A 144,179-nucleotide genomic window follows, 5' to 3' on the forward strand; every position below is an offset into this window, starting at 1 on the left:
TCTATGGCTGGGGTATGTTTGAGGGCTGGTTTCCAGATGTCTAGTAGGCAGGAGGTATCATCCCGCTTGTTCATATTTTGGGAATGTTTTTCTATCTTGATGGCTTCCATGATTATTCTTTTGCTGTAGTGTTCTGTTTTGGAAATTAATTTAGTACTGTCAAAATCAATTTCATGTCCTGTAGTTTTGAAGTGTTGGAAAAGGGAGGAGGTTTTTTCTTTTTTCCTTAATGCATTCTTATGTTCTGCAACACGTGCATTTACTCTCCTGTTAGTTTGTCCAATATATGTGGCTGGGCAGATTTTACACGGTATTTGATAAACTCCCTGGTTTTCTAGCTGGATATTGTCTTTCGGGTTTCTTAGGATGTTGGCTATTTTTTTATCTGTACCAAAGGCTGTCTTGATGTGGTGTTTGTGGAGAATTTTACTGATTTTATCTGTGGTGCCTTTGATGTAAGGGAAGAGGGCGATGCCATTGTCCTGTTCTGTGTCTTGGTTCTTGAGGGGTGTCTCTTTTTGGATTAAGTTGTTGATTGCCTCTCTTTGGAATCCATTGGAAATTAATACATTTGTGAGACTGTGCAATTCAGGTTCCAGGTGGTCTTTGTCGGCTAGGTGTTTGGTTCTGGAAATGAGGGTCTTGGCTACAGAATTGATTTGTGCAGGGTGGTGGTGGGATTTTGCGTTCAAGTAGCGGTTGGTGTGTGTCTTCTTCTGGTAGACGGTATGACCTAGGGAACCATTGGGTATTTTGTAGATTAGGACATCCAGGAAGGGAAGTTTGTTGTTGGTTTCTATTTCCATGGTGAATTGTATTTTGGGGTGTAGGCTGTTGAGATGTGTGAGAAACTGTCCAGTTTTTCTTTCCCATGTGGCCAAATTACGAAGGTATCATCTACATATCTAAGCCAGAGTTTGGATTTGTGTTCAGATTTGTCCAAGGCATTGGTTTCAAAATATTCCATGTATAAGTTTGCGATGATGGGTGACAGGGGTGATCCCATGTGGGCTCCTTCTATCTGTTTGTATCTTTGTCCATTGTGGATGAAGTATGTATTCATCAGGCAGTGGTTGGTCAGATCTAAGATGTGCTTCGGGGGGTTGTATTTGTTTTGGATGGCTGTCAGGGCTTCTTTAATAGGCACTTGGGTAAAGAGAGATATGACATCGAAGCTTACGAGAAGGTCACTGGGTTGTAGGTTTTGTTCCTTTATGATTTCTATGAAGTGGAATGAGTTTTGTACATGAGACATGATGGATTCTGCATAGGGCTGGAGTTGTTTGGCAAGAAATTTGTCAAGATTCTGTAGGGGTGAGCCTATGGAGCTGACTATGGGTCTGAGTGGTGTTCCTTCTTTGTGTATCTTGGGGAGGCCATAGAACTTGGGGCATCTGGATGATTTTTCTCTGGGGATGATTCTTTGCTGGATTTCTTCAATGATGGGAGAAGCTTTTATTTTGGATCCAAATCCAAATCCAAAATAAAAGCTTCTCCCATCAGTAAAGAAATCCAGCAAAGAATCATTCCCAGAGAAACGCCGCGCTTCCAGATCTGCCAAAAAGAAAGATCTCTTCAAGAGATGATCAGGAGGGGTTCCCCACTCCCTGAGGGGCACGCCGGCTACCCCCAGGTGTGCTGGAGTTTCCTCTTTAAAACCGTGGGCTCTACGGGTCCGCGGTCACCCGATTTGGCAATCCTAGCTCTTGAATCGCCGAAGGAATCCCGGAGGAACCGGGAATTGCCCAGCAGCAGCGTGACACAACTGGAAGTCTTTATAAACTCTATAAATTTTTTGTTATTAGGAATAATATATGAACATATGAAAATATTTAAAATATGAAAATATGAAAATATACAAAATATGAAAATATGAAAAACTATGAAAAATTATGAAAATATGAAAAATGTCAAACATATTTAATATTTTTGTCCATCTGTCTGGGGGGAGTTTGACTTGGTGACACCTGATGAAGTGGACAAGGCCATTGGAGCCGTGAGTTCTGCCACCTGTTTACTGGATCCGTGTGCCTCTTAGTTGGTTTCGGCCAGCCGAGAGGTGACATGGAGCTGAGTCCAGGAGATTGTCAACGCCTCCTTGGGGAGTGGGTCCTTTCTGGCTTCTTATAAGGAGGCACTTGTGCACCCCCTCCTCAAGAAGCCTTCCCTGGACCCAGCCGTGCTTAATAACTACTGTCCAGTCTCCAACCTTCCCTTTATGGGGAAGGTTGTTGAGAAGGTGGTGGCAGTCCAACTCCAACGGTCCTTGGAAAAAGCCAATTATCTAGGTCCTCAACAGTCTGGATTCAGGCCCGGCTGCAGCACGGAAACTACTTTGGTCGTGTTGATGGATGATCTCTGGCGGGCCCAGGACAGGGGCTTGTCCTCTGTCCTGATGCTTCTTGACCTCTCAGCGGCTTTCGATACCATCAACCATGGTATCCTTCTGCGCCGGCTGGAAGGGCTGGGAGTGGGAGGCACTGTACTCCAGTGGTTCTCCTCCTACCTCTTCGGTCAGTTGCAGTCGGTGTTAGTGGGGGGTCAGAGGTCGACCTCTAGGTCTCTCCCTTGTGGGGTGCCTCAGGGGTCGATCCTCTCCCCCCTGCTATTCAATATCTACATGAAACCACTGGATGAAATCATCCAAGGGCATGGGGTGAGGTATCATCAATATGCCGATGATACCCAGTTATACATCTCCACCCCATGTCCAGTCAACAAAGCAGTGGAAGTGATGTGCCGGTGCCTGGAGGCTGTTGGGGCCTGGATGGATGTCAACAAGCTCAAACTCAACCCAGACAAGATGGAGTTGCTGTGGGTATGCCCTCCCAAGGACAATTCCATCTGTCCGTCCATCACCCTGGGGAGGGACTACTGACCCCCTCAGAGAAGGTTCGCAACTTGGGCGTCCTCCTCGATCCACAGCTGACATTGGAACATCATCTTTCGGCTGTGGCGAGGAGGGCGTTTGCCCAGGTTCTCCTGGTGCACCAGTTGCGGCCCTATTTGGACAAGGAGTCATTGCTCACAGTCGCTCATGCCCTCATCACTTCGAGGTTTGATAACTGCAACACTCTCTACATGGGGCTACCTTTGAAAAGCGTTCGGAAACTCCAGATCATGCAGAACGCGGCCGCAAGAGCCATTGTGGGGCTTCCCAGATTCACCCACGTTTCTACAACACTCTGTGGCCTGCATTGGCTGCCGATCAGTTTCCAGTCACAATTCAAAGTGTTGGTTATGACCTTTAAAGCCCTACATGGCACTGGACCAGAGTACCTCTGAAACCGCCTTCTACCGCACCAATCCCAGCGACCGATTAGGTCCCACAGAGTTGGCCTTCTCCGGGTCCCATCGACTAAACAATGTCATTTGGTATGCCCCAGGGGAGGAGCCTTCTCTGTGGTGGCCCCGGCCCTCTGGAATCAACTCCCCCGGAGATTAGAACTGCCCCCACCCTCCTTGTCTTTCGTAAACTACTCAAGACCCACCTATACCGCCAGGCATGGGGGAGTTGAGACACCTTTCCCCCAGGCTTTTTATATTTTATGTTTGGTATGTATGTGTTGCTTGGTTTTAAATATGATAGGGTTTTTATATGCTTCTTTTTAATATTAGATTTGTTTCGCTATAATATTGTTTTTTATTATTGTTGTGAGCTGCCCTGAGTCTTCAGATAGGGGCGGCATACAAATCTAATAAATTATAAAAACAAATCTAATAATTTAAAAAACACTAAAAACCCCATTATTAGAAGCAAACATACACACAAACATGCCATGTATAAACTATATAGGCCCTGACGGCAGAGGTGGGTCTTAAGAAGTTTACGAAAGGCAAGGAGGGTGGGGGCAGTTCTAATCTCCGGGGGGGACCTGGTTCCAGAGGGTTGGGGCCGCCACAGAGAAGTCTCCTCCCCTGGGTCCCGCCAAATGACATTGTTTAATCGACGGGACCCAGAGAAGGCTAACACTGTGGGACCTAACTGGTCGCTGGGATTCGTGCAGCAGAAGGTGGTCCCAGAGCTATTCTGGTCCAATGCCATGAAGGGCTTTATAGGTCATAACCAACACTTTGAATTGTGACCTGAAACTGATCGGCAACCAATGCAGACTGCGGAGTGTTGGTGTAATATGGGCATACCTGATGCAAGCCCATGATTGCTCTCGCAGCTGCATTCTGCACGATCTGAAGTTTCCAAACACTTTTCAAAGATAGCCCCATGTAGAGAGCATTACAGGAGTCGAACCTCGAGGTGATGAGGGCATGAGTGACTGTGAGCAGTGAGTCCCGGTCCAGATAGGGCCGCAACTGGTGCACCAGGCGAACCTGGGCAAACGTACACCTCACCACAGCTGAAAGATGATTCTCTAATGTGAGCTGTGGATCAAGGAGGACACCCAAGTTGTGGACCCTCTCTGAGGGGGTCAATAATTCCCCCCCAGAGTTATGGACAGACAGATGGAATTGTCCCTGGGAGGCAGAACCCACAGCCACTCCGTTCTGCAGCCACTCCGTCTTATCCAGGTTGATTTTGAGTCTGTTGACACCCATCCAGATCCCAACAGCCTCCAGGCACTGGCACATCACTTCCACTGCTTCGTTGACTGGACATTGTTGTGGTTAGCTCTGGCCCAGCTCCTGCCCCAAGGACTGTGGATGTGGGGGAGACATCCACATGCTGCAGGCCTGTTTTGCCCCTGGTGGAATCTGCTGATGAAGGCTCGTCTGACCAAGAAGACATGAGTGACAGGGAGGAGGAGAGTGTGGCAGACAACTCAGAAGGAGATCAATTATCTAGCTCCTCCTTAGATTCAGAACAAGAGTTAATGATACAGCCATGCATGCGGAGAGCGATTCATAGGCAACAACAACTGAGAGATTATTATCAAAGAAAATGAGGCCACCTGTGGCTGGGTGGGGCTGTGGTAATTAGTGAGGCTGCTATAAATAGCAGCCTGTGGGTTTGGCCATTGTGGAGGATTATCTGATCGTTGTGTTTCATGACTGCTTTACTGACTTTGACCTTTTGTGTGCTGATTTTTCCCCACTTGGAAACTAAACCAGAGCAAAGTGTGTTTCACTTTGTGAAAGAAGAAGGACTGTGAATTGCCTCACAGCTGCAAGCTAAGTATCACAGAACTGATAAGGGACTTATACAAATTACCAGTTTGTTTGGAGACGAGTGCTCTTTGCTATACCAAAAGAGGGCTTAGTTTAAGTGAATTTTCATTATAAAGAACATTGTTTTGAATTTTCAAATGTGTGTGTGTCTGAAATTTGTACCTGTGAATTTTTGGGAGGAGTGTACCAGAGAGCCCGACAGAACAGACATGGGGTGGAGATGTACAGCTGGGTATCATCCGTATACTGATGATACCTCACCCCATGCCCCTGGATGATTTCATCCAGCGGTTTCATGTAGATATTGAATAGCAGGGGGAGAGGACCGACCCCTGAGGCACCCCACAAGGGAGTAACCTAGAAGTTGACCTCTGACCCCCCACTAACACCGACTGCGACCGACCGGAGAGGTAGGGGGAGAACCACTGGAGAACAGTGCCTCCCACTCCCAACCCCTCCAGCCAGCGCAGAAGGATACCATGGTCGATGGTATTGAAAGCCGCTGAGAGGTCAAGAAGCACCAGGACAGAGGACAAGCCCCTGTCCCGGGCCCGCCAGAGATCATCCATCAACGTGACCAAAGCAGTTTCCGTGCTGTAGCCGGGCCTGAATCCAGACTGCTGGGGACCTAGATAATCGGTTTCTTCCAAGGACCGCTGGAGTTGGAGCGCCACCACCTTCTCGACAACCTTCCCCATAAAGGAAAGGTTCGAGACTGGACGGTAGTTATTAAGCACGGCTGGGTCCAGGGAAGGCTTCTTGAGGAGGGGGCGCACAAGTTCCTCCTTATAAGGAGCCGGAAAGGACCCCCTCCCCAAGGAGGTGTTGACAATCTCCTGGACCCAGCTCTCTGTCACCTCCCTGCTGGCCGAAACCAGCCAAGAGGCACACGGATCCGGTAAGCAGGTGGCAGGACTCACAGCTCCAATGGCCTTGTCCACTTCATCAGGTGTCACCAGATCAAACTCTTCCCAGACAGGTGGACAAGTACGTGCCCCAGTCACCTCGACTGACCCATTGTCAGTCGACTCTGTTATCCAATTGGAGTTGAGGTCCGCCTGGATTCAAGCGATTTTATCAGCGAAAAATGTGTTAAAATGCTCGGCACTACTCTGCAAGGGCTCCCCAACTCCCCCCTGGTTAGGAAGGGAGCAGGTCACCCTAAACAGAGCGGCCGGGCAGGATTCCTCTGATGCAATCAAGGCGGCATGATACGCGCATCTTGCTGCCTTGAGTGCCACTTTGTAAATCTTAATATGAGCTCTTACAAGTGTTCGATCCGATTCGGACTTACTCTTCCTCCATTGCTTCTTTAGACGTCTCTTCTGACGTTTTTTATCTCTTTCTGCATAATCTAAAACTTTTCTGATCAAATTTTCTTTTTGTTTTTATTGTTCTAATTTTGAGTGTATATTATCCTTGCAACTGTTGTGATATGTGTAATTAGATATTGTATTTTAGATACTGTATTTTTTTTCTTTTAGGGTTCTGGTAATATTCTTAATTAGGTGCTGTATTTTTTTGGGGGGGGAGGTTCTGGTAATATTCCTAATAAAAATATTTCAGGCTTCATCTCTATATGATGTTTGGTTATCACTTCTGAATGTATTCTAATTTTACCCCAATATTGTTTTGCTTTTGGCAGTATCGGGTTGCTATCAGTATAGATAAGGACAGTGTACCGGTAGCAAAAATTTAGCTGCATGCGCAGCTTCACTTGTGCTGTGAAAATGCACATGTCCCAGTGAGATTTTGCTTCTGCACATGAGAGATTACAGTGGAAGGAAATGCGCATGAGAGATTACAGTGATTTTTTTGCTTCTGCACATGTGTGGAATGAAAAAAAAGCCAAAATCTCACGGGTGCATCCCCTCACAAGATTTTTCTTCCCTCACATATGCAGAAGCAAATTCACACTGGGACACACATGTACTCCCACAGCAGAAGCAAAGCTGCACACACAGAGCACTGGTAGCAGCGGAATTGGGAATCCTGCCCTGGCTTTGGGGTACATTCACCACATGTGCTGGTATGTTCGCTGACTTTGATTACATTTCCAACAATTTGACGGTGTGTTGGGGAACATCTTAGCCAATCTCGTGAGTGGGAGGTGCCACCTGTAAAACATTTTATACTTATTTTCCTTGTACGCCAGAGACATTGTAAGTTTATAATTTTTATTCCATAATTTATCCCATTTATCCAATTCTATATTATAACCAAAAATTTTGGCCCAAATTATCATATTTTCTTTAAATATCTCCTCTACCAATTTGTATCTCAATAAATAATTATAAATTTGGGTTATCAAATGTGCCTTGAAGGATTTAATCTAATTTATGTTTCTTTTTGATATCCATATTATTCTAAATCTGTTTTGTATCTGGTTCATCCTGTTTCAGTGAGACATCGTTTGAATTGACAACCTTCTGCTGCATATAGCATTGCCCACTACTACTACCCACCCAGATTCTTGTATTTTGGAAGCGTTCAATTAACCACAAGAGGGAGTGCCATGAATACAATATAATGGTTTCAATGCTAAAAACAGTCTAAAAACAAACATCATTAGGAAAGTGGAATATGGGTTCAAAATGGTGACTTTATTTCTTTTCTTCATCATCATGCTAAAATGAAAATGTATCTTTAAGCATATTCATAAATTAGTGTCCTACTGAGACAAAGGAAAAATGATGTCTTAGTCCTTTTCATAGAAAACATAAACTTGCTGTTTCAAATGCCACGAAGAAAATAGCATAAAAATATCTGGAAACCATGATATAAATTGCAATTATTCTGAAGAGGTAAAAGTAAAAATGTCTTTTTTATTATTATCTGTCAAGTACTGATGAGATGGTTGAACAGCAATGAACTCTTTATTCAGTAACAGCAATAGGGACAGCAGAGAAATGGTAGGAACAGTAGCAGGCACAAACGCTGCCACTTGACAGCTTTTTTATAGGAGCTGTCTGGCGCGGCAGCCAATCTGGCTACACCAAACTCCTGCTCCTTTTACCAACCAATCAGGGAAACGCTGGCTGTTGCTAAGGATATAACACCTTTCCCCGCCAGACATGCAGATACATAATCTTTAAGGAAGGCAGGACGCCTGCACTGCCTGGTGGAGTGACAGAGCCCTGTTGGCTCTTCCTTTGAAGCTGGAATACCATGCCGGCTGGACTTCAGTCTGGAGGCCCGTCCAACATTCCAGGCAATGCCGGGGATCTTGCAGGAATGCTGACAGGATGATAGGCAGGTTCAGATGGCATTGGAATTAACGGTAAGGGCTGCATCGGTGTTGTTTGTAATGGAGGTGTTGAGTTTGTTTGTATTGAAGATGTCAGGTTTGTATAGAAGGTGTCGGGCTTGCTTGTAATGAAGGCCTTCCGGATATAACAACACCCCCTTGCCTTGACGGGTAGGCCACCTGGCAATGACCACAGAGTTGGTCTCCGTGCCTTTGCCCACACCTCCCATCTTCTAACTGGACCCTGAAAGAAACAGGGTCAGTTATTTCAATGATTATTCCAGGCACCCACCATGGGCTACCCCCATGGTTTTCCACATAAATTTTGTTTCCCAGCTGGAATTCTCTCTCTCCCTGCTTGTGTTCAGTAACTAACTCTGGTGCAAAGGATGGATGCAGTCTATCCAAATGTTTGCGCCCCATGAGCAACTTAGCAGAGCTGTGATTAATGAGGGGGCATGCTGTTGGGTGCTGCAGGAGTAAATAATAGTTTACCTTAGCTTGCCAGCTGACCATTAGTCTTCCCAAAGCCTCCTTTGCAGATCTGACTGCTCTCTCTACCCTGCCGTTACTGGCAGGGTGCCAAGGGGCTGTCCTGCCATGGCAAATGCCCAAACTTGCCAAAAATAGTTGGAAAGTGTTAGCTGTAAATTGGGGGTCGTTATTGCTAACAATATTGTCAGGGAGGACATGGGTTGCAAAAATTCATTGAAGGGATAGGATGAGGGACTCAGTTGTGGTGGATCTCATTACCTTTATCTCTACCCAACCCAAAAAGGCATCCACAAGCACAAGGAAGTGGTGCCAGTGGAAAGGGCCTGAGAAATCTACATGTAATTGGACCCATGGTCTCTTTGGCATTTCCCAAGGTCTAGGGCAGATGAAGGAGGAGCTGATCTGGAAGTTTGGCATGGAGTACAATTTGACACCCAAGACTCAATTTCCTTATCCATCCCCAGCCAACAAACATAGCTACACATACGTACAGGATGGCCCTCATTCAAGAAGTGAAGGACTGCAGATCTCAACTCTGTGGGTACAACTACTCTATGTCCCCTTAACAGGCACCCTTTTTGTGTGAACAATTCTAGCTGCCTATTTGCAAATGAAGAGAAGTTTTGCTCAATGCCCATAGTAGGCCAACCCCGTCTAACACCTAAGATAGAATTGCATCTTTGGAAGTAGCTTGGACAATAGTTGCAGCCAACAGTGTAGGTTCCCATTCCTCCACCAGAAGGACATTGGTAGTTGGGGAAAGGTCCTTGACAGGAATGGGCAAAGGGTATCGATTTAGAGCATCATTGAAGGGGAAATTAAGTATGGCATTTGCCTAGAACCAGATAGGATACCTAGTAAAGGTTTGTGGTCTGTAAATATTGTAAAAGGTTGGCCGTATAGTAATCATGATTTTTTTTTTACCGAGGCAACTATAGCCAAAGCTTCTTTATCTGTTTGATTATAGTCATGCTCGGTAGGGGATAACGTGCAAGTGAAGAAGGCAATGGGTGCCTCATCCCCATTTGCCAGTAAATGGCTAAGTACAGCCCCAATGCCATATAGTGAAGCATCAGCTGCGAAGGTTATGGGTGCTCTGATGGTAGCATCTGATAGCCCCCCAATGCCAAGGTCTGTTGACATCCAATGGAAGGAAGCATTGACAATCTCCCGGACCCAGCTCCGTTCACCTCCATTCACCTCCCTGCTGGCCGAGACCAGCCAGGAGGGACATGGGTCCAAAAAACAGGTGGCGGAGCTCACAGCTTCCATGGCCTTGTTTACTTCATCAGATGTTACTAGGTCAAACTCTTCCCACATAGCAGAACTAAGATGGGCCCCTATAACCTCAACTAACTTGTTGTCAGCCAACACTGCATTCCAATTGGAGTCAAGATCCATCTGGATCTAGGTGATTTTATCTGTGAAAAATTGGGGGGAGGGTGTAAATATATAGCACAGGAGGTAGACTTTCCTTAGCTGGACAGCTAGTGGCAGCTGGACTCCTTAAACCCGACCCGCAGATCAGTTGAACTGATCAGGAGCTGCTTCTCTGTTCCCTCTCTCTCCAGTGTTCTTGGAATGCCTCCCATCTATCCCCCTTGCCTGCAAACTCCCACCCCACTCTCAAGAGAGTGCGGCTGCACCACACATTTTGCCACGTAGTGCCCACCCTGTGGACAACCCCACCCCAGCCTGGGCAGAGTGCCACTCACCGATCAAATGGTAAGAGACTGATCAGGCCAGCTGCCTGCTGCGGAGTCTTCTGAGAGTCAGGACAGAGTCCTCTGGCAGTGACTGCTCTGGAAGTGCGTGTCCCATTCTATGGTTCCAGCTCCATGTGGAGTTGCAGCTAAAAAAGTGGCAGGAACCCTGCCATGCCTGGCAAGGAGGGAAAAGAGATGGCAAAGGGAGCCATCTCTGGCTCCATGCATCTTGATTCTCCCCCACCTCAACTGCCACCCCAAATTTCATCCCTAAACAAGGGGCAGGAGTCCTGCCATGCCTAGTGAAAGGGGGAGGAGAAGGGACGGCAAGGGGAGCCATATCTTGTTCCACATGTCTCACTTCTCCCCCACCCCATCTGCCAACCCTCTCAATAAAGAGTTTAATGTGTGGTTAAGGCAGTGGTGTAATGCCGAAGGTTTTGGCTATGTAAGTCATGATGTCAGTAGGTGGTCTAATAGGGAGTTGTTTAAGAGGGATGGTTTGCATCCATCATACAGAGGTACCCAGGTGCTCGGTGAGGAATTCAGAACTTTTTTTGGACAGGCATTTAAACTAGGTAAAGGGGACAGAGATGTAACTGATGTGGGTGATTTCTGTCCCCGACCAATGAGGATAAAGCAGTTTTTGGAAGCTTATGAAAAGGGAGCTGCAAATGAAATAGATGTAGTTGTTGATGATAAGGGGCAAACTAATAATGAAAATAATGTTCTTCGGGTAATGTGCATGAATGCTCGAAGCTTGAGCAACAAGCTCTGTGAATTAATGGCCATAATATATAGAGATAATTTGGACCTGGTTGCCATAACTGAGACATGATTTAAGGATTCTAATGAATGGGAAATATCCATACCAGGATATACACTGTATAGGAAGGATAGAATAGAGAGAAGGGGAGGTGGAGTAGCCATTTATATTAAAGAAAGTCTAAAAACAACACTAATTCACAATACATGTCAAGATCTAGAGACTCTCTGGATTTGCATGCAAAATAAAGAAGGTTCTGTCATTAGAATTGGGGTGATCTATAGGCCTCCAGGGCAATCCGAGGAATATGACAACAAGATGGTGGATGAAATTACCCAAATGGCAGTAACGGGAGATATTGTGGTTATGGGTGATTTCAACATGCCTGATGTTGACTGGAATATCCCCAGTGCCCTTACATGCAAAAGTAAGAATATAGTAGAGGCCTTTACAGGAGCAGCTCTGGCACAGCTGGTTAAGACACCAACTAGAGGGGAGAATATTCTAGATTTAGTTTTTACGAATGGGAATTGGGTTTCAGATGTCAAGGTGGGAGAAAATTTAGGATGCAGTGACCATCTATGTTTGTGGTTTGATGTAAAAACTGATTGTGAGCAATCCTATAATGCAACCAAAGTATTGGATTTCAGAAAAACAAATTTTAATGCAATGGGGGAATATTTAGAAAATGAATTAAAGGGGAGGGATAAAAAGGCAGGAGCGAGCACCCAGTGGACTGTATTAAAAAAGGCCATCTTAAAAGCCACTGGACTGTATGTAAGACAAATAACTAAAGGTAAAAGGAAGAAGAAACCGCTATGGTTTAGCAATGATGTAAGGGCTATAGTCAATGAAAAAAAGGCTGCCTATAGGAGGTATAGAGTCTGGAAGTATAGCTGATAGGGAGGTGTATAAAATGAGACAGAAGGAGGCGAAACAGATAATATATGCTGCTAAAGCCTCAAAAGAGGAAGAAATTGCCAAATCTGTAAAGAAGGGGGATAAAACCTTCTTCAGATATATTAGTGATAAGAAGAAGAAAAACTGCGGCATCACGAAACTTAGTACCGGGAATAATACATGCATTAATGGGAATAAGGAGATCGCTGACCATTTCAATAGGTACTTCTGTTCAGTTTTCTCAAAAGACACCGTACAAAATAATACTATAGAGGGATATAGCATTGCTTCCAGCTGTACGGATTCAGCTCCAGTGATCTTAGAAGCCGATGTCTTAGAAGAACTTGAACGATTAAAGATAAATAAGGCAATGGGTCCAGATGGCATCCACCCCAGAGTTCTTAAAGAACTCAGATCTGTCATTACTACCCCCCTGACTGATTTGTTTAACCAATCCTTGTTAACAGGAGAGGTTCCTGAGGATTGGAGAATGGCCAGTGTTGTGCCTATTCACAAGAAGGGCAGTAGAGAAGAAGCTGGTAACTACAGGCCAGTTAGCTTGACATCAGTTGTAGTTAAAATGATGGAGACTCTACTCAAAAAGAGGATAAATCAGCACCTAAAAAACAATAACTTATTGGACCCAAATCAGCATGGCTTTACTGAAGGCAAATCATGTCAGACTAATCTCATTGATTTCTTTGACTATGTCACAAAGGTGTTGGATGAAGGTGGTGCCGTGGATATTGCCTACCTGGACTTCAGCAAAGCCTTTGATATGGTTCCACATAAAGAGCTGATAGATAAATTAGTGAAGATTGGACTTAATCCCTGGATAGTTCAATGGATTTGCAGCTGGCTGAAGCATAGACATCAGAGAGTTATTGTTAATGGCGAGTATTCTGAGCAGAGACAGGTTACAAGCGGTGTGCCACAAGGGTCTGTTCTGGGTCCTATTCTTTTTAATATGTTTGTGAGTGACATAGGGGAAGGTTTGGTAGGGAAAGTTTGCCTATTTGCCGATGACTCTAAAGTGTGCAATAGGGTTGATATCCCTGGAGGGGTCTGTAATATGGTAAATGATTTAGCTTTACTAGATAAATGGTCAAAGCAATGGAAACTGCAGTTTAATGTTTCCAAATGTAAAATAATGCACTTGGGGAAAAGGAATCCTCAATCTGAGTATTGTATTGGCAGTTCTGTGTTAGCAAATACTTCAAAAGAAAAGGATTTAGGGGTAATGATTTCTGACAGTCTCAAAATGGGTGAACAGTGCAGTCAGGCGGTAGGGAAAGTAAGTAGGATGCTTGGCTGCATAGCTAGAGGTATAACAAGCAGGAAGAGGGAGATTATGATCCCGCTATATAGAATGCTGGTGAGACCACATTTGGAATACTGTGTTCAGTTCTGGAGACCTCACCTACAAAAAGATATTGACAAAATTGAACGGGTCCAAAGACGGGCTACAAGAATGGTGGAAGGTCTTAAGCATAAAACGTATCAGGAAAGACTTAATGAACTCAATCTGTATAGTCTGGAGGACAGAAGGAAAAGGGGGGACATGATCGAAACATTTAAATATATTAAAGGGTTAAATAAGGTTCAGGAGGGAAGTGTTTTTAATAGGAAAGTGAACACAAGAACAAGGGGACACAATCTGAAGTTAGTTGGGGGAAAGATCAAAAGCAACATGAGAAAATATTATTTTACTGAAAGAGTAGTAGATCCTTGGAACAAACTTCCAGCAGACGTGGTAGATAAATCCACAGTAACTGAATTTAAACATGCCTGGGATAAACATATATCCATCCTAAGATAAAATACAGAAAATAGTACAAGGGCAGACTAGATGGACCATGAGGTCTTTTTCTGCCATCAGACGTCTATGTTTCTATGTTTAAAGAGGCAGCAGGGAAGGAAAGCAGCCATGCTGCTGTTGCCATTGGGTTGGGTGGGAAGTATTGGGCTGCGAGATGCCCGTCTTACCTTTCCAGCTCCACTGCATTCTTCGTCTTTGTGTCCAGGGGAAAACATTGCAATAAAAAAACTTTGCAAATTCAATCACACTTCTCGAACTTGTGAGTTTTCTTTTTAATTACAATGTGAAACAACACAACAAGCCTTGCAGAGTCCTACTTCATGAGACAGCCAGCTGTTTGGCCGGCATGAAAACAGGAGGGGAGATGGTGGCGATAGGACATCCAGTCCCACACTCACTGCCTACTGCACTCCCAAAATAATAAGCCCCCCCCCCCTAATAATAAGGCTAAGGCCATATTTCTGGGGTCAAAAGAAAATAGGACCGTGTCTTATTTTCAAGGGAACCCAGTAAGAATGAGTTAAAAAAAATCTGTTTTCTTTTTATCTGATGAACATTACAATAATCTATGTCTCCTCCTCCCCCCCCTCCACATGTGTTTTAAAAAAGGGTTTTCTCAATCAATGGAATTAAAAGGCAGTATTAGAGACATGACCTTCTAAGAGCATATCAGCTGAGAACCTTAACTTTGCCAAAAGCATACAATGACATCTGACAGCTCTTTGGAGTTGTGGGGAGTCATATAGACAGAGTTGGAACTGGTTTTTAACTCATAGCAGGAGTGAAATCCATCAGGTTAGATTTTTTAAGGTTAGGTTGGAGAACCGTCAAATACCATCTGTGGCTGGCCCCAGAGTGGGGTGAGAATGGAGATTTTGCAGTATCCTTCCCCTGCCACGCCCACCAGGCCACTTGCACAGAACCAGTGGTAAAAAATGAAATGTTGAGGTTTGACAATTTTGGTTATTTTAATATACATAGTTTAGATGTGCTTGGTAAATAATTACATAAATGGCATAACTTTTCAGACCAGCAATTCCCCAGCAAATAATTCAGATCAGCAATTCCTCAGTACCACCAAAGAACATTATTTTTTGTGCTGTGAACTGAATGGAAGATAGCTTTATCATTTCACTCCAGAGAAGGCTCAAAAACAGGAAAACCTGCTCAATAGTTTGCAGATAACCTGGTATATTTCATGAAAAAAAGGCATTGACAAAAGCCTAAAGGCCATTGGAAGAGATTCTACAAATGTTACTGATAATGCTAGCTGGGAAGACAGTGCCATGCACTGGGTAGAGGTCAAGTTAGAGCATCCATTCTACTGGAGTTAATTGATTGATCTGAAAGGGTATATGAGCCATCTTTGGCATGCAAACTGATTACAACAGAAATAAATAAGTTAATTGACCAACCAATGCAAGCACTATAGTGGCCCTATCATGTCCAGTCAATAGAGAAATATGTGAAACAGGTCATAGAGGCAGCAAGTAGGTTGTATAAACATGAGAAATGTAAGGGTTATATAGCAGAGGCCAAGAAGCAAGTGGATGGCTGATGTCGAAGAATGAAGCAAAATGATACTTGATGAAACTCACATAAAAATATTTGTAACACAGATAGTTGCTTTCTGATATTAGTTTATGATTGCAGGGATTATTTTTTGCTTAGCTAGGTAAGATTCATGCAAAAAAATTAAATCATTTTTTGAACAATTGCATAAAATGATTAGAAAATTCATCTGGACAAAAAAAAAGGCAAGAATAAAACTAAAAAACTTGCAAGATCACAGATCAAGGGGAGGCTTTGGGCTCCCCAACTTTTATCTTTACTACCAAGCCACTATTTTAACTAAAATTAAAGATTGGATAATATTACAAAATACAAGACTACTTTCACTAGAAGGATTTAACTTACAATCAGGATGACATACATTCTTAATGGTGGAACCAAATAAAATTCCAAAACACTTTAAAAATCGTCATATTAGAAATACACTAATATCGACATGGCAACAGATTAAAAAAAGCTACTACTTAGCAATTCCAAAATGGCTATCCCCCAATGAATCTTTCACGTACCAGACCCCCCTTTCAGTACCAAAAATAATAACTTACTCTAAATTATTAGATCCCAATGATAATATCCTCACTAGACAACAACTACAAGATAATGGAATACCCATAGACTGGTTCACATATGTTGTGGTTCAGTCTGGGACCCCTCCGGGAATGGCTGACCTTCTGTCGGTTTCCAGCTCAGAGGGAGAGGCTGAGGAACAGGAGGTGCAGACTGACGAGGAAGAGGAATCCCAGGCTGAAGAAGAAGGACAGCCAGAGTCCCACCAGGGGGAGCTCTCCCCAGCAAGCAGCCTGGATTCCTTAGGGGAAAATGCTCAAGACATCATAGATATGCGACAAAGGAGAGCTAATCAGAGACGGACTCAATTGGCTAAGTATTTCCAGCATTAGAGGTCACAGCTGGGTTTGGGTGTGGTGCTCTTGGGAAAGGATAAAAGGCGGACCCACCCTTCCTGGCTTGTGGAGTTTTATCTTGGAGATTCGTGAGACCTGTCTGTGAACTTTGGTGGCTTACAATCCTGGTTTGTGCCTTGGACTATTGAAACCTTGGGGGGGGGTGCCAGCAAGAAGCTTGTGGTATTGACTGGACATCAGGACCCTGCTGTAACGTATTATAGCCTGTCTGTTGTGAAGACAGGTTTTCCTTTGTGCTTATTTTTTCCAGCTATAAAATACTTTTGGCTTTTACCAGAGTGTCTGGCTGTTTTTTCAGTTGGTGTTGAGGTCTGGGAAAACCCAGACAGAACAACATACATACAAATAAACACAAAATATAAACAACACAAAAGTACATTTGGCTTTCAAAATACAAACCCTATCGATTTAATAATATTTGGACCCAATATAAAAATGATCTCTAAACTATATACCTATTTGTTAAAACAGGATACCATAGAGGAACAAGTGAAAGGGTCAATGATTGCATGGACACAAAACTTTGGATACACAATAACACTTACGTAATGGGAAAAAATATACACAATTAACTATAAAATGACGCTGGCTGTCTCCTACAAAGAAAATCTTTACAAAATGATATACAGATGGCACCTGCCACCAGCTAGGCTTTCTAAAATGTACCCAAATGTATCTTCTTTAAGTTGGAAATGTAAAAAAAACCAGGGAACATATTATCATATGTGGTGGACCTGTACATACGCCCAAAAGTTCTGGACACAAATTAAAAGAATAATGGACCAAGTCATATTGACAAAGATCATAATTAAACCAGAGTTATTTCTTCTGGGCATTTTTAGACAGAAATTAAGTAAAGAAGACAGATATTTCACTATTCAAATACTAACGGCCGCTAGACTAACTTATGCACAACATTGGAAAAAAGAAGACATCCCGACAAACCTAACTATCATTAGTAAAATTATGGAATGCGCAGAACTAACAAAATTAACAATGGAAATTCAAAACAAAAATGATTCAGAGTTCTACAAGGCCTGGGAGAAATGGTTTAGATGGCTATCCAACTCTAAAGATGACAAACCAAAAAATAATCAAAATCGCTTAACATAAACTAAAATTAAGATACGTATAACCAAAAAACGGACCAAAAACAATTCAATCCCTATCTGAGTTCAATCCATTTGATAACTACTAGAAATGTACTAATATCACAACTTACGATAAACTTTCACTAACAAAAACAACAAATATAATTCATCTAAGTCGTCACAACTTAAACGTCTGCTTGGTTGCAGGTAATATTTCTTACTTTCCTATTTCTCTTCTCTTTCTCTTCTCTCCCTCTCCTTTTTTTCTCTCTCTTTTTTCTCCCTTTTTATCGTTTATTTTCCCACATTATTGTTGGGTTACCAAATACTACAGCTATAAAATATTTAAAAAAGAACTCTCAATACGAAATATTTACATATGGACAAATATCTGAAATGTATATACAATAATATATATAAGCTGTGATATAATAATACTGTTTACCCCACTCCCTTCCTACCTTCTTTTTTCTGTATCCCCATTTCCCTTTCCCCCCGTTTTATTCCTTTTTGTATAAATTAATAAAGTATATTTTTTTAAAAAAGATTCATGCAAAAAAAAACTTTGATTTTTGTAGCACAATGTGTAATTTTGAGAAGACAAAAGTTAACAGTAATTGTGGGGTATAAAGGTCTGGACGGCCTCCTGAAGCACTTTGCCAGCTAAATCAAGGGCCCAGCATAATGCTGAAAGAGACCATCCAGGCTGAAAACATGTGTGCCCCCCCATGCCCCATTTTAGCTGCCAGAGGCACTCTAGGCTGGTCCTTTGCCATTTCCAGGCAGGCTTTGTGGGCCAGATTTAAGCACCCAGTGGGCTAGATCCAGCCTTTTGTTTGACACCCCTGATCAAAGGGGTTGCCACAAAAAAGAGACGTCATACTATTTTCCAAAGCACCTGAAGGCAGGACAAGTAGCAATGGATGGAAATTAATCAGGAGAGAAGCAACCTAGAAATTTCCTGCCAGTTAGAACTGTCAGTGGAACAACCTGCCTCCTGAAGTTGTGAATGTTTCAATATTGGAAATTTTAAAGAAGAGATTGGACAACTATTTGTCTGAAATGGTATAGGATTTCTTGTCTGGGTAGGGGATTGGGCTAGAAGATCTTCGAGGTCCCTTTTAACTCTAATATTCTTTTATTCTACTGATTTTTCTACTACATTTTTGGATGCATATGAAACAAACATTCTAGACTTAAATTAGTCTAGAATACAATAAGAAATAGACCCACAACCAGAGCCAACTATGATTTCTTAGGGAGCCATCTCCTTTAAAGTAAGTACCAGGTGTTGGAAGAAATGGTTCAGTTCTAAGCTGGGAGAAAGGCACTGGAAACACGGACACGGATTGGAAAGATGGTTTAACAATGATCAGAACCACCAGCATTTATGGTTCTGATGCAGCTGACAAAATGGAGTTGAGAGTGGGTGGCCTTTATACCTTCTTTTGGGCTTTATATTTGAACTTCCTGTTTCTGAGAAAGAGCATGTCTTTTAATATTCTACTGGTTGTTGTCAGACTCCTATGGGGAGGGATGGGACTTTTTCCCTCCACCAATTGGACGAAGCTCTTTCTTCTGCAGCAGCTGATCGGCCGCTGCATTCTCTCCCTCGCCCAAAGGCCCCTAGCTCTTCGCCCCAGCCCTTTCATCACAAAAATCCACATTCAGCCACAGCCTTTTGGCCACACGGGACACTTCACCACTATCCAATCAAAATGATACTTTTTGAAGGAAAGAATGGGACAGTTTGCTCTTTCATACACACACACACACCAGTTGAATGATAGAGATGGAAGGGGCCTCAGTGGCCATCTAGTCTGACCCCCCTTCTCATTCAGGAGACTTGCAGAATGATAGAGAGGGAAGGGGCCTCAGTGGCCATCTAGTCTGACCCCCCTTCACATTCGGGAGACTTGCAGAATGATAGAGTGGGAAGGGGCCTCAGTTGCAATCTGTCTGACCCCCCTTCTCATTCAGGAGACTTGCAGAATGATAGAGAGGGAAGGGACCTCAGTGGCCATCTAGTCTGACTCCTCTTGTCATTCAGGAGACTTACAGAATGATAGAGAGGGAAGGGACCTCGGTGGCCATCTAGTCTGACCCCCAGCTCAAGCAGGAGAATGAAACAGAATTATAGAGAGGGAGGAGACCTCAGAGACCATCTAGTCCAACCCTCTTTTCGAGCAGGAGAATTGGTCTTCCAGTCAAATTCTTGGGCTGCTAAATTGGCTGGTGGAACTCCTTGCCTCACAACAAGCTAATCCTTTAAAAGCTAATTTGGGAACCCAATCAGAGCAGTCCTCTCAAAAGAGGGTTGCAAGAGAGTGCTAGGTAGCATTCTCTTAGCAAAGGACAGGTGTGAAGTTACTCGTTACTGTGTGGGGCCCCTTTACAACCTGCACCTTACGATAATCTTTGGAATTTTTATTATGCGTGGAGCATTTATGACAAAAGAAAGTGTCGAGAGAGGCAAAAACTCGGAGGCCCCAGACGTGGGGGTAGGGGGCCACCCCTGCCCTCCACCCATACACATTTAACAAGAGTTGGAAGGGACCTTGGTGGTCATCCAGACCCACCCTGTCCTTCCCCCCTTACACATTTGACAAATTCTGACCTGCTAAATTGGCCGGGGGAACACACTGCTACATGGTCCTCTCTCAAACTCCCTTTGCATTTCTCTCTCTTTCTCTCTGTCTCTCTCTCTCTCTAGGATCCCTTCCAACACTTGTTAATTTGTTTGGGAATCTGTAGATGTCACTGACTAGAGAAGGGGGTTAGACTAGATGACCTCTGTGGTCCCTTCCATCTCTCTGATTCTGTAGAAATCTGCTTGAGAAGGGGGTTGGACTAGATGACCTCTGTGGTCCCTTACATCTCTCTGATTCTGTAGAAATCTGCTTGAGAAGGGGGTTGGACTAGATGATCTCTATGATTGTAGATAGAAAAATAGAAACATAGAAGACTAACAGCAGAAAAAGACCTCATGGTCCATCTAGTCTGCCCTTATACTATTTCCTGTATTTTATCTTACAATGGATATATGTTTATCCCAGGCATGTTTAAATTCAGTTACTGTGGAATTACCAACCACATCTGCTGAAAGTTTGCTCCAAGGATCTACTACTCTTTCAGTAAAATAATATTTTCTCATGTTGCTTTTGATCTTTCCCCCAACTAACTTCAGATTGTGTCCCCTTGTTCTTGTGTTCACTTTCCTATTAAAAACACTTCCCTCCTGAACCTTATTTAACCCTTTAATATATTTAAATGTTTCGATCATGTCCCCCCTTTTCCTTCTGTCCTCCAGACTGAGTTCATTAAGATTGAGTTCATTAAGTCTTTCCTGATACGTTTTATGCTTAAGACCTTCCACCATTCTTGTAGCCCATCTTTGGACCTGTTCAATTTTGTCAATATCTTTTTGTAGGTGAGGTCTCCAGAACTGAACACAGTATTCCAAATGTGGTTTCACCAGCGCTCTATATGAGGGGATCGCAATCTCCCTCTTCCTGCTTGTTATAACTCTAGCTATGCAGCCAAGCATCCTACTTGCTTTTCCTACCGCCCGACCACTCATTTTGAGACTGTCAAAAATCACTACCCCTAAATCCTTCTCTTCTGAAGTTTTTGCTAACACAGAACTGCCAATGCAATACTCAGATTGAGGATTCCTTTTCCGCAAGTGCATTATTTTACATTTGGAAACATTAAACTGCAGTTTCCATTGCTTTGACCATTTATCTAGTAAAGCTAAATCATTTACCATATTACAGACCCCTCCAGGAATATCAACCCTATTGCACACTTTAGAGTCATCGGCAAATAGGCAAACCTTCCCTACCAAACCTTCCCCTATGTCACTCACAAACATATTAAAAAGAATAGGACCCAGAACAGACCCTTGTGGCACACCGCTTGTAACCTGTCTCTGCTCAGAATACTCGCCATTAACAATAACTCTCTGATGTCTACGCTTCAGCCAGCTGCAAATCCACTGAACTATCCAGGGATTAAGTCCAACCTTCACTAATTTATCTATCAGCTCTTTATGTGGAAACATATCAAAGGCTTTGCTGAAGTCCAGAGAGGCAATATCCATGGCACCAGCTTCATCCAACATCTTTGTGACATAGTCAAAGAAATCAATGAGATTAGTCTGACATGATTTGCCTTCAGTAAAGCCATGCTGATTTGGGTCCAATAAGTTATTGTTTTTTAGGTGCTGATTTATCCTCTTTTTGAGTAGAGTCTCCATCATTTTAACTATAACTGATGTCAAGCTAAGTGGCCTGTAGTTACCAGCTTCTTCTCTACTGCCCTTCTTGTGGATAGGCACAACACTGGCCATTCTCCAATCCTCAGGAACATCTCCTGTTAACAGGGATTGGTTAAACAAATCAGTCACGGGGGTAGCAATGACAGATCTGAATTCTTTAAGAACTCTGGGGTGGATGCCATCTGGACCCATTGCCTTATTTATCTTTAATCGTTCAAGTTCTTCTAAGACATCGGCTTCTAAGATCACTGGAGCTGAATCTGTACAGCTGGAAGCAATGCTATATCCCTCTATAGTATTATTTCATAAGGTGTCTTTTGAGAAAACTGAACAGAAGTAGCAATCTCCTTATTCCCATCAATGCATGTATTATTCCCGGTACTAAGCTTCGTGATGCTGCAGTTTTTCTTCTTCCTATCACTAATATATCTGAAGAAGGTTTTATCCCCCTTCTTTACAGATTTGGCAATTTATTCCTCTTTTGAGGCTTTAGCAGCATATATTATCTGTTTTGCCTCCTTCTGTCTCATTTTATACACTTCTCTATCAGCTATACTTCCAGACTCTTTATACTTCCTATAGGCAGCCTTTTTTTCATTGACTATAGCCCTTACATCATTGCTAAACCATAGCGGTTTCTTCTTCCTTTTACCTTTAGTTATTTGCCTTACATACAGTCCTGTGGCTTTTAAGATGGCCTTTTTTAATACAGTCCACTGGATGCTCGCTCCTGCCATTTTATCCCTCCCCTTTAATTCATTATTTAAATATTCCCCCATTGCATTAAAATTTGTTTTTCTGAAATCCGATATTTTGGTTGCAGTATAGGATTGCTCACAATCAGTTTTTACATCAAACCACAAACATAGATGGTCACTGCAATCTAAATTTTCTCCCACCTTGACCTCTGAAACCCAATTCCCATTCGTAAAAACTAAATCTAGAATATTCTCCCCTCTAGTCGGTGTCTTAACCAGCTGTGCCAGAGCTGCTCCTGTAAAGGCCTCTACTATATTCTTACCTTTGCATGTAAGGGCACTGGGCATATTCCAGTCAACATCAGGCATGTTGAAATCACCCATAACCACAATATCTCCCTTTACTGCCATTTGGGTAATTTCATCCACCATCTTGTTGTCATATTCCTCAGATTGCCCTGGAGGCCTATAGATCATCCCAATTCTAATGACAGAACCGTCTTTATTTTGCATGCAAATCCAGAGAGTCTCCAGATCTTTACATGTATTTTGAATTAGCGTTGTTTTTAGACTTTCTTTAACATAAATGGCTACTCCACCTCCCCTTCTCTCTATTCTATCCTTCCTATACAGTGTATATCCTGGTATGGATATTTCCCATTCATTAGAATCTTTAAACCATGTCTCAGTTATGGCAACCAGATCCAAATTATCTCTAGATATTATGGCCATTAACTCACAGAGCTTGTTGCTCAAGCTTCGAGCATTCGTGCACATTACTCGAAGAACATTATTTTCATTATTAGTTTGCCCCTTATCATCAACAACTACATCTATTTTATTTACAGCTCCCTTTTCACAAGCTTCCAGAAACTGATTTATCCTCATTGGTCGGGGACAGAAATCATCCACATCAGTTACATCTCTGTCCCCTTTACCTAGTTTAAATGCCTGTCCAAAAAAGTTCTGAATTCCTCACCGAGCACCTGGGTACCTCTGTATGATGGATGCAAACCATCCCTCTTAAACAACTCCCTATTAGACCACCTACTGGCATCATGACTTACATAGCCAAAATCTTCAGCTTTACACCACTGCCTTAACCACACATTAAACTCTTTGATACAAGTTATTTTATCCTCCTGGCCACAAACCGGTAACACCTCTGAGAAAGTCACTGAATCAGTTATTTTACCCAGCTCCACACTTAGACATTGAAAATCTCTTTTTACTACATTAACATTTCTCTGGCACAAATCATTTGTGCCAAGATGCACCACCACATCAACATTATTACCTTTACTCACAGCCTTGAGAATGTTTGTAATCCGCCTCCTGTCCCTGCTGGCAGTGGCCCCTGGGAGACACCTCATCACCTTCACCACATCCTTACTCTGTCCCAAATCAACACCTCTAACAGTCGAGTCACCCACAAGAAAATGTGTCCTCTTTTTATTTCTACTAGCTGCACTTGATGGTTTGGTGACACTATGCACCTCATTTACAACAACTTCTCCTTTGAACATCCCCTCATTCTCCATCCGAGGGGCCTTGCTAATACCTACAACATCCTTACTTTTTAAATCCGCAAGAATATTAGAGGAATTTGATACAGAGAGACCAAAATTGCTATGTTTTTGCTCAACTGCACATAATCTTCCTGAACCGACAGTTGTCCACACAGCCCGCCTCCTCGGGGGGCGCTGTGGAACTGGAGGCTGCACACATGGCTGCATTACAGCACGTGGCTGGGACAATCTTTCCACTTCTGACTGCAAGCTACAAACTAAGGACTGCAATCTAGATATCTCGCCATATTAACTAGATGTCCTTATGCAAATAGGGCAGCACCCCAAGTTCCACAAGGTACTACAGAACACAACAGCCAAACAAGTGTTACACTGCACCAAGCCAGTCATCTTAACAATGTATTGAAATACAAGTACTTAGCAAGAAAATCAACAACCCCTATTGCTACCAAACTTTGCTGATTTTGGTTTATAGTTATATGATTCACGCGCCGCCAGGTGGGCGGGCCACTAGCTTTCTCTCCTCTTTCTCTGTGATCTGAAAGTGCAATTTAAAATGGCTTTTCCCTCCTTTTTATACTTCCCAGTCTAGTCCCACTCCAGCCTAATCTGTGAGTGGTCTGTGCTTAAACACAAACTGCCAATAAAATTGTCCCTTACACCCAGTAATATCTGCCCCACCTCCTTGAATTCAAAAAATATAAACTGTAAAGAGCACTAGCTCTCTCTCCTCTTTCTCTGTGATCTGAAAATGCAATTTAAAAAGGCTTTTCCCTCCTTTTTATACTTCCCAGTCTAGTCCCACTCCAGCCTAATCTATGAGTGGTCTGTGCTTAAACACAAACTGCCAATAAAATTGTCCCTTACAGCTTGAACACAAACTGCCAATAAAATTGTCCCTTACAGCCAGTAATATCTGCCCCACCTCCTTAAATTCAAAAAATACAAACTGTAAAGAGCACTAGCTTTCTCTCCTCTTTCTCTGTGATCTGAAAGTGCAATTTAAAATGGCTTTTCCCTCCTTTTTATACTTCCCAGTCTAGTCCCACTCCAGCCTAATCTGTGAGTGGTCTGTGCTTAAACACAAACTGCCAATAAAATTGTCCCTTACAGCTTGAACACAAACTGCCAATAAAATTGTCCCTTACAGCAAGTAATATCTGCCCCACCTCCATGAATTCAAAAAATACAAACTGTAAAGAGATGACCTCCTTAAGGTCCCATCCAATTCTGTAAGGGTCACCTGCTTGAGAAGGGAGTTGGACTAGATGCCCTCTAATTTGTTTTGTCATAACCGCTTGTTCGCTTTGCATCTGCCTCGAGGCATCGTAAAAATTCCATAGACAATGACGAGCAGGTCATAAAGGGGCACCAGACAGCAACCAGCCTTCACTTCTGTCCTTTGCTAAGAGAATGCTACCTAGTCCATTGCCCCAACTAAATGTGACCAGGTTTACCAATTTGTAGAATGATAACTCCTATATTTTTCTCATTTTTTGTTAATTCCTGTTTCTTTGAATATGAGAAGCTTTTTGGTGATTTTAATTCCATATCTCTTGATGGGATAACTATCGGAGTTTAGCTTTGTTGAAAACAAATGTTCATCGCTGCTGATAATATGTGTGTGTGTGTGAAAGAGCTCCCAAAGCCCCCACACACTTTGGGGACTCTCCACATGAACGCAGAAGAAGGCATGGGATCGTCTAGATGCCCAGAGTATGAACAGACCTCTCTCTCTCTGCAAACAGGAAAGGATCATTAGCCTCCCCAAGTTTTTTCCCACAAAGCCCCCTGCCCCCCCACTTTGTGGACCCATGCCTCTTTTCACCCCTCCTTCATTCCTCTTGAGGGTTCCCAGGAGGTGGACAGGGCTTTGGGAGCTCTTTCACACACACACAAACAAACACCCACACACACACATACCAATTCTACTCAGAACCCCTCTTCAAGCAGGAAACTGGAATTATTGTGATGCCTCGAGGCAGATGCAAGAGGAACAAGCGGTTATGACAAAACAAACTAGAGGGCATCTAGTCCAACCCCCTTCTCAAACAGGTGACCCTTACAGAATTGGATGGGACCTTATGGAGGTTATCTAGAATCATAGAGATCCTCTAGCCCAACCCTCTTCTCAAGCAGATTTCTACAGCATCAGAGAGATGGAAGGGACCACAGAGGTCATCTAGTCCAACCCCCTTCTCAAGTCAGTGACATCTACAGATTCCCAAACAAATTAACAAGTGTTGGAAGGGACCTTGGAGAGAGAAAGAGAGAGAGAGAGAGAAATGCAAAGGGAGTTTGAGAGAGGACCATGTAGCAGTGTGTTCTACCGGCCAATTTAGCAGGTCAGAATTTGTTAAATGTGTATGGGTGGAGGGACAGGGTGGGACTGGATGACCACCAAGGTCCCTTCCAACTCTTGTTAAATGTGTATGGGTGGAGGGCGGGGGTGGCCCTCTACCCCCACGTCTGGGGCCTCCGAGTTTTTGCCTCTCTCAACACTTTCTTTTGTCATAAGTGCTCCACGCATCATAAAAATTTCAAAGATTACCGTGAGGAGCAGGTCATAAAGGGGCCCCAGACAGTAACGAGTAACTCCACATCTGTCCTTTGCTAAGAGAATGCTACCTAGCACTCTCTCCCACCCCTCTTTTGAGAAGACTGCTCTGGTTGGGTTCCAAAATTAGCTTTTAAAGGATTAGCTTGTTGTGAGGCAAGGAGTTCCACCAGCCAAATTTAGCAGCCCAAGAATTTGACTGGAAGAACATATCTCCTGCTTGCAAAGAGGGTTAGACTAGATGGTCTCTGAGGTCCCCTCCATCTCTATCATTCTGTTTCATTCTCCTGCTTGAGCTGGGGGTCGGACTAGATGGCCTCTGAGGTTCCTTCCCTCTCTATCATTCTGTAAGTATCCTGAATGAGAATGGGGGTCAGACTCGATGGCCTCTGAGATCCCTTCCATCTCTATCATTTTGTTTCATTCTCCTGCTTGAGCTGGGGGTCAGACTAGATGGCCTCTGTGGTTCCCTCCATTCTCCTGCTTGAGCTGGGGGTCAGACTAGATGGCCACTGAGGTCCCTTCCCTCTCTATCATTCTGCAAGTCTCCTGAATGAGAAGGGGGGTCAGACTAGATGGCCACTTAGGTCCCTTCCCTCTCTATCATTCTGTAAGTCTCCTGAATGAGAAGGGTGGTCAGATTAGATGGCCACTGATGTCCCTTCCATCTCTATCATTCTGCAAGTCTCCTGAATGAGAAGGGGGGTCAGACTAGATGGCCACTGAGGCCCCTTCCATCTGTATCATTCAACTGGTGTGTGTGGGTATGAAAGAGCAAACTGTCCCATTCTTTCCTTCCAAAAGTAGCATTTTGTAACAACCGTTCTGATTGGATGGCGGCGAAGTGTTGTTTTTGACATGATTATGATTATGATTATGATTATGATTATGATTATGATTATGATTATGATTATGATTATGATTATGATTATGATTATGATTATGATTATGATTATGATTATGATTATGATTATGATTATGATTATGATTATGATTATGATTATGATTATGATTATGATTATGATTATTTCAATACAACTCAGCAAATGAGATCACTGTGCTGGATTTCCTATTTCATCACCAGTTGGGCACTTCCCAAGCACCTAGGACTGCGTGATGTAGTGGCGAATTATGTTCACCGATCCCAGTAAAGAGATTTGCAATTGACAGATGGGGATTTTGTCAATTCTGATGGTTTTCAAATGTCCGCTGAGATCCTTTGGCACTGCGCCCAGCGTGCCAAGTACTACTGGGACACTTTCACTGGCTTATGCCAGAGCTGTTGCAGCTCGATTTTTAGATCTTTGTATTTCACTAATTTCTCTATCTGCTTCTCCTCAATTCTGCTTTCCCCTGGGATTGCGATGTCAATGATCCATACTTTCTTTTTCTCCACAATCAGGATGTCTTCGGTCAGTCTGAAGTCAGAAGTCCCACAGTAGTTTTGCTTGCTCATTTTCGACCACTTTTTCCAACTTATGATCCCACCAGTTTTTTGCCACTGGTAAATGGAGTTCCGGCACAAGTTCCAGTAGATTATTATTATTGTTGTTGTTGTTGTTGTTGTTGTTGTTGTTGTTGTTTTGCATTGCGCATGCGCACACCCATGAGGTACAATCACACAGCATGGAAGGAAGCAAATTGACAGTGAGGTAAGTTAGAATCTCCTCCCCAAACCCACCAGCATACCCCTAAATGAGCCCATCCTTGATAGAAAGCACGCACAGCAGGCTCCTCCCAAGGGCCTATGCAGTACAAATCAATCCATCCCCCACCCTGGTTCTTTAAATCATTGTTCTTCATTGCCACACATGATTCCAATCCAGCACGCTTCCCAAGCTATGGTTAAAAGCATTAGTCATCCCATCTTCAAAAAAGGAGACTCTTTTCTCGTTGATAACTACAGACCAATATCACTGTGCTGAGTCTCATGTAAAGTCATGGAATCAATTATAAATCAATCAATTACTCTTCACTTAGAATCTAATTACCTACTCTCTAACAAACAATTTGGATTCAGAAGGAAATTATCCTGCAACCTACAACTAGTTCACTGCAAAAACATATGGACTACCCACCTAGATCAAGGACAATCCATTGATGCAATTTATATTGACTTCTGCAAAGCCTTTGATTCAGTGGTCCATAACAAACTACTCTTAAAACCTAAATCCTATGGCATCTCAGGATTCCTCCACAGCTGGATTATAGCATTCCTGTCAAACAGACAACAAGTTGTCAAAATTGGAAGCGCCATTTCCATCCCCGTCCCTGTTAAAAGTGGCGTTCCTCAAGGCAGCGTACTAGGACTTACTCTTTTCATTCTCTACATCAACGACCTCTCCGATCATATCACAAGCAACTGTCTTCTTTTCACCAACAATGTAAAATTCTTCAATACCACAGACAACACAGCTATTCTCCAAAAAGACCTTGACTTCGTCTCAGATTGGTCTAACACTTGGCAACTTCAAATATCAACTAGCAAATGTCCTCCACATCAGCAAAAATAATCCAAATCTCATATACAAACTAAATAAACAAAATCTCACAAACAACCCCTACTCAGTAAAAGACCTCGGAATACTAACATCAAATGACTTAAGTGCCAAAGCCCACTCTCACACTACTCATCAGAGCTTACAAAACTTTTTGCCAGACCCATCCTCAAATACAGCTCATCTGTCTGGAACCCACACCGCATTTCGGACATCAACACCCTCAAAAATGTCCAACGATACTTCACCAGAAGAGCCCTTCACTCGACTACTCGAAACAGAATACCCTACAAAACTAGACTTACAATCCTGGGTCTAGAAAGTCTAGAACTACGACGCCTTAAACATGATCTAAGTATTGCCCGCAAGATCATATGCTGCAACATCCTGCCAGTCAACGACTACTTCAGCTTCAACCGCAATAACACAAGAACAAGCAACAGGTTCAAACTTAATATCAACCGCTTCAAACTTGACTGTAAAAAATATGACTTTAGCAATCGAGTTGTCAAAGCATGGAACTCATTACCAGACTCCGTGGTATCAACCCTCAACTCCCAACATTTTTCCCTTAGACTATCCACAATTGACCTCACCAGGTTCCTTAGAGGTCAGTAAGGGGCGAGCATAAGTGCACTAGTGTGCCTTTCGTCCCCTTTCTAATTGTCTCCCCTATATTTTATATATCTTTTCTTCCATTCATATATCTTTTCCTCTATTCTTCATTGATGTATTCTATTCTCATATCTTTTCTTCTATCCTTTCCCTGATATTTACTACTACATGTTTTTATTCTCTTTAACTTTCCATTTGCATTGGAATAAATGAATAAACAAACAAATAAATAAATAAATAAATCCTTGTTAGAGAGCGTTCCTCTTCAGAGCCGCTGCTGCTGGGCCTGAGCAGGACAAAGCAATTGGGAAAGGATTGGTGGTGGGGATAAGTGAGAAAAAATGGAGCCATCTCAGATTGCTCTCACCTTCCAGATGGCTTTTCTGGCAGAGCTGCCTGGGTTGGGATGCCCTGCCTTTCCCTTCCTCTCTCTCTCTCTTCTGGGGGTGGTGGGTGAGAAGGAACCTCTGAACTGGTGATGGAGGGTCAGAATCTGACAATTTTCTAGAGGTTGATGAGCCCAGGAGCAGTGCACCACCCTCCAGCACCAGTTCAGGAGTTTCTTCCCCCCCACCCCCCGGGGGGGGGGAGAGAGGGAGGGAAAGACACAGGCAAATCTGCTGGAAAAGCCATCCGGGAAGTGATCCAAGATGTCTCTGTTCCTCTTCTTTACCTTATTGCCCCCTCCCCCGATCCTTTCCCAATTGGTTTGTCCCACTTTGGCCCTTGAGAGCAGCTTGCCACACATGGCTCTCTTCCATCAATAAGAAACAGCTTGATCTTCGATTCCTAGATTTTTCTGGAGGTGCTCAGAAGCTCTGTAACAGAAGTCTTCAAACTTGTCAACTTTAAGACTTATGGACTTCAGTTCCTGAAATTCTCTAGCCAGCTATGCTGGTTGGAGAATTCTAGGAGTTGAAATCCACAAGTCTTAAAGTTGACAGGTTTGGAGACCCCTGCTCTATAACAAGGAAGAGCTGATTATTCATTTCAAATCATCTGGGAGTGGAAGAAGGATAACACTATCTTTTAGTGTGTTCAGAACGTGAAGATAGATAAGCTATTTATAGGGGAAGGGAATTGAGGAACTATTGTCTATTTTTCTGTTCTCTTCATTTATAATTAGCAACACAATTATTCAAATTTTAAACACGAATTGAAAAAGGTTAAATGTATTAAATAGATGAGAAAAATGACTGGTAATGATATTTATGGATATATTGCTCTTTCTTTTTCAGTAAATTACCAATAATATTGCATTACAGTGATCCCCCGCTCGTTGCGAGGGTTCCGTTCCAGGACCCCCCGCAACGAGCGGGTTTTCGCGAAGTAGCGCTGCGGAAGTAAAAACACCATCTGCGCATGTGCAGATGGTGTTTTTACTCCCACAGCGCTAGCGAGGAGCCGAAGATTGGGGGCGGCGCGGCTGTTTGCCGCCGGCATGGAGGGCTTCCTAGCAGCCCCCCAAACCCGGGTTGGGGGTCCGGGGGGCGCTGGCTCTCGGCGCTTTCGAGCTGAGTCCGGGAGCGAATTCGCTCCCGGACTCAGCTCAAAAGCGCCGATAGCCAGCGCCAAGGAACGGCTTGTCCACGCTGGCTCTCGGCGCTTTCGAGCTGAGTCCGGGAGCGAATTCGCTCCCGGACTCAGCTCAAAAGCGCCGATAGCCAGCGCCAACGAACGGCTTGTCCACGCTGGCTCTCGGCGCTTTCGAGCTGAGTCCGGGAGCGAATTCGCTCCCGGACTCAGCTCAAAAGCGCCGATAGCAAGCGCCAACGAACGGCTTGTCCACGCTGGCTCTCGGCGCTTTTGAGCTGAGTCCGGGAGCGAATTCGCTTCCGGACTCAGCTCAAAAGCGCCGATAGCCAGCGCCAACGAACGGCTTGTCCACGCTGGCTCTCGGCGCTTTCGAGCTGAGTCCGGGAGCGAATTCGCTTCCGGACTCAGCTCAAAAGCGGCGAGAATGAACGGCGTGGGCGGGCGAAGGGCGGGCGGCAGCGAGGAGTTTGCGTGGGCGGTGGGGAAACTCCTCGCTGACGCCAGCAAGAGGGGGAAGACCCAGGGAAGCCGCCCAGCAGCTGATCTCCCGGTTGCCATCTACGCATGCGTGCCCATAGAAAAAACGGGCACGCATGCGTAGATGGTATTTTAACTTCCGGGTTGAAAAATCGCGAAGTACCCTGTTCGCAATGGTTGGGGACGCAATAAACGGGGGATCACTGTAGTGTTGAGTACATGCAACTATTTCCTTATTGTTCAGGAAAAATCCATTAATTACTTTAGCAGAAAATAAAGCCTAAATTTGTAGTTCCATAATGATAATAAATGTTTTTAGCATTCCTTTCCTACAAATCTTCAGACTTAACACAGATCTAAACCTAAAAATATCTTCCTTAGAACTACTAGATATTTTTCTAGAAAACCATTTTCCAGTAATCAAATTATTATTTAAAACATATTTGTCATTATTTCCAATGATGGGATTAATATAATTTCTGACTTCGCATTAATGCTTTAAAGAACCTAGCACAAAATATTTCACCTTTAGGTGTGCTGGCAATATAACAGGACATCCCTTATTTAATAAAATAATTTATATTTTCCACAATCAGAATGACTTGCAATAAAATATGATGCTTCCACTTAGAAACGGGTAGAACAAACAAAGTTCAATTTGGCAGTTCAAATCTCACCAGGCTCTGACACAGTCTTCCATTCTTCCAAGCTGGGTAAAATGAGGACCAAAATTGTTGGGGACTCTGTTAAAGAGGGCTGTAAAGCACTGTAAAGCAGTATATACGGTAACTGCTATTGCTATGTAATATCTCCTGCTGAGTTATTGGGTTAGTTTCCATAAGACTAAATGAGAAAAAGGGTGTCTCTTTCAGTGAAATTTACATAGGAATATATAACACCATACTTTGTCAACCCTAAAGATTATTACAATTTGAAATTGACAATTTTTCACCTGCAGAAATTTATTTTATAAGTGTTATCACTTCATCTCCTGTTAAAAAATAGGATTAACTTGAAGCTCATAAATGCTTACATTTTCCTGGTAAGGATAAATTTGTCCCGAGTCTCCGGAGAGGGGATGGCATACAAATCTAATTAATAACAATAACAACAATAATAACAATAACAACAACAACAATAATAATAATAATTATTATTATTATTAGACACAAGAACAGTTTTTTTCCGAACGCCATCACTCTACTAAACAAATAATTCCCTCAACACTGTCTGATTTTCTACTAAATCTGCACTTCTATTCTACTAGTTTTTCTCATCATTCCTTTCACCCATTTCCTCCCATGTTGACTGTATGACTGTAACTTGTTGCTTATATCCTAAGATTTTTATTAATATTGCTTCTTCATTGCTTATTTGACCCCTATGACAATCATTAAGTGTTGTACCACATGATTCTTGACAAATGTATATTTTATTTTATGTACGCTGAGAGCATATGCACCAAGACAAATTCCTTGTGTGTCCAATCACACTTGTCCAATAAAAATTCTATTCTATTCTATTATTATTATTATTATTATTATTATTATTATTATTATTATTATTATGTCAGTACAACACAGCAAACGAGATCACTATGCTGGATTTCGTATTTTATCACCAGTCGGGCGCTTCCCAAGCACCTAGGACTGCGTGATGTAGCGGCGAATTATGTTTGCCGATCCCAGTAAAGCGGTCTTTTGCAATTGACAGATGGAGATTTTGTCAATTCCAATGGTTTTCAAATGTCCGCTGAGATCCTTTGGCACTGCGCCCAGCGTGCCAAGTACCACTGGGACCACTTTCACGGGCTTATGCCAGAGTCGTTGCAGCTCAATTTTTAGATCTTCAGATTTCCCTAATTTGACTAGCTGCTTCTCCTCAATTCTGCTGTCTTCTGGAATTGCTATGCCGATGATCCATACTTTCTTTTTCTCCACGATCACAATGTCTGGTGTGTTATGCTTCAGAATTCGGTCAGTCTGAAGTCCCACAGTAGTTTTGCTTGCTCATTTTTTACCACTTTTTCGGGTTTATGATCCCACCAGTTCTTTGCCACTGGTAAATGGTAGTTCCGGCACATGTTCCAGTGGATCATCTGTGCCACAGCATCATGTCTATGCTTGTAGTCAGTCTGTGCGATCTTTTTGCAGCAGCTGAGTATGTGATCGATTGTTTCATCTGTTTCTTTACAGAGTCTGCACTTTGGATCGTCTATTGATTTTTCAATTCTAGCTTTGACAGCATTTGTTCTAATGGCCTGTTCTTGTGCCGCCAGTATTAGACCTTCTGTCTCCTTTTTGAGTGTTCCACTTGTAAGCCATAACCAGGTCTTTTCTTTATCCATTTTGCCTTCAATCTTCTCCAAGAACTGCCCATGCAATGCTTTGTTCCACCAACTGTCCATATGACATTGAGTTACAGTTTTTCTGTACCGGTCGTTAGTTTGCTTCACCTTGATAAGCTTCCTATTGTTGACCTCCATCAATGCTGACTCTTTGCTCTCCTTCACATAGTCAGCTAATGTATGCTTCTCTTCTTCCACTGCCTGCTTCACTTGCAAAAGTCCTCTGCCGCCTATTTTCCTTGGTAAATACAGCCTGTCAACATCACTGCGGGGGTGTAGTGCATGATGGATCATCATTAATTTTCTGGTTTTCCTGTCCAGGTTGTCCAGCTCTGCTTGAGTCCAGTTCACTATGCCAGCTGTGTATCTAATGACAGGTATGGCCCACATATTTATAACCTTGATAGTGTTGCCACCATTCAGTTTGCTCTTCAAAATTTTTCTGGTCCTCTGGATGTACTCTTTGCTGATCACAGTTTTCACATGGCCATGCTTGATATTATCCAGTTGCAAGATGCCCAAGTATCTGTAGGCTTCTGGCTGGTGGCACTTGATGGTTTGACCATTTGGCATTTCAATGCCCTCACTTTCAGTGATTTTCCCCTTTTTCAGTGCCTCTGTGGCACATTTATCCAGGCCAAATTCCATGCTGATATCATTGCTGAAGATTTGCACAGTGTTGGTTAGTGACTGTATCTCAGTTTCTTATTTTCCATACAACTTCAGGTCATCCATATACAGCAGGTATGAAATTTTTGGTGAATTCCTAGCAGTTTGGTAGCCTAGGTTTGTTTTCTGTAGGATGAGTGAGAGCGGGATTATAGCGATGATGAATAGCAATGGGGACAAAGAGTCCCCCTGGAAGATGCACTTCTGATGTTGATCAGTCCATAGCTTTCATTCCCAACAAAAAGCTCAGTCTTCCAATATTTCATCACCTTTTCTATGAATTTCCTGATGTTTTCATTGACTCCAATGACTTCCAGGCATTTTATGATCCAGCTGTGCGGCTATCATCATCATCATCATCATCATCATCATCATCATCATCATTATTATTATTATTATTATTATTATTACAGTGTTCCCTTGATTTTCGCAGGAGATGCATTCCGAGACCGCCCGCGAAAGTCGAATTTTCGCAAAGTAGAGATGCGGAAGTAAATACACTATTTTTGGCTATGAACAGTATCCCAAGCCTTCCCTTAACACTTTAAACTCCTAAATTTACAATTTCCCATTCCCTTAGCAACCATTTAGAGTATTACTCACCATGTTTATTTATTAAAGTTTATTTTTTTTAAATGTTTTTTAAAGGCAGATGAAAGTTTGGCATAGAATTTTATTAGATATTGATCCTAAAAAAATAGTGATTGTCAGAGATTACAACTCAATAGTTGATAGGAAAAAAGATTATAAAAGTAATAATAAAAAAAAGATTAGGAAAGTCCTGCCATCTACCTTTAATCAAATGTCAGAAGAATTTCTATTGAAAGATGTTTGGAGACATTTCCATCCTGACAATAGATATTATACATTTTTTTTCATAGCCGCACAAGTCATGGTCTAGGATAGACATGGCTTGGGCTAACCAAGAATTTATTTAAAATATAACAGAATTGGAGATCTGCCCAACACTTGGGCAGATCATAATCCAATTTGGATAAAATGGAGAGAGCAGGAAAGTTATACTAAAAAAAGATGGTCTTGGCAAGTAGGATGCTTGGCTGCATAGCTAGAGGTATAACAAGCAGGAAGAGGGAGATTATGATCCCGCTATATAGAATGCTGGTGAGACCACATTTGGAATACTGTGTTCAGTTCTGGAGACCTCACCTACAAAAAGATATTGACAAAATTGAACGGGTCCAAAGACGGGCTACAAGAATGGTGGAAGGTCAAGCATAAAACGTATCAGGAAAGACTTAATGAACTCAATCTGTATAGTCTGGAGGACAGAAGGAAAAGGGGGGACATGATCGAAACATTTAAATATATTAAAGGGTTAAATAAGGTCCAGGAGGGAAGTGTTTTTAATAGGAAAGTGAACACAAGAACAAGGGGACACAATCTGAAGTTAGTTGGGGGAAAGATCAAAAGCAATATGAGAAAATATTATTTTACTGAAAGAGTAGTAGATCCTTGGAACAAACTTCCAGCAGACGTGGCAGATAAATCCACAGTAACTGAATTTAAACATACCTGGGATAAACATATATCCATCCTAAGATAAAATACAGAAAATAGTATAAGGGCAGACTAGATGGACCAGGAGGTCTTTTTCTGCCGTCAGACTTCTATGTTTCTATGTTTCTATGTCTCTAAATCAATCTGTAATTAAAGAAAAGAAATATATATCAATGATGGAAAAAGAGCTAAAATATTTTTTAGAAATAAATGACAATGGAGAAACAAATAAAGCTAATCTCTGGGATACTACTAAGGCCTATATTAGAGGCCTATCAATATCTTATTTAGCGGCTAAAAATAAACAAAAGAGGAGAGAAATGCAAACACTTTCCCAGAAAGTAGCCTCCCTAGAAGAAGAATTACATAAAAACCCATTAGATAAACAAACATTGGAAGAATTAAATTTGACAAAACATAAAGTGAATTTACAAAACCAAGAGGAATTAACACAAAAAATAAAGAGCCAAAAACAAAAAAAATTTGAAAATGCCAACAAGCCTGGAAGATGGCTAGCTTGGAAATTAGCAAACCAACAATCAGAAAGATATATTGAAGCGCTAATTGATGCATCAGGAGAAAGACAAACAAGTGAAAAACAAAAAAAAGTAATAGTAGAACAATTTTACTCCAGTTTATACGATCAGGAAGAGGTGGAAGAAAGTAAAATTATTGATTATTTAGAACAAATAGACTTACCAAAAATTACGGAGGAAGAAAAAAAGAAATTAAATGCAAATATTACAATAACTGAACTAAGACTAATTTTGGGCAGGCAGAAAAATAATAAATCTCCGGGACCCGACAGAATCCCATCTGAACTATATAAGGCGCTACAAGATACATTAGAAGTACATATGCTAGACTTATTCAATGATATTATGATGGGAGGGAAATTACCAGAATCTTGGAAAAATGCATATATAAATAAGTCTAATTCCCAAAAATGAATCAGAAAAATATTTAATTCAAAATTATAGATCAATTACTCTTCTGAACACAGGTTATAAAATATTAGCGGCAATTATCACAGAAAGATTAAAATTAATATTAAATCAAATTATTCACACAGACCAAAGTGGATTTTTACCGTATAGACAGATCAAAAACAATACCAGGACAATATTAAATACAATTGAATGTTATGACATACAGGTTGGAAAACAAGCAGCTCTAATATTTGTAGATGCAGAAAACGCTTTTGATAAAGTGATCTGGAGATACTTTATCCTACAATTCCAAAAAATGAACTTTGGTGACAAACTAATAGGCTTATATATACCCAACAAAAAGTAAAAGTGATAATTAATAAAGAAATGACAGAGGAGATAGAAATCAAAAAAGGCGTAAGGCAAGGATGTCCATTAGCACCATTAATTTTCATAACGGCTCTAGAAACCCTATTAATTAAAATAAGAAACAATCCAAATATAACAGGACTAAAAGCTAAAAATGAAGAATTTAAACTTCAAGCCTACGCTGACGATATGGTATTTATTTTGGAAGACCCACTAATATTAGGCAAATATTTGTTAAAAGAAATAGAAGATTTTGGAGTCATTGCAGGGTTAAAAATAAATAAAAATAAGACTAAAATAATATCCAAGAATATGGCTTTAAAACAAAACTTAGAATTAGAAAATAAATTAGAATTTAATATAGTTAAAAAGGTAAAATACTTAGAAATAACGCTTTCGGCCAAATGCAATACTATATTTAAAGACAACTATGAAAACTTTTTACAGACAACAAAAATAAACTTTGACAAATGGTCCAAACTCCAACTTTCATTTCTAGGTAAAATTGTGGTGATAAAGATGAATGTGTTACCTAAGATTCTTTTTTCCTTTCAAACAATTCCCATAAAATTACCCAAGAAATTCTTCGATACACTTAAAAAATTGACACATCAATTCATTTGGAGCAAGAAAAAAGCTAGACTAAAATATAAAAATTTACAAGACCATAAGAATAGAGGAGGGATGGGAGTTCCGGATTGGAAATTATACTATATAGCCACTTCAATGAGCTGGATAAAAGATTGGATTACCCTTAGAGAAAAGAGAATATTAGCACTAGAAGGCTTCAACCTCGAATTTGGATGGCATTCTTATCTATTTGGAAAAAAGAACAAATCATATACACACTTTAAACAACACCTTATAAGGAAAAGTTTAATAGAATCATGGTCAATAGTACAAAAATCCCAATATCTGCAGATACCAAGATGGATTTCGCCAAATGAGGCTATAATATATCCTAAAATAATGAATTTAAAAAATAAAATAATATACGATCAAATTTTAGATGAAAATAATACATTAATTTCCAAACAGGATTTGCAGCAAAAAGGGATTGAAATTGATTGGATCCAGTATTATCAAATCAGATCAAGATATAAAGAGGATAAAGAAAGACAGGGATTTCAAAAAATAGGTGCATTCAATAAAATTTTATTAGGTCCAGACGAAAAACTAATTTTAAAAATATATAAATATTTGCTATATCAAGAATTAGCAGAGGAAGAAGTAAAAGGAAGTATGATAGCATGGGGCCAAAATTTTGGGTATACAATAAATTTACCGGAATGGGAAAAACTATGGACAGTCAACTATAAAACAATGCTCTCAGTCCCATACAGAGAAAACATCTATAAAATGTTCTACAGGTGGCACCCCCCCCCAGCACGATTATCAAAAATGTACCCTAAACTTTCTCCCATCTGTTGGAAATGCCGGAAAAAACCAGGCACCTATTACCATATGTGGTGGACATGTCCATTAGTTAAAAAATTTTGGGGAAAAACTAGGAATATGATAGAAGGAATTATAGGAAGGGAAATATCTATGAAACCAGAATTATTTTCACTTGGAATATTTAGACAAAAATTTTCTAAGAATGATAGACATGTAATACTGCATACAACAACAGCGGCAAGAATCACATATGCACAATCCTGGAAGCAGGAATCCATCCCAACGATGTATAGTGTGATAGCAAAAATTTATGAGGTAGTAGAAATGACCAAATTAACATATGAATTACAGGACAAGGACATGGAGGACTTCCATAAAAGTTGGGACAGATGGTATATCTGGATTGCAAAAAACGAATTAAAATGAAAGAAAATTAGGAACCCTAAACCCAAATTTAGAGAGAAAAATCAAATTAATACCAAGAAAAAATATTAGCAAATCAAAGCATTACTATACCATTGAAAAAATGACATAAAATTGACATAATAACAAGAAAATCGAAAGGTTGTATATATGTAATAAATATGTAATAATTATTAAAAGGAAGATATTCCTTTTTATATTATGTATAAGCTGCAAGCCAATTACACTATCTTTTAGGTGGTGCAAATTCTAAGTAATGATACCAAACATTTTATGTATAAAGCAAGATGCTTTATTTCTTTTTCCTTTTCTCTTTTTTCTTTATGTTTATGTAGTGTATATATTGTTATTTTGTCGGTTTTTGTTATATGTTTTAATGTATATATTTAATAAAGTCTTTTTCAAAAAAGAAAAAAGAAAGTTTGGCAATGACACATGACACCATTGGGCGGGAAAAACCATGGTATAGGGCAGCGTTTCCCAACCAGTGTGCTGCTCCTAGGGAAGCTCCAGCTGGGCGGGACACTGCCAGTGCCTCCGACCTGGAACTCCCACTTGCAGCTACCCACTTGCAGCTACCCCCGACTACTGCCCGATGCCACTGTTGCCGGCGCTCTCCTGCTGGGCCCCAAAGAAGGAAGGCGGGAAAAAGGAGAGCTTCATTTTTCGCATCTCCTTTTTCCCGCCTTCCTTCTTTGGGGCCCAGCAGGAGGGCGCCGGCAACAGTGGCATCGGGCAGTAGCCGGGGGTAGCTGCGAGTGGGAGCTCCAGGTCGGAGGCACCGGCAGCGCCCCGCCCAGCTGGAGCTTCCCTGGCGTCGGTGGCAAGTGTCCTTTGGAGCCCGGTGGGAGGGCACTGGCAGCGAGAGCAGGAGGGCGCCATCAGCAGCGGCACCAGGTAGTAGCCGTGGGATGGCGGTGGCAAGAGCTCCAGGGCGGAGGCACCGGCAGCGCCCCGCCCAGCTGGAGCTTCCCTGGCAGAGGCGGCAACCAATGTCCTTTGGGGCCCGGCGGGAGGGCATTGGCGGTGGGAGCGGGAGGGTGCCAGCTGCAGCGGCCTCAGGCAGTCGCGGGGAGATGGCAGCGGCGAGAGGGAGCTCCAAGGTGGAGGCACTGACGGTGGCTTTTGGACGTGCTGCTGGATGCCGTACCTGCTGGCGCTGCGGGGCTGGCACTGGCTCGCTGGCTGGGCCGGAGGTGCCAGCCACACACCCCTGACCGGCGCAGCCCCAGCATATACGGCGTCCAGCAACACGTTCAGCTGCCGCCATCAGGGCTCCCGCTCGCAGTCAACTGCTCTGCCACCACCCCTGGCTACTGCCCGATGCCGCTGTTGTCGGCGTGGTGTAACGAGAGAGAAAGAGAGAGAGAGAGAAAGAGAGAGAGAGAAAGAAAGCGAGATAGCAAGAGAGAGAGAGAAAGAGAGAGATAGCAAGAGAGGCAGAGAAAGAGAGAGAAAGAGATATACCAAGAGAGACAGAGAGAAAGAGAAAGAGAGATAGCAAGAGAGAGAGAGAAAAAGAGAGAGATAGCAAGAGAGGCAGAGAGAGAGATAGAAAGAGAGAGAGAAAGAGAGAGAAAGAGAGAGAGAGAGAAAGAGAGAGATAACAAGAGAGGCAGAGAGAGAGAGACAGAGAGAAAGAAAGAGAGACATAGCAAGAGAGGCAGAGAGAGAGAGAGAGAAAGAGAGAGATAGCAAGAGAGACAGAGAAAGAGAGAGAGAGAAAGAAAGATAGCAAGAGAGACACACACACACACAGAGGAAAAAAGCAAGAGAGAGAGCAAGAGAGGGGGAAGGAGGGAGAGAGAAAGACATAGAGGGAGGGAAGGAAGGAGACAGGAAGAAAGAAAGAAAGAGGAATGGAGAGAAAGAAGGGAAGGAAGAGAGAGAAAGAGGGAGGGAGAAATAGAGCGAAAGGGAGGAAGAGATATTTTTTTTGTCCAAACTTTTTTTTTAGCTCCCCCCCCCCCTCAATGTTCCCCAGGATTTTGAAAATATGAATAATGTGCTGCGGCTCAAAAAAGGTTGGGAAACACTGGTATAGGGGGGGAAAACCGTAAAGTATTTTTTAATTAATATTTTTGAAAAACCGTGGTATAGACGTTCCGCGAAGTTCGAAACCGCGAAAATAGAGGGAACACTGTATTATTGTTGTTGTTGTTGTCAAAATGAAGCTATTGTATTTTTTTAAAAAAAACTGCTAAAATCTGAAGCCATCCATTTCTGTGGGTAGAGGCTAGGGCTCATATAGGGTCTTAAGAAAGATATAAAGAAAGAGAGAAAGGGAAAGGAAGAGGAAGGAAGGGAAAGGGACAAGAAAAGAAATAAAGAAAAAGAAAAAGGAAGGAAGGGAGAGAGAGAGAGACAAGAACGAAAGAACATAGGATTAAATAGTATATTTTGAATGTTCAGTAGTAGTAAATAAATAGACAGGGAAATTGTATCTCATTGAGGCCTTTGGGGTGAGGTCATGCCCACCCAGTCACATAATCAACCAGCCACACCCACCTAGTCATACGATCCCCACATGATTATCCGTCACATGACAACCAAGCCATGACCACTGAGTCCCATGTCCATGAAGCCATATCCACCCAATCATATGACCATCAATCCACCCTCACAAAATTAGCCACCCCGCAGAACTGGTAGTAAAAATGTTTAGAACCCACCTCTGAGTACAAGCATGATTTTGTGTATATGGTATTTTACGATATATATGGGGACTTTAGGACTTCAGGGATGGTAGGCATGCTTATGGATGCCCCTTACAGACCTCTTAGGAATGGAGTGAGGTCAACAGTAGACAATTTAAGGTTAAAGTTTCAAGGGTTTGGGGAAGAAACTAGAGTCAGGTAATTGACCACTTCCAGACCACTTCTGTTGCTGTAAAGTCAATTTTTTTGCACTTAAGTTTGGAGTGGTTTACATTAAATTTGTATGTATTGCGAGATCGTGCATTGTTGCAGTTGAAGCTGAAGTATTCATTGACAAGTAGGACATTGTAGCATATAATTTTGTGTGCTACACTTAAATCAGATCGAAGGCAGCGTAATACATCTAAATCTAAATCCACTTTTTTAAAATAAAAGATGTATGATTGTTTTAATTTATAAGGCAGATACTTCCAGTCTGTGAAGTGAGCCGTAGTTTAGGACAGTGATGGCGAACCTATGGCACAGGTGGCACAGGTGGCACACAAAGCCATAACTGCTGGCATGTGAGCCATTGCCTAGCTCACCTCCAACATGCGTTTGCCAGCCAGCAAATTTTTGCCTTGCAAGAGGTTCTGGGAGGGCGTTTTTGGCTCCCAGAGAGCCTCCAGGGAAATGGGGAGGGTATTTTTACCCTCCCTCTGCTGCAGCGAAACCTTTGGAGCCTGGGAAGGGCGAAACACAAATCTACTGGCCCCACCAGAAGTTGGGAAACAGGCCATTTCTGGCTTCTGGAGGGTCTCCGGGGAGTGGGGAAAACTGTTTTTGCCCTCCCCAGGCATTGAATTTTGGGTGGGGGTATTTGTGCATGCACGATGGCGTGCACGCACACTCTTTTGGCACCCAAGGAAAAAAGGATTCACCATCACTAGTTTAGGACCTTGCAATGAAAAGCGTTAATCTTAAAAGGCTCTACGATCCTTGGATACAGCTGGTTCACATAGACTTGAAAAGGCAACAGCAGCAAAAGGCTTTCAGGAGTGAAGACTACACTTCCCAACAGGCATTGGGAACGCAGATGATCACATGACCCTTCCTATTAGCAAACCTACTCTGCGGGCCGTGTCATAGACACCGCGGCCGCCGCCCCTCTCTGGGGAAACGGAAGGAGAGAGGTTACAGAGCGCCGGTTCTAGCACTATGGAGGTTGAGTGCGGGTCTTCTATCCTCTTTCTGCCTCAGCCCCGAGAACAAGAGCGGAAACTGCAGCAGGAGAAGCTCTCCGGGGTGGTGAAAAGCGTTCATCGGCGCCTGCGCAAGAAATACCGGGAAGGTAATAAGGTTCGGGTTTAAACTCGTTCCCTTCATTCCGCAGAGAGTGAATCTTTACCGCGGGATGAGGAGGAACGGAATTAAGGGCCGGATTTGCCCTCTTGTCTTCTCCCCATCGCTTTGGAAGGGATTTAGACCCGGGCACCGCCCATCTTTCTTCTCTCGGCCTTGGTACTGAAGGCAAAGGAGGAGGACGTTGGGCCCTCAGCCTATGCGGGGGAGGAAGGGGGCTGCCCCTCCTCTCATTTAATGTGGAAAACGGTAAAAGAAAAACAGCTCCATTAGCTTTGAAGGCAAGGAGGACATTATAGTTAAGAATTTCCGGAAAACCAATTCTTTGGATTTGGGTCGGTCAGAATTTAGCAGAAGCGCTTCACATTTCAATGTTAAGTACTGTAATTTTCGTTCTATGAAGCCTTACTCTAAAGCAGTGATTTTCAACCTTTTTTGAGCCGCGGCACATTTTTTACATTTACAAAATCCTGGGGCACACCACCAACCAAAATGACACAAATTAAATAAATAAATACATACATACATACATACATACATATATACATACATACATAACCCCCTCGTATATACAATCCCATGTAACATCCCCTTATAAATACAGTCAATCATCAATCATCCCTACTCAAATTTATATCTCATTTCTGGGTACTTCTCCTGTCTTTCCCCCTTTTCTCTCTCATGTTTGTCATTTCTCTCTCTTCCTCCCCTTTTCCCTCATTCCTTTTCCCTCTCACTTCTCCTCTTTTTCCATCCCTGTCTCTCTCTCCCCCCCCCTTGTGTGTGTGTGTGTGTACACACTGGAACCATTTCCAAAACCAGTTGAGGGCTGGGGTTTTTTCTCTTTTATTCTTTTCAAAAAGAGGTGTGGGCTGGGGGGCATTTCTTATTATTTGGGTGCTTTTTACCATATGCTTCAAGAATCACCCCTCTCTCTCTCTTTTGTTTCTCTCTCCTCTCATTCTCTGCCTCAATCATTTCTCCTTTTTTCTCTCCTTTTTGTTCTCATTTCTCTCTCTCCTTTCCTCTCCCTATCTGTCTCTCTTGCTTTCTCTCTCTCTTGCTATCTCTTTTTCTCTTATTTTCTCTCTCTCTCTCTCTCTTGTTCTCTCTTATTTTCTTTCTCTCTCTCTTGTTCTTTCTCTCTCTCTTTCTCTCTCCCTCCCTCTTTCTCTCTTTTTCTCACTTTCTCTCTTGTTTTCTCTCTCTCTCTTGCTTTCTCTCTCTCTCTCTTGTTTTCTTTCTCACACTCTTTCTCTCTCTTGTTCTTTCTCCCCCCTTTCTCTCTCTTTCTCACTTTCTCTCTATCTTGCTGTCTGTTGCTGTCACTCACTCTCGTTCTCTCTCCATTCTTCTCAGCGGAGGCCAGCGAAGGTGATATTCAATGTCGGGAGCGCGCGGGCGGTTGCGCGTGCTCCTACCCCCCTGCTAGCCGCTCGGAATATTCAAAATAAGAAAAGCCTTCACCGGCGAAGGTTTTTCTTATTTTGAATATTCCGAGCGGCTAGCAGGGGGGTAGGGAGCGCGCGCAACCGCCCGCGCGCTCCCGACATTGAATATTACCTTCGCTGGCCTCCGCTGAGAACGGAGAGAGAACGAGAGTTGGGCCATTTTTTGTCTCCTGCGTTCCGGGTGTGGGAGGAGCCACGCCGAAAGGCAGGAGACAGCGGAGGAGGAGAGGGGGCGGGCGGGGGGCAGCGCCGAAAGGCCGAGGGGGCCGGAGGCACCGTGGGGAGGCAGGGGCGGCCGTGGCTCCCTTCCCTTCTGCTGCCGGCGCCTCCCCCCCCCCCCCAGGCTGGCAGGGAGATGAGGAGCGCGCTTTCGGGGAAGCGACGGTGCTTTGGGGAAGCGACGAGAAGCCATGGGCGCGAGGGGGCCGACTTTCAAAGCAACCTTTGCCGGCCTCCCGTGGGAGGGTGCCAATAGCGGCGGCGGCGGCGAGGGGGCAATAGCGGGGGGGGCGAACCGCCTCGCGGCACACCTGACCATGTCTCGCGGCACACTAGTGTGCCGCGGCACACCGGTTGAAAAACACTGCTCTAAAGCATACGATTCTTTTTTTTTTTTTGTAAAGAGTGGCATTAACCACAATTGGTGAAACTTTTTAAAATAACTACTTGGCTAATTTTAGTAGGAGGTTCTTTTAGGAGTGGCAAAATCAGAGTGCTGGTACTCTTTCTGAAAAGAAGCAATGATGCAAAGATCTGGAAAGATATTTGCTTGGAATATAAAAACTTGATTCAAGAGCATATATATAAGATTATTGGGTTTCAAAAATACGTGCACATAGGATCATGGTTCAATATGGGGGTTCAAATTTCATTGTGACAATTCTCTGGTTGTCTTAGCCAGTCTTAGCTGTCAATAGAATTGAGAGTACTGAAAGAGTAGTAGATGCTTGGAACAAACTTCCAGTAAATGTGGTTGGTAAATCCACAGTAACTGAATTTAAACATGCCTGGGATAAACATATATCCATCTTAAGATAAAATACAGAAAATAGTATAAGGGCAGACTAAATGGACCATGAGGTCTTTTTCTGCCGTCAATCTTCTATGTTTCTATGTAATATTTATCCTGTAAGTTTGACTAAAATTTGTTATTAAAACAGCCATTTATCCCAGAATTGTATTGAGTAGTGGAACAAACTCTTTTGTACAGTTCAGTTTTATTCTTTATCTCAAGAGCATTTCAACCTGAGCACTTGAAATAATAGTGATTTAACTGACAAATTAGGATAATCTTGAAAGCAAAACAAAAGAATATTGTAACACCTATTATTCCCTTGAATAGATACTATAAAAATGAGGAAGTTTCTCACTGTTCACCAGTGGCCACCATAGACTATTGGTAGTCTCAAGGCTGAAGTAATGCATTTGCTTTTCATTGGACAGCCCTTGAAAACATTCTGCAAATTGCCATTGGCTTAGAATGTGATACATAAGTAACTGGTTAGCAGTTGCTTTTTTAGCCCAATTTAAATTAGAACAGCATGTGTTTTCTGCTACAAATTCTAGGGTAATATTATGGATTAATTGTCATTGAGTGAGGCTGGCCTTAATGTTTAGGAACCAATTTAAAACCACTATTTTAGTCAGGTTTTGAAGAATTTTTATATTGATATTTTAAATAGATTTAATTAATTGTCTTGATTTAATTGCAAATTCTTAGAGTCACTACTATTGACAATAAGTACATGATTACATCAAATATCATTCACATTTTAAGAAACCTTAAGAAACAATAATAGCCAGTGTATTTTCAGTGATACGACTCTGTCATGATGAAGATCAGCTAAATCTTTTAAGCTATCTGAACAACTAATTATTAAATAACTTACTGGTATTTATTTTAGCTGATTTCCTATATGAGGTTTATTCAGTTGTATGTGAAGAATAATCCCACAATTTAAATTTTTTATTAATATTAATTGTTTCTTCATTGCTTATTTGACCCCTATGACAATCATTAAGTGTTGTAGTGGATGATTCTTGACAAATCTATTTTTTTTAAATGTACACGGAGAGCATATGCACCAAGACAAACTCCTTGGGTATCCAATCACACTTGGCCAATAAAGAATTCTATTCTATTCTATTCTATATATTGCCCTTGTGGTTATAGTTTAAATTTATTAACTCCTGTCATTTTTATACTGTTTGCTTGTTACATGTTTTAAAAGAGAAAAGATAATATTGGGAGGGAAATGATTTGTACTTGTTAATAGTTTATTATACTAGTTGTAAATCTGCTAGGTTTATTATTAATGTAGAGTGATTACTCAAAACTAAACCTCATTTAACTCAGTAGGATAATCCAAAATAGAATAGAATAGAATAGAATAGATTTTTTATTGGCCAAGTGTGATTGGACACACAAGGAATTTGTCTTGGTGCATATGCTCTCAACGTACATAAAATAAAATATACATTTGTCAAGAATCATGTGGTACAACACTTAATGATTGTCATAGGGGTCAAATAAGCAATGAAGAAGCAATATTAATAAAAATATTAGGATATACGCAACAAGTTACAGTCATACAGTCAACATGGGAGGAAATGGGTGATAGGAGTGATGAGAAAAACTAGTAGAATAGAAGTGCAGATTTAGTAGAAAGTCTGACATTGTTGAGGGAATTATTTGTTTAGTAGAGTTCTTGTGTCTAGTTGTCTTGGTGTGCAGTGCTCTGTAGCGACGTTTTGAGGGTAGGAGTTGAAACAATTTGTGTCCAGGATGTGAGGGGTCAGTAAATATTTTCCCCGCCCTCTTTTTGACTCGTGCAGTATACAGGTCCTCAATGGAAGACAGATTGGCAGCAATTGTTTTTTCTGCAATTCTGATTATCCTCTGAAATCTGTGTCGGTCCTGTTGGGTTGCAGCACCAAACCAGACAGTTATAGAGGTGCAGATGACAGACTCAATGATTCCTCTGTAGAACTGAATCAGCAGCTCCTTGGGCAGTTTGAGCTTCCTGAGCTGGCGCAGAAAGAACATTCTTTGTTATGCTTTTTTGATTATGTTTTTGATGTTAGGTGACCATTTTAGGTTTTGAGATATGATAGAACCTAGAAATTTGAAGGTCTCTACTGATGATACTGTGTTGTCTAGTATTGTGAGAGGTGGAAGGGTGGAAGGGTTTCTCTTAAAGTCTACCACCATTTCTACGGTTTTGAGTGTGTTCAGTTCTAGATTGTTTTGGTCACACCACAAGGATAGTTGTTCATCTTCCCGTCTGTATGCGGATTCATCATTGTCTCGAATGAGTCCGATCACTGTTGTATCATCTGCAAATTTCAGTAGTTTAACAGATGGATCGTATGAGATGCAGTCATTAGTGTATAGAGAGAAGAGAAGTGGTGAGAGTACACAGCCTTGGGGGGCACCTGTGCTAATTGTACATATATCTGATGTGATTTTTCCTAGCTTCACCTGCTGCTTCCTGTCTGTTAGGAAGCTTGTGATCCACTTACAAGTGTGTTCAGGTACCGCTAGCTGATTTAGTTTGGTTAAGAGAATGTCCGGTACGATGGTATTGAATGCTGAACTGAAGTCCACAAAGAGGACCCTGGCGTAGGTCATTGGAGATTCAAGATGTTGAAGGATGTAGTGTAGAGCCATATTAACAGCATCATCTGTTGATCTATTTGCTCGGTATGCAAATTGCAGGGGGTCTAACAGTGGATCCGTGATGGCTTTCAAATGGAACATCACTAGCCTTTCAAAGGTTTTCATAACTACAGATGTTAGAGCAACTGGTCTGTAGTCATTCAGTTCCTTGATGGAGGGCTTCTTTGGCACTGGGTTTACAATTAGATAATTTATCTATAGGCATAAATATATCATATTGAAGCTTAAATTATATGTAAACCCTTAGCAGAAAAAGTGTGTGTGAGAGAAGTGGGTTCCTACCGGTACAGTCCAGTGTGCCGCTCTGGTAGTGGCCTGCCAATGATGCAATTTTGATGCAATGACTACGGTACTGTCTTTGCCAGTCCGTGCGTGCCGGCATCTTTTTCTTCTAATTTTTAGTGATTTTTTTGGCTCTCTGAGCATGCACAGAAGTAAAATTGTCCCTCTGCGCATGCATGGAAGCAAAATTGAGCTAGGGGACACACTCACGCATGTGCAAAACATCGCAATGTGCACACAGTGCGCTGGTAGGAAAAGATAAGGGGTGGGTGGGTGGGTGTATGTGTGTATATACCAGAGCTGCAAATGCTGTGGCAATGTGCCCACGCGTCTGCCCAACATGTGGCAGAACATTTCATGCCCATATAGGCCTTACCAGCCACCTGCGGACACATCACCTACAATCCACAACCCATTAGATATCAAGGTCCTCTTCAAACACGATTGACGAACATCACACATACATATATATATACATATATATTTGTTTTTGTAGATTTTCACTGGTATATGTATGTAGATTGTTCTGAGTTTGGGTTTTACCCCATGTAATATTTTGAGTGTCTATGCGATGTTTCGGTGAAATCACATTCACCATCATCAGTTGTTAGCTTCGTGCTGCTTTGAATATAGTTAAATATATAGAGAGAATCCCTTCATTTTTGCCGGTGCTGCTTTGAATCCCAGCGAGGGGAGCCTCAGGGAAATCCCTGCGCTTCGGCTGGAGGTGGGGTTTCCCAGCGAGGGGAGCCTCGGGGAATCCCCGTGCTTCGGCTGACAACAGAAGTCCGGAGGCGGGGCACCCCAGGGGCGGCGGCTCAGGTTTGTAAGGTGAAAATAGTTCGGAAGAAGAGGCAAAATATATACATATGCATATACATACATACATACATACATACATATATAGTGTGGGCGGGGGGGGCAAGTATTTAGTCAGAAACCAATTGTGCAAGTTCTCCCACTTAAAAAGAAGAGAGAGGCTTGTAATTGACATCATAGGTAGACTTCAACTATGGGAGACAACTTGAGAAAACACATCCAGAAAATCACATTTTCTGATTTTTAACGGATTTATTTGCAAATTATGGTGGAAAATAAGTATTTGGTCAATAACAAAAGTTCATCTCAAAATTTTGTTATTTATTCTTTGTTGGAAATGACAGAGACCAAACATTTTCTGGAAGTCCTCACAAGATTGGCACACACTGTTGCTGGTATGTTGGCCCATTCCTCCAAGCAGATCTCAAGAGGAGTGATGTTTTGGGGCTGTCGTTAGACAACACGGACTTTCAACTCCCTTCAAATGTTTTCTATAGGGTTGAGATCTGGAGACTGGCTAGGCCACTCCAGGGCCTTGAAATCATTCTTATGAAGTCACTCCTTTGTTGCCCTGGCAGTCCACTTGGAATCATTGTCATGCTGAAAGACCCAGCCACGTTTCATCTTCAATACCATTCTTGTGATCATTTTGACCCCACCGGTGAGATCTTGCGTGGACTCCCCAGATCAAGGGAGATTATCAGTGGTCTTGAATGTCTTCCATTTTCTAATTATTGCTCCCACAGTTGACTTCCTCACACCAAGCTGTTTGTCTATTGCAGATTCAGTTTTCTCAGTTTGGTGCAGGGCTACAATTTTGTTTTTAGTGTCCTTCGACAGCTTTTTGGTCTTCACCATAGTGGAGTTTGGAATGTAGCTGTTTGAGGTTGTGGACTTTTATACTGATAACAAGTTCAAACAGGTGCCATTACTACAGTTAATGTGTAGAGGACAGAGGAACATCTTAAAGAAGAAGTTACAGGTCTGTAAGATCCAGAAATATTGCTTATTTATAGGTGACCAAATACTTATTTTCCACCATAATTTCCAAATAAGTTACCGGTAATTAAAAATCAGACAATGTGATTTTCTGGATGTGTTTTCTCATGTGGTCTCTCATAGTTGAGGTCTACCTATGATGTCAATTACAGCCCTCTCTCATCTTTTTAAGTGGGAGAACTTGCACAATGGATATCTCACTAAATACTCCCCCCCCCCCGTAATTTAAACAATGGCTTTACATGTACACTAGTAAAGCTGAAGCTTTCAGTCATTTGTCCACACTTTGGATTTAACTATTGATTAACTTATTCACTTTCAACTTAACAACTATACCAGCAGATATTAATCAAAATTTGAACATGCCTGGGATAAACACTGTGTGTGTTTGTCTGTGTGTATATATGTATATGTATATATACATCAGCAGTGGACTATGAGCCGGAACGCTAAATTGCGCTTGCCACCGCAGCTCATAAGTTATTGCGGGACCAGTGTCATTTTGCTGCTGCACCTGTGGAGGTAGCAAAATCGCACACGGAGCCGCAGGTAAAACCTTGCTGAGACACAGGCGCAAGTTTGCTATCTTCACAGGTGCAGCAGCAATATCACACTGGTCCTGCAAGAACTTACAAGCTGCGGCGGCGAGGGCAATTTAGCGTTCTGGCTCGTAGCCCACCACTGATATACTTATACCTATACATATACCTATATATACACATACATATACACATACATATATATTTCTACACAGAAATATATACTGGTTTTTACTTTGCTAAAATATGAGTAAATATTAAATATGCAATAGTTTCGGACTATAAGGAGGAATTATTACATGACTTCTATCTTGAAACCAATTTAACAATTCTGCTACCAGTTCCTTATTATATAAAGGAAGCATTAATCCTAATAGAAATCCTAGTTTTGAAATGTCATACTAAAATAAGATGTTTTTTTTGTTTTTCTTTCCCCTGTTAGGAGCAGAAATCTAAATTTTAAAGATGGCTTTTGATTACTAGTTTAACTAAAGTATTCAGAACTTATTTGCATTTGGTGGATTAAATGAAGGTTGCAAAATATAATCAGAGTTGGTCAAGATTAAATAAATCTTAGGGTGATGTAAGTATTACCCATTATGTTTTCCTTTGACTAACTCTGGAAATTCATTAAAGGGGGTGCTTAAAGTCTTCTTGTATCCACTAGCCAGAGTCTCTCTCTCCCCCCACCCTCCATCCCTGAACATTTCCCTTTCCTCCCTGATAATTAGTAACAAGCTAATTATCAGTGTATGTGGACAGGCAGGGCTCAGGCAGTGAGTGGGTTCTGGCCAGCTGATTTGCTACATGCATAGAGGCAGATCTGTAGTGGTGAATAGGTTCTGATCTGTTGAGTGCTGTACACTTGAGATTTCTGACAGCCTGCTTGGCACCTCAGCCTCTCCTTCCTATATTCATTAATGATTAGTTTGCCAGGACAGAGCCTGCTTGCCACTTCAGCATTTGCCTTAATTGGTAATTATATATATATATTTTTATTATAATCTTTGGTGCAAAATTTACATACACAATTATTATTTTAATCATTCAAAACATGAATTCAATGAAAAGGGAGAGGTGGTTTACTTAATTTGATGTTTCCCATGCTTTATGAACATTTTCAGAAAGTTTGACAAACATTGCTTGGTGTAAATAATCATGTATTCTATTAAATACAACATTTAATTACTTAAATTAGCAATAACTGTAATTTCAAGTAACTAAAAAGCATTTCCTTAGAAGTACCTATGTTTCCCTGAAAATAAGACCTGGTCTTATTTCTTTTGGGCCCCAAAATAAACACCAAGTTTTATTTCGGGAGATGTCTTACCCTCTTAGTACCACTGCAGCCAGGTCTCCCACATCCGACACTTGTGCCACTGCCTGATTTCTGGGGTTGACCACAGCCAGACACCATGCGGCTTGTCATTCCAATGCCATCGCTCACAGCAAGATGCTGCATGGTGTACTATGTAATTGCATGCATGAGCAGCAGCACCAGCATATCAAGCTACAAGGCATCCTGCTGGGAATGGCAGCACTGATGCAACGAGCCTTGGGCTGTTCTGCTGCAAGCAGTGGCATCAGTGCAACAAGCCTTGCAGCGTCCTGCCACAAATAGTGGCACTGGCGCAATGTGCCTCATGGCATCCGGCCACAATAGGTCACAGAAGTCAGGCAGCATTGGGACAGGTGTTGGGCAGTGGGAGGCCTGGCTGCAGCAGTCCTAAAGTAAGTGAAAGGGTGTGGCTGCTCCACCCCATCCCCAGCTCTGCCCTAGCTTGATTTTTACACATACCCCTTGCCCCACCTCATAAAACCAGACGGTGGGTTGGGCTTAATTAAGGTTTATTTGGGGAATTAGGGCATATATGGGAAAAGCTCTGTGCCATTTCTATCCAATAATTCTACAGTTATGTAAATTGTGGAAATAGTTACTTTAGGGAAACATCTTTGGAAATGGAGATTATAAAATTTAATAGAATATTTTTCTAACAATAAAGTCAGCTCTATTATATATACTTCTCAAAAAAATAAAGACAACACTCAAATAACACATCCTAGATCTGAATGAATGAAATATTCTCATTGAATACTTTGTTCTGTACAAAGTTGAATGTGCACAACAGCATGTGTCAATCAGTGTTGCTTCCTAAGTGGACAGTTTGATTTCACAGAAGTTTGATTTACTTGGAATTATATTCCCCCTGACCACTGAATGTTTTAAGTATGATTGTTGAATGTTTGGTGGATAGGTTTTTCTTTTAATTGTTTTAAAATTGTAGTATTAATTGGATTTACATTATTGTTCTGTTTTTATATATGCTGTGAGCTGCCCCGAGTCCTCGGAGAGGAGCAGCATACAAATCCAAATAAATGAATGAATGAATGAATGAATGAATGAATGAATGAATGAATAAATGAATAAATAAATAAATAAATAAATAAATAAAATTGTGTTGTTTAAATGTTCCCTTTATTTTTTTGAGCAATGTATGGTCTAAGCCTCTGTGGTGTTTTTAGCTGAGCCTAAGATTCTAATGCAGGGCTACCATATCAGGGCAGCAACAACTGTGGTTTCTGTATCTATTTGTTGTCAGCTTGGACTTTTTGCAGATCAGATCTGAGAGTCTATGCTAATGCAAAAAAAATTCAAACAAACCAAAAAGAGAAGTTCTTTCATCTTGTTTTTTTGACAATACTTTTAGCTCTAAAAGCCTGAGGCAGAATTGAGAATGGAAAATTTCAGTTCATTATATAGTTCTGTAACCCATTAGTGACCTGAGGCTTCTCAATTGCAGATATATTTACTTTGTAGATGTATTCAATTTTTGAAAAAATACTGTATTAGTACTCTCAAGATTGAAGTACTGTATTTACTTTACATTTTCTTAACATTTAGGAGCTAATTTAAAACAGCTATTTTAGTCAGGTTTTGAGGAATTTGTATATTGATATTTTAAATAGCTTTAATTAGTTGCATTGCTTTAATTGCAAATTAAAACTAATTTTATAAAATGAAACATTTTAAAGTAGGAAAAAAGTTCCATAGAATTGAATATTTATGCTGGCCTACTTGGAATGTTAAATTTTATAGCATTTTACATTAGGTTCACAATTACAAATTAATAATCAGAGTTGAAGTAATTTAGTAATTTAGGGAATATATAGCTTATCCTTTACAAAGGTTTTGTCCTGACAGTGCCCTTTATGAAGTGGCTTTACACTTCTGAGAGCCAAGGGCAAATTTTGAAACAGTTGTCCAAGATTTTCAAAAGACACACCTTTCATGATTCAAGGGCAGTTATTTAAGTTATCTTTGCATCTTGTGAAGTATTTATTTTGAACATTTGAACAATCCTATCTTAGAATCATATTCTCTTTAATTCTAATTATATCATTAAATTATCATAACCAATATGCTTATCATTGATACACATATGTTCCACTACTTTGTCTTTGATGTCAGAATACTCTTTTCTCTCCGCTATTCAATGGGTAATAATTCCAGTTTCATACAGAGGAGAGAGAGTTGCTATTTTATTTATTTATTTATTTATTTTGTCAAGTACATATTGGTGCAAAGATATAACAATCTTTATATACATGATGCTAGTAAGTATGACAGGAGATGGAAGGCACGCTGGTGCACTTATGCATGCCCCTTACTGACCTCTTAGGAATTGGGAGAGGTCAACAGAGGATAGTCTAAGGGTAAAGTTTTGGGGGTTAGGTGATGATACTACAGAGTCAGGTAGTGAGTTCCATGCATTAACTACTCGGTTACTAAAGTCGTACAGTATTTCCTGCAGTCAAGTTTGGAGCGGTTTATTTAAGTTTGTATCTGTTGTGTGCTCATGTGTTGTTGTGGTTGAAGCTGAAGTATTGGTTGACCAGAAGAATGTTTTAGCAGATGATTTTATGGGTTATGCTTAGGTTGTGTTTAAGACAACGTATTTCTAAGCTTTCTAAACCTAGAATTGTAAGTGTTGTGAATGGAGGAGTGGAGGGCTCTTCTAGTAAAGTATCTCTGGACATTTTCTAGAGTGTTTATGTCCAAAATACGGTGTGGATTCCAGACAGATGAGCTGTATTCAAGGATTGGCCTGGCGAAAGTTTTGTATACTCTGGTTAGTAGTGTGAAATTACCGGAGCAGCAACTACATAGGATTAGGTTAACAACTCTTGAAGCCTTTTGGGCGATGTTGTTGCAGTGGGCTTTGGCACTTCATTTGATATGAGTATTCCAAGGCCTTTTATGGAGTGAGGGTTGTCTGTAAAGTCTTCTTTGTTCTTGTATTTGGTGTTCTGATTCTTCTTGCCAATGTGTAGGACAGAGCACTTTTTGGTTGAGATTTGAGTTGCCAGATGTTTGACCATTCAGACACAAAGTCAAGGTCTTTTGGGGGAGTAGCTGTGTTATCGGTGGTGTTGAAAATAATAATAATAATAATAATAATAATAATAATAATAATAATAATAATAATTTATTAGATTTGTATGCCGCCCCTCTCCGAAGACTCGGGGCGGCTCACAACAAGCGATAAAACAATATTGTACAGGCACAAATCTAATATTAAGAAAAAAAACTAAAAAACCTATCAATTTAAAAAACCAAACAGCACATACATACCAAACATAAATTATAATAAGCCTGGGGGAAAGGTGTCTCAAATCCCCCATGCCTGGCGGTATAAATGGGTCTTAAGTAGTTTACGGAAGACAAGGAGGGTGGGAGCAGTTCTAATCTCCGGGGGGAGTTGATTCCAGAGGGCCGGGGCCGCCACAGAGAAGGCTCTTCCCCTGGGGCCCGCCAGACGACATTGTTTAGTCGACGGGACCCGGAGAAGGCCAACTCAGTTTTACATCATCAGCGAAGAAAATGCAGTTGCTTGTGTTTGAGATTGCAAAGGTCATTTATATAGAGTATGAAGAGTGTTGATCCAAGTATACTACCAAGTATGCTATGATGTTAACCGGAATAGGATTAAATATGGCACTCCCTATTTTGACAACTTGTTGCCTGTTTGATAGGAACACAGTCATCCAGCATGCTGGATGCAGTAGAATTTGAGTTTTGGAAGTAGGTTGTCATGAACTACTGAGTCGAAGGCTTTATAGAAGTCGATGTAAATTGCATCGATTTGCCCTGATCGAGAAGTGTAGTCCATATGTTTTTGCAGTAAAGGAGTTGCAGGTTAAAAGTTAATTTTTTTCTGAAACCAAATTGTTTGTTAGAGAGTAGGTTGTTAGATTCTAAATGGAGAGTAATTGATTGGTTTATGACTGATTCCATGGCTTTGCATGTGACACAGCATAAAGTAATTGGTCTATAGTTTTCAACTAGACTGGGATCTCCTTTTTTGAAGATGGGGATAACTATTGCTAGTGACTATTGGTAGTGAGCAGGTCCAGGCTATACTAGAAAAAAAAATCACTTGAAGTCCTTGGTGAGAAAATGTGCTCCCTTAGAAGTTCTTAGTTTAAAGGGAACATCACTGGGGAAAAGCAGTATGAAAGTGACAAGCAAGATTTAAAAAATGGTTTGGGTTATTGTTACAGAGCCTTTGTATATATACAGTGGTACCTCTACCTAAGAACGCCTCTACTTAAGAACTTACTAGATAAGAACTGGGTGTTCAAGATTTTTTTGCCTCTTCTTAAGAACCATTTTCTACTTAAGAACCCAAGCCTGGAAAAATTTCCCAGGAAATTTGAGAGCGGCACAAAGGCCCGGCCAGTTTCCTTCCATTCCCTCTTTAATCCCGGCCATCTTGGGCTTTTCTGGGCTGCCAAGGAGCCTTTTGGTGGTGCTTAAGGAGGCATTCGCAGTCCAGAGCGAACGAAGCATTTTCCATTCTCTGGGCGCTTGGAGAGGGAATAAACCTCTGCCAGTGCCCAGAGAAAAGAAACACACTCTTTACTCTGGGTAGCCCAGAGCTAATGGAGTGTTTTCCTTTCTCTGGGCGCTTGAAGAGGGAATAAACCACTTCGCTGTGGTGACTCCCTCGTGCTGCCTCCCATACACCTTGCATGAGGTTGCCACTCGGAGCGTCTGGGTGCGGAAAGGCAAAAGGGGGTGCTTCGCCCCGGCTGGATCAACTCAGCTTCAGCCAAACAGAGGAGTCACCACAGTGAAGGAAAGGCACTGACTACAAAGCCAATGAATGAGAGGAAATGGGAGCCCTTAAGCATTGGAAGGAAGAGGAAGCAGATAGTAGCATTAGCAGCAGCAGCAGCCTTTCTGTCAAAGGAATGGGAGGTTCCCTCCTCTTGCCTGCCTGGGTTTCTCTCTCTGGTGTAGTGTATGGGAGGCAGCCTCGCGCCAGGTGTATGGGAGGCACGTACTCCTCCTCACTGCCTCAGAGCCCCTCTTTTTTTTTTAAGCCTTAACGTTTTGGATTTTTTGATTCCCCTCACCTCACCTTCTTCCTTTCCAGCAACTGTCCTCCTCCTCTTCTTCCTCCTCCTTCTCCCACCCAAATTCCAAGCTTTTATTTCTTTCCTAATGGGTTTGCATGCATTATTTGCTTTTACAGTAGTACCCCTAGATACGAGTATAATTCGTTCCAGAATGGAGCTTGTATGTCGAGCAACTCGTATCTGGAACAAATGGCTTTAGACTTTGTTTTTCCCCTCCGAGATAACTAAAAGCAAGGATTCTTGCGCCACCTAGTGGACGCTCGGCTCGTATCCCGAATTTGAGCTCGGGTCTGGAACAGAAATTTCTCTCCCCTCGTGGCTCATATCTTGGAATACTCGCATGTGGAGCAGCTCATATCTAGAGGTACTACTGTACATTGATTCCTATGGGAAAAATTGTATCTACTGTACTTACAAACCTTTCTACTTAAGAACCTGGTGACGGAATGAATTAAATTCTTAAGTAGAGGTACCACTGTATATCTTTTATGCATAAATTTTGCTGGCATGAGAACAAGCTATTCTGCTCCAGCACATACTTACGTTGGAGGACCAACATATGCCAAAAGGAAGGGAATAGGGATTGCATTTAACTATCAGAATTCTCTCTCTAATCTTTCTGAAGTTTGGAATTCTATTGCTGATCTTTCTTATCAAAGGCAGTTCTTCAAATGGTCTTAGATAAATTTAGTAGAGTTTTTCTCCAAACTTTCATATGAACATTAAAGTTAACAACTAATTAACAACCATGGATTATTAGTATAAGGGAGTAGGATTAAATTAGAAGTGAGTAATTAATTCATAGTATGAGCATCACTCTGTTTGCATAAAAAGATCATTACTGTTGCAATTTGAACTGTCCAGGGACCAGTTAAAATGATTTACCCTTAGAGACAAATGGAATCTGAGGACTTAGTTAACATTCTCAGATAACATGGTTGGTAGTTCACAGCACTGGATTTACAATGACACAATGAGTAGAAGACGGACATTGATGCTATTGATCCTGAGTACCTCCAATTACATACAGTCTAGAATGTTCTTTGAAAAACTGTGTGCAGTAAAGCAAAAATCATTAGATTGCCAGAAGCCTATAATAACTATGACTCAGGACAAGCCAGAATATTTTAGGTTCCAGTGATAGCAACAAAAAGTGGTTTACAGATTAACAGAATTGGAAGGAACCTTATAGGTCATCTAGTTCAAACCCCTGCACAAACAGGAGACCCTACACTGTTTCTGACAAATGGCAATCCAGTTTCTTCATCACTGGAAAGCCTCCAATGATGAAGTTCCCACAACTTCCGAAGGCAATCTGTTCCATTGGTTGATTGTTCTCACTGCCAAAAAAATTATCCTTATTTCTAGGTTGAATTTGTCCTTGATCAGTTTCCATCCATTATTCCTTGTCTGCCTTTCAGGAGCTTTGGAAAATAGCTTGATTCCTACCTCTGTGGCAGCCCCTCAAAAATTGGAACACTGCTATCATGTCTCCCCCTGGTCCTTCTCTTCACTAGACTAGCCATGTCCAGTTCCTTTAACCGTTCTTCATATGTTTTAGTGTCCAATCCTCTAATTATCCTGGATGCTCTTCTCTCCACTTTTTCTAGAGTATCATAGAAACATAGAAACATAGAAGTCTGACGGCAGAAAAAGACCTCATGGTCCATCTAGTCTGCCCTTATACTATTTTCTGTATTTTATCTTAGGATGGATATATGTTTATCCCAGGCATGTTTAAATTCAGTTACTGTGGATTTATCTACCACATCTGCTGGAAGTTTGTTCCAAGGATCTACTACTCTTTCAGTAAAATAATATTTTCTCACGTTGCTTTTGATCTTTCCCCCAACTAACTTCAGATTGTGTCCCCTTGTTCTTGTGTTCACTTTCCTATTAAAAACACTTCCCTCCTGAACCTTATTTAACCCTTTAATATATTTAAATGTTTCGATCATGTCCCCCCTTTTCCTTCTGTCCTCCAGACTATACAGATTGAGTTCATTAAGTCTTTCCTGATACATTTTATGCTTAAGACCTTCCACCATTCTTGTAGCCCGTCTTTGGACCCGTTCAATTTTGTCAATATCTTTTTGTAGGTGAGGTCTCCAGAACTGAACACAGTATTCCAAATCTTTTTATATAATGTAGAGATCAAACTGGATGCAGTATTCTAGGTGTAGCCTTTCTAAGGCTTTATAGTATTAGTACCGCACTTGATCTTGATTGTTTCCTTCTTTTAATGTAATTTAGGATTGCATTGGCTTTTTTGACTGCCGCTGCACACTTCTGGCTCATATTTAGCTTGTTTTCCACTAAGTCTCCACGATCCCTCTCATAGTCAGTGCTGTTAAGCCTGGTTTCACCCAGTCTATTTGTGTACTTATGTTTTTTCTTGCCTAAATTTACATTGAATTTATTAAGATATTCATGAACTGGGAGATCCCTTGTTAAGAAGGTCAGCCAATGAATAATTATAGCAATTAAGTCAGCCACTTCTGAGTCTGCGCAGAAACGAAATTGAAATTTAAGCTTAAGGCTGGGTGTGGCTCCAGCCACTGTTCCGTGTAAGCTGCGCACGCCTGCGCGCGCGCACCCCAAAACACCTCCCACGCCCCCTTTTCCAAGGGCGCGCACGGAGCCGCGCCCCCCCCCGCACCTCCGGCCCCCTCGCGCCCCTGGCTTCTCGCCGCTGCCCCCCACCCACCCAATCTGCCTCTCTTTCTCCTCCACTTCCCGCCTTATGGCGCGGCTCCTCCCGCAGTGGGAACGGCCACCCCACCGCTCTCGCAGTCCCTTCGCCGAGAGCGCTTTCGTCCCAGGCTCTCAGTGAGGGGGCTGCAGGAGAGGCGGGGCAGGTGTTCTCACAGCGGAGACCGGTGAAGGTGATTTTCAATGTCGGGTGCGCGGGTGCGCGCGCTCCCCATCCCCCTGCCAGCCCGCCCGGAACATTCAAAATAAGAAAAACCTTCGCCGCTGAAGGTTTTTCTTATTTTGAATGTTCCGAGTGGGCTGGCAGGGGGATGGGGAGCACGCACGCCCACACGCCCGACATTGAAAATCACTTTCACCGGTCTCCGCTGTGAGAAGAACGGAGAGAAAGCAAGAGAGAGAGAGAGAAAGCAAGAGCGAGACAGAGAAAGAAAATAAGAGAAAGTGAGAAAGAGAGAGAGAGAGCAAGAGGGGGAGAGAGAGAGAAAGAAAGAGAGAGAGAGATGAGAGAGGAAGGAAGAGAGTGGGAGAGAGGAAGAAAGCAAGAGAGAGAGAGACAGAGAAAGCAAGAGAGAGAGAAGAGTGGAAGGAAGAGAGAGAGAAATGATAGAAAAAAGGGGAGAAAAAAAGATAAATGAGAAAATGATTGAGGCAGAGAATGACAGGAAAGAGAGAGAAACAGAGAGGGGAGTTACTCTTGATTTAAAGCATATGGTAAAAGCACTTAAATAATAACAAAGAAAAAAAAACCAGCCCTCACATGTTTTTATTAATAGTTATGTTTTTGGTTTTGCTGGTTGTTTTAGTTTTAATAGTAATGGATTTTGGGTTTTTTAAATTATTAATTTCTTTTAATAAAAAAGAATGAATTTATTTATTCATTCATTCATTTATTTATTTATTTTTATGCCACCCAGTCCCAAGGGGACTGCTGCTCAGACACTATACTTTTCCGCCCACACTGAAAAGAAATTAGAGGGAACATTGGCTCCAGCCCTCTCTGCTCTCTGTCTCCACTCTGTACTCTTCCATTCTGAACTCTGATGAAATAAAACAGTGTTCTCTGCTGTTTCTAAGTGCTTGAAGAACTCTGCTTAGGGTATTTTAAATTCATCTGTTATGTTTATAAAGAAGTCATTGAATCCAGCTGAATCAGTCCTCTCTGTGTACTTCTAGTTTGATTTTTGCAACAAACTTTAATAGGTTATGGGCCCAGAGCACACAGAAAAACTGCATTGTAATTTAGGTTGAAGAACCTGCCTGTGTTTAGAAAGTGAAACAAGGCACAGAGATTGCAGGATGGCTGCTATTAAATTTAAGGAATGCTCTGTGCCTCATTTGGGACAGAAGAACTATATAATACGGGCTGCAAAGAAGGAATGTTTTTTGAAGGCAAAGGAGCTGTGGGTTTTCGTTATTACTCAACCACAGTGAGTTTTAGCAGCTGCAGAACAAAGAAAACGTGACAAAGCAATGGCTTATATCATCTTAAGTTTAGAAGATGAACAGTTTATCAATGTAGCTGATTTAAATACTGCAAATGAAATTTGGCTTAAATTAAGAGCTGTGCATGTGAGTTGGGGAGGATTCCTCTTGCTTGCTGCTACTGGTGCTCTGCACGCGCAGATTCTTGTGTGTGTGAGCGCACTACGTTTGTGTGTGTGCATGCGTCCATGGTGTGATTTTGTTTCCATGCTTGTGCAGGAAGCAAAAACGTGCCAAAATCTCATGAGGGACGCTTGCACACATAAGATTGTGATGATTTTTTGTTTCCATACATGCGCAGAAGCAAAACATCACCAAAATCTTACATGCACAAGCGTCCTCTCATGAGATTTTGCTTTTGCACACAAATTATGCAATCTGTCAGCTGCTACCTGTGTGGAGTCACCTACCACACTGGTAGCAACCCACTACTGATGTGAGTGTGTCTGCATGCAATATGAACTCAGACTGGTCTGAGGGTTGTTACATATGTCTTTTATAGGCCTGTATTAATTTTATTGTGGCTTTTTGTATATTGATGTTTTACTTTGGGGGGGCAGAGCGTCTGAAAATATGTAAGAAGTGTGATGGAATGAATAGGTAAGTCCTTGGGTCTGGGAAAATGGGAAAGCCAGAGACGAAAGTAGGAGCCCCCGCTCCTCCGCTGAATGTGTGAGCAGAAGCAGGTGGGGACCTGACTGTAATTCCTGGCTTGGTATGACATGTGTGGTTTGCTGGAGAAGACGGAGGCCGCCGGCTGGTGGAGGGGATCTCTGGGGGGTGGGAGAGCCAGAGCATTGCGGTCATGACTGGGAGGGACAGATATAGTGGGAGCCGGGGGATAGGCCACTCACGGGGAACCAGGACCCGCTGTTTGAGAGTGATTACTTGTTCTGGTCCCTCAGATCCTGGTTCAACGGGCTCATCTTGATGAGCTGGCGATGGGATGTCAGGACTCTGGTCTCAGGCTGCTGCTGCTTAATTCCAGATCTATTGGGGGTGTGCTTGTATGTATGGGTGATGATGTGGATGGATAGGATAGAGTGAATGGGGTTAGAGTGACTGAACTGGGGAGGAATGAGAAACCCATGCACAAGAAAAGAAGCCCTCTCTGCTGAGTGTGCAAACAGAAGCAGATAGAAGCTTGGTTATGACCCTGCCTGGTATAATAATAATCATAATAATTTATTAGATTTGTATGCTGCCCCTCTCCGCAGACTCGAGGTGGTATGGGTGGGAGGTTTTGCCTGCAGGGGAGGGGGGCTGAAGTGGTGGGAGAGGGGACCTCAGGGAAGTTGGAAAGCTGGGGTATTGTGATTTTAACTGGGAGAGATAGATATGGCAGGAGCTGTGGGAACTTGGACTCACTGTTTGAAAGCAATTACTTGTTCTAGTCCTTTTGGTTCTGGTTCACTGGGCTTATCTTGTATACCTGGTGACTTGGGATGTCAGGACACTGGGCTCAAGTTACTGCTGCTTAATGCCAGGTCTATTGTGAAATAGCCCCCCCACCCACCCTTTTCCAACATTTACTCTTGGAGGAGGGGGCTGACCTGGCATGCATAACTGAGACCTGGCTGAGCCATGAGGGGGGTGTCTCGGAAATATGTTCAGATGGGTTTCAGATACTGCATCAATCATGACACCAGGGAAGGGATGGAGAAGTGGCAGTCATTGTCCTGAAGATGCTTAGGCCTCGTAGGATCCCTGCTCCTGAGATTGTTGGGTGTGAATCTCTCCTTTTGAAATTGGACTCAGAGGTTCAGTTGGGTCTGTTGTTAACATACTTGCCTCCCAGCTGCACCTGCCTGCACTGCTCAAGGCGGTAGCTGGGTTGGCGGTGGAGTTCCCCAGGCTTATGGTTCTGGGAGACCTTCAATTTGACATAGCTCGGCAAATTCTGAGTTGCGGCACAGGGATTCATGGGTTCCATGGCAACCATGGACCTGAACCAAGTAATTCAGGGTCCAACTCATGAGGGGAGGCACACACTTGACTTAGTATTTTTCTTGCGACAGTGGAGTCCTGATCAAATATTAAAGGGCAGCTGGGCACGAGTGCGTAGACACAATAAGTGCAGAAAATTTTTAACATTTTGCCACCCATATTGCCTCTAGATGAGTCCTAATTAAGGCTCTTAACACTGTTCAGTCAGATTCAGAGTTACTGGTTCTCCAGCATCGTTCCAGGCGTCTTTGGTGGCGCTTCATCTCCTGGAGTTCCTCAGTGAACCAAGGAGCAAAGGCGCAATCTGGTCCAGTTCCCCCCGATGAAGCCCTGTATTATATATGTATAAGAAACGGGAAAATGTCTATACCCCTTAATATCAGATCATGATTCCACTGTCGCAACCTGCCCTTTGTGGGTAACATTGTGGAGAAAGTGGCGCTTCAGATCCTAGAGCCATTGGATGTCTAGACCCATTTCAATCTGGTTTCAAGCCCACTATAGCAGTGTTTCCCAACCTTGGCAACTTGAAGATATCTGGACTTCAACACCCAGAATTCCCCAGCCAGCAAATGCTGGCTGGGGAATTCTGGGAGTTGAAGTCCAGATATCTTCAAGTTGTCAAGGTTGGGAAACACTGCACACTAGCACAGAAACTGCTTTGGTCACACTGATGGATGACCTCTGGCAAGCCCGAGATAGGGGCCACTCCTCTATCTTGGTGCTTTTTGACATCTCAGCAGCTTTTGATACCATTGACCATAATATCTTTCTGTGACGACTAGGAGAGTTGGGAGTGGGGGACACCGTGTTACGGTGGTTCTCTTCCTATCTCTTTGGCCGGTCGCAGTCAGTGAGTAGGGTAACAGAGATTGACCCCCATGCCCCTTCTTTGTGGGTGCCACAGGGTTTGGTACTCTCTCCTCTGATATCCCGAGTCCCTTGGGATTGGGGGGCATAGAAGTAAAATAAATAAATAAATGACATGAAATAAATATTAAACATCAACATGAAACCACTGGGTGAGATTATCCAATGGCCAGGGTGAGCTAAGAGCAATATGCTGATGGTACCCAGTTGTACATCTCCACCCCAAGTCAGTGAATGAGATGTGCCGGTGCCTGGAGGCAGTGAAGATCTGGATGGGAGTTAACAAGCTCAGGCTTGACTCTGACAAGACCGAGTGGCTGTGGGTATTGCCACCGAAGGATTATACCATCTGTCCATCCTTGGTTCTGGGTGGGGAAGATCACCCCCCTCAGAAAGGGCTCACAATCTGGGAGTCCTCCTGGACTCCAGCTAAGATAGGAACAACATATCTCAGCTGTGATCAGGGGGACCTTTACACAGGTTCGCCTGGTGAAGCAGTTGCGACCCTATTTGGATCAGGAGTCTCTTCTCACAGTCACCCATGCCCTTATCACCTCTTAATTGGACTACTGCAAAATCCCATACATGGGACTACAATTCTAAATTGTTTTTCAGAATGGTTCCATCTGCTCGAGATGCAGTAGCCTTAGCAAATAGCCAGAATGCTAAAATCATTAGAAGAGGCAGTTTGCAAATTCCATATCTGGAAACAAGGTTTTATTATATTATGTGTGCCTGAAATGGAGCATAATTTTCTGAGTATCTTTAATTTAGACAAGCAACGATTTGAGACCACATTTGTAAATGGGAAGTGTTTCATAAAAAGAAATGGGAATGTATGTGCACAGGGCACAAAAGAGGATAATCTGTATGTGTTGCAGGAATAAAAGGTTCAATGTGCACAAACATTTAGAAATGTTGCATAGCATGAATAATGTATTCATCTCTTGCATAGAAGACTTGGCCATGTCAGTTTCAAAGTTTTGCAACAAATTCAACAGTTTGCAGAAATGTTAAACTTAAAGAGATGTAAAGCATATTTGGACTTTGCAGTATGCAAAACATCAAAGTCCAAGGCATTCTCAATGAGCAAAAGTAGCACAAGGGAGACAACAGGAGCTCTAGAGCTGGTACATGAAGATTTGGTTGGGCCAATGCAAGCCAGTTTGGGAGGAGCAAAGTATGTGCTGGTCTTCGTAGATGACTACAGCAGGTTTGACTTCTGCTATTTACTAAAGAGTAAAACAGAAGTGCTACAGAAGTTTAAGCAATGGGTAAACTTCCTAGAAAGAAGGTATTAACACAGACATGTCAGTTGCAGATTGACAGAGGTTCAGAATTCATGTCAACAAGTTTTCAACAATGGTTGGGACATTTGGGAATAAAACACAGACCCATAAATCTATATACAACAGCGGAGAATGGTGTTGTTGAAAGGTTGGAATCTGAAAGATTCCCTGCTGGAGGATTCTGGTCTGAGCAGGTCCTACTGGGGTGAAGCCATATTGACTGCTAATCATTTAATTAATAAGCTGTGGAGTTCATTAATGATACTCTATATGCAGTACTATATGGGAGGAAGCCATCTCTAGCACATTTAAGAGTTTTTGGAAGTATTGCATGGGTGCATGATCCAAAGGGAATTAGAAGTAAGGGACAACCAAGGGCTAGAAAGCTCAGGTTTATGGGCTATGAGCCAGGCTCAAAAAATTATCGCTTTAGCGGTGGGAGCAAGAGAATAGTGATTTGGGGAACGATTCACTTAGTGATAGTGATTCACTTAGTGATGGTAACTCACTTAGTGACAGTGTCAGTGTTCAGGAAGGAGAAACTGATAAACTGAACAAGATGTGAAGCAAGAAAGGATTGACACACATGACCAATCAATGCCATGCAGGCCAGAGTGATGGAACAAGGAAATTCCACCTGACAGGTATTCTTCCAGTAAAGTTAAAGAGTGTAATGTATGGTATGAGTCAAGGAACTATAAGGAAGTATTGGGTTGAACAAGTAAAATGGAAAGAAGCCATGGACAAGGAAATGAAATTCATGGGAGACCATAGAATGTTCATATTTGTGACTTTGCCACAGGGTAGCAAAGGTGTGGGATGTAACTGCGTGTATAAGAAGAAACTACAGTGGAACCCCGACATAAGAGCTGCTCTACTTAAGAGCAACTCGAGATAAGAGCTGGGAGGGGAGAGATATTTTTGTTCTACTTACAAGCCCAAATTCGAGATACAAGCGCCAAGGAGCTGTCTCCTGAAGCCAAACGCTAACTTCCGCGTTCGGCTTCAGGAGACAGCTGCGAAGCGGCGGCGTGTTTTAAAAGGTTGCAGCCGGCCTGGGGGGCTCGGGGGGGTGCTTGCAGCTTTCTTTCTTGCTCTTTTTCTTTCTCTCTTTTACCTTCCCTTCCTTTATTTCTTCTTTTCTTTCTCCTTCCCACCTTCTTCCCTCCCTCCCTTCACTCATTCCTCTCTTACTCTCCCCTTTCATAAGTTTCCTTGCTTCCTTCCTCTGTTCCTGTCCCTTCCCCCTTTCTTTCTTTCTTTCTTTCTTTCTTTCTTTCTTTCTTGCTCTTTTTCTTTCTCTCTTTTACCTTCCCTTCCTCTATTTCTTCTTTTCTTTCTCCTTCCCACCTTCTTCCCTCCCTCCCTCCCTTCACTCATTCCTCTCTTACTCTCCCCTTTCATAAGTTTCCTTGCTTCCTTCCTCTGTTCCTGTCCCTTCCCTCTTTCCTTCCTTCCTTCCCACCCTCCGTCCATTCATTCACCCATTCCTCTCTTGATCGCTTAAAGCCGGTCCCTGGTGCAAAAAGGGTTGGGGACCTCTGTCCTACAGGATTGGGTGGCAGAGAAGTTGAACATATGTAAATTTAAAAGTTTAAGAAAGTTTACAAGTTAAGTGAAAGAAACTTCATTATTCATTTATATGTACATGTACATTTCTTCATTAAAAACATGTCTTTCTGCATAATTTAGACTAACTTTGTGAGTTTTTTGAGGGCTGGAACCAATTAAAATTATTTACATTAATTCCTATGGGGAAAAGTCGTTCGAGATAAGAGCTGCTCGACTTAAGAGCCCAGGTCCGGAACGAATTAAACTCGTATCTCGAGGTACCACTGTATTGCCTAATAATGAGATGCAATGTAAAGTGAGGTTAGTGGCACAACTAACAGCTAAAATGTGCACTATGATGAGGTATTTGCGCCAACTGTAAAAAGTGAAAGCATCAGACTTGCACTAGCATTGGCAGTGGCGCATGGCCATAAAATTTGGCATTTTGACATAACCACTGCATTCCTCAATACTCTCAATGCTGAGTTAGAAGAATAAATTTACATGGTTCACACACCAGGGTATGAAAGTAAAAAGCCTAACATGATGTCTAAATTGAACAAGGCCATTTATGGGCTGAAACAGTAAGCCTGGAATTGGACTATATGTCTAGATAAGGCATTGAAGGGTCTTGGGTTCAAGAGTTGCAAGGCTGATGGTTGCATATATACTGGGAAGTTACAAGGTCGAGATTGTCAACTATTATAGGACAGAAGGAAAAGGGGGGATATGATCGAAACATTTAAATATGTCAAAGGTTCAGGAGGGAAGTGTTTTAATAGGAAAGTGAACACAAGAACAAGGGGACACAATCTGAAGTTAGTTGGGGGAAAGATCAAAAGCAACGTGAGAAAATATTATTTTACTGAAAGAGTAGTAGATCCTTGGAACAAACTTCCAGCAGACGTGGTTGGTAAATCCACAGTAACTGAATTTAAACATGCCTGGGATAAATATACATCCATCCTAAGAGAAAATACAAAAAATAGTAAAAGTGCAGACTAGATGGATCATGAGGTCTTTTTCTGTCGTCAGTCTTCTATGTTTCTATGTTTCTATTACCATGTGTAGATGATCTTTGTTTCATTGCAAAGGATGTATCACAGTAAAAGGGATACTCAGGTATTCAGAGGGAACTCTGAATGTGTATCTTCAAATACAAATATCTGAAGAATATTAATTTATGTCTATTCAATTTATCAAGGGAGGAGTGTTAAGATATTCATGAACTGGAAGAGCCCATGTTAACAAGGTAGCCAATGAGTGGGCATAGCAACTAATTCAGCCAATGGGAGCTTGAACACTTCTGAGTTTGCAGAAAAACAAAATTGAAGGTTAGGGCTGGGTGTAGCTCCAGTCCTCTCTGCTCTCTGCCTTCACTCTATACTCTTTCACGCTGAACTCTGCTAAAATGAAACTTATTTGCTGTCTGTAAGTGCTTGAAGAAGAACTCTGCTAATAGTTTTGTAAATTCGTCTGTTATTATGTTTATAAAGAAGTTATTGAATCCAGCTGAATCAGTCATCCGTGTGTGCTTCTGGTTTTGATTTTTGCAACAAACTTAAACAGTTTGTTTGCAGTTCCTGCAAACAAAAAATAAAAACAGCAAAAGCACAATATGAACAACACCTTGCAGCGGAAGTCAAAGACAACAAAAAAAGATTCTTCCAACACATCAACAATAAGAAGAAAATCAAAGAAACAATCGTCACACTAAAAAACGAAGAGGGTAGAGAAATCACAGACAGCAATAACCAAGCACAGCTACTCAACGCCTACTTTGCAACAGTCTTCACAGAAAAGGGAACCTCCCTCCAACCAATCTGCAATTTAACTGCAACAAACTTCCCCAGAACCGAACTCAACATAGACAAAAGCACAGTGAGGGACTACCTGAGGGAACTCAACGAATACAAATCACCAGGGCCAGACGGACTTCACCCCAAAGTCCTAAAAGAATTGGCAGACACCATAGCGGAACCACTCCTCCTCATCTACCAAATATCCTGGATCACTGGAGACCTACCGGAAGACTGGAAGCGAGCTGACGTAGTCCCCATCCACAAAAAAGGCAAAAAGACCGACCCAGGTAACTACAGACCAATCAGTCTGACCTCTATACCTGGAAAAATACTGGAGAAAATAATCAAAAAACAACTTACCCACTTCCTGGAAACAAACAAGATCATATCCAACAGCCAGCACGGATTCATCAGAAACAAATCATGCCAAGCCAATCTCATATCATTTTTCAACACCATAACCAAGTCAGTTGACCAACGCAACTCAGTGGACCTCATATACTTGGACTTCAGTAAGGCTTTCGATAAAGTCGACCACAATCTCCTAATCCACAAACTAGAAAAAAATTGAGTAGATTACTACACATGTAGATGGATAAACAGTTGGCTGACCAACCGCACCCAACGAGTTGTCCTCAATGGCACCAAATCCACATGGAAAAAAGTAGACAGTGGAGTACTACAGGGCTCTGTCCTGGGTCCTGTACTCTTTAACATCTTCATCAACGACCTGGACGAGGGAATAAAAGGGGAACTAATAAAATTTGCAGATGACACCAAGCTGGCGGGGGTAGCCAACACCCTTGAGGACAGGCTCAGAGTACAAGAAGACCTAGACAGACTATCACAGTGGGCCCATACCAACAAAATGAGGTTCAACACCGACAAATGCAGAGTCCTCCACCTCGGCAAAGAGAACCCTAGACAGACATACAGCCTGAGAGATACCCCACTCAGCAGTAGTGACTGCGAAAGAGATCTTGGAGTCTTGGTGGACAATCAACTAAACATGAGTCAGCAATGTGCAGCAGCAGCCAAAAAAGTCAACTCAATCCTAAGCTGCATCAACAGAGGAATACGCTCCAAGACCAGGGAAGTACTAATACCACTCTACTATGCCCTGGTCAGACCCCACCTGGAGTACTGCATCCAATTCTGGTCACCTCACTACAAAAAAGACATCGAAACTCTGGAGAAGGTGCAAAAAAGAGCAACCAAAATGATTAGGGGACTCGAAACCAAGACTTACGAAGAGAGATTGAGAGAACTGGGCATGGACAGCCTAGAAAAAAGAAGGTCTAGAGGGGACATGATAGCAGTTTACAGATACTTGAGGGGTTGCCATGGTGAGGAGGGGGTCTCTTTATTCCCCAGGGCACCAGAGGGCCGGACGAGGAACAATGGTTGGAAGCTGACCAAGGAGAGATTCAACCTGGAAATAAGGAAGAACTTCCTGACGGTCAGAGCGATCAACCAATGGAACTGCCTGCCAGGGGAGGTGGTGAACTCCCCAACTCTGGATACCTTCAAGAGGAGATTGGACTTCCATTTGGCTGGGGTGCTGTAGGGTTTCCTGCTCGGCAGGGGGTTGGACTTGATGACCTAACGGTCCCTTTCAACTCTATTAATAAATAAATAAGAATTCATTTTGTTAGATAGGGCCAGTATTCCAGTGTCCTGGGATGTTATCCAGTCAACGAAGCAGTGGAAGTGATGTGCCGGTGTCTGGAGGCTGTTGGGGCCTGGATGGGTGTCAACAGACTCAAACTCAACCCAGATAAGACGGAGTGACTGTGGGTTCTGCCTCCCAAGGACAATCCCATCTGTCCGTCCATCACCCTGGGGGGGGGGAATTATTGACCCCCTCGGAGAGGGTTCGCAACCTGGGCATCCTCCTCGATCCACAGCTCACATTAGAAAACCATCTTTCAGCTGTGGCGAGGGGGGCGTTTGCCCAGGTTCGCCTGGTGCACCAGTTGCAGCCCTATTTGGACCGGGACTCACTGCTCACAGTCACTCATGCCCTCATCACCTCGAGGTTCGACTACTGTAATGCTCTCTACATGGGACTACCTTTGAAAAGTGTTCGGAAACTTCAGATCGTGCAGAATGCAGCTGCGAGAGCAGTCATGGGCTTACCTAGGTATGCCCATGTTTCACCAACACTCCGCAGTTTGCATTGGTTGCCGATCAGTTTCCTGTCACAATTCAAAGTGTTGGTTATGACCTTTAAAGACCTTCATGGCACTGGACCAGAATATCTCCGAGACCGCCTTCTGCCGCACGAATCCCAGCGACCGATTAGGTCCCACAGAGTGGGCCTTCTCCGGGTCCCGTCAACTAAACAATGTCGGTTGGCGGACCCCAGGGGAAGAGCCTTCTCTGTGGCGGCCCCGGCTCTCTGGAACCAATTCCCCCCAGAGATTAGAACTGCCCCTACTCTCCTTGCCTTTCGTAAGCTCCTTAAAACCCACCTTTGTCGTCAGGCATGGGGGAACTGAGACATCTCCCCCGGGCATATACAATTTATGCATGGTATGTTTGTATGTATGTTTGTTTAGTAAATGGGTTTTTTTTTGTTTTTTTAAATCAAACCGGGGTTTTTCAAATATCTTAAATTATATTTGGATTTGTTATAAATTGTTTTATTCTGTTGTGAGCCGCCCCGAGTCTGTGGAGAGGGGCGGCATACAAATCCAAAAATAAAATAAAATTAAATAAAATTAAATAAATAAATAAATAAATAAATAACTATTCCTGCCAGCTTAATATCATTGGTAAATTTGGTAAGTCCCCATTCTATTACCTCTTCTAAGTCATTTATAAAGATATTGAAGAGTACTAGGCCTAAGACGGAACTTTGTGGTAGCCCACTGCTTACTTCTCTTCATGACATAGTTTAATCAGCCAGTTATGAAATCATTTGGTGGTGATGCTATCTATCCCACTTTTTCTTGTTTTCCAAGAAGTAGGTTGTGGTCTACTTTGTCAAATGAGTTGCTGAAGTCTAAATATATTATGTCCACAGTATTTTGCTGGCCTACTAATTTAGTCACTATGTTGAATGAAATAAGATTGGTTTGGGGTGATCTGTTTTTAACAAATGTGCTGACTCCTAGTTATTACTTTACTCACTTCTAGATGTTGCAGTTATCTGGGTCTGGTTTTTTTCCCTTTTTTGAAGATGGGAACCACATCAGCTCTTTTCCAGTCCTCTGGTAGTTCCCCAGTGTGCCAGGATTTTTTAAAGATGTGATAAAGTGGTTCTGAGATGATATCTGCTTAATCCTTTAGAACTCAGTACGTCGATGATACCCAGCTGTACATCTCCACCCCATGTCCAGTCAACGAAGCAGTTGAAGTGATGTGCCAGTGTCTGGAGGCTGTTGGGGTCTGGATGGGGGTCAACAGACTCAAACTCAACCCTGATAAGACGGAGTGGCTGTGGGTTTTGCCTCTCAAGGACAATTCTATCTGTCCGTCCATCACCCTGGGGGGGGGGAATTATTGACCCCCTCAGAGAGGGTCTGCAACTTGGGCATCCTCCTTGATCCACAGCTCACATTATAGAAACATATTTCAGCTGTGGTGAGGGGGCCGTTTGCCCAGGTTTGCCTGGTGCACCAGTTGCGGCCCTATTTGGACCTGGAGTCACTGCTCACAGTCACTCATGCCCTCATCACCTCGAGGTTCGACTACTGCTCTACATGGGACTACCTTTGAAGAGTGTTCAGAAACTTCAGATTGTGCAGAATGCAGCTGCAAGAGCAATCATGGGCTTCCCTAGGTATGCCCATGTTACTCCAACACTCCACAGTCTGCATTGGTTGCCGAACAGTTTCCGGTCACAATTCAAAGTGTTGGCTATGACCTATAAAGCTCTTCATGGCACTGGACCAGGATATCTGCAAGACTGCCTTCTGCCGCACGAATCCCTGCGGCCGGTTAGGTCCCACAGAGTTGGCCTTCTCTGGGTCCTGTCGACCAAATAATGTTGTCTGGCGGGACCCAGGGGAAGAGCCTTCTCTGTGGTGGCCCTGACCCTCTGGAACCAGCTCTCCCCAGAGATCAGGACTGCCCCCACCCTCCTTGCCTTTCGTAAACTTCTTAAAACCCACCTCTGCCGTCCGGCATGGGGGAACTGAGACATCCCCCCTTGCATATGTAGCTGTATGTACAACAATAACAACAACAACAACAATAACAACAACTCTGGGATGTAAGGTCCCAGTAATTTATATTCATCAAGATGAGACAGGTGTTCTGTTACCCTTTCTTGTGCTTATTTTAATTTTAATTTTTAGTCTGTCTTCTACAGTTATGTTTTTGATAGGTTGGGCTATAGTTTCTTTTTGCATGAAGATCAATGCAAAAAGTGAGTTAAACAGCTCTGCTAACAACAGCAATGAATTTCATATTATTAATAGGTATTATATAGTATTGATTATTTTTCTGCCATCATTACATCTTCAGAAAAAACCCCAGCACAACTTCTTTGCATGGTAGGTTGCTAACTATGCTCAAAGTTAGTCCTGAGGCAGATTCAGCATATCATTTAGCAGTCTATTGTAACAAATTTTGAAGATAAAATCTGCTCTAAATTGGCCCACATTATTGCTGCACATAAATTTATGTGAGCACAAACTAATTAGTTATTGTGTCCAGATTGTTACTGTTAGGGAGGATAAGCAAGCTACCTTTTATCTAACAATTTGCCCAGAATGACTGTTAAGATCTTGCAGCGACAGTCTAACACAGGGGTGGGCAATTAATTTTGCCATAGAGCTGCATGAGAAATTGGGATGGTTTTAGAGGGCCGGACTAATATAATTAACTCAGTTCTACCCAGTACTGTATATTATTGGGTAGAACTGAGTTACTCTCCGTACTGTAGGAGCGGGTCCAGCAGTCACATTGGTTGCTCACTGTCCAATCCGCATAAGACTGAGCCTGTCTTTAAAAAGATTGCTGGATCCGCCCCTTCCCCAGAATTCGCTCAGTCCTCCTACCGGCAGGACGCGTGGTGGCTCAGCTCCTCTCTAAACAAACACCTTCCCTTCTTCTACGAGATTCACAGCAAAAAAGATAAGTAATTAGCCTTTCTATCCACGATCGAAGCAATTTAGCTTTCCAGCCAGCCCTCGGGGGTTGGGGCTCGGTTCCAAGCGGAGAAGCAGCGATATAGCTTTCAGTTAATTGCGTAATTGCCTTGCCTTATCATTTCAGTCGGCCGTATTTCTTCTGCTAAATCTGCCCAGCTGGGAGGTTTTTTATTACTTTTATTACTTTATTTCGGCACTTCCTGGGGAGTGGGACGCTTTACAAGGGCGCTTGTTCTGTCCCCTGACTTAGTTAACTCTTTATTGACTTTTTCTTAACACGAAGGCCCTCAGCATCCAGTAAATCACAGCACCAACGGCCCACCCACGAACAGGCCGGCTGGCGCCATAAAGTCCGCTGCGTGGCCCAGAGTAGGCTGTGAGAGTCTCAGGCTTGTACTCCATGCTAGGCCTCTCAACCAGAGTGCCTTGGTTGCTTAATCATTGAGGCCTAGCCCTACTGGTCTCACTGACACGAAGTCTGGATTGATCCAGGCTTGTCTTTGAGGGCAGACACTTCTGGGCCTCCTTCCACTTGGGGTTTAAATTGTTCAGCCTATTACTGAAAAGAAAGAGATAAAGCTCTCCAAAAAATTCATGAACAATCAGCTAAGCGCTTAAGGGTGCAGGCCCAAGTGCATGTTAGCTCACCTGAACCCCCAGACTCCTTTGAGCTGCCTCCCGCAGGTATATCTGTCTTGTCTCTGGATGAGCCAAACCTAAACAGACCACAGCCTAACTTATGGGGATTTAGATCCAGAGATACCAGACCATTTGAAACAGGGCCCTTCAGAACCTGAATCTTCCAGGGCCAACAGGGTTCCCTCTGAATTTCCTGCTTCTATTACTAACCTTCCTTCTGAACTGCAATCTATGTTTTCTACCTTATCTCAAGCCATTGATGCCAAATTCAAGGCCATCAATGCGCAGCCCCATCCTCGTAGTCAAACCCGTCTTAGACCCCTGATTTCCTTCTCAGCCTACAGAGTACCTCAAAAACCAGACTTTGATTCCTCTGAGCAGGAGTACGAGGATGATGATGATCCTGAAGACAGGAATGACCCTTTCCTAGGCCTCTCTGAGGATGAAGAATCTCAAATCAAGATTCCTCCATCCTCTACTATTTTTCCCTTTCCGCTGTTTAAGTCTCTACTACGTAAGGCAAGAGCAGCCATAGGCCTTTCAGGGCAAGCCTGCACCTACTTCTGATACTCCACAGGAGGAGAATCTCCCCTTTTTCATGCAGGAGCAGGAAGATACCGAGGTCATTCCCATGCCTAAACTATTTAAGGACACTTTGCTGAAACAGCGGGATCATCCAACTCTAGGTTCCAATCCCTCCTCTAAAGATAAGAAGCTTTATAAAGTCTCACCTTCTTATGAGGATCTTCTTATTTGTCCCAAAGCAGATGAACCAGTCAAGACGCTGTATTCTGCAGCAGCTATGCCTGGCAAGGCAGAAGAAGTCTTAAAACCATAGGACAAACGTCTGGAGCAAATGCTCAAGAAATGTTTCCTGGCAGACACCTGGGCAATCAAATGTGCAGCGTCAGCATCCTTCTTTACTAGAGCCATGCTTCTGTGGTTGCAGCAACTTCAACAGCAAACCCCTCCTGATGACTTAAGGGGCCAACAAGACCTCAACAAGGTCTTTGCAGGAGCCCAGTATGTTGCGGATGCCATCCTACAATCCTCAAGATTTGCGGCAAAGTCGGTGGCTGTTTCGACAGTGTTGTGATTCAGTCTGAGGCTCCTCAGGGAACGGCTGGAAATCTGCCGGCTCCATGCTCAGAGGGGGAGGACGAGGAACAGGAGGAGGAGGAGGACCAGGCAGACGGGGAAGAGGAATGCCAGGACGAAGAGGAGGGAGAACAGCCTGAGACCCCCCGGGGGGGGAGCTCTCCCCAGCAAGTAGCCTGGAATCCTTAGATGAGAACGCACAAGCCATCATCGATATGAGGCAGAGAAGGGCCTCCCAACGAAGGGGACAATTAGCCAGGTATTTCCATCCCTAATAGGCAACAGCTGGGTTTGGGTGTGGTTCTCCTCAGAAAGGTTGAAAAGGCAGGCCCGCCCTTCCTGTATTGTGGAGAGTTATCTTTTGGGAGTCCTGTGACCTTGCTTCAATCCTTGGCGTCTTTGATTCTGGCTTGTGGCCTCGAAGGCTGAAAACTTGGGGGAGGCGTGGGTTTTATTATCTACAGTGGTGTGTGTGCCAGCAAGAAGCCTGTTGTATTGTCTGGCCGTCGTGACTCTTCTGTGAAGCCTCATAGCATTCCAGTTTGTAAGAACAGTTTTTGTTCTCTGTGTTTGTTTTCAAAGATATAAAGTGACTTTGCTTTTTACCAGCGTGTCTGGCTGCTTTTTTGAGTTGGTGTTGAAGTCTGGGGGCACCCAGACAGAACAGACAGTGGCCAGGCGGCTTCTCTAGCTCCGCCCTTGGCAAGCGGGAGTGAGGCAGAAGTGGCAACTTTTCTTAGGTCCTCTAAAACGTAAGCTGTTATTTGGTGGCTTACTTGATCGTCTACTTACAGAAACCACTGATAAGAAAATCCTGGGGCCTACTACCAAGAAGTCTGTCAAAACGCTTCAGTCCTTTTGGCGGTCCAATCGCCAACAAGATCAGTGGTTCGCGTTTCAAAGAAACTCAGGTCAGTATAATTCCCGGTTTCGTTCCCAATCAGATAGAATCCCCAGGGGCAGAGGGTCTCGATATCAAAGAGGCTCCTCTGCCTCGAGGGCCTCAAAAAGGTCCAGATGGTAATGATCACTCTATCCCCATTGGGGGGTGCCTGGCCTGGTTCGTTTCCAGCTGGCGCCGCTCCTGTAAGGATCCCTGGGTTATTTCCACAGTGGCACGGGGACTTCAATTGGAGTTTATCTCCATTCCCCCCCAAACATTTCATTCCGTGCCCTTCTCCTAGATCCCATTCCTCCCGGTCTCCATATGGAGGAAGCGATCCATCATTCTAACTATTAGATTTGTCATTATATATTGTTTTTATCATTGCTGTAAGCCGCCCCGAATCTACGGAGAGGGACGGCATACAAATCTAATAAATAATAATAAAAATAATAATAATAATATAATAATAATAATAATAATAATAATAATAATAATAATAATAATCTCCTCTCCATTAGGGCGATTCAGCCAGTGCCTTCCTCGCAAAGAGGACTCGGTTTCTATTCCATCCTCTTTATGGTCCCTAAGACCTCTGGAGGATGGAGAGCCATTTTGGATCTTAAAAGATTAAACCAGTATATCAAATACAGAAAGTTTAAGATGCATTCCTTGTCCTCTATCCTGGCATCTATTCACCCTGGAGACTTTATGTCCTCCTTAGACCTTACAGAGGCCTATCTCCACATTCCCATTTTAAAAGGCCACAGACAATTTCTCCGCTTTGCCTTTCAGGGCAAACTCTATCAGTACAGGGCCATGCCCTTCAGCCTGTTCTTGGCCCCTCGAGTCTTTACTAAGCTCCTGGATGCCCTGGCAGCTCATTTCCGGGCTACCCCCATTCATATTTTGTGCTATTTGGATGACATTTTAGTTCACAGTTCTTCCAAAGAGGGCACCCGTACAGATCTTCAGTTATCCATATCTCTCCTACAGGAGCATGGTTTTTCCATTAATATAAAAAAAAGTCAGTTTCATCCTTCCGCCTCCCTTCAGCACCTGGGGGCAATCATAGATTCCAACCTATCTCAGGTTTTCCTTTCTCCTGAAAGGAAGATTAGTATAAAAGAGCTTATCGCTCAAGTCAGATCCCAAAGAAAGGTCTCCATTTCCATGCTGTCTTCCCTACTGGGAAAGATGGTGTCCTGCATTGGTATCATTCCCTGGGCACCTCTCCATGCTAGGGAACTCCAATGGCTTTTATTGCCATTCCAGAGATCAGGAACCAGCAACTCAGCACACTCCATTCTGATCCCTTCTGTAGTCCTGAAATCCCTCTCATGGTGGACTTCCTGTGCTCTGGACAAAGGATCCCTTTTCAGGATTCCAGACCAGTTTACCATCACCACGGACGCCAATATCCTGGGCTGGGGAGCCCACGCTCCTGGCCTGATAGCCCAAGGCACGTGGTCATCGAAGGAGTCAACCAAGCCAATCAATTGGCTGGAACTGAGAGCAGTGTCACTAGCCCTCAAGAGGTTCAAACCACACATCCTCAACCGACATGTCCTAATCCTAACAGACAATATGGCTACAAAAAGCCACATCTGAAGACAAGGATGCACCTGGTCCAAGGCCCTGATGCAGGAAGCCCTGAAGCTGGACCTTTGGGCAGAGAGACACCTGCAGTCTCTGTTGGCCGACCACATATCAAGAATTCTCAATGTTCAGGCAGAATGGCTCTCCCGATCGACTCTAGATCCAGGGGAGTGGAGTCTCCATCCAGACTTATTCCAGCAAATCTGACTCGGATTCGGTCACCCATCGCTAGACCTGTTCGCGACCACGACCAATGCTCAGCTCCCTCGGTTCTATTCCAGATTTCCATCCCCGGGAGCAGAAGCAACCAATGCACTCAGAACCCCTTGGCCTCCAGGCCTCCTAGATGCCTTCCCACCAACTCCAATCCTGCCAGACGTGATCTACAAAATCCTCCTCGGGCAGGCCCAGGTAATTCTGATAGCCCCTCACTGGCCTCGACGACCCTGGTTTGCGGAACTCCAGCGGCTATCCGTCCAAGCCCCCTGGCGACTCCCCGCTTCAGAGGATATGTTGCAGCAGGGTGTCTCTCACCATCCAGACCCGGAGTGGTTCCACCTCACCGCTTGGCTGTTATCCGGCGCGACCTAGACCTTCGAGGTTATGATCCAGATGCCGTGGAAGTGATCCTAAAGTCTAGAAGAATATCTACCAACAGGATCTATGACTATACCTGATCTAAGTTTCACTGGTGTTCCCAGGAAGGCCTCTGTCTCTTGTGTATTCCCATTCACAGAATCGTTTCCTTCCTCATGAAAGGCTTCCACCTAGGTCTCTCAGCCAACACTATCCGGCGACACCTAGCAGCCTTATCCTCAGTCCTGGCAGGACCCCGAAGGCAACTGCTTCACACCTTTCCTGAAATACAAGAACTGTTAAGAGGCATCTCGAACCCCAGGCCTCCCACTGTTCACAGATATCCATCCTGGGACTTACCTCGGGTTCTGCATTCTCTTACCCAAACTCCATACAAACTGCTAAATTCTGCATCCTTCAGATACCTGTCCTACAAAGTAGTATTCCTGGTGGCAATCATCTCCGCCTGACGCATTTCTGAGCTGGCAGCGCTCTCTATTCGCCAGGATTGGACCCCACCTTTCTACCAAAGGTCAGGTCCATGTTTCACAGATTCCAGGACATTGTATTGCCTTCTTTCTGCTCTAACCAAAACCACCATCTCTCTGTCAGATGGCACACTTTGGATCTTACTAGAGCTCTGCGAATTTATCTCCAATGTACTGGGACCTTTTGTAGGTCAGAAGCCCTATTCGTAGCTTTCCACCCCAGGTCTCTGGGGTCCAAAGTCTCATCCACTGTATTAGGCCATTAGATTCGAGGGACAATCTCCAAAGCTTACAAGCCAGCATCCCTCAATGTCCCACAAGGCATCATGGCACATTCTACAAGAAGTGCAGCCACATCAGCAGCCTGGGCAACTCAAGCGCCCTTGGAGGAAGTTTGCAAGGCGGCCACATGGGCCTCTCCCAATTCTTTATAAGGCACTATAAAATTGACTCTTATGCTTCAGGGGATGCTGCCTTTGGCAGGAGAGTCCTCCAATCCATTATCTCTCATGATAGACAACTAACCCCTCGCTAGGGACACATCTATTAGGTATGTCCCACGTCACTGCTGGACCCGCTCCTACAGTATGGAGAATAGGCGTTGATTCCTTACCTGAACACCTCTTCTCATACGCTGAGCGGGTACAGCAGTCACTTCCCTCGCTATGTCTTTCTGACTATGCTTGTGCCTTTATTCCTTCCTTTTATTATCTATGAGAGTAGAGCACTATTCGAGTCACCACTTTTTGAGCCTATGTCTACAGATTCGCGAATTCTGGGGAAGGGGTGGATTCAGCAATTTCTTTAAAGACAGGCTCAGTCCTATGCGGATTGGACAGTGAGCAACCCACGTGACTGCTGTACTTGCTCAGCGTACGAGAAGAGGAGTTCAGGTAAGGAATCAATGCCTAATTATATTATAAATTATAAATTATATTATATATTATATACAGTGAACCCTCGATCATCGCGAGGGTTCCGTTCCAGGACCCCAAGCGATGATCGATTTTTCGCGAAGTAGCGGTGCGGAAGTAAAAACACCATCTGCGCGTGCGCAGATGGTGTTTTTACTTCCACTGCCGCCCGCCCTTCGCCCGCCCACCCCGTTGCGCGCGCGCTTGGGGAAACCCTAGCTCCGCTTCCCAGCTGGGAAGCGGAGCTAGGCTGCCCCAAGCTCGCGCGCGCCGCCCGCCCGCCCACGCTGTTGCCGGCTCCGCTTCCCAGCTGGGAAGCGGAGCTAGGCTGCCCCAAGCTCGCGCGCGCCGCCCGCCCGCCCACGCTGTTGCCGGCTCCGCTTCCCAGCTGGGAAGCGGAGCTAGGCTGCCCCAAGCTCGCGCGCGCCGCCCGCCCGCCGATGCTGTTGCCGGCTCCGCTTCCCAGCTGGGAAGCGGAGCTAGGCTGCCCCAAGCTCGCGCGCGCCGCCCGCCCGCCCACGCTGTTGCCGGCTCCGCTTCCCAGCTGGGAAGCAGAGCTAGGCTGCCCCAAGCTCGCGCTCCAGCCCACCGCCGCTGGGGTCTTACCGGGGCAAGAGGGGGAAGACCCAGGGAAGCCTCTGCCCGGCGGGGAAACTCCACCATCTACGCATGCGTGGAAGGGCACGCATGCGCAGATGGTGGAGTTTACTTCCGGGTTGAAAACTAGCGAAATAGCCCTTTCGCGATCCTTGAGGACGCGAAACTCGAGGGTTCACTGTATTACATATATAATTATATATTATATATTATATCTTGAACACCCGGTTCTTATTTAGAAAAGTTATATATTATATTATATTATATTATATTATATATATATTATATATTATACAGTGGTACCTCATGATACGAACTCCTCGTCGTATGAACAACCCGAGATATGAACCCGGGGTTCAAATTTTTTTTGCCTCTTACGAATTTTTTTCTTCTTTTTTTTTTTTTTTCAATTTTTTTTATTATTTTTCATAAAAAGACAAACAAATACAAACAATGAACATAAAGTGGGGGTGTATTTCCCCCGCTTCTTATGAAAGTATAAATTCAAATATAGAAAAAGAATACATATGTGTTAACTATTATAAAAAAAAAAAAAGAAAAGATTAATAAGTTTGGGTTGAAGTTTACAAATCTTAATGTGGGTATTAAGGTTAGTATAACATAGTTACCAGAAAGGAAAGATACCTTTAATATAATCCTAATTACTATAATAAAATAGTGTTAAACCTTCAATCTAAACAGTAAGACTAAATTCAACTATTATACTTCAAAAATCTTAATATATTGTTTATACTTATACATACATAGCTATATCATAATCATCAAAAAATCCTTTTAAACTAATATTACTATAGTTATCATCTAGATAAAAACTAATACAGAATAAAGAGAAAGAAAAAACAACCACTAAAAATATATCTTATTTTTTCTTATCTATCCATTTGTAAACGTTATTCCATGTTTCATAAAATTTAGTATCCTCTTGATCGTTTAATCTTCTTGTCATCATATCCATTTCAGCGCAATCTAATATCTTAGCTATAACCTCTTCTTCCTTGGGGATTTCCTCCCCTTTCCAGTTTTGCGCATATATTATTCTAGCCGCGGTTAATATATGTATGATTAAATAAAAAATTTCTTTCTTATAGATCTGGGTTGTGACACCTAATAGATAAAATTCCGGGGTATTATCTATATCTTGTTTTATTATTTCTTTTAATATTTTTTCAATCATCTTCCAATATAGTTTTGCTTTGCTACATGTCCACCATTGATGATAGTAAGTTCCTATTTCCTTCTTACATTTCCAACATATTGGGGATGTTTTAGGAAACATTTTTGCTATCCTATTTGGTGGGAGATGCCATCTATAGAACATTTTGATTTGGTTTTCTTTTAAGGAAACTGATTTAGTCATTTTCCAATTATTAATCCAGACTTTCTCCCAAGTGTCTATATCTATTTCCTTACCAATATTTCTACACCATCTTATCATAGTATCTTTTAAAGTCAACTCTATATTTTTATGAGCAATAAGTAGTTTATATATTTTCCCTATCATTTTTGTAGAGTTAGTGGTTATTAAGGTAGTTAAAGAATTCTTACTTTTATTAAAAATGTAAAGAGTTTTATCCTTCTGATATCTAGATCGGATCTGGGCATAGTGCCACCAATCTATTATTATCCCTTCTTCTTGTAGTTCAATTCTAGATTTAAGCTTCATCTGATCATTTAATAGTTCTTTATATCTATGAGTCATTTTCTTGTCCTTTATAGACTTTGGATGCGTTATTGCTTCTAAGGGGGCTAACCAATCTGGGATGCTTAAGAAATGATTCTTCTTTATATCTTTCCATACTTCTAGTAAGTATTTCCTTAATGTATGCCTTTTAAAGTATGAATGGTTTTTGTCCTTATCATACCATAAAAATGCGTGCCATCCAAGCATTAAATCATGTCCTTCTAGTTCGAGTGTTCTTTTATTATCTAAGATTATCCAATCTCTAAGCCATGTTAGTGCGGCGGCCTGATAGTATAATTTCCAATTTGGAAGGCCAAATCCTCCTCTTTCTTTGATATCTTCTAAGCAATTCATTTTTATCCTTGCTTTTTTACCTTGCCATATAAATTTTTTAACTAAGTTGGTTAAAGTTTTTAAAAAGATACCCCCTGGGTTTATTGGTATTGTCTGAAAAAGAAATAAGACCTTGGGTAAAATATTCATCTTAATTGTTGCAATTCTTCCTAAGAAAGATATTTTCAAATTGTTCCAGGTTGCTAAGTCTTTTTTAATTTCTGCTAACAATTTCATATAATTATCATTTTTTAATGTTATTGTTTTCGCTGTTAAATTTATTCCTAAATATTTTACCTTTTTTACAGTCTTTATTCCAGAAATAGTTGCTAATTTAGTTTCTAGTGTTTTGTTCATATTTTTAGTCAAGTAATGTGTTTTGTTTTTGTTTATCTTTAAACCTGCTACGTTTCCATATTGTTCAATGGTTTGTAATAAAGTAGGAACTGTTGTAGTCGGTTCTTCAATTATAAACATTAGATCATCTGCAAAGGCCTGGAGTTTATAGATTTCATCTCCTACGGTTAAACCTTTTATTCTGGGGTCCGCTCTTATTTTAATTAATAAGGTTTCAAGGGTCATAATAAATAACAATGGTGATATAGGACATCCTTGGCGAACTCCCTTATTTATATCAAGTATTGGTAATTGACTATTATTCAATATTATATTCGTTGTTTGTTTTGAATATATGGTATCTATTAGATTAACAAATTTTGGGCCAAATCTCATTTTATTTAATTGCATTTTTATAAATATCCAATTAACGTTGTCGAAGGCTTTTTGAGCATCCAAAAACATTAAAGATGCCATCTTATCTGGGTGTTGTTCATAGTACTCTAGTATATTTATTACAGTTCTAATATTATTTTTAATTTGTCTCCCTGGAAGAAACCCATTTTGGTCTTGGTGTATTATTCCATTTATAACTCCTTTGAGTCTCTCTGCATAAATGGCAATAAAAATCTTATAGTCTACATTTAATAGTGATATAGGCCTATAATTTTTAATTTTTTCTGGTTCTGTACCCTGTTTATGTATTAAGGTTGTCAGTGATTCTGACCAAGATTTAGGAATTTTTCCATCAAGTCTACAGAAATTAAAAGTTTCTAACATATGATTTCTTATTGTTTCATTATCTATCTTGTACCATTCTGCAGGTATGGCATCTGGGCCTGTGGCCTTGTTGCTTTTCTGTTTTTTAATTGTTATTAGGAGTTCCTCCATTGTTATTGGTCCATCCATGGTAGCCTGTTGATCTTCTGTTATTTGTGGTAAATTTGAAGCCTCTAAATAATTAAAAACTTCATCTTCAATGACATGATCTTTAGCATATAATTCCTTGTAAAAATTATACACAATGTCTGCCTTACCTTCTGTATCGAATTTTATTTTACCATCTTTATCTTCTAATTTTTGGATTAATTTTGATTGACTCTGTTTTCTAAGTTTATACGCTAGCCATCTGCCAGGTTTATTTGCATATTCAAAATATTGTTGCTTTGCTCTTTTAATCTTTTCAGTTAGTTGGTTTTGTTCTATAACTCTAATTTTATGTTTAATTACGTTTATTTCTGTCTTTAGATCTCTATTCTTAGTATGTTGCTGCGATAAGGATTCTAATTGTTTTAATTCGTTTGTTAATTGTAAATACTCTAATTTCTTTTCCTTATTGTATTTTGCTGTATAAGATATTGTTAAACCTCTTATGTACGCTTTAACTGTATCCCATAAGTTCTGTGGAGTAGTATCTGATGTTTTATTAATTTCAAAAAATATTTTTAATTCCTTTTCAATCCAATCCTTATATTTCTTGTCGTTTAATATATACCTGTTCATCCGCCAATTGTTCTGTTTATTATTCATCGTCATATAGACCACTATTGGATTATGATCGGCCCATGTATTAACGTCTATCTCGACTTCTCTTATTTGTTCTGCCACTGTTTTTGGTGCCCATAACATGTCAATTCTCGTCCAAATTTTGTGAGGATTGGAATAAAAGGTAAATTGCCTTTTGAGAGGGTGTCTTTCCCTCCAAATATCGCTTAATAATAGTTCCGCTTTCATTTTTTGAAAAGTACTGGGTAGCAAGTTTCTTCTTGTTTTTTTGCCTTTTCCCCTTTTTTTATTACCTCCCCCTCCTGAGTGGTCTAATTGTCTATTCGCGATAGCATTAAAGTCACCTATTATCAATAGATTATCAATAGCTAAATCTGTTATTATTTGGTGTAAATTTTTATAGAATGTCATTTGGTCTTCATTGGGGGCATAAATAGAAACAACCACTAGAGGTCTGGGTTCAATGTCTACTTGTACAATCAATATCCTGCCCTCTTTATCCTTATATATTTGTTTGGAATTTATAGAATTCTTGACATACATCACTACACCTCTTTTTTTTTGGTCTGCTAATGCAGCATACATTTTTCCAATTTTGGGATTCAACAGTAATTTTTGGTTATCTTTTTTAATATGAACTTCTTGTAGTATTGCAATCTGAACATTTTGGTTTCTGATTTTGGAAAAAATTTGCTTCCTTTTTCTTGGTTCGTTAAGTCCATTAACATTTACGGAAAAGATTTTCAAGTCTTTATTCGTTGTCATTTAATAGGTTTTTTGGTTTCTCGCTGAGGTTGAACTCTTCTAGAGCCTTGGTCCTGCTCTATTACTTGGGCAGTTGCCCCCAGGTTTTCTTCTTGCTGAATTAGTGATTTTTCCCCTGGTTGCTGTTGAGCTGGTTGTAATTGGACCACTAGTTGCTTACTTGCATGGTCGGAGTGGCCCAAACCACTCTGTTCAAGAAAGAACATAGCTTGATCTACGTTTTCCAGTTTGTACCTTGTAGAGCGCCATGTCAGAGAAAGTCCTTGTGGAATAAGCCAACGGTAAGTGATATTTTCTTTAATCAAGATTTTGGTTAAAAAGTGGTAATCTCTTCTGTTTTCTCTGACACTTCTTGGAACTTGTTTTAATATCTTTATTTCTACTCCATGTCGTTGAGGCGGGGAGTTTCTTGAATAATGAAGTATCTCATCTCGCAACGCCTTTCTTGTGAATTTAATATGTATCTCTCTTGGGAGGTTGTGTCGACGGATATAGCTATTCGAAATTCGGTATACTTCATCGATTTCTTTCTGTAAAGCCATGGGGTCCTCTTGAAGTATACCTCCAATGATTTCCGCCATAGTCGTTTTTAAGTCTTCATCTTTTTCCTCTTTTATATTCTGAAATCGAAGTCCGTACGAAGCTCGTTGCATCTCCAGCTGGATGATAGATTCATCATATCTTTTGTATCTTTCATCAGCTCTCCCTTCAAGATACTCCATTCTTTTCTCATTTTTGTCAGCTTGCTCTTCAACTTTTTTAACTCGGTCATCACTTTCTTGAAGAGTTTGTTGAATCTGCTTTATCTGATCTTTCATCTCGCCCATATCAGCTTTCATTTGAGCCATCTCCACTTTAAATTCTGCCAAGTCAGCTTTTATGGCTTCTCTTTGTTGTGTTGCCTCCTCCTTTATGGCTTCTCTTTGTTGTGTTGCCTCCTCCTTTATGGCCTCTCTTTGTTGAGTGGCATCTTCTTGTGATTTGACCATAAAGTCCTTCAAAGCATTCAAAGTCTCATGAATAGTTGCAATATTGGACTGCATTGTTTTGTCTTTGTCTTTGTCTTTGGTAGACATGGTTAGCACTTGATGCGAAGGAGAAGAATGCGGTGACACTTGTGGAGATAGAGTAGTTGGTGTTGTTTGTTTCTTTGTTGTTTTAACAAAAGTTGAGGTGTGGGACATTATCAAATTAGAATCCACTATTTCAAATTTTAAGGTTAGTTTCAATTTTATATATAGTGAAAAGGAAAAGAAATTACTATAAATTCCAAATCTATTCAATATATTTTGTTTCCCTTATAATATGACTATACCAATTCAATAACAATTCAATTCATGACAAAGTTCAAAAGAAGAAGAGAAAAAAGAAATATTATTGTTTAGTGCCACAGGGAAGAAAAAACAAGTATTAGCCTTTTCAAGTAAAAGGAGGACAGAAAATGAAAGAAGAGAAGGAATATCAACTGTATATAGAAGACAAAAGAAAGAGAAGAAAAAAAAGTTTTTTGGAAGAAAAGACTTTAGGAGGAGGGAAGAAAAAAAGAAAAGGGGAAAAAGTGAAGTAAAAAGAATTGTTCAAAAAGAAAAAGAAGGAGGGTGGTATTTTAGTTCAACTATTTAGAATAGAGCAGGAACCCAAGGTTTTAACAATGCATATAGTTCAAACCAAACTTCTTCTAGTAATAAAAATGTAAGGAAGAAAGTCAAAGAAAAATCAGGGAAAAAACCAAATAATTATTCAAAGACACAATAACAGTATTGTATACTTTAGTTCTTCTTATAAATCCTGTAATTTTGCTATGAAGTAGAAATGAAGATCCAAATCTCAAAGGGTAAAGTTATATTTGATTTCAATTCAAAATTCAAGGAGTAAAGCAATTCCAAAGCTTGCTTGTGTTCAAGATGGAGTCAGTTTATTTTCCAAATTCAAGACAGGAGCAAAGAACAAAGAAAGAGATCCCAAGATGGAGTCAAGTTAATTTTCGTGCAGCAGGCAGATGTTAAACCAAAGAGTTCTCAGCAAATAATCCAAAAGGTGTCAGCAATAATCCAAAAGATGTCAGCAAATAGTCCAAAAGGCTCAGCAAGTATTCCAAATAGGTTAATCCAACAATAAGTAATCCAAGAAAAAAGTAATTTCAATCTCTTCTAGGTTCCATTTAATTCATGATTATTAAGTTATTCATGTTGTGAAAATAGGCAGCAAGAAAAAAAAAAAGGCAGCAAGACTGTGTTCCTCCGCTTCAGAAATTAAGTCCAGAAGATTATGATTTTAAAAGTCTATCAAGAACAGATTCTGTTCATCACTAGAAATTTTCTTTAGCAGTTAAAATTTTCTAAATAGTCATATCAAATTTAAACTATTTTGTTAAAGCATAAAGTCAGAAAATTATTTTGTAGATTCCCAAGCTCACGTTCAAAATGGAAAAGTAAAAGTGAAGAAAAAAAAATTAGGTCCGGCTGTTATTTGCGGATGGGTTTAAACAAGAAAAAACTTTCACTTTCGCCCTGGAAAAAAAAAAACTTTTACTTAAAAGTTTTACGATCTTCTGACTTAAAAATGAAACAGAATGGAGATTTTTACCTTAAGTCCTTTCTCTGCTATATTCTTTTTCTATATAGATGTAGATATTTTTACTTTCGCTTCTTTGCTTTTATTCTTCCCGCTGAGTGAGGGGAGAAAGCGCTGGCCGGTCCTCTTAAGCAAAGAGGAGCGGTTCTCCCGTCTCCGAAGCTGCGGGGCGAACCGCTGCCTCTGGAGTCCTGGCGATGGGTCCTCGGGCAGAGGAGAGCCCCCTGTTCATGGATCGGGCCATCCGGGCCCGATCCGATCGCAATTGCGACCTTCGGAGGGGGTAGAAGAGATTCGCCTGGCAGAGCCCTGCCAGACACGTCTCGCCGCGATCTCCACCAAACCGGAAGCCCCAATTTTTTTCTTCTAACGAACCAGGCGGCGGTGGCGAGAAGCCCCGCCGCATGGCTGTCGCTTTTTGAAACAGACGGGGGGATTCTCAGCGTCCTACTGAACCCGAACGCCAAACCTGAACTTCTAGGTTCGGCGTTCAGGAGACCGCCGAAAAGCCCCCCAGCTGTTTTAAAAGGTGACAGCTGGGCAGCGGGGCTTCCCAGGGGCCTCCCGAACCCCGAACCCGGATGTTCGGCAAAAGCTCGGTTTCGGGAGGCCGCTGGGAAGCCCTGCCGTCCAGCTGTCACCTTTTAAAACAGCCGGGGGGCTTCCCAGTGTCCTCCTGAACCCGAACGCCAAACCCGAACTTCTGGGTTCGGCGTTCGGGAGGTCGCCAAGAAGCCCCCCGGCTGTTTTAAAAAACGACAGCCGGGCGGCGGGGCTTCCCAGCGGCCTCCCAAACCCGGAAGTTCAGCAAAAGTTCGGGTTCGGGAGGCCGCTGGGAAGCCCCGCCGACCGGCTGTCACCTTTTAAAACAGCCGGGCGGCTTCCCAGCGTCCTCTTGAACCCGAACGCCAAACCCGAACTTCCAGGTTCGGCGTTCGGAAGGCCGCCAAGAAGCCCCCCAGCTGTTTTAAAAGGTGACAGCTGGGCGGCGGGGCTTTCCAGCGGCCTCCTGAACCCGAATTTTTGCCGAACTTCTGGGTTCGGCATTCGGGAGGCTGCCGAGAAGTCCCCCGGCTGTTTTAAAAGACGACAGCTGGGCGGTGGGGCTTCCCAGCGGCCTCCCGAACCCAGAGGTTCGGCAAAAGTCCGGGTTCAGGAAGCCGCTGGGAAGCCCCCCAGCTGTTTTAAAAGGTGACAGCCGGTCGGCGGGGCTTCCCAGCGGCCTCCCGAACCGGAACTTTTGCCGAACTTCCGGGTTCGGGGTTCGGGAGGCCGCTGGGAAACCCCGCCACCTGGCTGTTATCTTTTAAAACAGCCGGGGGGCTTCTCGGCGGCCTCCCGAACACCGAACCCGGAAGTTCAGGTTTGGCGTTCGGGTTCAGGAGGACGAGGTATTACTGTATATTATAATTATATTATAATAATAAATTAATTGCCTACCCCTGGTATATAGTATACATATGCTGGTAACACATGCTAAATGAAAAAAGCTGAAATCATTTGGTCATTATCACTTCCCTATAATTCCAAATTATGAAACATTATGATCCTGGAAAGTTCCTTTATCCAATTTTAAGTTAACAATTCATTCAATTCATATAATGCTACCTGATTATTTCATTTTTTTTTAAAAATCCTAAAGTTGTCTAGTTTCTTTCTACTTCTATTTTTATCTATCAAGGAACTCGTTTGCTTTCCATAAAAGGGGAGAGATTCATATTTAATAGTTTTATATTTCCAGAGTAATATCATTTATCCATCCTTCCTCCCTCCCTCCCTCCCTTCCCTTCCTCCTTCCTTCCCTCCATTCTCAGTCTTCAATTCCCAAAGAAGGTTAAGTCAACTTACAGGAAAGGTGGAGAGGGCGAGGCGAGTGCTCCAGTGTAGGCAGAGCCATCAGCCAAGCAACAGGCACGATGCAACTGCCGCTTTTTCGCTTTTTGCTTCTGGGTGCAGGTGGCGAGGCCATCTGACTGTACCAAACGGCTTTTGGAAACGCTTTGCGGCTTTTGGAAAAACTGCGCGGCTTTAGCCTGGTTGGTCAGATTGGACTAATTTCCGTGGGCCGGTCACAGACAGCGGGCGGGCCGCCTCCGGCCCCCAGGCTGCATCTTGCCCAGGTCTGATCTAACAGGACTATGGTTTTTTTAAATTTTTAGGATCACAAGAATGACAATTATTGATTTCTATTTGGCTTCATTGTGGTTAGTGGCAACCTCACAAGGTTTTTTTTCCCCTTCAGTATTTCCATAAAGCCAAGTGTAATAGTAGAGATATTTGATATCATTCTTCTTATCTCCTCTTACCATCTTAATCAGGGGAGATTGTGCAGGTATATAACAGCTGCTTGAATACCAGGAAAGTGGGTGCAGCCAGCAAACTGAAGCTGAATTTGTATGAAACACTATGAAAGGGAGTTTTGAGGCCTGGAAATTAAACTACCATTATTGCTTTTGCAGCACCAGGCCCAATTCCAGTTATTATTTATCATCTACAGTCATCGGTCCCCAATCTTTTGGGTACCAAGAACTGCTTCAGTGGAGGATAGTTTTTCCACAAAGTGGGATGGATATGGTTTCAGGCATTGCCTAGATACTATAGAAACATAGAAGACTGACAGCAGAAAAAGACCTCATGGTCCATCTAGTCTGCCCTTATACTATTTCCTGTATTTTATCTTACAATGGATATATGTTTATCCCAGGCATGTTTAAATTCAGTTACTGTGGATTTACCAACCACGTCTGCTGGAAGTTTGTTCCAAGGATCTACTACTCTTTCAGTAAAATAATATTTTCTCACGTTGCTTTTTGATCTTTCCCCCTTGTTCTTGTGTTCACTTTCCTATTAAAAACACTTCCCTCCTGAACCTTATTTAACCCTTTAACATATTTTAATGTTTCAATCATGTCCCCCCTTTTCCTTCTGTCCTCCAGACTCTACAGATTAAGTTCATGTAATCTTTCCTGATACGTTTTATGCTTAAGACCTTCCACCATTCTTGTAGCCCGTCTTTGGACCCGTTCAATTTTGTCAATACCTTTTTGTAGGTGAGGTCTCACCAGCGCTCTATATAAGGGGATCACAATCTCCCTCTTCCTGCTTGTTATACCTCTAGGTATGCAGCCAAGCATCCTACTTGCTTTTCCTACCACCCGACCACACTGCTCATCCATTTTGAGACTGTCAGAAATCACTACCCCTAAATCCTTCTCTTCTGAAGTTTTTGCTAATACAGAACTGCCAATGCAATACTCAGATTGAAGATTCCTTTTCCCCAAGTGCATTATTTTACATTTGGAAACATTAAACTGCAGTTTCCATTGCTTTGACCATTTATCTAGTAAAGCTAAATCATTTACCATATTACAGACGCCTCCAGGAATATCAACCCCATTGCACACTTTAGAGTTATCGGCAAATAGGAAAACCTTCCCTACCAAACCTTCCCCTATGTCACTCACAAACATATTAAAAAGAATAGGACCCAGAACAGACCCTTGTGGCACACCGCTTGTAACCTGTCTCTGCTCAGAATACTCGCCATTAACAATAACTTTCTGATGTCTACACTTCAGCCAGCTTGAAATCCACTGAACTATCCAGGGATTAAGTCCAATTTTCACTAATTTATCTATCAGCTCTTTATGTGGAACCGTATCAAAGGCTTTGCTGAAGTCCAGATAGGCAATATCCACGGCACCACCCTGATCCAACACCTTTGTGACATAGTCAAAGAAATCAATGAGATTAGTCTGAGATGATTTGCCTTCAGTAAAGCCCTGCTGATTTGGGTCCAATAAGTTATTGTTTTTTAGGTGCTAATTTATCCTCTTTTTGACTAGAGTCTCCATCATTTTAACTATAACTGATGTCAAGCTAACTGGCCTGTAGTTACCAGCTTCTTCTCTACTGCCCTTCTTGTGGTTAGGACGGCACAGAAGTCATTAATTAATTATTTAATTAATATTTGAGGAATCAAATACTTTTTTAAAAAAATTCTCCCAATATCACCCAACTCATATTAAAATCAAGTAGAGGTCCAATTTTTTTTCACAAAAGGGTTGAATTTATAGTGTTATGATAAGGGCCTTCAAGGTAGCAATTCCCAATTGCAATATTTGTTCCTACGTCTCCACTCTCTTCTTTTAATCAATAGCTGAAGACATGCCTATTTAATTGGCTGTTTGTACTGAACAATTGCTTCCGCTTCTTAGATTTTTTCAATTAACTTTAATTTTCATGCTTAACTTTTTAAATAATGTTTTGTTTTATTCTTTTGAACGCTACGTGGACCTCACTGGGGAAATAAATAATGTAAATAATACTTTGTTTTAAGTGGACACCCTGTGTGTGTTTCTGTTTCTGCACGTGCATGCATGCAGGGTGTGTGTGTGTGTGTGTGTGTGTAGATTTTCTCACACAGAGAGACACACTGTTCAGTGGAACCATTTGCTTCGTGATGTTCCTCCTTTGTTAATACAGGCAATTTTGGTTGCAGGTGAAGACCAAATAGAGCTGTGGCAGTCTGCTATGTCAAGTTATTTGTGAATGCCTTGAAATAACAAGCTCCCTATCTCAGATCTGAGCAAATAGTGCCTTAGCTGAGCCTGAAACTTTGCGTCCTTGTTTTACAATCTTCAGTGTCAATTATGCTGTTGTGATGAGAGGTTTCAAGAAATGGTGCTTTTGGTAATAGTTTGTTGTGTTAATAATTTGGTATGCGCAGTTTGCCTGCTAAGACAAAAAAATAAAATAAAGTAGGTGTTTTTGATTAGGGAATTACAAATATTTTATCAAGAATGGGAAGGAAATGTGAAGGAATGACTTTTATTTTTAAAAATTCTTTACTTCAGAAATTATGGCATAAAATATTTCAGGTATGAACAACATCACAGGGAAAGAGCTGATGTCCTAATGGATATATATCCTCAAGTAAGCCTGAGAAGGAGTAGAATTGTATGTTTCAGTTGTTTTATAATATCACATTACACAGTGGATTTTGTTAAGTAGAAAATATATAGGAATATATTGTACCTACCTGATTTCTTTTACAATGAAGTTTTAATAGCTGCTTTCATATTATATGTGTTTATTTTTGTTTAGTGGGTGACTTTGATAAAATATGGCGTGAACATTGTGAGGATGAAGAAACTCTCTATGAATATGCTGAGGCAATGAAAAACTTGGCAGATAATCACTGGGCTAAAACTTGTGAAGGAGAAGGTCGCATTGAATGGTGCTGCAGGTAAATCTTTATATAGTCTAAGGAAAGAAAATGTTAAAAGAATATTAAAAATGTTTCTCAGGCTTTTTGGAAGATAGTGAGAATACTATACAGTTTCCAGTTTTGAAAGATGTGTTTTGCAGTCTGAGTGTATGGAAAATGTGTTTGAAGAGCTCCAGCTATCCACCTATACTCTTAACCTATGCCTATCTTGATTATTTCTAATCATTCTGCAAGGGATGGCTGAATGGGTTCTGAAAGTTATTAGTGTCTAAAAGAAAAAACGTTGTGAAGTAGAAATTTGTGAGGCATTTTTGAGAAAAGCTTCATTGGATGTAAACATTAGTAAAAACTATCAACCAACTACAAATTTTCTTTTTTTAGCCTAAGCATAGCAATCAAATGATGATAATCCAGTTCCACATATTCTTGAATAAAACATTATTTTTACCAGAAGTAAACTGTAAAACCCTGATGCTCACCATTAGTTTTTTAACTACATTACCAATTCTTGGCTTGTGGTTGTACTTGTTTGAGAGTTGAAATTCTAAATATGGAAAATTTCAATCTGAAACAAATATGATGAAAACCCTATAATATGTATTAGGTTTAAATTCTGCATAAAACAAAACTTAATATAAAGATCTGTATTAAAAGAAAGATTGAGTGTATGATGAAAGCCAATTTGGTAAATCAGCCAGCTAAAAAGTGGGACAGTGAGTTTTAGTTTCGCCTTAGCCATAAAAGCCAAGTGGGTAACCTTATGCCAGTCAGTCTTTGCCCAAATCACCCCCAATGTTGTTGTGGAGAAAATAGGAGGAGGAAGATGTGTTGTTTATATTCATCATCTTGAATTACTATAAAAATAGTAAAGGGATTCAAATAAATAAATAAAATAGATTTTTTGTAAGCTTTTGGCAGCTTTAAGTTCCAATGACTATAATATCCTATTAACCCAGTTGTGTGAATTAGGATTGAAAGTCATGAGGATTCAGAATTATTTGCAAATTTGGTTTCAAAAATAATTTGGAGCTTGTGCATTACCCTGTGGTACTGAACTTGTAATGTCCTAGAGAATTCCATACAGTATGCTTGCATGCTTTATAATATGTATATAAAGCCATTAGTGAACCTATTTTATGAGCTCTGTGGAATAGACACAGGATTTTTGTAATGGTAGTTTTCAATTTACAACCACAATTTACAACCACTTGAGTCATGGCCAATTTAATGACATTTTTGGCACAGTTGTTAAGCAAATAACCGCAATTGTTAAGCGACTCAATCAGTCTTTAAAGAAATCTGGCTTCTTCAATTGAAGAAGTCAGCTTTATTCTAGGCTGACTGGAAAAGTTGCAAATGATGATCATGTGACCCAAGATGCTCTAATTATTTTAAATTGTGGCTGGTTGCCAGGTACGTGAATTGTGATCATGTGACTGAGAATGTTGCGACAATCAGAAGTGCAAGGGCTGGTCGTAACTTACTTTTTTCAGTATCATAGTAATTTTGATCGCTAAATGTATGTTTGTAAGAATTGAGTACCCAAACCCAAGTGTGTGGGCGGAGTGCCAGAAACCCAAAGACCAGCTGGGCGCACATATGCTCAGCAGCCAGCTGGTCTTCAGGTTTCCGGAGCTCTGGCACATGCGAAGACCAGCTGGCTAGTGTGCATGCACACACCGGAAACCAGAAGAGCAGCTGGTGATGGAGCGCATACCCACAGAGAGACCTCTGCGTGCCATAGGTTCGCCATCACAAACTTATAATCTTTACCTTGCAATCATATTAAAGAACTGATAGTTTAATCATTGTTTAAAATTCCTACATGACTTGAGAAATATACTATTTTCTAGAAAGAGTAATTTGCTATAGAAAATATGACTGAAGATACACAGGAAAGAAAAATAATGAATAAAGGGGGAAATAATGAGGTCCATACAATTCTACAGTACTGCATTTGTACAATACCAAACAGTACTACAAGAATTGTACAGTATTAAACATTTTCTGTGATTATTTTAGCATTTAGCTTAAATCTTCATTTTATATGCATTTTGATGAAGTACAATTAAATTACACTATTGTAATATGGAATAATTACAATGTTTTAAATCACGGGTGTAATAGGCATGTTTGTTATTTTTAAAAAGCTATCTTCCTTTCTTTAAGTGTATCCCGGGAATATTTTCAAAATGGTGGAAAACGGAAAGCACTGGAAAAAGATGAGAAAATAGCAGCTCTTTCTACTAAAAGCATTCAAACCATCAGTATTCATGCAAGTTCAAAAATGGAAGTTTCTACTGATAATTTAATCCATAGTTCTATAATGGATGAGTAAGTGTCTAATTGTGATGTGATTATGACTAGGAAGTTAATTTTTGTAATATACCTTGAATTTATTAACTTGGATAAATAATGAAATTATTTACTGACCCCTCACATCCTGGACACAAATTGTCTCAACTCTCAAAACGTCACTACAGAGCACTGCACACTAGGACAACTAGACACAAGAACAGTTTTTTCCCGAACGCCATCACTCTACTAAAGAAATAATTCCTTTAATATTGTCAAACCTTTTACTAAGTCTGCACTTCTATTTCTACTAGTTTTTTCCTCATCATTCCTATCACCTTTTCCCTCCCACTTAGGACTGTATAACTATAACTTGTTGCTTGTATCCTAAGATTTTTATTAATATTGATTGTTTCTTCATTGCTTATTTGACCCCTATGACAATCATTAACTGTTGTACCACATGATTCTTGACAAATGTATCTTTTTCTTTTATGTACGCTGAGAGCATATGCACCAAGACAAATTCCTTATGTGTCCAATCATATTTGGGCAATAAAGAATTCTATTCTATTCTATTCTAAGACTTTTGAACATGACTGTGCTTAATACATTAGTTAATTGAGCAATCTAGATTTCCTATTTAAAACCAGTATGATTTAAATGCTTAGCTTTGGTTAGTTTATATTTTCTCATAAAACATATACATTCTTATACAACCACTTACTCTTTCATATTAGTAATAGGTTTTATGGCTTTCTAACAACAATAAAAATATTACCACTGTCAAATGAAAGTTTTCAGAGTTTATTGGGAAAAACATGAAAGTTTTCAGAGTTTATTGGGAAAAACATGACAGTAATAGATTAAGTACCTCTTTCATGAGGCATGGCTATATTGTATAGGATTAAAATATTCTGAAGTAAGCAGCCAATTTAGATGAAAAATATAGAATAGGCTTTTTTGTTAGAACTTGTATAATCGTAATATGTATGTATGTAGCTCGGCAAATAGCTTCTTATATTAGAACTTTAAAAAAACAGATTTTCTTGTTATGCACTGTGTTTCCCCCAAAATACAACCTTACTGGGAAAGTAAGTCCTAGCTTGATTTTTACATGTGCACCCAATAAAAGCCCTATCTCCAAAATAAGCCCTAATTAATACCCTGGCCCACTGCAGGATGTACAGGTAAAAATTAAGCTAGGGTGGGGATGGAAGGTAGTAGAAATGCCCTACTACTTACCTTTGGACAGTTGTAGTCAGGCCTTGTACTCTTCGGCCCATTTCTTTTTCAGCTGGCAAGGCTTTCCTGAAGGCCTCTGTAGGCGATAACAGTGCTCTGGATCAATCCGGAGCTCTGTTATTGGCTAGAGAGGTCTTGGGGAAAGCCTTGCTGGCCTTACCAGATGAAGAAGTTCCTGAAGACTTCTGATAGCAAAAAAGAGGCCAGGGGCGATGCACACAAGTGAGGTGACTCAGTGGTCCACCCCCGAAAATTAGACATGGTGCTTTTTTGGGTGGGAAAAAAATATAAGATAGGGTCTTATTTGGGGGGGAAACATAGCACATAGTTGCTAAATTGGTGGCCATGTTGCCAAATATGTATGTTATGAGTCAAAGGTTCACTGAATCTTCCATATCTTTCAAAATTTGACATGTTTAATCTGTTGTTTAAATAAAAGCCTAGGTAAAACTTTACCTTATTACCTAAAATATTTAAAATAGCAAAAATAATTTCATAAATTCTGAAACTGCACCATGTTTACTATTTTAAATAGAATTCCCACGATTAAAATTATGGGGATTGTTATTCCAATTTTTTTATTCCATTCAGATTGCTACAACCTTCAGGAAAGATAAGATTACTTGATGTTGGCAGCTGTTTTAATCCATTTTTGAAGTTTGAAGAATTTTTGACTGTTGGTATTGATATTGTTCCAGCTGTGGAGGTATGAAATATTAACAATCCAAAACATAAAATGTATTATTTATTCAATTATTGCTAATCTTACAATTCTCTTTTGATTAATATCTGTTAGTATAGTTGTTAGGTTGAAAGTGAATATGTTAATCAATAGTTAAATCCAAAGTATGGACAAATGACTGAAAGCTTCAGCTTTCAGCTGCTAAAGCCTCAAAAGAGGAAGAAATTGCCAAATCTGTAAAGAAGGGGGATAAAACCTTCTTCCGATATATTAGTGATAGGAAGAAGAAAAACTGCAGCATCACGAAGCTTAGTACCGGGAATAATACATGCATTGATGGAAATAAGGAAATCGCTGACCATTTCAATAGCTACTTCTGTTTAGTTTTCTCAAAGACACCTTACAATATAATACTATAGATGGATATAGCATTGCTTCCAGCTGTATGGATTCAGCTCCAGTGATCCCAGAAACCGATGTCTTAGAAGAACTTGAACGATTAAAGATAAATAAGGCAATGGGCCCAGATGGCATCCACCCCAGAGTTCTTAAAGAACTCAGATTTGTCATTGCTAACCCCCTGACTGATTTGTTTAACCAATGCCTGTTAACAGGAGATGTTCCTGAGGATTGGAGAATGGCCAGTGTTGTGCCTATCCACAAGAAGGGCAGTAGAGAAGAAGCTGGTAACTACAGGCCATTTAGCTTGACATCAGTTATAGTTAAAATGATGGAGACTCTACTCAAAAAGAGCACCTAAAAAACAATAACTTATTGGACGCAAATCAGCATGGCTTTACTGAAGGCAAATCATGTCAGACTAATATCATTGATTTCTTTGACTATGTCACAAAGATGTTGGATGAAGGTGGTGCCATGGACATTGCCTCGCTGGACTTCAGCAAAGCCTTTGATACGATTCCACATAAAGAGCTGATAGATAAATTAGTGAAGATTGGTCTTAATCCCTGCATAGTTCAGTGGATTTGCAGCTGGCTGAAGCATAGACATCAGAGAGTTATTGTTAATGGCGAGTATTCTGAGCAGAGACAGGTTACAAGCGGTGTGCCACAAGGGTCTGTTCTGGGTCCTATTTTTTTTAATATGTTTGTGAGTGACATAGGAGAAGGTTTGGTAGGGAAGGTTTGCCTATTTGCCGATAACTCTAAAGTGTGCAATGGGGTTGATATTCCTGGAGGCGTCTGTAATATGGTAAATGATTTAGCTTTACTAGATAAATGGTCAAAGCAATGGAAACTGCAGTTTAATGTTTCCAAATGTAAAATAATGCACTTGGGGAAAAGGAATCTTCAATCTGAGTATTGCATTGGCAGTTCTGTATTAGCAAAAACTTCAGAAGAGAAGGATTTAGGGGTAGTGATTTCTGACAGTCTCAAAATGGATGAGCAGTGTGGTCGGGCGGTAGGAAAAGTAAGTAGGATGTTTGGCTGCATAGCTAGAGGTATAACAAGCAGGAAGAGGGAGATTGTGATCCCGCTATATAGAGCGCTGGTGAGACCACATTTGGAATACTGTGTTCAGTTCTGGAGACCTCACCTACAAAAAGATATTGACAAAATTGAACGGGTCCAAACACGGGCTACAAGAATGGTGGAAGGTCTTAAGCATAAAACGTATCAGGAAAGACTTAATGAACTCAATCTGTATAGTCTGGAGGACAGAAGGAAAAGGGGGGACATGATCGAAATATTTGAATATGTTAAAGGGTTAAATAAGGTTCAGGAGGGGTGTTTTTAATAGGAAAGTGAACACAAGAACAAGGGGACACAATCTGAAGTTATTTGGGGGAAAGATCAAAAGCAACATGAGAAAATATTATTTTACTGAAAGAGTAGTAGATCCTTGGAACAAACTTCCAGCAGACGTGGTTGGTAAATCCACAGTAACTGAATTTAAACATGCCTGGGATAAACATATATCCATCCTAAGATAAAATACAAAAAATAGTATAAGGGCACATTAGATGGATCATGAGGTCTTTTTCTGCCGTCAGTCTTCTATGTTTCTATGTTTCTACTAGTGTATATGTAAAGCCACTGCTTTAAGTTACAGTTGGGAGGTGGGAGTATTTAGTCAGACCCCAATTGTGCAAGTTCTCCCACTTAAATAGATGAGAGAGGCCTGTAATTGACATCATAGGTAGACCTCAACCGTGGGAGACAACATGAGAAAACACATCCAGAAAAATCACATTGTCTGATTTTTAACAAATTTATTTGCAAAATATGGTGAAAAATGAGTATTTGGTCAATAACAAAAGTTCATCTTAATATGCCGTTATATATCCTTTGTTGGCAATGACAGTCAAACATTTTTTGTAAGTCCTCACAAGATTGGCACACACTGTTGGCCCATTCCTCCATGCAGATCTCCACAAAAGCAGATATGTTTTGGGGCTGTCACTGGGCAATACAGACTTTCAACTCCCTCCAAAGGTTTTCTATAGGGTTGAGATCTGGAGACTGGCCAGGCCACTCCAGGGCCTTGAAGTGCATCTTATGAAGCCACTCCCTCTTTGCCCTGGCGGTGTGCATTGTCATGTTGAAAGACCCAGCCACGTTTCAACTTATTGCCCTTACTGATGGAAGGAGGTTTGCACTCAAAACTTCATGATACATTTATTCTTTCATGTAAATGGATCAGTCGTACTGGTCCCTTTGCAGGGAACACCCCCCCCCCAAGCATTTTTTTGATTTGATTTGATTTGATTTGATTTGATTTAATTTGATTTGATTTGAATAGTGCCCCTCTCTGAGGACTCGGGGGTGATGTTGCCACCTCCATGCTTCACAGTAGGTATAGTGTTCTTTGGATGGAACTCAGCATTCTTTCTCCTCCAAACATGATGAGTTGTGTTTCTACCAAACAGTTCTACTTTGGTGTCATCTGACCATATGACATTCTCCCAATACTCTTCTGGATCATCCAAATGCTCTCTAGCAAACTTCAGACAGGCCTGGACATGTACTGGCTTAAGCAGGAGAACATGTCTGGCACTGCAGGATCTGAGTCTCTGGCGGTGTAGTATGTTACTGAGGGTAGCCTTTGTTATGTTGGTTCCAGCTCTCTGCAGGTCATTCAATAAGCACTCCCATGTGGTTCTGGGATTTTTGCTCACTGGTCTTGTGATCATTTTGACCCTGCAGGATGAGATGTTGCATGGAGCCCCAGATCGAGGGAGATTATCAGTGGTCTTGAATGTCTTCCATTTTCTAATTATTGCTCCCACAGTTGATTTCTTCTTACCAAGCTGCTTGCCTATTGCATATTCAGTTTTCCCAGTCTGATGCAGAGCTACAATTTTTTTCCTGGTGTCTTTCGACAGCTCTTTGGTCTTTTCCATAGTGGAGTGTGCAGTGTGACTGTTTGAGGTTGTGGACAGGTGTCTTTTATACTGATAACAAGTTCAAACAGGTGCCATTACTATTGGTAATCAGTGGAGGACAGAGGAGCCTCTTAAAGAAGAAGTTACAGGTCTGTGAGAGAAGAACAAGATCTTGCTTCTTTGTAGATGACCAAATACTTATTTTCCACATAAATTCGTTAAAAATCAGACAATGTGATTTTCTGGATGTGTTTTCTCATGTTGTCTCTCATAGTTGAGGCCTACCTATGATGTCAATTACAGGCCTCTCTCATCTTTTTAAGTGGGAGAACTTGCACAATTGGTGTCTGACTAAATATTTTTGCTCCCACAGTATAGTGTGGTTAAAGCTTCAATACTCAGTGATGTGCTATATAATTGGATTTAACTACACCTACATTACCTACATTACCTGAAACCAATTGCATGCTACTTGCTTAACTTAAAAAATATACCCAGATAAAAATGTAATTAATTGATCAGTGAAAAATTCTATTACTGATTTTACGAATTATTTAACTGAGTTATCATCTTATTTACTTATATACCAAGTATATCATTGCATCTATATTTCTTCCCCAGAGTGTCTACAAATGTGACTTTTTAAACCTTCAGATTTATCAACCTCTTCAACTTGCACAGGATGCCATTGATGCTTTTTTGAAACAGTTGAAGAATCCTATTGATTCCCTGCCTGGAGAACTATTTCATGTTGTGGTCTTTTCCCTCCTCCTTTCTTACTTCCCTTCACCCTATCAGCGATGGATATGTTGTAAAAAGGCCCATGAACTACTTGTATTAAATGGATTGCTCCTTATTATCACTCCTGACTCTTCCCATCAGAATCGCCATGCTGTGATGATGAAAAGCTGGAAAATTGCTATAGAATCTTTAGGGTTTAAACGTTTCAAATACTCAAAGTTTTCTCATATGCATTTGATGGCCTTTAGGAAAATCTCACTCAAAACCACAAGTGACTTAGTGAGCAGGAACTACCCAGGGATGCTATACATTCCCCAGGATTTTAACACTGTGGAAGAAGAGGAATTTTCTAATAATTCCTGCTATATCCGATCAGATGTTGAAGATGAACAACTGGCCTGTAGCTTCATGGAGCTTCCAGATGCTCCTTATGATTCAGACTCTGGAGAAAGCCAGGCTAGCTCAATACCCTTCTATGAACTAGAAGATCCTATACTGCTTCTAAGTTAATGTAACAATTAAAATCTACTTCAGAGTTCAAATTCCCTTTCCTGTAAAACTAATTTTGCTAAATCACCATCTATTCTGCACATGAAGCAATTACAAAAAGGAACTGCTAACGTTTTTGAAAACTATTGCTATTTTTTGTACTTATAAATTTTAAAATGTATTCTTGTATTGAAAAATTAACATGTTTTATGTTTATGCAGAATGGCTCACGCCATAGCCTAAACAGAATTTACTTAGTGATATTCTAGAAAGTTGCCATTCCCTTCCCGTGTGATTATGCATTCTATGCTGATGTGCCCTGGTTTGATACTCTTAATGCTTTTGATTGAGATTCGTGATAGCATTTCTCCGAGGTTTGCACAAAATAGGTGATATGCACTGTTAAATAGAAACATAGAAACATAGATGTCTAATGTTTAGCAAGCTTTGTTAGCCTTGAACTTGAACAAAGTTTTGATTGAGTTAATGTTGATCTGATGAGTGAAAATAACTCCATAAAGACTTCACTTAAGTTGTATTTGTTTTAGAACATGGGAGAAAATAGAAGATTGTTGCTTAATTCTCTGTCTAGATGCCAGGTAGATAGCTAATCTTCATATAAAGATATGAAGTTCAAAAAATAAGATTACGGTAAGTTCATTCATTCTAGTTAAAAATGAATAATAGATTTTGTTTTAGGAACAACCCCAGCATTTCTATTCTTAGCTGCCTCAGAAAGTTACATTCAAATAACTAAAGATCGCTTCCTGACTTAATAACTGATTAAATAATTTGTTTTCAAATCTGAATGAGGATGCAGCAATATAATTTGAAATAAACGAAAGAAAAAATCAAAATAGTTTTAGAGTTAATATTAACAAATCATTTCAGGAATATCACTGCTTAGTTTGAAAGGAAAGAAAAGTGTTTATGATTTTTTTAAAATTACAATGCTTTACCACTAATTTTTTTGCACTAAAGTTTCACAACTGACTTAGATTTGCTTTTGGCCTTATGTGTTGAGTAATTCATGGTATAAACCTTATTATATGTGAAACCTTATCTAAATGCATTGACTGTGAGCCATAAACTAAATAAAAGACGGCAATTTTTAGCTTCAAACCAGATTAGCAAATCATTTACCCTAGAGATAAAGCAAAAGTGGGGTGGATTTTATATATATATATATATATATATATATATATATATATATATATATATATATATATACGCACGCACGCACACACACACACACATACATATATGTAGATTGTTCTGAGTTCGGGTTTTGCCCCGTGTAATATTTTGAGTGTCTATGCGACGTTTCGGTGAAATCACATTCACCATCATCAGGCTGAAGTTTTAAGCTTCGTGCTGTTGTAAATATGGAAATATTTAAATATTCAAAATATTACACGGGGCAAAACCCGAACTCAGAACAATCTACATACATATACCCGTGAAAATCTACGAAAACAAATATATACATACATACATACATACATACATACATACATACATACATACATGCGTAGATTGTTCTGAGTTTGGGTTTTGCCCCGTGTAATATTTTGAGTGTCTATGCGACGTTTCGGTGAAATCACATTCACCATCATCAGCCTGATGATGGTGAATGTGATTTCACCGAAACGTCGCATAGACACTCAAAATATTACACGGGGCAAAACCCGAACTCAGAACAATCTACATACATATACCCATGAAAATCTACGAAAACACACACACACACACACACACACACACACATATATATATATATATATATATATAATATTTTTGCTGATAATGAAAAGGAAGGGAGACTAGATCTATTTCAGGCTTATTTGTCCTCATCAGGTAGCCATACCTGTAGTGGGATTTGAACCTGGGCCTCTGCCTTGTAAGGCAGTGGCCTTAGCCTCCAGGCTACAGGCTTGCCTCCTATATCAGCTTGTACCAGGAAAGTGTATATCTATATCATACACATACACATACATAGTTGATTTTCTGTCGAAATCACCCTGGTATTCCCAAATATGGTAGGAAGCAATTTTAATTTATACCCTCAATCATAGTTCACTCTAAGCTGAGCAGTGAGCAATTGCTCACTTAAAAATCATCATCAACTCAGAGTTTTCCAAACCTGCCCAGAAGCCGAGAGGGAAAGAGTGAGAGGGAAGGAGAGAGAGAGGAAGAGAGGAAGAGAGAGAAACAGATAGAAAAAAGAGTGGGAGGAAAAGAGAAAGAAAAAGAATGGGAGTAAGGAAGAGAGAAAGAAAATCAAAATCTAGTTTGAAACTAGCTCAACTATTTAAGTGGCATTTTGAAATTGATAGAGTTGCCCTATTATGAAATTCTCTGAGGCAAAACAGGGTGGGTTTTTTATTTGTTTGTTTGTTTGTTTATTTATTTATTTATTATTTCTGTGCCGCACAGTCCCGAAGGGACTGCCGCTCATACTTTCCCCCCCCCCCAAAAAAAAATTAGAGGGAACATTGCCCTCAATACCCGATTTTGACAGAAAATCAACCATATGGCTCTATCCTGGTAAAAGCTGATTCGTAGGCAAACCTGTAGCACAGAGGTTAGTATCCTGCCTTACATGCAGCATGCTACAGGTTCAAATCCCAGTAAGGGTATGTCCATCTGATGAGACCTAACAAGATCAAAATGGATCTATAACAGGCTCCTTTCCTTTTCATTTATCAACAAAAATAAGTAAATATATATATTTCATGCTAGAAAGCTTGCAGTCAATATGTTACATCTAAGGAACTTTTTAAATGGCCTTTGAATAAAAGTATACGCTCGCCAAACGAAAGTTGCCTACTTCGAGTTAAAAAATTCTTTTAACTAGAATTTAAAAGCTTTCTCCTTTTATATTGTTGGACTAGTTTAAAAATATGTTAGCTTTATCATTCTTCCCATAATAGTGTTTCATCTTTACGTATCTAGAATATGCATGATGTACTGTTCAATTAGCAAAAAGTTCTCAAAACTGCATAGTATGATACATTTATGTTGTGTGTATGTATGTGGTAATGTCATTGTTTCCAACTCATTCTGAAGCCTAATTCAGTTCAAGATATGTAGATGAAATAGTTTCACGTTTGAAGGGTAGATATTGGCCAGTAATACCTGATGACTTTGTGAAAAGCATGATATTTTTCCTGAATGTTTGTGGATATGGTAATGTTTTAACTACTTGCTATGTTTTACTGGATATATTTTCTCTGGATAAACAAATTTCAACAAGTTATATAGATCTGTCAGACGTTCCAAGAAGGAGGTTCTTGGAAACAGTAAGGGTTAACAAGGACGATACCTTTTTCAAGTATACCACTTCAATTTTTTCTTTTATGTTCTCAGAACACATCAGGAAAAATGTATCATATCAACCATTTTCTGAATAGTGTTGAAGTATACTATTTCAGTTTGCCTTTAATGATCAAGAGAGCAAAACTTCTATTGTTACATTATTTATAGAAAATTTGAAAATATAAAATCATATTTTATAACAAAAGCTATAATAATGCTTGGTTATATTTATGCACAATCTTGAAAGCAATTGTTTATATAGATCAATACTAACATAATACCAAAAAGGAATGTCTCCCATATCAACCAAATAATACCTTGCTCTGGAAGACACTGAGTTAGCATTCTGTGGATTGCTTTATTGGTTGTACTCTGATTTTTATTTTTAAATATGTTTACAAATTAGTGTAATATTGGAATCTAACAAATAGTAGCAACAACTGAGATTAAACTGACTTGTTGTACCTCTTTGGAAACATGATTAACCTTCAGGTCTTTAGGGTTTTTATAGTTCTGTGTTTAAAAAATGTAAATACCAAGCACCAATTGCATTTCATTCAATCTGGTATATTTGCTCATTAAAATGTTGAACTCTTATATACTTTCAGCATCTATGAACAAGTCTTCCCTTTGTCATTAGACTATTTTTATTGCTATTGTTCAATTAATCCATTTTCAAAGAGAGAAATTACACTGGTCATATTTAAATAATTTATACAGTATTACAACAAAAATGATTTGTAAATAGTGTTCGATGCAGCAGTCTATTTCTCATTTTATTTTATTTATTTTTGTATTTAGTAAGACACCAGTTGTGCAAGTTCTCCCACTTAAAAATATGAGAGAGGCCTGAAATTGACATCATAGGTAGACCTCAACTATGAGAGACATAAGTGGGAGAACTTGCACAATTGGTGTCTGACTAAATACTTTTTTCCTCCACTGTAATTCATTTTCTAAAGCTTCCATAACAGATTTAGTGAACAATGCTATTTTCCTGTACAGTGCCTCGAGACTCCAGACATGGGTATAGCTCCACTTGTCCTATAGCTATATAGACTGATGAGGGCGTGAGCGATTGTGAGAAATGACTCCCTGTCCAAATAGGGCCACAACTGGTGCAAATGACCTCCTTGCCACAGCCGAAAGATGATGTTCCAATGTTAGTTGTGGATCGAGGAGGGCGCCCAAGTTACAGACCCTCTCCGAGGGGGGCAATAATCCCCCCCCCCCGGTAATGGACAGACAGATGGAATTGTCCTTAGGAGGCAAAACCCACAGCCACTCCATCTTGTCAGGGTTGAGCTTGAGCTTGTTGACACCCATCCAGACCCCAACAGCCTCCAGGCACCGGGACATTACTTCCACTGCTTCGCTGACTGGATATGGGGAGATGTATAACTGGGTATCATCAGCATACTGATGATACCTTACCTCGTGCCCTTGGATGATCTCACCCAGCGATTTCATGTGATATTAAATAGCAGGGGCGAGAGGACCGATCCCTGAGGCACACCACAAGGGAGAAATCTAGAGGTCAACCTCTGACACCCCACTAACACTGACTGACCAACCAGAGAGATAGGAGGAGAACCACTGAAGAACAATGCCTCCCACTCCCAACCCCTCCAGCCGGCGCAGAAGGATACCATGGTTGATGGTATTGAAAGCTGCTGAGAGGTCAAGAAGCACCAGGACAGAGGACAAACCCTTGTCCTGGCCCCGCCACGGATCATCCATCAGTGCGACCAAAGCAGTTTCTGTGCTGTAGCCAGGCCTGAATCCTGACTGTTGAGGGCCTAGATAATCGGCTTCTTCCAAGGACCGCTTGAATTTGAGTGCCACCACCTTCTCAACAACCTTCCCCATAAAGAGAAGGTTGGAGACTGGACGGTAGTTATCAAGCACGGCTGGGTCCAGGGAAGGCTCCTTTAGGAGGGTGTGCACAAGTGCCTCCTTGTAAGGAGCATTGACAATCTTCTGGACCCAGCTCCATGTCACCTCTCAGCTGGCCGAAACCAACCAAAAGGGACACGGATCCAGTAAGCAGGTGGTGGAACTCACAGCTCCAATGGCCTTGTCCACTTCATCAGGTGTCACCAGATCAAACTCTTCCCAGACAGATGGACAAGGACGGGCCCCAGTCACCTTGACTGACTTGTTGTCAGCCGACACTGCTATCCAATCGGAGTCAAGGTCTGCCCGGATCCGAGCGACTTTATCAGCAAAAAATGAGTTAAACTCCTCAGCAATTCTCTGCAAGGGCTCCCCAACTCCCCCCCTGGTTCAGAAGGAAGCGGGTCACTCTAAACAGAGCGGACGGGCAGGATTCGGCTGATGCAATCAAGGCAGCATGATACGCATATCTTGCCTTGAGCGTCACTTTGTGAGGCTTAATGTGAGCTCTTACAAGTGTTCGGTCGGATTCGCATTTATTCTTTCTCCATAGCTTCTCTAGACGTCTCTTCTGGCGTTTCAACTCCTGGAGTTCCTTGGTAAACCAAAGAGCTCTCCGAGGTGTAGTGCCACAGAGAGGTCACAACAGTGCAATTCAGTCAAGAGCCTCCATCGCAGCCGTATTCCACGCCACGGCAAGAGACTCTGCCGAGCTATGGACGAGTGAATCTGGTAAAATTCCAAGTGCCCTCTGAAAGCCCTCTGGGTCCATCAGGCATCTGGGGCAGAACCACCTAGTCAGTTCCGCCTCTCTGCGGGGGAGGATTGGAGCCAGAAAATCAAGCCGCAGTAGAAAATGGTTGACCATGACAAAGGCAACACTTCTAAATCCCTTAGTCTCAGACCATTACTCAATTGCTCCGAGAGGAGTACCATGTCAGGTGCATGTCCCCCCTCATGACTCGGACCCTGAACTACTTGAGTCAGGTCCATGGCTGTCATGGTGGCCATGAACTCCTGTGCTAACCCAGAGGAACTGCCGAGTGACGGCAGATTGAAGTCCCCCAAGACAATGAGTCCAGGGAACTCCACCGCCAACCCGGCCACCTCCTCGAGCAGCACAGGCAGGGCTGTTGACACATAGCTGGGAGGTAGGTACGTGAGCAACAAACCCACCTGAACCCCTAAGTTCAACTTCACAAGGAGGGACTCGCAACCCGCAATCTCGGGAGCAACGAGTTTATGTAGGCAAAGATTATCCTTGGCTATAATAGCCACTCCTCCTGCCCTTCCCTGGGGTCAAGACTGATGACATACCTGAAACCCGGCTGGGCAAATTTCCGAGAGAGGAACTTCTCCCTCTGGGCCCAGCCAGGTTTCAGTCACACATGTCAGGTCAGCCTCCTCCTCCAGAATCAAGTCTCAGAGGAGGAGAACTTTATTTACCACCAACCTGGAATTGAGTAGCAGCAACTTGAGCCCAGGGCCCGGATTACACTCATCACCAGTACCCCAGGTTGAGCTCACAGGACCGGAACAAGGGATCACTTTTAAGCAGCAATCTCTTCTTCCTCCAGAACGGCTAGCCCCGTGGCTCCTGCCATGTCTGCCTCTCCCCAGCAGCCCCAGAATATTCTGACCCTCTGCCACCCCAGAGATAGGTGTCCCACTCCCTCCTGCCCTTCCATCACCAGGTAGGCCGAATTTATCATTCATAATATTCCTATTCGTCTCATGCATACCATCCCACCCAACCCCAATCATTCATATTATTCCCACTCATCTCATAAATACCATCCCACCCACCCCAATCATTCATTTTGCCCCATCTACCCCAATTATCCATCAATTAATCTCCCCAATAATTAGCTAAAATGTGAAAAATTAATAATTAAAAAATACATTAATAATTAATACTAATTAATATAGAATATAGGAGATTGGGTCAGCAGCAAAGTAGCATCAAGTTATCAATTGCTAAGTTGTGGATTATTAGAGTGTTCAATGTCCCGCAGGGGAATGTCCACGTCCTGGGTAAAATAGTCTCTTCTAGATGTTGATTACCTTGTTCCCCGGCTCTTTGGTGCCAGCTGCTGCCATCGGCCGACACTCCTAGGTCTTCTCTCTCTGCCCCGGTTCTACCTCCAGCTCCTTGACTCCCACAGGACCCCCAACTCTCGCTGGTCCTATGGCTGCCAGTTCCACTGGGGCACGTTCTGGAGCAGACCTGGGCAAGGGGTGGCCCACGGGCCGCATCCGGGCCGCCCGCTGTCTATGACCGGCCCACCCGCAACCCCCCGTGCAGTCTTTTCCAAGGCTGCACAGGGGTGCAGGGCACCCGCTCACCCGCCCGCCCTTGAGCTCCGCGGGCAGCACCTTCCCATCACTGGTTTCCCATTAAAGAGCGGCTCTTCAACAAGGCTCTGCTCGCTGCTGCTTCTGCTCAGCCCACTCCACACACACTCCTGCATGCAGGAGCGGCATCGGAGCCCTGTGGGGAAAAAGTGGCGGTCAGCCTCCCCACCCCCACCCCAGAGGTGCATGGTGGGGTGCAGAAGTTCACCCTGAGGCAGTCCTGAGGGAGGAGGTGGGGATTGCGCCCAGAGGAGGCGGTGAGTCTCCGTGCCGCTCACTGAAACACCTCTAGGACGAGGTAACGGAAGACCTGCCGAAAGTTGAACCGGGCACAGCATACACGCACACACACACCCTCCTCCTCTTTGAGTTTGAGAGAAGAGAGAGGGTGAAAGAGGGAAAAGAGAGAGAGAAATGGAGAGAAAGAAAGAAAATGGAAAGAGAAGGGAAAGGGAGGGAAAGAGAAGTGGAGAGGAAGGAAGGAGGGAGGGAAGGAAGGAAGAGAGAGGGGGAGAAAGAAAGGGAGGGAGGGAGGAAGAGGGGGAAGAAAGGGAGAGAGAGAAAGGGAGGGAGGGAAGAAAGGAAGAGAGGGAAAGAAAGAGGATCCCTGGCCCCAATCCCAAGTGTTCGTCCTGTGCCTTGGATCCCTTTCCAAGCCATCCCCCAGCAAAGGCCAGGCTGTGGGGGGGCTCAGCAGCTTTTCCCCCCACCCCCAAAATGTGAAGGCGAAACCCCGAGCGCAGGAGATGAGTCGATCATGCTCGGCTGGCTGTAAAATCAGGAAGTTCTGCGTGAAAGCAGAGGATAAGCTCAGAAGAAGTGGGGCAGGCTGCTGGCTGGTCCCCAGAGAGACAGAAATGGAAGCACAGAGACAAGAGGGGGAAAGAGAAGGCGGGACTGAGAAAACAATGGAAAGAACGAGGGAGGGGAAGAACAAACAAATGCGAGAGAAAGGAAGAGAAGGAAAATGAGAGGGAAAAGAAAAACAAATGAAAGGGAGAGAATGAGAGAGAGAAATGAGAGAAAAGGGGAGAAAAAAGAAAAATGAGAAAATGATTGAGGCATAGAATGAGAGGAAACAGAGTAAACAAAAGAGAGAAAGAAGTGACTCTTGATTTAAAGCATATGGTAAAAAGCACCCAAAGAATAAGAAAGGAAAAACAACCAGCCCACACCTGTTTTTGGAAATGGTTCAAGAGTGTTTACACACACACACACACACACACACACAGGGGGGAGACAGGGATGGAAAAAAAGAGTGGAAGTGAGAGGGAGAAGGAATGAGGGAAAAGGGAGGAAGTGGGAGAAATGAGAAACAAATGAGAGAAAATGGAGAGAGAGAGGGAGGGGTACCCAGAAATGAGAGAGTGGTAGAAATTTGAGGAGGGATGATTGATTATTAAATATGGATTGACTATGGGATGATGGTAAAAGATATATTTAGGTGTTGTTTAATATTAGGATGTATTAATTTGTAAAATTGGATTAGTATTTTAGAACTATATAGAATTACACGGGTAAAATTAATGGAAGATACATATGATAAATAAGGGGGTTATGATATGTGCTGTATGATTTTATGACTTTGCATTATGAATATATATATATGTGTGTGTGTGTGTGTGTGTGTGTGTGTATATATATATATATATATATATATATATATATATATATATATATATATATCACAAATGTATTAATTTCCAATGGATTCCAAAGAGAGGCAATCAACAACTTAATCCAAAAAGAGACACCCCCCCAAGAACCAAGACACAGAACAGGACAATGGCATCGCCCTCCTCCCTTACATCAAAGGCACCACAGATAAAATCAGTAAAATTCTCCGCAAACACAACATCAAGACAGCCTTTGGTACAGATAAAAAAATAGCCAACATCCTAAGAAACCCGAAAGACAACATCCAACTTGAAAACCAGGGAGTTTATCAAATACCGTGTAAAATCTGCCCAGCCACATATATTGGACAAACGAACAGGAGAGTAAATGCACGTGTTGCAGAACATAAGAATGCATTAAAGAAAAAAGAAAAAACCTCCTCCCTTTTCCAACACTTCAAAACCACAGGACATGAAATTGATTTTGACAGTACCAAATTAATTTCCAAAACAGAACACTACAGCAAAAGAATAATGATGGAAGCCATCGAGATAGAAAAACATCCCCAAAATATGAACAAGCGGGATGATACCTCTCGCTTACCAGACATCTGGAAACCAGCCCTCAAACATATCCCAGCCACAGAAACCAGACTCAGGACACACATTGTAAAGCAATCAAGTAGCCTGCAAGTTCCAACTACTCAGGACATCACGCCTAATCTACAACCATTAACTAATCAGCATACCTCAGCTACATCAATGACCCCAATTGTTACCCCTCTGACTCACCAGGAAGTTTCTACACAGCAGGCAATTGCTGAGCCATCAAACTACACCCAGCCACCAGTATTTATAGAAGGAAGGCAGCTTAGGTCTCGCAGTGTTCGCCTGAGAACAAGGACAGAAACACGAGCCTGAAGATGATGAGTGGGACCCCATCGAAACGTCACCAGAAATTTCCAAATCCTACACGGGAAGAAACCCGAATATACCAAGACCGTCATACCTGTACCCGTGAAAATCTACGAAAACAAATATATATATATATATATATATATATTATATATATATATATATATATATATATATATATATATATATATATATATATATATATATGTAGATTGTTCTGAGTTCGGGTTTTGCCCTGTGTAATATTTTGCATGTCTATGCGACGTTTCGGCGAAATCACATTCACCATCATCAGGCTGAAGTTCCAATCTTTGTGTTGTTGTAAATGGAATGTTAGCAACTGTCATTTCTTCCTAGTATATAGTGTGGGGGTGGAGGTTTGTTTTGAATGTAGCAAATAGATTGGGTGATTATGTTTCAGTGATCTGATTGGTTGGTGTAATCATAATTATTAGAAGGAATGACATGGAGATTTTTATGAAGTGTTTTGTTTAAGGCTGATTTCCAAATATAAAATTCTAAAATCATAATTATTAGAAGGATTGACATGCTGATTATTATGAAGTGTTTTTTTTGTTTAAGGCTGGTTTCCAAATTTCTGGTAGGCGGGACGTGTCATCTCTTTTATTTATGCAAAGGGGTCTCCTCTCAATTTCTATAGCTTCTAGAGAAATTCTTCTGTATAAATTCTCTGTTTTGTGGAGTAATTTAGTTTTTTCAAAGTCAATTTCGTGCCCTGTTTTTTTAATGTGCTGGACAAGGGAGGAGGTCTTTTCTTCTTTTTTGACTGCATTCACATGTTCTGCTATGCGTTGGCTCACTCTTCGGTTAGTTTGTCCAATGTATGTGGCTGCACATGTTTTGCAAGGGATTTCATAGATTCCTTGGTATTCCAATTGGATTTTATCTTTGGGGCTCCTTAGGATATTAGATATTTTTTGGTTAGTGCAAAATGAAGTTTTGATGTTATGTTTCTGCAGAATTTTACTAATTTTATCCGTGGTGCCCTTGATGTAAGGAAGGATGGTGGTGCCATTGTCCTGTTCTTGATCTTGTTTTTTGGGGGGTGTCTCTTTTTTGATTAGGTTTGTTATTGTTTTCTCTTTGAATCCATTAGAAATTAATACATCTTTGAGTTTGTTCAATTCAGTTTTTAAGTGCTCATGGTCAGCTAAGCGTTTGGTTCTGGTGATGAGAGTTTTGGCCACTGAGGTGATTTGTGCGGGGTGGTGGTGTGAGTGTGCATTTAGATAACGGTTGGTATGGGTTTTCTTTTGGTAGATAGTATGTCCTAGGCTGCCATTGGGTTTTTTATAGACCAGTACATCTAGAAAGGGAAGTTGATCATTGATTTCTGTTTCCATAGTAAACTGTATTTTGGGGTGTAGGCTGTTGAGATGTGTGAGGAAATTGTCTAGTTTTTCTTTACCATGTGGCCAAATTACAAAGGTATCATCAACATATCTCAGCCAAATTTTGGGTTTGTATTTGGCTTGCTCTAATGCATTATTTTCGAAATATTCCATATAGAGGTTGGCTATGACAGGTGATAGAGGTGATCCCATGGGGGCTCCCTCTATCTGTTTATATCTTTGTTCATTATAGATGAAGTATGTATTGGTCAGGCAGTGGTTGGTAAGGTCTAGGATATATTTGGGGGGTTTGTGTTTGTCCTGGATAGCTGTCAAGGCTTCTTTAATAGGTATTTGTGTGAACAGGGACACGACATCAAAACTTACAAGTAGGTCATCGGGTTGTAGGTTTTGTTTTTTAATTATTTGTATAAAGTGGAATGAATTTTGAACATATGAGGTAGTAGTTTCTGTATATGGTTGAAGGTATTTGGCTAAAAATTTGGCAAGGTTTTGTAGAGGGGAGCCTATAGAACTGACTATTGGCCTGAGAGGTATTCCTTCCTTGTGTATTTTTGGAAGGCCATAGAGTTTTGGACATATGGAAGATTTTTCTCTGGGGATGATTTTTTGCTGGATTTCTTCGCTGATGGGAGAGGCCTTGATTTTAGATTTGGTGGTTTTTTTCTAGGTAGGTGGTAGGATCTGTGCTTAGGAGTTTGTAGGCCGGGTTTTGTAGTAGAGTTGTCATTTTTTCTTTATAGTCTGCTGTGTTCATCACTATTGTGGAGTTTCCTTTATCGGCTGGGAGGATTATTATTTCCTGGTTTTTCTTCAGATTGATAAGTGCATCTCTTTCTTCCTGTTGTATGTTGCTTTTAGGAGGTTTACTAGAGCAGAGAATATTAGTGACTTTAAGTCTGATTTTGTTAGCAGTATCTGGGTTGATTTTATTTAAAGTTGTTTCAATTCCACATATGATGTTTTCAGTTGGTATGCGTTTTGGAGTTATTGCAAAATTAAATCCTTTTGAAAGAATATTGGTTTCTGTAGTGGTGAGTATCCTGTCTGATATGTTATGTACTGTTTTGGTCATAAGTTGTTGTGGAGGGCTGGGTTTTTGCTGTACCTCTAGTATTTGGAGTTTCTTATTATGTGTGTCTGTCTTGTATTGGGTTTCTGTTTCTGCTCTCCAGATTGATATTTGTTTGAATTTATCCCAGAGTATAGGGTGTATTTGGTTGCTGATTTTAAGGTGAAGAGAGAGTAGACTTTTGTTGATTTCATCAAGTATGAATCTTTTTTTGTGGAGTTCATTTCTGATTAGGGCTAATTCAGTTCTTTTTAGGATCCTCTCAATGGTTGGGGTTTTTGGGTGGAATTTTAGTTGGAAGTATTTGGGAATTATTTTTTTGTCCCTGCAGTTGCGTAGGAATGTGAGATCACATAAGATGGAGGCTTTTCTGACTTCAAGTTTTTCATAGGTCCTAGTCAGTAGGAAAGTGTCCTCCCCGTAGAGGTAAGATATTTGTTTTCGTAAATTTTCACGGGTATATGTATGTAGATTGTTCTGAGTTCGGGTTTTGCCCTGTGTAATATTTTGCATGTCTATGCGACGTTTCGGCGAAATCACATTCACCATCATCAGGCTGAAGTTCCAATCTTTGTGTTGTTGTAAATGGAATGTTAGCAACAATCTACATATATATATATATATATATATATATATATATATATATATATATACACATACACACACATACACACACACACACACACACACACACACATATATATGTAGATTGTTCTGAGTTCGGGTTTTGCCCCGTGTAATAATTTGAGTGTCTATGCGACGTTTCGGTGAAATCACATTCACCATCATCAGGCTGAAGTTTCAAGCTTCGTGCTGTTGTAAATATGGAATGTTTGCAACTTCCATTTCTTCCTTGTATATAGTGTTAGGGGTGGAGATTTGCTTTGAATGTAGCAAATAGATTGGGTGACTATGTTTTAGTGATCTGATTGGTTGGTGGAATCATAATTACTAGAAGGATTGACATGGTGATTCTTATGAAGTGTTTTTTTGTTTAAGGCTGGTTTCCAAATCTCTGGTAGGCAGGACGTATCATCCCTTTTATTCATGCAGAGGGGGTGTTTCTCAATCTCTATAGCTTCTAAAGTAATTCTTCTATATAAATTTTCTGTTTTGGAAAGTAATTTAGTTTTTTCAAAGTCAATTTCGTGCCCTGTTTTTTTAATGTGCTGGACAAGGGAGGAAGTCTTTTCTTCTTTTTTAACTGCATTCTTATGTTCTGCAATGCGTGCACTTACTCTTCGATTGGTTTGTCCAATGCATGTGGCTGCACATGTTTTGCAAGGGATTTCATAGATTCCTTGGTGTTCTAATTGGATTTTATCTTTTGGGTTCCTTAGGATATTTGATATTTTTTGGTTAGTGAAAAATGAAGTTTTGATGTTATGTTTGTGCAGAATTTTACTAATTTTGTCTGTGGTGCCCTTGATGTAAGGGAGGAGGGTGGTACCATTGTCCTGTTCTTGATCTTGATTTTTGGGGGGGGTGTCTCTTTTTTGATTAGGTTTGTGATTGTTTTCCTTTTGAATCCATTAGAAATTAATACATCTTTGAGTTTGTTCAATTCAGTTTTTAAGTGCTCATGGTCAGCTAGGCGTTTGGTTTTGGTGATGAGAGTTTTGGCCACTGAGGTGATCTGTGCGGGGTGGTGGTGGGAGTGTGCATTTAAATAACGGTTGGTATGGGTTTTCTTTTGGTAGATAGTGTGTCCTAGGGTGCCATTGGGTTTTTTATAGACCAGTACATCTAGAAAGGGAAGTTGATCATTGATTTCTGTTTCCATAGTAAATTGTATTTTGGGGTGTAGGTTATTGAGATGTGTGAGGAAATTGTCTAGTTTTTCCCTTCCATGTGGCCAAATTACAAAAGTATCATCAACATATCTCAGCCAAAGTTTAGGTTTGTGTTTGGATTGCTCTAATGCATTATTTTCAAAATATTCCATATAGAGGTTGGTGATGACAGGTGAGAGGGGTGATCCCATGGGGGCTCCCTCTATCTGTTTATATTTTTGTTCGTTATAGATGAAGTATGTATTAGTCAGGCAGTGGTTGGTTAGATCTAGGATATATTTGGGGGGCTTGTGTTTGTCCTGGATAGCTGTTAAGGCTTCTTTAATAGATATTTGTGTGAAAAGGGATACGACGTCAAAACTCACAAATAGGTCGCCAGGTTGTAGGTTTTGTTTTTTAATTATTTGTATAAAGTGGAATGAATTTTGTACATATGAGGTGATAGTTTCTGTATATGGTTGAAGATATTTGGCTAAAAATTTGGCAAGGTTTTGTAGAGGGGAGCCTATAGAACTGACTATTGGCCTGAGAGGTATTCCTTCTTTGTGTATTTTTGGAAGGCCATAGAGTTTTGGACATATGGAAAATTTTTCTCTGGGGATGATTTTTCGCTGGATTTCTTCAGTGATGGGAGAGGCCTAACCCTAACCCTAACCCTGCCTACAAACCTCTAAGCACAGATCCTACCACCTACCTAGAAAAAACCACCAAATCCAAAATTAAGGCCTCTATCTTCAGACTACTTAATTGTAAATCGATCAGTTGATTAATACTTTCTATATTAAGTGATTAATTATATATGAATTTTATTAATTGTTATTGATTGATCTCTCAATTTGACTTTCATTATTACTCCCTTCTCTTATTTATCTTATTGAACTGTTAGTAGCATTGATTAATTAATATTACTATTGATTATCATTATTGTGTAACTGTTAGATTGATAATACTAGCTATCATCTTGATTAGAATCCCATCCAATCCTAATCAATCAATTTACTAATTTAATTTAATTCATCAATTAAATCAAATTATTATTCTATTAACTTATTAAATAATCAGTTAGTGAGTTACAGCAAATTATATTGAATATTTGATGAATTGGAGATTTAGGGACTAATCAAGATGTTGAGACTTCCTGCTACCACATCCCAACCGAAAACTGATAATAAGCAAACAACAACACCCCAACCATCGACCCCACAAAATACTAGAGGAGCAGAAAATATGACAACAATAACCTCCCAAGCATCAAATATAACATTGGCATCGTTACAAGAGTTGATGCTAAAGATGCAAACTACCACTACAAACTACCACGGGAGGTGCACGTTAAGTTTCTGAAAAAACCAGCAAGGGACGAGATATACCACTTAGTAAGGGAAAATACAATAACATATAAGGGAAAGGAGGTTATTGTTTTAAAACAAGTCCCCAGATGGGTTACCAAATTGGCCAAAACTATGAAAAGTTGACAGGAAACATGGAAAATATGAGGGGTGATATTCAAAGAGATATTCAAAGAATAGAGGATAGAGTAGGTAGAATGGACAAAAAAATTGAGTCCATCCAAGATACACTTTCTAAAAATGTACAAAAAATACAAGAGATAGAACAGAAGAGTGAAAAGCTGGAAATAAAAATACAGGAAACAGAAACTAATACGATGTCATGACCTCATAGACAAATTAGAAATAATACTAGAACCATACTAAATATAATTGAATATTACAATCTACATATAGAAAAACAAGTAGCCCTAATATTTGTAGATGTGGAGAAAGCCTTCAATAAAGTAATCTGGAAATACATTTTACAATTAAGAAAAATGAATTTTGGCGATAAACTTACAGGATTAATTAGTGCGATATATAGTCATCAGAAACTAGAGTGATAGTTAACACAAACTTGACCGAGGAAATAGAAATAAAGAAAGGGGTACAACAAGGGTGCCCTCTGGCACCATTAATTTTTATCTTGGCACTAGAAACTCTATTAATTAATATAAGAAATAATCAAAAGATAAAAGGTCTAAGAGTAAAAAAAGAGGAATTTAAAGTGCAAGCATATGCTGATGATATCGTCTTTATTTTGGAGAATCCATTAGAAACCAGCAAACCTCTATTAGAAGAGATTGAAGACTTTGGAATTGTTGGCGGATTAAAAATAAATAAAATAAAACTAAGATAATAACTAAAAGTATGACCCTTAAACAAGATTTGGAACTAGAAGATAGGTTAGGTATTAATATTGTAAAAAAAGGTTAAATACCTAGGAATAATACTTTCTGCAAAATGTAGTTCAATATTCAAGGATAATTATGAGAATCTTCTACAAATAACTAAGGTAAACCTGGACAAATGGTCCAAACTTCTTTTTTTATTTTTTTCTCTCCAATCACATTAAAGTAAAAATTATAACAACATCCATCCAGTTATGTTATACAAGTCAAATGCTATCACCTTTACTTTTGACATCTGGATAAAAAATAGCTGCCCTGTTTTTTAATGCTATACGGATATACTATTAGCTGAAATCCCATTTAAGCTGTTCCAAATTTTACTTTCCCCAATTAAATAGGCTAATTAGTTTCTCCAATTAAATAAGCTAAAATGTTCCAACTGTCTCCTAACCGCTTCTATATCAATTTTCATGTATAGTCAATTTTCATTTATAGTCAATTACAGATAATTAGCGCCTATTAAAAAAATACCCCTGAAAAAAACATTTGAAAACATTTTGCAGTAGTGTAATCAAAGGGGAAAAAAACAAAAGAAATAGTATCACCAAATATTGCCAAATTAATCCAATTACAAACCTAATTACTAATTCCTTTATATAAAAAATTAAAAATAAGAAAGTTTTAAAAATATAAAATAGAATTAAATGTATTAAAAAATAAGAAAACAAAGAGATATAAGACAGAAAATAGAAAATTACACTAAGTAGATAAGGTAACTATAGATGTAAAGACACAACAGGATGAAAAGAAAAAGAAAGAAAAAGAAAAGCACAATGCAAGAATAAAAATAAAAAGAGGAAGAGGAGGAAATAGCAAAAAAAAAACCTTTCCTCTTCTTCTCATTAACCTCTCTCCCTATCTCCAAATAGCATTTTCCAAATTTTGCAAAATTTTAAAGTTACTTTATAAATAAGAACATACCCAACAGAATCCTCCAACAAAAACAGAGAAAAGAAAAGAAAGAAATCTCCTCTATACCCCACCAGAGTCAACTTTTATAATTAACGCTGCCTACCCAGCTGAATCACCGTGCCCTAGTCTAGTTTTATCACTGCATACCCAGCGGAATCATTACGCCCTAATCTAAATTGTTGGTCCCAGTGAATAAAAAAGAAAATTCCCCTTCCCTAATCCTGAGCACACTTATATCCTTTCTAAGATTAATAATATGCTCTTCAAAATTTATAATCCATATTGTCTTAAGTTTAAATATCTAAGGTAGTTTCTCCATCATTATTCATAAAAAAAATTTAAAGGGAAGGAAGAAAGCCCTCCAATATCCAACCGGGATCTAATTATAAATATAACGCTGTATACTCAGCTAATTTTTATGTCCTAGTCTAAGTTTATCGCTGCAAATCCAGCGGAATTCTCATGCCCTATTCTACTTAAATTGATCCCAGTATGTAATAGGAAAAGCTTCCCCTTCTTGAATCCATATTTTTAATAGTTTCAAGTCTATAAAGTTGATAACATATTTTCATTAGAAAATAGCTTAAGTCAAAAAACAGTTCATTTCTTAGCTCAGTAAATTCATTCCATAATTTCATTATTACTTGTGCTTTCAATACTTATTTCATGCTACATATATCTTATATCTTGCATCTTATAAAAATCTATTATCTGCCCCCAAGATTTACACATAGTTGCTTATATTCGTACCATCGCTTATTCAATTCAGTTCAATTTATTAGATTTGTATGCCGCCCCTCTCCGAAGACTCGAGGCGGCTCACAACAATAATAAAAACAGTATAATAATGGAGCAAATCTAATAATAACATTATATTTAAAAACCCCAACAATTTAAAAACCATACAACACATACATACCAAACATAAAATATAAGAAAGCCTGGGGGAGGTGTCTTAATTCCCCCATGGCTGGCGATATAGGTGGGTCTTGAGTAACTTGCGAAAGACAAGGAGGGTGGGAGCCGTTCTCATCTCCGGGGGGGAGTTGATTCCAGAGGGCCGGGGCCGCCACAGAGAAGGCTCTTCCCCTGGGGCCCGCCAAACGACATTGTTTGGTCGACGGGACCCAGAGAAGGCCAACTCTGTGGGACCTTATCGGCCTCTGGGATTCGTGCAGTAGAAGGCGGTTCCGGAGGTATTCTGGTCCAATGCCATGAAGGGCTTTAAAGGTCATTACCAACACTTTGAATTGTGACCGGAAACCGATCGGCAGCCAGTGCAGGCCACGGAGTGTTGTAGAAATGTGGGCGAATCTAGGAAGCCCCTCGATAGCTCTCGCGGCCACATTCTGCACGATCTGAAGTTTCCGAATACTTTTCAAAGGTAGCCCCATGCATAGTTCCCTCTAAGCTGAGCAGTGAGCAATCGCTCACTTAAAAATCATCATCAACTCAGAGTTTTCCAAACCTGCCCAGAAGCCGAGAGGGAAAGAGTGAGAGGGAAAGAGAGAAAGAGGAAGAGAGAGAAACAGATAGAAAAAAGAGAGGAAGGAAAAGAGAAAGAAAAAGAATGGGAGTAAGGAAGAGAGAAAGAAAATCAAAATCTAGTTTGAAACTAGCTCAACTATTTAAGTGGCATTTTGATATTGATAGAGTTGCCCTATTATGAGCTAACTGTTATAGATACAAAGTACAGTATTTTATTTTGAAATTCTCTGAGGCAAAACAGGGTGGGTTTTTGTTTGTTTGTTTGTTTGTTTATTTAATATTTTTGTGCCGCCCAGTCCCAAAGTTACTGCTGCTCAGACACTATACTTTTCCGCCCCCCCCCAAAAAAAATTAGAGGGAACACTGGCCCCATGTAGAGAGCGTTGCAGTAATCGAACCTCGAGGTGATAAGGGCATGAGCGACTGTGAGCAATGACTACCTGTCCAAATAGGGCCGCAACTGGTGCACCAGGCGAACCTGGGTATTTTCTCTATTCCTTTCCATTCTTAATTTAAATAGTTCCAAATTCCAATATTTCAGTATTTATATTTATATTTATTTATATATTTTATATCTTAATCTCTAAGTTTAAATTTAAATTTTCCCAATTATTATTTTTTTAAGAAAGAATTTCTATAAGTATAAAGTAAAATAAAAGAAATATTAAATTTCTAATTAATTTATTTTCTAGTCAAACTTCATTGTACCTAATATCATATAGAACAAAAATATATTTGATTATATTAATTAATTCTTCTTTCCTCAAACCCTATGATCTCCAAAACAAAATGCATTCCCTCTAACATTATATCCCTTTTTAAAAAAAATTTAAAGTTATCAAATTTTATATAATCACCATCTTGACCAGAGAAAAAAGGAAAAGCATTCAAAACGCTCTTTCACTCATGATGTTAATATCCTCAAATATCAAGATGTTAATATCTTCAAGTATCATTAAATCCATATTATTATCAAGCAAATTTGAAAAAAAAAACCAAGATTTTTTCTCATAGGTGTACCTGCTAATAAGTTTGATAATATATTTAAGCTTTTAAATGTATAATGTATAATGTTTCTTAACAAATAGCATGTCCGTGGCTCTAAGAATAACACCTTTTCTTCTTTCTTCTTCTTTTCTTAGGATGTTATCATATCTATTAGACATACTGTGAAATGTTACTGTATGCATTTAACATAATGTAAAATGTAAAATAACAAACTCCCACTTCAGATCTTCTCCGCACAAGTCTCAAAATATGATGTGGTTGTTTGTTCAGTTAAAAAGTCCTTGGATAGTAGCTCTACACAGCTTCTCCTTTGCATATTCAAATCTTCCCACTTCCCACTATGCTTGCGCTATGGTCCAAACTTCAATTGTCTCTTTTAGGTAAGATTGCTGTAATTAAAATGAATGTGTTACCAAAAGTTCTTTTTCTTTTTCAAACAGTCCCTATTAGGCTAACTAAAATTTTCTTTGATAAACTTTAAAAAATGACACATCTATTCACATGGAGCAAGAAAAAAGCAAGAATTAAATATAAAAATATGCAAGACCATAAGATTAGAGGGGGAATGGGAGTTCCAGATTGGAAACTGTATTACCTAGCTGGCTCACTGTGTTGGGTGAAAGACTGAATAACTCTCAGGGGGAAGAGAATATTAGCACTAGAGGGCTTCAGCCTTGAATTTGGATGGCATTCCTTTCTATTTGGGACCAAAAATAAATCCTATACCTATTTCAAACAGCATCTCATAAGGAAAAGTTTAATAGAATCCTGGTTAACAATCCAAACATCTCAATACTTGCAAATTCCAAGATGGTTGTCACCTAATGAAGCCACTACATACCCCAATACAATGAATATGAACAAAATAATAATATATGATCAAATACTTGATGAGAATAACTTCTTAATTACTAAACAAGACCTGCAACAAAAAGGGATTAATTTAGACTGGATCCAATATTACCAGATTAAATCGAGATACAATGAAGATAGAAACAGATTGGGATTTCAAAAAATAGGTATTCTATATAAAATTATTTTTGGACCAGACAAAAAATTAATTTCCAAGATATATAAGTACCTCTTACAACAAGAAGTAGTGGAGGAAGAGGTAAAGGGCCCCCTGATAGCATGGGGCCAAAATTTCGGCTACACTATAAATTTGCAGGAGTGGGAGAAAATATGGACATCTAACTATAAATCATTGCTATCTGTCCCATACAGAGAAGACATATACAAAATGTTCTACAGGTGGCATCTGCCACCTTCTCGATTAGCCAAGATGTAGCCTAGACTTTCCCCAAAGTGCTGGAAATGTAAAGAGAAAACAGGTACATACTATGTCCACTAGTCAAGGAATTCTGGAAGAAAGTTAAAGATATGATTGAAGAAATAATAGGAGAAAAAATACCACTAAAACCAGAACTGTTCCTTCTGGGAATATTTAGGCATAAAACTACAAAGAGCGATAGACACTTGTTTTTACATATAACAACCACAGCAAGAATCACATACGCCCAACACTGGAAGCAGGGGACCCTCCCGACTATGTTTAATTTAATAGCAAAGGTATATGAGGTAGTAGAGATGACTAAACTTACTCAAGAACTGCAAGATAAAGACATTAAGGAATTTTACAGTACCTGGGACAGGTGGTATGTCTGGATAACTAAAAAAAAATTCTTATACAAATAATTAAAATCATAATTGTGAATACATACTCAAATGAAAAAGTGGGGGGGGGGATGGAGAGAAAAAACAAACTGTTGTCAAATGTAAATATAGTTGCTTCAAGGTACCATTATACCACAGAATAAATATAGTTGAATGGAAAGGAAATGTAGAAAAACGGATATTAATAATGCAAGGAGATTAATGTATATTCGCATGTAGGAATTGAAATTGTTACAAATGAATAAGCTGCAAAAACAAAATATCCTGCGACATAACATTAAGTTCTGATACCAAATTATCTTATGTATAAAGCATAATGCTTTATTGTGTCTTTATTGTATTTATGTTTGTATGTCTTTTTTTATTATTTCTTTTCTTTCTATGTCATTTTGTGCTTATTAATGTAAATAATTAATAAATATATTTTTAAAGTAAAAAGAGAGAGAGTTCGGGCAAAGAACGTAGCAGCAAGCCAGGGGCATATTGAAGAGAGTTCGGGCACAGAACATAGCAGCAAGCCAGGGGCGTATTGAAGAGAGTTCAGGCACAGAATGTAGCAGTAAGCCAGGGGCGTATTGAAGAGAGTTCGGGCACAGAACGTAGCAGCAAGCCAGGGGCGTATTGAAGAGAGTTCGGGCACAGAACGTAGCAGCACGCCAGGGGTATATTGAAGAGAGTTCGGGCACAGAACGTAGCAGCAAGCCAGGGGCGTATTGAAGAGAGTTCGTGCACAGAACGTAGCAGTAAGCCAGGGGCATATTGAAGAGAGTTCAGGCACAGAACGTAGCGGCAAGCCAGGGGCGTATTGAAGAGAGTTCGGGCACAGAAACCCTGGCCTGCTGCTACGTTCTGTTCCCGAATTTTCTTCAATATATCCATTCTTTTGCCGTTCCTGTTTTTGGAATTAGAGTAATCAGGGCTTCAGACCAGGATATTGGAGTTTTTACTTCTGAGATTATTTTATTAAAAATCTCAAGCATATTCACCGTAATGGAATTGCAGTCTAATTTATTGAATTCTGCTGGGATTGCGTCCGGGCCAGTTGCTTTGTTATTTTTCTGTCTATTTATTGTTTGTTGAGGTTCTGCCATTGTAATTTGGGAATTCAGTTTTTGCGACTGTTTATCTATTAAAGTAGGTAATTTAAAGAGTCTAGAAAATTTTTAACTTCTATTTCATTAATCTCTTCATATTGGTATAACTGTTTATAAAAGCTATTACCTTCTTTTCCTGCATGCTATATCTTATCTTTCCCTCTTTGTCTTCTAATTTATTAATTATTTTTTATTCTTTTTGTTTCCTTAGTTTATAGGCCAACCAACGTCCGGGTTTGTTTGCATTTTCAAAATAGTCCTGTTTTGCCCTTTTTAATTTTCTCGCTGTTTCTTCCTGTTCAATTAAACTAATTTAATGTTTTAATAGTTTCATTTTCCCTTTAATTTAATCATTAATGGGATCATTTTGAAGCTCCCTTTTCTGCCTCTTTTAATTTTTGTTCCATTTCTAGATATTGCGCCTTTTTCTCTTTATTTTCTCACCATGTAGGAAATTGTTAAACCACAAATATAAGCCTCTGATCTGTCCCATAGGTTTTGTGGTGAAGTTTCCATGTTTTTATTTATGTTTTTAAAAATTTCCATTTCCTTTTCTATCCATTCCCTTTATTGTTTCTCACTCAATATGTAACGGTTCATTTTCCAATCATTTTGTCATTTGTCACCCTTACATATCATCACCAATGCACTATGATCTGCCCAGGTATTAGTTTCAATTTCAATACTTTTAATTTCATCTCGAACATGTGCTGACACCCAGGCCATGTCTTTCCTGGTCCAAATCTTATGCGGACTAGAGTAGAAAGTATATTGTTTTTCTAAAGGGTGCCTCTCCCGTCAAATGTCTTTCAATGTTAGTTCCTTACTCATCTTCCAAAAAATTGTAGGGAGAATTGTTTTCTTTTTCTTATCTTTTTTTTTCCAGAGTAGTCATCTTTAGAATTTGTAATAACATTAAAATCTCCAATTAAGATTATATTTTCGATTTCTAATTCAGCTATCTTTTGATGTATTTTTTCGTAAAACTTCTTTTGATTTTCACTAGGGACGTAAATGGATATGATGACAAGGGGCTTCTTGTTTATCTCTATATTTAATATTAGTATTATAATAATAATAATAATAATTTATTAGATTAATATTAGTATGCTTCCATCTTGATCATTATATAATTGCTTAGATTCTATCGATTTGTCATCATATATAGCTAGGTCTCTTTTCTTTTGGTCCGTGAGGCAAGTATATAATTTACCTAATCCAGGATTCTGTAAGTATTTTTTATTGGCCTTCTTAATTCTCTTGTAGAATAGTCACCTTGGCTCTTCGTTTCCTGATTTTTGAAAAAAAAAAGGTTTCTATTTTTGGGGGGTTATTTAGGCCGTTCACATTAATTGAAATTATTTTAAAATCTTCTGACATTGTTATTTGTAATATCTCTTGGTGTCTCTATGCTCTCTCAATCTATGAATTTGAATTTCTTCTTGTTGCACTTGTTGCTTTTTTGTTGCTTTTTGTTTGACGTGCATAGTATCCTCCTCCTCCTGGCTAGTTGTTCCCAAATCCTCTTTGCCTTCTCTGCTACCCTTACTTAGCGCTTCTACTATATTTAGACTGCTTTTTTTATAAAATTCCCTTGCTTTTTCAATGTTTTCTAATTTAATCTTTGTACCTTGCCATTTTAGAGATAGCCCCTCGGGGATGAGCCATCTAAAAGCGATGTTTTCCTTTATCAATTTTTGTGTTAGAAAATGGTAGTCCCTTCTACATTTATTCATTCATTCATTCATTTATTTATTTATTGTTAGAGTTGAAAGGGACCACTTTCAGAACACAGAGGAAGAGGAGAGGAAAATAGTGCTGTTTACAGTTTGTATTCTTGAATTCAAGGAGGAGGGTATATAGCTGGCTGTAAGGGGAAATTTCTTTGGCTGATAGTGTTATTGAATTCAAGGAGGAGGGGATATAGCTGGCTGTAAGGGGAAATTTCATTGACTGATTGTGTTATTGAATTCAGGGAGGAGGGGACTAGATTGGGAAGTATAAAAGGGTCAGAAAAGCCATTTTAAACTGCACTTTCAGAACACAGAGGAAGAGGAGAGGAAAATAGTGCTGTTTACAGTTTGTATTCTTGAATTCAAGGAGGAGGGTATATAGCTGGCTGTAAGGGGAAATTTCTTTGGCTGATAGTGTTATTGAATTCAAGGAGGAGGGGATATAGCTGGCTGTAAGGGGAAATTTCATTGACTGATTGTGTTATTGAATTCAGGGAGGAGGGGACTAGATTGGGAAGTATAAAAGGGTCAGAAAAGCCATTTTAAACTGCACTTTCAGAACACAGAGGAAGAGGAGAGGAAAATAGTGCTGTTTACAGTTTGTATTCTTGAATTCAAGGAGGAGGGTATATAGCTGGCTGTAAGGGGAAATTTCTTTGGCTGATAGTGTTATTGAATTCAAGGAGGAGGGGATATAGCTGGCTGTAAGGGGAAATTTCATTGACTGATTGTGTTATTGAATTCAGGGAGGAGGGGACTAGATTGGGAAGTATAAAAGGGTCAGAAAAGCCATTTTAAACTGCACTTTCAGAACACAGAGGAAGAGGAGAGGAAAATAGTGGCCCGCGCGCCTGGTGGCGCGCGAATAATATAACTATAAACCAAAATCAGCAAAGTTTGGTAGCAATAGGGGTTCATTTTCTTGCTAAGTACCTGTATTTCAATACATTCTTAAGATGATTGGCTTGGTGCAGTGTAACACTTGTTTGGCTGTTGTGTTCCGTAGTACCTTGTGGAACTTGGGGTACTGCCCTCTTTGCATTAGGACATCTAGGTTAGATGGCGAGATCTCTAGATTGCAGTCCTTAGTTTGTAGCTTGCAGGCAGAAGTGGAAAGATTGTCCCAGCCACGTGCTGTAATGCAGCCATGTGTGCAGCCTCCACTTCCACAGCGCCCCCCGAGGAGGAGTGCTGTTTGGACAACTGTTGGTTCAGGAAGATTACGTGCAGTTGAACAAAAACATAACAATTTTGGTCTCTCTGTATCCAACTCCTATAATGTTCTTGCGGATTTAAATAGTAAGGATGTTGTAGATATTAGCAAGGCCCCTCAGGCGGAGAATGAGGGGATGTTCAAAGGAGAAGTTGTTGTAAATGAGGAACATAGTGTCACCAAACCAAGTCCAGTTAGTAGAAATAAAGAGAGGACACATGTTCTTGTGGGTGACTCGATTGTCAGAGGTGTTGATTTGGGACAGAGGAAGGATGTGGTGAAGGTGATGAGGTGTCTTCCAGGAGCCACTGCCCACAGGGACAGGAGGCGGATTACAAACATTGTCAGGGCTGTGAGTAAAGGTAATAAAGTTGATGTGGTGGTGCATCTTGGCACAAACGATCTGTCCCAGAGAAATGTTAATGTAGTAAAAAGAGATTTTCAAAGTCTAAGTGTGGAGCTGGGTAAAATAACTGATTCAGTGACTTTCTCAGAGGTGTTACCGGTTTGTGGCCAGGAGGGTAAAACAAGTTGTATCAGAGAGTTTAATGTGTGGTTAAGGCAGTGGTGTAAAGCTGAAGGTTTTGGTTATGTAAGTCATGATGTCAGTAGATGGTCTAATAGGGAGTTGTTTAAGAGGGATGGTTTGCATCCATCATACAGAGGTACCCAGGTGCTCGGTGAAGAATTCAGAGCTCTTTTGGACAGGCATTTAAACTAGGTAAAGGGGACAGAGATGTACCAGATGTGGAGGATTTCTGTCCCCGACCAATGAGGATACATCAGTTTCTGGAAGCTTATGAAAAGGGAGCTGAAAATAAAATAGATGTAGTTGTTGATGATAAGGGGCAAACTAATAATGAAAATAATTTTCTTCGGGTAATGTGCACGAATGCTCGAAGCTTGAGCAACAAGCTCTGTGAGTTAATGGCCATAATATCTAGAGATAATTTGGATCTGGTTGCCATAACTGAGACATGGTTTAAGGATTCCAATGAATGGGAAATATCCATACCAGGATATACACTGTATAGGAAGGATAGAATAGAGAGAAGGGGAGGTGGAGTAGCCATTTATGTTAAAGAAAGTCTAAAAACAATACTAATTCAAAATACATGTAAAGATCTGGAGACCCTCTGGATTTGCATGCAAAATAAAGACGGTTCTGTCATTAGAATTGGGGTGATCTATAGGCCTCCAGGGCAATCTGAGGAACATGACAACAAGATGGTGGATGAGATTACCCTAATGGCAGTAAAGGGAGATATTGTGGTTATGGGTGATTTCAACATGCCTGATGTTGACTGGAATATCCCCAGTGCCCTTACATGCAAAAGTAAGAATATAGTAGAGGGCTTTACAGGAGCAGCTATGGCACAGCTAGTTAAGACACCAACTAGAGGGAAGAATATTCTAGATTTAGTTTTTACAAATGGGAATCGGGTTTCAGAGGTCAAGGTGGGAGAAAATTTAGGTTGCAGCGACCATCTATGTTTGTGGTTTGATGTAAAAACTGATTGTGAGCAATCCTATACTGCAACCAAAGTATTGGATTTCAGAAAAACAAATTTTAATGCAATGGGGGAATATTTAAATAATGAATTAAAGGGGAGGGAAAAAATGGCAGGAGCGAGCACCCAGTGGACTGTATTAAAAAAGGCCATCTTAAAAGCCACAAGACTTTATGTAAAGCAAGTAACTAAAGGTAAAAGGAAGAAGAAACCGCTATGGTTTAGCAATGATGTAAGGGCTATAGTCAATGAAAAAAAGGCTGCCTATAGGAGGTATAAAGAGTCTGGAAGTATAGCTGATAGAGAGGTGTATAAAATGAGACAGAAGGAGGCGAAACAGATAATATATGCTGCTAAAGCCTCAAAAGAGGAAGAAATAGCAAAATCTGTAAAGAAGGGGGATAAAACCTTCTTCAGATATATTAGTGATAGGAAGAAGAAAAACTGCAGCATCACAAAGCTTAGTACCGGGAATAATACATGCATTGATGGGAATAAGGAGATCGCTGACCATTTCAATAGCTACTTCTGTTCAGTTTTCTCAAAAGACACCTTACAAAATAATACTATAGAGGGATATAGCATTGCTTCCAGCTGTACGGATTCAGCTCCAGTGATCTTAGAAGCCGATGTCTTAGAAGAACTTGAAAGATTAAAGATAAATAAGGCAATGGGTCCAGATGGCATCCATCCCAGAGTTCTTAAAGAACTCAGATCTGTCATTGCTACCCCCCTGACTGATTTGTTTAACCAATCCCTGTTAACAGGAGATGTTCCTGAGGATTGGAGAATGGCCAGTGTTGTGCCTATCCACAAGAAGGGCAGTAGAGAAGAAGCTGGAAACTACAGGCCAGTTAGCTTGACATCAGTTGTAGTTAAAATGATGGAGACTCTACTCAAAAAGAGGATAAATCAGCATCTAAAAAACAATAACTTATTGGACCCAAATCAGCATGGCTTTACTGAAGGCAAATCGTGTCAGACTAATCTCATTGAGTTCTTTGACTATGTCACAAAGGTGTTGGATCAAGGTGGTGCCGTGGATATTGCCTATCTGGACTTCAGCAAAGCCTTTGATACGGTTCCACATAAAGAGCTGATAGATAAATTAGTGAAGATTGGACTTAATCCCTGGATAGTTCAGTGGATTTCAAGCTGGCTGAAGCATAGACATCAGAGAGTTATTGTTAATGGCGAGTATTCTGAGCAGAGACAGGTTACAAGCGGTGTGCCACAAGGGTCTGTTCTGGGTCCTATTCTTTTTAATATGTTTGGGAGTGACATAGGGGAAGGTTTGGTAGGGAAGGTTTGCCTATTTGCCGATGACTCTAAAGTGTGCAATAGGGTTGATATTCCTGGAGGGGTCTGTAATATGGTAAATGATTTAGCGTTACTAGATAAATGGTCAAAGCAATGGAAACTGCAGTTTAATGTTTCCAAATGTAAAATAATGCACTTGGGGAAAAGGAATCCTAAATCTGAGTATTGCATTGGCAGTTCTGTGTTAGCAAAAACTTCAGAAGAGAAGGATTTAGGGGTAGTGATTTCTGACAGTCTCAAAATGGGTGAGCAGTGTGGTCGGGCGGTAGGAAAGGCAAGTAGGATGCTTGGCTGCATAGCTAGAGGTATAACAAGCAGGAAGAGGGAGATTGTGATCCCCTTATATAGAGCACTGGTGAGACCACATTTGGAGTACTGTGTTCAGTTCTGGAGACCTCACCTACAAAAAGATATTGACAAAATTGAACGGGTCCAAAGACGGGCTACAAGAATGGTGGAAGGTCTGAAGTATAAAACGTATCAGGAAAGACTTAATGAACTCAATCTGTATAGTCTGGAAGACAGAAGGAAAAGGGGGGACATGATCGAAACATTTAAATATGTTAAAGGGTTAAATAGGGTTCAGGAGGGAAGTGTTTTTAACAGGAAAGTGAACACAAGAACAAGGGGACACAATCTGAAGTTAGTTGGGGGAAAGATCAAAGGCAACATGAGAAAGTATTATTTTACTGAAAGAGTAGTAGATCCTTGGAACAAACTTCCAGCAGACGTGGTTGGTAAATCCACAGTAACCGAATTTAAACATGCCTGGGATAAACATATATCCATTGTAAGATAAAATACAGGAAATAGTAAAAGGGCAGACTAGATGGACCATGGGGTCTTTTTCTGCCGTCAGTCTTCTATGTTTCTATGTTTCTATGAAGGCCATCGAGTTCAACTCCCTGCCCAAGCAGGAACCCTATAGTACACCAGTCAAGTGGCAGTTCAATCTTCTCTTAAAAATGTCCAGAGTGTTGGAGTTCACAATGTCCGCTGGTAGGTTGTTCCATTGGTTGATCGCTCTGACCGTCAGGAAGTTCCTCCTTATCTCCATGTTGAATCTCTCCTTAGTCAGCTTCTAGCCATTGTTCCTCGTCCGGCCCTCTGGTGCCCTGAAGAATAAAGTGATCCCCTCCTCTCTGTGACATCCCCTCGATACTTGTAGACTGCTATCATGTCCCATCTGGCCCTCCTTTTCTCTAGGCTATCCATGCCCAGTTCCCTCAGTCTCTCTTCTTAAGTCTTGGTTTCCAATCCCTTAATCATCTTGGTTGCTCTTTTTTGCACCTTCTCCAGAGTTTCAATGTCTCTTTTGAAGTGTGTTGACCAGAACTGAATACAGTACTCCAGGTGTGGTCGGACCAGGGCATAGTAGAGTGGTATTAAGACTTCCCTGGTCTTGGAGTGTATTCCCCTGTTGATGCAGCTTAGGATTGTGTTGGCTTTTTTAGCTGCTGCTGCACATTGTTGGCTCATGTTTAGTTGATTGTCCACCAAGACTCCGAGGTCTCTTTCGCAGTCGCTATTGCTAAGAGGGGTTTCTCCCAGGTTGTATGTGTGTCCAGGGTTTTCTCTGCCTAGGTGAAGGACTTTGCTCTTGTCGATGTTAAACATCATTTTGTTGGTGTGGGCCCACTGTGTTAGTCTGTCTAGGTCTTTCTGTAATTTGAGCCTGTCTTCTAGGGTATTGGCTACCCCTGCCAACTTTGTGTCATCTGCGAATTTGATCATTTGCCCTTCTATTCCCTTGTCCAAGTCATTGATGAAAATGTTGAAGAGCACAGGGCCCAGGACTGAACCCTGTGGTACCCCACTGCCTACGTTCTTTCATGTGGATTTGGAACAGCTGAGGACAACTCGTTGGGTGCGGTTGGTCAGCCAGCTATTGATCCATCTGCATGTGTTGTAGTGTACTCCGCTTTTTTCTAATTTGTTGATTAGCAGATGGTGGTCGACTTTGTCGAAAGCTTTGCTGAAGTCTAAGTATATGAGGTCCACCGTGTTGCGCTGGTCTACTGATTTGGTTATGGTGTTGAAAAAGAATATGAGATTGGTTTGGCATGATTTGTTTCTGACAAACCCGTGTTGGCTGTTGGATATTATCTTGTTTGTTTCCAGGTAGTTGTTTTTTTTATTTTCTCCAGTATTTTTCCAGGTATTGAAGTCAAGCTAATAGGTCTGTAGTTGCTTGGATCCGTCTTTTTCCCCTTTTTGTGGATGGGAACTACATCCGCTCATTTCCAGTCTTCTGGTAGGTCTCCAGTGGCCCATGATTTTTGGTAGATGAGGAGAAGAAGTTCTGCTATGGTGTCTGCCAGTTCTTTTAGGACTCGGGTGGAGTCCGTCAGGTCCCGGTGATTTGTACTCATTAAGCTCCCTCAAGTAGTCCCTAATGGTAGCTTTGTCTGTGTTGAGTTCGGTTCCGGGGCTGTTATTTGCAGTTAGGTTGTAGGTTGGTTGGTTGGTAGTTCCTTTATGTGTGAAGACTGATGTAAAGTAGGTATTGAGCAGCTGTGCTTTGTCTCTGTTGTCGGTGATTTTGTTACCATCTTTGTTTTTTAGTATGGTGACTGTTTCCTTGATTTTTTTCTTGTTATTTATGTCATGGAAGAAGCTTTGTTTGTTGTCGTTAATTTTCTTTCTCGAACTCTTTTAGGGACTTGCTTCAGAATTATTATTTCTTGGTCCTTAAATGTTATATTTTGATTTCTTGCCCATCTCAGTACTTCATCTCTTATTAGTTTCTGAGCAAATTTTATCTGAACCTCCTTAGGAAGGTTGTATCTACAGGTGTAGCTGGTTTGAACCCGGTAAATATCATCAAGTTCTTTAATTATATCTTGTGGATCCATCCATCCATTATATCTTCTTGGATCCAAGAATCTCCACCAATATTTCTGTCATTTTAGCTCCTAAACCTTCGTCTTTTTCTTCTTGAATATTCTGGAATCTTAGTCTGTAGGTGGCATGTTCTAGTTCTAGATATATTATGGCCTCATTCAGCCTCTTGTGGTTGTCTCATTGTGTTCCTCTATATCTTCCATCTTTTTCTCTACCTTTTCTATTTTTCCTTCCACTGTTTTTAGTCTATGTTCATTTTCCTGTAGTGTTTGATAATATATTTTCAATTTTATCGTCCATGTCCCTCATCTTTGTTTTCATCTCACCTATTTCCGCTTTCATATCTTCATGTTGCTTCATCTCACCTATTTCCGCTTTCATATTGCTTCATCTCTGTTAAAATCTATTGAGGATTGTGTTCTTTGCATAGCTTCTTGCATAGCTAGTAAAGTTTCTTGGATGGTTTGTAAGGTTGGTTGCGACATGGATTTTTCTTTTGAAAGCATGCCTGATATCAATCTTTGGTGTGTTGATGAGTCTTGTGATGAGGATAAGGATAAGGTAGATGTCTGTTTTTTATTTGTTTTTAGGGTTGTTGTTGTATTGGACATAGTAAGAGACTCTTTAAGATTTTTCCAAAGAAGCATTAAATATATATTTTTGATTCTAATTAAATATTTAGTATGCTTAATGAACTGAATATATATGTTAATTAATAAAGCTAAATAGACTTTCTATTATTTGATTTAATATGGTGTTAATAAAAAAACCTATCTCAATATATAAAACAAAACAGATTTCTCTTTGAGTATAAATTCCTTAATATTGTGGTTTGCTCTGGCCCAGCTCCTACCCCAAGGAATGCGCAGATGGAGGTGGAGGTGGGGGAGACATCCACATGCCGCAGGCTTGTTTTGCTCCCAGTAGAATCTGCCGACGAAGTCTCCTCTAACCAAGGAAGCATGAGTGACAGGGAAGAGGGGAGTTTGGCAGACAGCCCAGGAGGAGATCAGTCATCTGTATCATCCCTGGTTTCTGAACAAGAATTAATGACACATCCACGCATGCGTAGAGTGATGCATAGGAGACAACAACTGAAGGATTATTATAAGAGAAAATGAGGCCAACTGTGGTTGGGTGGGGCTGCTGTAATTAGTGCTACAGATAAAAGTGCAGCCTGGTGTTTTAGCCTCATGGCAGTTTATCTGATTCATTGTTTCATCAAGATCGTGGTTTTTACTGTTCAGGATTGTGTGTGTGGACTCTCTGGACTTTAGAATTGGACTCATCCTATTTTAACTCAGAGCAACAAAAAACTAACAAAGTAAAAGAAGAAAAGGGGGATAGAAAGAAGAGAAAAAGAAAAAAAACAGTGGGGGCAGAAAAAGAAAAAATAAGATAATTTCAAATAGTTCAAAAAATACTTAAACTCTGTTTGATTCAATCCAATTTGTTCGTCTTTTCGAATTGATTGGAAAAAATGTAAACAGTAAAAGAAAGTAAAAACAAAGAAAGTTCTGGTAGCTGATTGAACCCCGGGATCGCTGTGATGGAATTTAAAAATTATCAATTATCACTCACAAATCTGTAGTATCTAGTCCAAGCTTTGGTCTTTTTAATCTCTTAAACTTTTATTTTTACTTTAACTTGAGGCTGAGTTTGTGTAATCACACTGGAAGTTTGTCTTCTTCTATCCGACACGTCCGACTGTCATCCACACCATCAAAAAGGAATGAAAAATTAATCCATGAGGGGGAAACAATCAGGCAATCAAAAGAGAAAGTTCGATTTTAAACTCTAGTCCAAAATAATTAGTCCTTCCAGGATACTTAAGTAATGTTCAGAATCAAGTGGTTAAAAACCAATGACCGATTCCATGAAGAAAAATAAAATTTAAAAAGTGGTAAAAATAGACAAAAAAAGGTACCTATATCCTAAAGGAGAAAGAAGAAGAAAAAGATGAGATCCTGACTTGCGATCTTTTCTTTCTCTTTTGCTTAACTTTTTTGATAGCGACTTCAGCTGAATTCACATCTTCCTGTAACACCCAAAACTCGGTTTATCAGTCGCAGAAGCTTTTTTTTTTAGATTTTTTAAAAAAGTTCTCTTATTAAATGCTCAGAAAAAGTCCAATAACGTTTCCTCTTTTTTTAGCTTTTTAGCCAAAGTGATACAGTCCAGATAAATCAAAGCTGAGAATTGTGCTATATCCTTGTTCATAGTATGCTGATTTTTTTAAGTCCTAAACTCTTCTGGTTACTTAGCCTGGCACCGCTACTCTGCCGCCTTTTCAGCCTGATTTCAGAAAGCCAAAAGAGGGTAGGATCTCTTATTTTTATCTTGAAAAAAAAATTATATACCTGTACTTTTGGTGATATGATCAAGCCGATCGACTTGTGGTAAACCTTTAACCTTCTTCCTACGGTCACTATGTTATGGCCGGGCAGCCACCATGATTGCTACCCGGTTCTTCTTCCAAGGAACTGTGGGGCAATCCCTGCCCTACAAGACACTGGCAATCTGTCTCTAGGGCTCCAGGAGACCCCCTGTTCCGTGGCGAGATCCTCCGGGTCCAATCAGACCGCCAAAGAGCAGCCTCCAAGGAAGAAAAGAAAGGTCCGGGTACGGAACTCCATTCCCTGCCTCCCATCACAGAGTCATCCCAAATCGGAGGTCCTCACCCAAACTCTCTTCAATACGCCCCTGGCTTGCTGCTACGTTCTGTGCCTGAACTCTCTTCCAAAATACTCTGCACCTGCTGCTTCCTTCACCGCCCATTCTCTCTCTCCTTGGGGCTTTGCCATGAAGGCAGCAGAAGGGATGGGGGGTGGAGACCCTGCACGGCAAAGCCTAAATTCTTAAAAGCGCTTGTTTTGGCTGCTGCTCGCAGCAGCAGCTGCCGGGAGAGAAACAAGGGTTTGTAAGACAAAATTGGTTCGTGAGAAGAGGCAAAAAAATCCTGAACACCCAGTTCGTATTTCGAACAGTTCGTATGAAGAGGCATTCGTAAGATGAGGTACCACTGTACTTGCAGCTCCAGTAATCTTTCAATTTGGAACACATCTCTATACATTTCTAAGATAGAGCTGCCTCATCCTCCATATTTTTTGTTTGCGATTAGCTAATTTTTCCTTACTCTTGGTCTTTTATCTTCCTCTACCCAATAATTTAATATTCTGTCCCATTCCCTTAATTTTGCCGCTCGTAAAACACCTGGCAATACCTGAAACAGATACATCATCTTGGAAATAATCATCATTTTTAATGCTCTTATCTTTGACATTCTTCTTCATCCTTTCTCTTTCCAACTCTTCATCTGTTTTATCATTTTCCTCCATATCTGTCTATAATTTACTTCCACTATTTTCCCCAGATTCCTTAATAACTATATTCCCAAATATTTCATTTTCTTTAGTCCCAGGTTCAATCCAGACTCTTTCCTAATTTCTATCTGTTCTCTTGGACCTATATTTAAACACATAATCTCTGATTTTACTATATTAACTGATAACCTTGATTGCTGTTTAAATTCTTGTAAACTCCATAATTTCAAACAACGTGTTTCCAAAAAGTTATCTAATTGTATTTATTATGAATTGCTTCGTATTCGCATTTGGAGCATAAATTGCTGCCAATGTTATTTTCTTCTGATTTATTTTCCCTTTGAAAAATAGCCATCTTCCTTCCCTATCCCTTTGAACTCCCACCTCCTCAAATGGAACCCTCTGATGAACAAGAATCACCATACATCTACTATTTTGGTTGCCCCAAGACTCATATATCCATTTTCAATTATTACACTGGGTAACAGCAATTTTGTTGTTTTAAATCTGACTTGTTTTCAACTAACTTTTGGCCTCTGGATCAAAAAATAACCACAGTTTTTACCTAGCACGTCAACTTTTTAAGCTACAGGATACCCTCAAAAGTCATACAAATTGTGCATATAAAGGAAAGGAAAAACTTACCAAATATACTGTTTACAACGAATAATTTTATTCATACAAACGCTAAAATAGTTACTGCAAGTTAAATTGTGTTCATACAAATACAGTGGTACCTCTACCTAGGAACGCCTCTACTTAAGAACTTTTCTAGATAAGAACCTGGTGTTCAAGATTTTTTGGTTCTTCTTAAGAACAATTTTCTACTTAAGAACCCGAGCCCAGAAAAAGTTCCCAGGAAATTTGAGAGCGGGATGAAGGCCCAGCCAATTTCCTGACAATCCCCTTTTAATCCTGGCTATCTTGGGCTTTTCTGGGCTGCCAGAGGAGCCTTTTGGTGGCACTTAAGGAGGCTTTGGAAGTCCAGAGCGAACAAAGCATTTTCCTTTCTCTGGGTGCTTGGAGAGGGAATAAACCACTTTGCTGTGGTGACTGCCTCGCACTGCCTCCCATACACCTGGCACGAGGTTGCCTCCAAGAGTATCTGGGCACAGAAAGGCAAAAGGGGGCGCTTCGCCCCGGCCGGATCAACTCGGCTTCAACCAGACCAAGGAGTCAGCACAATGAAGGAAAGGTGCCAGCTTTCCTCTGGCACAGTGTATGGGAGGCAGCCTCGCGCCGGGTGTATGGGAGGTGCATGCTCCTCCTTGCCGCCTCAGAGTCACCTCTTTTAATTTTTTTATTTTTGGGGATTTTTTTTTATTCCCCTCACCTCACCTTCTTCCTTCGGCTGCGACTGTCCTCCTCCTCTTCTTCCTCCTCCTCCTCCCACCCAAATTCCAAGCTTTATTTCTTTCCTTTAAAAAAAAATATTTTTATTATTTTCAGAATAAAAGACATAATATGTCGAACAAACATAAAATAGACAAAACATAACACATAACATAAAAAGGAGATAGATATAGAACTTTAAAAAAATAAAAAAAATTCTTTTATTTCTTCTTTTTGATATAAATTTTTATAAAATTCTAACACTATTTCCTTCTTTTCATCTGTTCTATGTCTTATTATACCTTTACTATCTGCTAATTTCTTTATTACTTTAGTTTCTCTGTCATTTCCTCAATATATAAGCTAACTATCTTCCTGGCTTATTTGCATGCTCAAAATGTTCCTGTTTAGCTCTTTTTATTTTTTCAGCTATTTCTTCTTGTTCTGTCAAATTTATTTTATGTTTTAACAATTCCATCTTCCTTTTCACTTTATTATCATATGCATTACATTGTAATTCTAATTCTTTCAATTTTTTCTCCAATTGTTGATATTGTTTCTTTTTCTCTTTATTTTTTTTTTTTTGCTGTGTAAGAAATTGTCAAACCCCGAATATAAGACTTTGTTATGTCCCACAAATTTTGTGGCGTTGTTTCAGTATGTTTATACTAAAGAAGATTTTTAATTCTTTTTCAATCCATTCTATATATTGAGGGTCTCGCAGGATGTTTCTATTCATTCACCAATTATTTAGTTTTTTCTTTCCTTTCCAATAAATTGCTAATGGATTGTGATCTGCCCAGCTATTTGTTTCTATTTCAATAAATTGTAATAAATTCAGACGTATGCGCTGGGGCCCAAGCCATGTCTATCCTAGTCCATATTTAATGAGGATTCGAGTAAAAAGTGTATTGTTTATTTTGTGGGTGGCGTTCACGCCAAATATCTTTTAAAAGTAATTCTGAACTCATTTCCCAGAAAGTTGTTGGCAAAATTGTTTTCTTTTTCTTTTCTTTCTTTTTAACCTGAATAGTCCATTTGACTATTTGAAATTGCATTGAAATCACCCACTATTATCATATTTTCAATTGATAATTCAATTATTTTATCATGTAGTTCCTTGTAAAATTGTTTTTGATTGTCGTTTGGTGCATATATAGATATAATGACGAGCGGTTTTGGTTCTAATTTTAATTGTACAATTAAAATTCTGCCTTCTTGATCACTATATAGTTGTTTTGTATCTATTGTATCATCAACATACATTGCTATACAGTGATCCCCCGCTCGTTGCGAGGGTTCCGTTCCAGGACCCCCCGCCACGAGTGGGTTTTCGCGAAGTAGCGCTGCGGAAGTAAAAACACCATCTGCGCATGTGCAGATGGTGTTTTTAACTTCCGCAGCGCTAGCGAGGAGCCGAAGATTGGGGGCGGCGCGGCTGTTTTAAAACGTTGCCGCCGACATGGGGGGCTCGCTAGCACCCCCCCAAGCCCCCAACCCGGGTTTGGGGGGTGCTAGCAAGCCCCCCATGTCGGCGGCGACGTTTTAAAACACCCGCGCGGCTTTCCAATGAGTCCCGAAGACAAACGCGGAAGTTTGACGTTTGTCTTCGGGACACATTGGAAAGCTCCAATCGTTTTAAAGCAGGCGCGCCGTTCTCCGCTGACTCCTAAAGCGGGGAAGTTCGCCAGGAGTCAGCGGAGAACGGCGCAACTGTTTTAAAACGATCGGAGCTTTCCAATGAGTCCCGAAGACAAACGTCAAACTTCCGCGTTTGTCTTCGGGACTCATTGGAAAGCCGCGCGGGTGTTTTAAAACGTCCCCGCCGACATGGGGGGCTTGCTAGCACCCCCCCAAACCCGGGTTGGGGGTTCGGGGGGGTGCTAGCGAGCCCCCCATGTCGGCGGGGACGTTTTAAAACACCCGCGCGGCTTTCCAATGAATTCCGAAGACAAACGCGGAAGTTTGACGTTTGTCTTCGGGACTCATTGGAAAGCTCCGATCGTTTTAAAACAGTTGCGCCGTTCTCCGCTGACTCCTGGTGAACTTCCCGGGCGAAGGGCGAAGGGCGGGCGAGCGGGTGCTGGGGGGGCTTCGCCCTCCCGCCAGCAAGAGGGGGAAGACCCAGGGAAGCCGGCCAGCAGCTGATCTGCCGGGCGCCATCTACGCATGCGTGCCCATAGAAAAAAAGGGCACGCATGCGCAGATGGTGTTTTGACTTCCGGGTTCAAAAATCGCAAATTACCCTGTTCGCAATGGTCGGGGACGCAATAACCGGGGGATCACTGTACCTCTCTTTTTTTTTGATCAGCTAAGCTTGTATAGATATTTCCTAATTTTGAATTACATAATAATTTTCTATTCGATTTTTTAATGTGCACTTCTTGTAAAATATTTATTTGCACTCTTTGTTTTTTGAGTTTTGCAAATATTTGATTTCTTTTTCTTGGGTTATTTAATCCATTTACATTTACCGAAAAGATTTTTATGTCTGACGACATCTCTATTTATAATATTTCTTGGTTTCTTTAGGTTCTCGTAGTCTGCTGCTTAGTACCAGTTCTTGTTGTGTTTGTGTTTGTTTTCTCCTAGCACCTTGTGTTTCCTCCCTCACTTTGCAGGTAGCCCCCTGCTCCTCTTCTCTATCTTTAGTTTCTTTGCATAGTTGTTCTGACGTGTTCAAACTACTTTCTTCATAAAACACCGTAGCTTCATCTACATTCTTCATCTTTATTCTGGCACCTTGCCAATATAGGGAGAGCCCTTCAGGGATAAGCCATCGGAAAGTTATGTTTTCTTTGATTAATATTCTGGTAAGGAGATAATATTCCATCCTGCTTTCCCTCACTCTGATTGTCTTCCTGATGAACTTAATATGAGCCTCCCGTGGTAAGTTATGCTTTCTGGCATAGCTGGTCCAAACTCTGTAAATTTCATCGATTTCTTTTATCAGTTCTTAAGGATCTATTTGTAAGATCTCTCCTATTATTTCTGCCATTTTTGAACTTAAATCTTCATCTTTTTCTTCAGTTATGTTTTGAAATCTCAGTCCGTGTGAGGCATGTTGTAGCTCTAAATGAGTTATTGCTTCGTCAAATCCTCTATTGATTATGCTATTATGTTCTTCAAATTCATCAATTTTCTGTTCTGCTTTCTTCATCTTTTCTTCCACTGTTTTTATCCGTTGATCATTATCTTTTAAAGGTTGTTGTATAACTTCTATTATTCCATCCATTACTTTCATGCTTTCTTTCACGTCTCCCACTTCAACTTTTAAATCTTCCATTTCAACTTTCAACTCTCCCATTTCTGTTTTTATATCTTCATGATGTTTTCTTGCTTCTTCTCTATTTGTTTCCATGGAAATTTGAGTTTTCTGCATGAAGTCTTGAATAATTGCCAAGGAATCTTGAATGGTATGGAGAGTTGGCTGGGCCAAACTTTTCTCCTTATCTTTATCTTTTTTCTTGGCCAACATAGTTGTTATCGTTCTTTGTTGTAGTGGGGATGACGATGGAGATCCTTGTGGAGTTGAAGATGGAGTCAAGGTCTGTTTTTTTGAAGTTTTAATTATAGTTGTCATGCTTGACACCCTAAAAGAGTTTCTCAAACCTCTAAAATTAATATGCTTCCAAAATGGCATGTACTTAATAACTTGAAAGTATTTCTAGGTAGTTTATCATGTCTTTTACCAGATATTTTTAGCTAAATTAATTATTAAAACATCAATTAATAAAGTAAATATAATTGTATGATAAGCTTAATACAAATATTTAGGTAAAATATAAATTGGATAGAAAACCACAATTCGTTTATCAATATAAGTAAAGTGGATATATAAAATGCAAAATATTAAATGTTAAAAGAAAAAGGGAAAAAGAAAAATTCTTCAAATATATATATATATAGTTATTCAAAATATTGTTATATAACCTAATTTATCTAACTATTTTGCAATTAAGTATAATCTATTCAAATATGTGAAATCACAATAATGAAAAAAAATTGAAAAGTACAAAGTACAAAAAATTGAAAAATACAAAGTGATTAAACAACAAATAAAAGAGAAAAATAAAAACAAACCTTAATTATAAAGTTTATATATCAAGTTATATAATTAATTAATTATTGCAGCTTAAAAACAGTTCTAAATAAACAGTTCTAAATAAACATCTAATATCTATCAATATATTTGTTATTAGTCATTTAATATAAAAAGAAAAAAAATATATGTTGTATTATTGTAGTATGAGATCACAATATCCAAAACAAAATCCAAAACAATTAGGTTATTAGGAGTTGGGGGTGTACCAGACCAAGAGGGAGAAAATGAAAAAAAATTAGCACTTCATTTAATACTTTAACAGCGTACCAGGGGGGAAAAAACCATAATATATATATAAAAATTCACAATAAGTATATCAATGTCAATTCTTCTTTCTTTCTTCTTTCTTCCTTTATTTAGTCTTTAAATCTCAAATTTGTTTCCGTAAATAAACAAAGAGTCAGACACTCTCACATAGGTGAAAGCAAAAATCTTCAATTGTAAATTGTAATCCAATAAGGTAAAAGTTCTGCCCAAATTTTAGTTCAATCACTTTCAAATTAATCCTCTGTCTTCATGGTTATTTCCAATCAAAAGTCCAATTCTAATGTCCAAATTATTCCACAATAGAATCAAAATATTCCAGATACAGTTTAAGTTTCACTTAATTTAATCCACTGATTTGTAATTTTCTCTTTATTCCAATAGCATTGATTCAATGACGACCACAACTTTATAGCATCATGTAGTCAGTTCTAAAATTTCAGATCTATTATTTCACATTTATTGTTTTAGCCCTTTTTGTCTTTATATTTCACGTTGTAATTTCTTTCACACTGTCTCTTTAGAATCACAAAATTAACTGCATATGTCCTGAGAGAGCCAATACAGTTTCCTTTTGCTTTAGTTTATAAAAAATCATACAAGGACAAATCCTAAACCCCTGAGTCTTAATTGAAGTATATTTCTTAGTTCTTAGTTCTTTCCAGGGTTAGGATTATCAAAAAAGATAGAAAAAGGAAAAAAATATTAATGCTGTTTACACAACTCCTTTGTTCCTTTGTTCTACAGTGTGATCATGAAGAATCAATTTCCGGCTGGTAATTTTCCACTCGTGCTGGCTTTAGACTCTTAAAAACTTCTCTATGTTCGCCTTATTTCAAAGTCTTTCCTTATAAGATTAATCTTGTGAAATCTGGATTCTATACTTTTCCTTTTTCCTTTTACCTTATTTTCTTCTCTGTTGATCTTCTCTGGTTGACTTCTTTTTAAAACGTTTCTCCTTCCTTCTGCGTGTGCACGCTGCTATGACCGAGAGCCTGCCATGGCTGGGTCTCGGTTTTTCTTTACAGGAGCTGCAGGGTAATCCTTCTCCGTTGGGACTGTGGCAATCAGCCCCTCAGGATCCAGGAGACCCCTGTTCCAGGATCGGACCCTCCGAGTCCGATCGGACCGCTTTTATTTCTTTCCTAATGGGTTTGCACGCATTATTTGCTTTTACATTGATTCCTATGGGAAAAATTGCTTCTACTTATAAACTTTTCTGCTTAAGAACCTGGTCACGGAACGAATTAAGTTCTTAAGTAAAGGTACCACTGTAGTTGGTTTTTTATAGAACGGTAATTATACAT

General features: G+C 40.7%; 1 protein-coding gene across 1 annotated transcript; it reads left to right on the top strand.

Moving 5' to 3' along the window:
- The first annotated feature begins 43,213 nt into the window (after positions 1-43,213).
- Positions 43,214-103,593, top strand: SAMTOR (S-adenosylmethionine sensor upstream of mTORC1). Its single transcript, XM_070755494.1, has 5 exons — positions 43,214-43,472; positions 93,550-93,691; positions 95,843-96,007; positions 97,805-97,919; positions 101,863-103,593. The coding sequence occupies exons 1-5, from the start codon at positions 43,340-43,342 to the stop codon at positions 102,490-102,492; spliced, it is 1,185 nt and encodes a 394-aa protein (XP_070611595.1). The 5' UTR covers positions 43,214-43,339; the 3' UTR covers positions 102,493-103,593.
- Positions 103,594-144,179: the final 40,586 nt, after the last annotated feature.

Source organism: Erythrolamprus reginae, chromosome 6, assembly GCF_031021105.1.
Source record: "Erythrolamprus reginae isolate rEryReg1 chromosome 6, rEryReg1.hap1, whole genome shotgun sequence".
Lineage (NCBI taxonomy): Eukaryota > Metazoa > Chordata > Lepidosauria > Squamata > Dipsadidae > Erythrolamprus > Erythrolamprus reginae.

Excerpts from the sequence above, each read along its gene's own strand:
- SAMTOR (XM_070755494.1), top strand. The coding sequence starts at position 43,340 with ATGGAGGTTGAGTGCGGGTCTTCTATCCTCTTTCTGCCTCAGCCCCGA. Across the intron at positions 43,473-93,549 it reads GCGCAAGAAATACCGGGAAG|TGGGTGACTTTGATAAAATA; the intron begins GTAATAAGGTTC and ends ATTTTTGTTTAG. Across the intron at positions 96,008-97,804 it reads CATAGTTCTATAATGGATGA|ATTGCTACAACCTTCAGGAA; the intron begins GTAAGTGTCTAA and ends TATTCCATTCAG.